Below are 112,101 nucleotides of genomic sequence, written 5' to 3'. Positions count from 1 at the left end.
TAAGGCACAGGAAAGACTGAAACATTGAGGGCAGTTCTCCAGTGGCCCAGTCTTCTTGCTGAGCGCATAGTAGCACAGGGGACTTGGAAGCTGCCATTGCCCAGAAGTAACAACAGTAACAACAAAAGCCAGACACAGGTCATTTCCCGTCTAGATCAACTCAGCTCCCCATGCCGGTGGCCTGGCAGCAGGTGAGATGTGCTCAAATCCAGGTGTAAAAAATGCGTACTGCACTCTTTGCTTCATGCGTATCTGAATGGATATATATATATGAAATATATATATGAAATAACTCCATTGTTGAGAGGCAAAGCAACCAACAGACTCAGACTCAGATAGGACCCAGGTGTTGGAGCTGTTAGACAGGGACGTCGAATACCTATATTTGAGATGTCTAAAGGTTTTGTGGAAAAGGTGGACAATATGCATGTGCAAATGGGGAAGTTCATTAGAGAAGTGAAAATTACAAGAAAGAGTCAAATAGGAGTTGTATGAACAAACAGCAACCCAAATGAGGAATTCCTTTGACAGGCCCATCAGCAGACTGGATACAGCTGAGGAAAGAATCAGTGACCCTGAAGGTGGTCGGTAGGAATTACCCAAACTGAAACGCAAAGGAAGAAAAGTTTAAAAAGGCAGACCACCTTGGTGCCTCGGGACAGACTCCAACAGCCTACCATGTGTGTGACCGGGCACTGCGGGGAGAGTAGAGAACAGCACCAACGAGGGGGCAGGGAAGGAGGAGGGCAGCCTGAGTGGGTGGGAGCAGGCAAGCTTTCCTGCCTGTTCACGATTTCCATTTTGGCCACTGGGGACCCAGGACTTCGGTGGTGCTGAAGCAGAGAGGACTGAGAGACGCACTGCAGGCCTGGTTTGATTTAAATTGGAAACGACTGAGAGCCACAGAGACCAGAAGGGAGAACAGGCTGAGAGTGTGGAAGGAGCAGGAGTGAGGAGGGGAGAAGAATGTATAGAGCAGGGTTTGGGGAGACTCTTTGGAATCTGGAGAGAGGAAGCCCGTAGCTGTGGCTATTGCACTCCGGTTCACTGGGGGCAGGGAGGAGAGATGTTAAGAAGAACTTCTGTGTTGCAGGCAGGCAGCCTCCCTGTGAGGGATTTCTTTTTTAGTTTCATGTTGGGGAGCTTTCTTCTGAGAGCTGTTGAGAATGTAACTAAGCTCCTGTGGGCAACTGCTGCCTCGACATCCGCACCGTGTGGCCACGCAGCCTGCGGGGCTGCTTGAACTGACACTAGTGCGAGCGCATGTGCTAGATGACAGCCGCACAGTCACAAACACGGGTGACTCCCTGATACCACTCCCCCACACCTCCTGAGAAACAATCTCTCTGACTCCCGCAGCCTTCCCCTTGTCTGTCCCTAGGAGACGACCCCTATGAAGCTTACCCGAACTCACTGGTTTGGGTTTGAATTGACCTACCTGGCCTTAGCCCAAAGACCCCAAAGCCCTCCACTCACAGCCACTAGGTGCCCTGGGTCCCACTGCACTCCCACCCGCGCCCTGCCCTGCCCTTCTGGGGCCCTCTGGGTGTGCCATGGACCTCCTCTCTCCGAGTGTCTATGGTGGACTGTTGTTGAACTCCGTCCACCATTAACACCCTGAAGCTGTACTAACAAATGTTAGCAACGCCACAGCAACAGGCAGCCTTTGGTAGTGAAGTTCTGCTGTTTTGCTTTTAAAAATTGTGGTGGTTAGTTGCCGACCTGACCTCATTTAGTCCTCACCACAGCACCTGGTGGGGTTTTTCTCTCATCCCGTCTTCTGACGCACCTGTTCAAGGCACTTGCTCTGAATCTCCCAGTGAGCAGGTCCCAGGCAGAGGGTTTTGATCCTGGTAGGCAGAGTCCGCAGATGGCACCTCTAACCATTGTGTGAGGCTTTTGCCGACTCTATCATTTCACTGAATGTCCACGGGGACTCGAATTACTTTTCCATTTTTGGGGGGTGAGGTCAGACTGGTGTTCTCTGATCCTGACTCTGTGCTAAGCTGGCGATACAGACAACTTATCCCTGTGAGAATCACACTTGGGCACAGATGGTTGGGACAGAGACGGCAAAAGGCGAATGGACTCGGGCCCCCAGCTGGAGGACCTAGCGATAGACTGGAGATGGGCAGTGAGGAGGGACGTGCCGCAGGTGAGTGAGCAGGATGGTCTGTTTTCAAGGTGCTTCAAGTAGGTTCCACTTTTTGTAGCTATTTGTGTAAACTTCTTGTCACACACTGCCCATGGCGGCCCTACGCCTTGTCCCAGCCTTTGTGGAGGGACTAAAAGAGACATAGGGTCCAGCATCTGCCCTCTAGGAATGTATGTGGAGGAGACAAAGCTGAGGCAACATCAGACACATGCGTGACAGACTCTAATGGTGACTAAGGGTCCAAGGCTGGCCTCACAGTCACTGCTATGGGGACATTAGACTAAGAAGAGCCATGGCTAGGTATAGTTTATTGGGAAGCTTTACAGGATGTGAGGACGTTGGTTCTACTGGAAGAATCGGGCCTCAGCACACACATCTCAGGAGACAGAGCAGCAGTCACATGCTGTGGAGCCAGATGAGCCTGGAACACAATGCGCAGAAAAGCCAACCGCCCCTTCCGGGCCTGGCTCACTCCACGCAACTCAAATCGAGTGGACCCGCGCCTCTGAGCCCTCTAAGATGAGAATGCTTTGGCATCAACTTACTCAACAAATATTTGTTATGTGATGAAACATGTATGTTGAACCTCATATCACACATACATAACATATTTAAAACAAAAATATGCTCTTTTCATCTTGTAGAGATACAATTTTTGTGCCCAGGCTCCAGTCTAAGCCACTAAAAATGTCCCTGGTGGCCCCAAAGGAAATTAAATCAAACTCTTAGAATGTTGTCTTCCTGTATGAGCAGTCTCAGAGGATGCCAATCTACATATTTTTCCTTATTTCTAAAAAAATGACTTAGCAACTTACATGTAATTGGTAAGAATGTGTACATCTGCCTTTATAATGTGAATGTAGTGTTCAGAGAAATCCTTGCCATTAAGAATATCCATCTGTGTGCCTCTGAATTTCAAAAGGAATGAACGAAGTTGTTTGTCTGACAGTTCTTTCTCTTCTTGATGGTGAGCTGTGGCCTTAAAACATAAGTCCAATAGTTCAGTATAATGGACTTGACCATAAACTGAAAGCTCTCCATCTAAAGGAAATTCATTAAGTCAAGGTCTGGAAGTGGACTTCCTTATCCACAGGTGTCAGGCAGAGACCTATGTCTTTTTAAAAGCAGAAAGGACCTCTGCAAAAAGGTCCTTTAAAAAGAAGAGAATCTTTACTTCTACAGAAGGGTCCTCTACACTAGTAATTCCAGTGTCATAATGCCACCAGAATGGCACTCAGGGTCTTTCTTTGGCTGGGAAGGGAGAGCAAAGGGCAGGAGCCTGCTCGGCGGGGACAGCGGCACCGACATTGAAAGGGAGCGTGTTTCAGAAAGGTCTGTGTCACTTTCGCCTTTGGAGAGTTCGCATGTTCTCTACTGGCTCTGATCCAGTCACTTAGCCGAAAGTTGATTAAGTTCCCAGCTGGCCCAGAATGGAAGAATAAATACTTTGGGTCAATATTAGCTTAGAGATGCCAGGGACATTGCAGACACTGACCAAGAAACAGATAAGGTGCACTTCAGAGAAGAGGGGAGATGATATTGGAAGAGACTGGAGAGTCTCCTCATTAGCCAATAGGACCCCCACCATTGTCCCCATGCTGGGCCATAATTCACCAGACAGGAAAATAACAACGTGATCCCTCCCCCATTCCCTCCTCTTCACCTCCCACCCTAGAAAAAGGTGAAATTACTTACATGAGAAGTGTCTATACTGGACACAAATAAATGCATTGTTTCCAGCTTATATTTTTCTTATAGGTGCAGTGCAGTCATAAAAGCGATATAGGACCCCATACTAAATTCGGGAAAGAAGACATGGTAACTGTTCAACAAAGTCATGATAATCCATTGAAAGTTAATAAGAACAAGGACCATAAACATGGCAATGATCATGACATAGGCAAAGGAAAGCAGGAGTTAGTTGAATGAGAAATGTATTTACAAAGGGTTTACTGTTAATGACTTATAACAGCATAAAAAGTGTATTAAGCCCTGGCTGGTGGGGCTTGGTTGGTTGGAGCATTGTCCCACACACCAAAGGGTCGCAGGTTTGATTCCTGTTCAGGGTGCGTCCTGGGTTGCAGGGCTGGGTCCCTGGTCCAGGTGCCCAATAGATGCAATGCTTCTCTCTCACATCCATGTTTCTCTACTTCTCTCTCTCCCTCTCTTCCTCTCTTTCTAAAATCAATAAGTATGTGCTCAGGAGAGCATTTTTTTAAAAGTGTTTTAAGACACTTTTTCACTCCAAGATTTAGTACTTCTTTCCACAATGTCTTGAAATTTACTTAGATTTCATTTTCTCTCTTCAGATCTCTATCACTTTGTCTTTGATAATATTTAATAGCAGTCCTCAGAATACGGTCTGGGGTCCCCTGGGAACTCCTGAGACTTTTTTGGGTGGTCTATGAGGTTAAAGCTATTTCCATGATAACGTCAAAGTGTTATATGCCTTTTTTACCTTCACTGTCTCCTGAGTGCATGGGTGAGTCTTCCAGAGGCCATGTGACATGGGGTATTGCGACAGTTTGAATGCAGAAGCAGGACTGAGAATCCATCTGCCTTCTATTCAGCCAGTCATTAAAAAGACTTGCAAAAGTGTAAAACAATGCGACTTTTGGGGGGAAAATGTAGTCTTTTACTTAAAAACATATTATTTATATCAATACAAAATGGGTTTATTAATATCACCTTAAGGTAATTTAAATATATTTTAAAAATCTTAGTTTTCATTTCTAATATAGTAATTATTGACATTATATCACACATAAACAAAGTTCTATAAGGTCCTCAATGCTTTTCTTGGCATTTCATTTAATTTTATTATTCATATTATATTTTATCAATTATGCTATCACAATTGTTCCAATGTTTCCACTTTTGCCCCCCTCCACCCAGCACCCTGCACTCCCCCAGGCAGTCATTGTTCGTGACCGCGGGTCATGTGCATAAGTTCTAAGGCTACTCCATTTCCTATACTGTGCTTTACATTCCCATGGCTATTCCGTAACTACTTATTTGTACTTCTTAATCCCCTCACCTCTGCACCCAGTTCCCCCCACACCTCCCTCCCATTAGGCGAACATCAAAATGCTCTTCATATCCATGATTCTGTCTCTGTTCTTGTTTGCTTTGTTTGTTTTTTAGAGTCAACTGTTGATAAACGTGTGTCTATTGCCATTTTATTGTTCCTAGTTTTGATCTTATTTTTAGATAAGTCCCTTTAACATTTCATATAATAAATGGTTTGGTGATGATGAACCCCTTTAGTTTTTTCTCATCTGGGAAACTTTTTATCTGCCCTTTAATTCTAAATGACAGTTTTGCTGGGTAGAGCAATCTTGGCTGTAGGTCCCTGCTTTTCATGATTGAATATTTCTTTCCTATCCCTTGTAGCCTGCAAAGTTTCTTTTGAGAAATCAGCTGACATAATGGGAACTCCCCTCTAGGGGAGTAAGTTTTTTTTCTCTTACTGCTTTTAAGATTCTCTGTTTATCTTTAACCTTTGGCATTTTAATTATGATGTGTCTTGGAGTACACCTCTTTGGATCCAACCTGTTTGGGATTCTCTGAGCTTCCTGGACTTGTATATCTATTTTCTTCTCCAAATTGGGGACGTTTTGTTTCATTATTTTTCAAATAAGTTTTCAATTTCTTGCTCTTCCTATTATCCTTCTGGCACCCCTATGATTCAAATGTTGGAATATTTAAAGTTGTCCTGGATGTTCCTAAGTCTCTCCTCATTTTTTAAAAATACTTGCTTCTTCTTTCTGTTCCAGTTGAATGTCTATTTCTTCCTTTTGCTCCAAATCATTTATTTGAGTCCTGGCTTCCTTCTGTTCACTGTTGGTTCCCTGTATATTTTTCTTTATTTCACTTTTTATAGCCTTCACTTCTTCCTTTATTTTGAGGCCATACTCAGTCATTCCTCTGAGCATCCTGTTACCAGTGTTTTGAACTCCACATCTGATAAGTTGGCTATCTCCTCGTTGCTTAGTTCTTACTCTGGAATTTTTAATTTGTTCTTTCATTTGGGGCTTATTTCTTTGTCTCAGCACACCTGTTATGTTGTAAGGGGAGGAGCCTTAGGTAGCTGCCAGGGCGAGGCAACTCACTTTGCCACACTGTGGCGCTGTAGGTGGGAGAGTGATCAAAGAGGGAACAATGCTGCCTGCTCGGCACTTGGCCAATTTCAGTTACTTCCTCCTCTTCCCACAAGCCAATGGCGCCCTTCCAGGTGCTGCCTAGTGTAACTCCTGGGGTGAGTGGGCTTGTGTACAGTCTAGGACTCTGTGGTCCTCTCAAAAGGACTCTCCTGAGAGACTGGAAGTTTCTTGTGCCACTGCAACCCCCAGAAAGTTTTTACAGCTAGAGGTTCTGAGCCATTATTTCCCAGTGCTAGAACTCTGGGTTGTGCAGTCTGTCCTGGGCTGGGATTGCCCGCTCCCCTATTGTTCCTCCCGGTTTATCTGCACAAGAATATGGGACTGCCCAGTCCACTGCCTGCCACCTCACTGCATGTCCTCTCTGCCCTAACTGCCCATCTCTGCCCCTCCTAAGAGTCTGGATGAATGTTTTTTGTTGAACTCCTTGGTTGTTGGACTTCTATATAGCTCAGTTTTCTGGAAGTTCTGGTTGTTTTTTGTTTTTATATTGGTTATGGAAAGAGGTGAAGTGTTTCTATCTACACCTCCATCTTGGACAGAAGCCTCACAACTCATCCCCCCCCCCCCGCCCCAGTTTTTGCAGCCAGAATTTTTGGGGACTTATCTTCCTGGCACTGGAACCCTGGGCTGTGGAGCCTGGTGTGGGGTTGGAACTCCTCACTCCTGAGATATGCCTTGAATTTTTATCCACTACATGTGAATGTGAGACCAGCCCATTCCACATCTTTGCCCTTGCTACCAGTCTGGATGGATATGGGTTTTTAAATTCTGTAGTTGTCAGACTTTCGTTCAACTCAATTTCTATTGGTGTCCACTGGCAATTAAGCAATGCTGCAGGCAAGAAAATTGCACTAGGAGGGGGAATTTTGTTTTTAAAATATGAATGTTTTGGTTTCCTAAATATTTACATATATATTTTAATCTCAAGGAGGAGCTAACAAGCTCAAGAAAGACTTCACTACTATGCCAGATTTCTAATTTTGTGAGCTGCAAATATTCAGAAAAGAGAAGAAAATATCCAGGGAGTTCTGCTATTTGTAAAGGCTTTTAGCTCTTTATGCCCTAGGAGCTCCTTGAATCCCAAGAAGTGATCGTGTCTCAGTGCTTAGCTGTGAATCTCACAACTGTGCCTAAGAGCCCGGTCAGATCCCTCAACCTACCACAGTCCTTAGGGCACAGTGCAGGACACTGGGAGTGACAGAAAGACACACTTGCTTAATTAGAGGGAGAAGGCTCAGAGAAGGCGGAAAATCTATCTGGCAGAAACTTTTAGTGATAAGGGCCTAAAATCACCCGGGTAACTCATCAGGCTTTCGCTGACTTTGGATGTACGTCCTTCTTAGGGAATAATACCAGAGAAAGGTGTCTACCTCTAGCAAGGAAAGTAGGCAGTCAGCAGCGATTCACTGTCAGTGTTTTCAATGCAGGCCTCTTATTGAGCCACAAAGCTTCAATAAAATTAGGCTACCTCCCATTCTTTCCAACTGAAATAGGTAAAACCCATAAGAACTCTCTGATATCAGTTTATGTTTGCCTGGTACATTTTGTTATTAATAATACCTAGGAAGATTAAAATGCTATCCAGTGTTTCAATTTATTTAACAGTCATTTCCCGAGGGCCTGTGATCCTCGGTCATTTCTCAATATTGGAAGTATCTTCATGCAAAAATAATATTGACTCTCCCTTCAAGAGAAAACTGCTGGAGGCATTTATTTGATTGGAGTCCCAGAGGAGAGAAGGGAGGGATTCAAGGAGAGGCAGTCTTCAAGAGGAAATGGCTTAGATTTTTTCCAGAACTGCAGCATGATATCAGTCCAGAAATAGAAGATGCCCATTGAATTCCAAGAATAGCTTTTCAAAAAAGTAATCTACATATAGATGCATCATAATAAAACTGCAAAACAGAGAAAGAAGTAAAGACAAAAAATATTCCAAGCAGCCAGGCGGTGAGGAAGTGGGGATGGACTATTATCTCGAGAGAATAGCAGTTAGACAGACAGAAATGTAAAAAGCTAGAGAGTGTATAATACATCTTCAAGTGTTAAAAGGAAAATTGCTAAATTAGAATTCCCAACTTTTTTTATCCTTACCCAAGGATTTTTTAAAAATTGATTTTAGCGCAAGAGAGGAATATCAATGTGATAGGGAAACATCAATTGGTTGCCTCCCCTATGCCCCTGACTGGGGATTGAACCTGCAACCTCATGGTGTACAGGACAATGCTCCAACCAACTGACCCACCCAGCCAGGCTTCACAACAACTTCTAAGCTACAGGGCAAACTAAAGACATTTTCAGACAAGTAAAAATGAAGTTTATCACCAGAAGATATTGTTTAAATGCAATTTTAAAGAAAATACTTTGGGCAGAAAATAAATGATCCCAGATGGAAGATTTGAGATGTCAGAAGGAAGTAAAAATGAAGACAGTGGTAAGTATTTGAACAAGTGTAAATCAACATTGACTGCATGAAATAGTAATGTCTAACAGGCTTTTAAATGTATATAGAATTCAAATACCAGAGAAAAATAATGAATGCTAGAGCAAGTAAAGAAAGATCCTTATTTTATTATTAGAGGTTTTATTAAAGGTAAGCTTTAATAAATATTCATGCTTTTTTTTCAGGATTTTTTAATTTACTTTTTAGAGAGAGGGGAAGGGAGGGAGAAAAAGAGGGAGAGAAGTATCAATGAGTGGTTGCCTCTTCCACAACCCCTACTGGGGGCCTGGCCCGAAACCCAGGCATGTGCCCTGACTGGGAATTGAGCCGGTGACCCTTTGGTTTACAGCCCCGCATTCAATCCGCTGAGCCACACCAACTGGGGCAACCCCAGCTTTTTAACAATCAGTGCTTCACTTTGGAAAACTGACCCAGCAGTCTGAGACACCCTGGGATTTCAGTCAAGGCCACAGTGGTGCCCAGTGTAGGCTCCCAAGGTGATTGCTCACTGGTTCATTGTGGAGCACAGCAGCAGGACGAGGGCGGTGGCCGCAGGCTACTTCCGCCTCTGCACTCTCTGAGATGGGCTAGTCTTCCCCTGCCATCCTTAGACCCCAGTGTAGCCCTGCGCTTCCCCCCCACACTGCCTTTCCTTTTGCAGTTCCTTGGTGTCCTTTCTTGCCCATCAGAAAAATTCTAATGTTGAACTTCAGAAAATATGAAGCCTGCCCTTTCCTCCTGGGAGGCTCCTTGGATCATATACAGGTTTCAGCACTTCTTTCTCTGCTACTAGTTACACATACTGAGGGCTAGTTGGGAAAGGCAGCCTTGCTGGAATTGTAAAAGGTCTATATTCCCCTCAGGGCCATGGGTGTCTCTCTGCCTCCACCTGACTTAAGAGGTTGGGGGCATTCAGGTTCTCATCAAACAGCCAACTGGCTTCTACCTCAACTTTGGGAACTTTAGGAACTTCTGAAGTTCCACCTTGCTGTTCTCTGTGTGTTTCCCCCACTCTGTGTCTCCCCCTCCCTTTCTCCTTTCCGGTATCTCCTACTTCTCTTCCTTTTCCTTCCCTTTTTTCCTCACTCCCTACCCCTTTGTTACTATATATATGCTAATAATGATAAAGACACAAAGGAATCAGTCATGCTTATATGTTGAAATTCGAAGTCATAAAGGGATTTGACCTTTACCGATCTTTGACCAAGATTATTTAATGCATAATCTTGATTAAATTGGCCCAGAAATTCAAATTTCTAAACCTTAAAAATGAGCCCTGGCTGGTGTAGCTCAGTGGATTGAGCACGGGCCCGTGAAGCAAAGGGTCACAGTTCGATTCCCAGTCAGGGCACATGCCTGGGTTGCAGGCCAGTTCCCAGTGGGGGGACACATGAGTGGCAACCGCACATTGATATTTCTCTCCCTCTCTCCTTCCCTTCCCCTCTCTCTGAAAATAAAATATTTTTTAAAAAATGAGAAAACCACTGATTCCTAGCAATATTCCTGCTACGTATATAATATCACAGGATGTAACACTGCTGAGTTCAATACTTACTTTCCTTGACGGAGGTAGGAAGGAAGGAAGCTGTTTTTCCCAAGGTAGAAATGAAGGGCAAGATGTAGTTGCCACCTGTCTGAACTTAAGAACATGTTGATTTTCATGCCCTCTGAGGACCACTTTGGAAATCACTTCCTGTGCCAGAAATGGCCATTTGGAGAAACCTCGTGCATCTAGCACTTCGATCAGCAAGTCACAAAATTCTCTGTGGGGTGGATTTCACTTGTGTGTTTTATTTGTGCCTGGTCAAGAAGTCTCATACCAGGACACTCCCCAGCTGCCTATTACCTGCAGGACAATAGGCCATAGAACAAAGGTGCTGGGCAGCTGTCAGCAACGGGTCTGTCTCCGCATGGCTCTGTTGGAGGGTTTTCATTAATTATGTACAATAATAAGAGGAAATTTGGTAAACTGCTAAAAATCATTCTGCAAAAGACACAACAAAGTTAATTAAGCATTATTAAAACAAATTTCCTCCACACAAAATGTCTAGTTGGCTATAGTTGAGAATAAACAGAAAGGGCGTAGAGAGGGCTTTGAACCCAAGACATCTGGGCCATAACCTGGCTCTAATGTGAAGCTGCTTCTGTGACCTGGAGCGGGGTGCAGACCCCCTAGTGGGTTCTGTGAGAATTGGTGAGCCTCAAACTTTAGCCATAGTCACTCTGATCAGAAAGATGTGTACCAAAATTGTGGTACACAATTACATTTTGGGTTTAGGCGTAAAACTGTAGGCGATTTAAAATTTTTCTACTCAGTGTAGTTTCCTAAATGTTCTTTAAAAAGTAGGCATCATTTTCAAATAAAACAAGACATTTATCCAATGTTTCCCTTTTGGAATCTACTTGGATTCCATTTTCCAATGTACCAAATTTTTCCCAGTAATAAATTATCCCTACTTTTATAACATAGGGCCCTATCAAAGTTTTTATAATAGAATCACATTTTGTTAGTCATTAGTGACATCATTGTTTTTTAGCATTCCTGTTATTCGTTTGTCTATCCACCCATCCACGCTAGAACTTCAGTGCCAAGAGATGCGGACAGATGGACACTGCAGATTTCTGCCTCCGCGAACTCATAGACTTGTGATGGGTGGGGGCAGGGAACATAAGAAAACAGATTTTTACACCAGAGTGTGATAAGTGCTGAAATTAAAGTGCTCTGACAATGTGTCAGGGGAAGGACTTGGAGAAAATGAGGAAAGGCTTTTTCTGGAGTAACTCCAGGTGGAGTAGAGAAGAGTGGGACCCAGCCAGGAAAAGAACAGAGTTTGTGGAGAGAGTGGCAGCCGGCCAACGAGAAAGGTGGTTGGTGAGAGAAAGCCAGATGGTATAAGGATCTGAAATCCTTGTGGCATCTGGGGTAAGAGGCTCTCAGGAAAGAGACCTAAGGGAAAAAACAGTGACAAGGTCACAAAGAACCACACAAGACATCTGGATAGCATTTAAGCTTCATTTTAAGAATGATGGGGTCTTCTGAGGAGTGTTTTAAATGGGTCAAATTTCAGAATTGTACATTGGAACGCTTGCTCTGGCTGCAATGAGGACAATGGACTGGAAGGGAAAGGAGTGGAGACTGGGAAAACCAGGGTGGCCATTAGCGTGATCGTGCAGAAAGGAAGAGATGCAGCCTGGCCCGGCGTGACAGTAGTGGGGACGGACACTGTGGGGAGCTTGGGGAGATAGTTACCCACTTCCCCCAGGACTTGGGGGACAAGGAAGAGTACAGAATCCAAACTGACCCTCAGACTCAGGGCCTGGGCAACTGAATGTTTCTGAGGGCAAAGAGGAAACATATTTGAGGTAACATTCAAACAGTGTATTAGCAAGCCCTTAAAGAGCTACTTATACCAAGGCAAAAGAACTTGACCTTGTTTTTATTCATTTTCAGTTAAGATAATAATAAGGAGGTTCTTCTGTAACTAAACAACAAGAAGACTCCCTGGGTCCTCAAAGATCCTTTCTGTTTGTCATTAGGATTTTTCTTGTGCCCTTGATAAAGCTTTGAGGTGATTTTGTGATGCAGATGAGTCCCAAAGCTCCTCTTGGAGCTCGACAGCATGCCTAGAGTTACTGTACAAGGGAAGGGCCACAGTCTCAGCTATGAGTTCAGCAATGACCTTGGGCAGGGCTGAGGTTGTATGGATGTGCAGAGACTGTAGGATGAGAGCTGTGCACCTGGTCCAGGTGAGGTGGTTGCCAGCACTATTGACAAGGCACATGCAGAGATGCTCAGGAGACTTAGACTGGAGATAGAAGGAGGTGATGACACTTCTAGGAACTCAGTGGTGACCTACAACTTGTACCATGCATAGCTGAGTGACTGTTGGAACAGCCTTTGACTCAGAAAAGTGTCTCTTTGTCAGTCTTGCGTGTGTATCACCAATATGGCTATTGTGCAACCTGCTTGCATGTTCTCCTGTAGATCAATAGACCCTGTCTGATTTATCTACAAGATATTTGGTCAGTCTAAAGCTGTCTGTGGCATTTTTCAATGTGGCAGCAAAGTCAGTATCTTCCTTCCTTGATTCATTCAACAAACATTGACTGGGCACTTACCGTGTGCATGAGGCCCACCCACATTAGGCACTGTGTTGGGCACTGGATGCACACACGGCTGAACCATGCTACCTGGCCTCCAAGGGACCATACAGCCCGGTTTAAGGTTCACTTGGTAAGACCTAGGAAGTTCTGAATCTATGACTCGTTTTAATCTGCTCAGATTTTGTACTTCAAGATTCAGCCCACATCCAAAACTTTCCAAAAAGCTTTCCCTAACTTCTCCAGTCTACAAAATTCATGTTTTTTTTTTATTTGTGCTGCTGGGCTCTGTTACTCACTTCAACATGAGTTTATTTTGTTATCTTCTTAACTGGACTGTGGTCCTGGGAGGGCTGTATTAGTCAGGGTTCTCCAGAGAAAAGAACCAACAGGAGATACAAGGAATTGTCTCAGGCCTTTATGGCAGCTGATGGGTCCCACAATGAGCAGGTGGCAAAGCTGGGAGAACTGAAGGTCTAGTTCCATCCTGAAGCAAGGAAAAGACTGACGTGCCAGCTCAAGAAGTCAGGCGGGAGAATTCCTCCTTCCTCACAGGAGAGCAGCCTTTTTATTTGATTTAAGCACTCAAGTGATTGGACGAGGCCCACCCACATTAAGGAGGGCAATCTGCTTTATTCAGTCTAGCATTTCATATGTTAATATCATCTAAAAACATCCTCTCAGACACACCAGAATAAAGTGTGACCAAATAGCTGGGCACCCATAGCTGACCATAAAATTAGGCATCACAGGGTCTACCAAAGGTTCCCCTTTCTTCAGCAGCATGACCTTACATGCTGTGGGCTTAGGGTCTAGTCCCCCTTCTTCCCCCTGGACAGGTAAGGCCTAGGCTCCATCATGGTATCAGAGAACCTGGTAATGTTCAGGGTTTGGGACCATCTCAGCTCTCAGGCTGCAGTGCATGGAGCCATGGGGCAATCTGAGAAGCAATATCATTAAGGAGAAAAAAGATACTCTGAGTAAAAGAGCCTGACCCACAGTCCAAAAAGTCATCAGGGCAGAGATGAAGACTGTGGGATCAAACCCAGAGGAAAGGGAGATGATGCAAAGCAAAAAGTAGGACGTGGAGCCAGAAGAAATTCCCAGGTCTGGGGAGTGTATGATATGTTTCCACTCTTGGTAGAGTTAGGTAGGGGCTCTTAGAGTCACCAGCCTGAACCTGGTATCTTCTCCTCCTAGTTCTAAATTCTTTCCCCTGGCAAGGGGGCCCGAGGGTCCCAGGGCATGCTGGAAGTAGGCACTAATGGCATCCGACCCACTCAGGGGGTAGACGGGGGCTTCCTACAATCACTCTTCTTGCTGAGAGGGCCTTTAGGGAACCAGACCGTGAAGAGCTCACAGCCCCTCTCTGCCATACAGTCAGGCACCCCACTGCGCGCTGAGGGGGACTGCCATGGGGGTACCAGACAGAGCGCTGGGTGAAGCAGTGAGGAGAATCTGTGCAAAGGGGGTGATCATTTTTCTCATTCAACAAAAATGTGTCAGAGAAAGACAAGTACCACTTGATTTCACTTATATGTGGAATCTAAAAAGTTTAATAAATGAACAGACAAAGTGGAAATAAAATTATAGATACAGAGAACATTTTGATGATTGCCAGGCAGGAGGGGGGCCGGTGGGTTTGGGTGGGAAAGGGGGACAAATTAAGATGTGCAAATTGGCAGTTGCAAAGCCAGTCACGGGGATGTGAGGAACAACATAGGGAATACGGTCAATAATATTGTGATAACCATGTCTGGTGTCGGATGGTTACTAGACTTACTAGGGTGATCACTTCACATGTTATATAAACATCCAATTAGTATGTTATACATCTGAAGCTAATATAATATTGTATGTCAACTGTAATTTTAAAATTTTTTTTAAATTATAAAGGAGAAAATATGGTATAATAAGAGCTTAGTTAATGACTAGAGAATATAATATGTGCTCAATAAATGGTAAATCATCTGCACTCATTTATTTAAAAAACATCATATTGAGGACGTATCAGATGATGGGAAACGGGGTAAGTGGGTGTGGTTCCTATATCATCAGCAATATGTTTTAGTACCAATTGCCTCCACAATTTCTTATCATAAACTCATTAAAAAATTTCTGAGCACTATTCCTCATATACAAATGTATGTATTATTTTGTACACTATATGCACATACTACTATACTGAAAATGATGCACTTTATAAAATATATATAATAAATACCTGCAAAAGAATTTTTAGGAAGAAAAATTTGTTGAGAACGGAACTGGCCAGGGCAAAGCCGCAGTGTTTAAGGGTTCCTAGAGTTCCCTCTAACTGGCCTGCTCTCAAAGAGTGAATTTGTTGTTACTTTGGTGCCCTGGTGAGCCCCACTTTGATTTGTCCTTCGGGCAACGAAATGTTGCTCAACGTGAATTGCAGCCTCGCATGTCACAGAAGTTTCCCCACAGCCGTACCTGAAAATATCCCTGCGTGCCAAGTGCTCCTCTGGGATCCAGGCTTGACGCTGGCAGTCGGGAGATGGTTGAATGTTGGGCCCGAATTGTATAGAAAGCAAGAATCTAGGGTAATAGTTTTCAACCTTGATCACATGGTGAAACCACCCGGGGAGTTTTCACTCTGGCTTTTTAAAAAGAAAAACCAGTGCCTGTGTCCCATTCCCAGAGATTTTGGTTGAAGTGTAATGGGGTGGGGGACTCAGACATCAGCACTAACACTGAGAGATCCTTGTGCTACTTCAGTGTGCAACCAGGTCTGAAACCCATTCACCTTGGGCAAATGCGCATAGTGAGCATGGACTCATTTCTTTCATTTTAGGTGCACCATTTTCTTAGTTGACTATTTCTGGAGTAGTTTTATATTATAACAGTACTAAGCAGAAGGTACAGAGTTTACGTACACCCCCTGCCCCGCGCACGCACAGCCCCCCCACTATCAGTATCCCTCAGCACAAGGGTGCACACAGTGTTGCAATCAGCGAGCCTATATCGACACCTCATTGTCACCCAAAATTCATAGTTTATATTAGGGTTCACTCTTGGTGTTTACATTCAGTGGGTTATGACAAGCGTATAACAACATGTAGCCACCAGTACAGTTTCATACAGAGTGGTGTCACTGCTCTAAGAAAAATCCTCTCTACCCTGCCTCTTTTTCCTTCCGTCCTCCCCAGTCCTAGCAACCAGTGATTCTTTTGCTGACTATATAGTTTTGCTGCGGCTTCTTTCACTTAGTAATACACATCTGTGTTTCCTCCATGTCGTTTCAGGACTTGCTGCTTCATTTCTTTCTCTTTTTTACCTTACAATTACAGTTGACATACAATATTATTTTAGTTTCAGGTGTATAACTTAGTGCTTAGACATTTATATAATTTATGAAGTGATCAGCCCAAACAGTCTAGTACCCCCTGACACCATACAGATTTATTACAATATTATTGACTGTATTCCATAGGCTATATTTTACATCCCCATGACTGCTTTTAAAACAGGCAATGTGTACTTTTTAACCCCTCACCTTTTTCATTACTTCCCTCCAATCCCACTCCCATCTGGCAACCATCAAATTTTTCTATCTATGAGTTTGTTTCTGTTTTTCTTGTTCATTTATCTTGTTTACTAGATTCCACATAGAAGTGAAATCATGTGGTATTTGTCTTTCTTTGTTGAACTTATTTCACTTAGCATGATACCCTCTAGGTCCATCCATGTTGTCACAAATGACAAGATTTCATTCTTTTTTATGTCTGAGTAACATTCCATTGTATATATGTACCACATCTTTTTCTGTAATAAATTGTGTTCCAGGGTCAAAAATGCTGGACTGTGATTCAAGTTCATTGTCGATTCTAAGACTATAGATGACTGTCCGCTCCATCTGTGTATGCTTCCTATTGCTGTTGGTACATACTACCACAAACGAAACAGTGTGAAACAGTATGAATTTATTCTCTCTAAGATCCGGAGGCCAGAAACCTGGAAAACGAGGTATTGTCAGGGCTGTCTTCCTTTTCATGATCTAGAAAAAAATGCATGTTCTTGCCTTTTCCAGCTTCTACAGGTTTGATGCATTCTTTGCCACTTGGCTCCGTCCTTGCATCCCTCCTTCCTTCCATCCCTCCCTCTGATCCCATCACGAATAGAAGTGATTCCATTGGCCCCACCCAGATATTCCAGGACAGTTTTGCCCTCTCAGGTTCTTTAACTAATTATGTCTGCCCGTTTGTTTTGCCATGTTAGGGTACCACATCCCCAGGTTCTGGGGTAAGGATGTGGATGTCTTTGGAGAGGATCCCGAACAACACTGGAGAAGGCGTAAGAGAGGCTTGCCAAACAGAGCTAACAATTTGTTTGTTCAAAGAGAAAAAGTGCTGAAGGAGGGATGAAAAGTGCTGAAAAAGTTTCCCAAAACTTTGAATTAGGAAAACTAATCTTCATGTGGGCATAGTTCTGGAGCCAAAGTTTAATGAATTGATGGATATGAGTCCCCTCTACAAAAAAAGTCTATGAAAGGTCATAACTTGTAAATGGTAACAAATTTTTAAAAATCAGTGACAAAAGAATTAAGTAAAAAGGATATATTTTACCCATTTAATCTGAAAGCACTCAACAGTCACTAATTTGGGGGGCCCTTCATGTCTTAAAGGCTAATTATTGCCTTCCTCATGCATTAGCACTTAGGCTGCTTTTGCAGCGATTCTGGGCAGCACTGGAGCATAAGTTGCCCAGGTGTGGGGCCAGAAGTCAACCCTGGGATAAGATGTCAAATATGAGGGAGTGAGTCAGGAGAATGAGAACCCCTGGCAGGCATGGGGGGACTAGCAGGGGAGGGAGACGACCAGTGGTTGAGGTTGCCAGGTCGGATACAGCTTCAGGTGACTGAAGCTGAGTTCTGCCGGGGAATCTGGGTGTCCGTGCAAAACACACACCTGCGATGGATTCCCCCCGAGGTGCCAGGTTGTTGGGCATTTATCTACCTCCTCCCCTTTGGTCCGTCATTGGCTGAAGGCTGCTCCCAGGGGGCATCATAACTTGGCATTTTGGGTCTACTCAGCAAGAGGCAAGAGAAGCCCTCAGGCTGCAAAATGCAGATTTGACAGCATAAAGCGACGGGCCTGTAAAGCGGGGACCGTGAGGGATGTGCGGGTAGAGCGACAGCCTGTACACAACAGGCCTGACCAGGGGAAGGTTTCCAATGGGGCTTTCTCCTGCGCGTGATGGTCTTTTACCACAGTTAAAATAATCAAAAGGACAGGACCAAGACAGGTACAACTTTAATGCTTCTGCTGTTACATTTTAGATAGAACAGAATGGTTAATGAATACCAAGTTTCGTGGTTTCTGTGTGTCAGAACATTCCGTGGAAGTCCGCATCTTGAATTATCTTGTAAAATGACATTTACATGATGTAGAATTGAAATCTTAAAAGCTTACGGCGAGTCACACAAAGAACAAAGGCCTAGTAAGCATAAATTTTCACTTTGTGGACTTCCTTGTCCTCGCATTCCCTCTGCTTGTTGTAGTAATAGAAAGTGTTGTCCCTTCTCTGGAGTTTCTTCACGTATCCTGTCTCTGGCCAACGATCTACCTATGTGTCAAAAACCAAATACAAACATTGTCATATGGTTTTATTGTATATAATATTTTGCCATCAAATAGTTAAAAGTATAACTCATATTGAAAAGTTAAAGTGTAAAATTAAAATACTTGAGCTCTTAGAGAGTATTACACACACACCCCCCAAACACATGACCTTAACTTGCATCCTTTTACGGCAAAACAACTGATTTGGTGCTTCTCTCTAGATTCCAATTTTTAGATTTAAATTTCTACTCAGTGGCCAAGATACTGTAAATTTTATTCTTCTGTTTACAATGCTCTAAACTTTATTTTTGAAATAGTCTAAACTTTATTTTTATGTTTACAGATGATTTCAAATGTTTTTAACTTCCTAACTTCAAAAAGCAATACCCCAGAAGAAATTAGTGCGAAGTCCGGACCCCCTTCTGAGAGCACCTGCAGCTGCAGCTGCCTGTTGAGGGGCGAGAGTGACTAAAGGAGGCAGCCTGCCTCACTGTAGCTATGGGCCATGGGGTTTCCTCACACCTGTATTTCAAGTTTACCCTGACACTCAGTTTTTGATAGAAATTTGAGGTTGTGATATAGTAGTCCTCAGCAACCTTTTCATACCTCCCACCCTTATTCTTTCTCATATGTCTTATTGGTTGGCTTACTTTATTGTTCGGCCTGGTCTAGTTTGGACACTTTTCTCCTACTCCTCTCAGACTCATGTTATGGCCTCTTAATCAAGTCAGTGTGTTTCTTGGATTTTTTTTTTTTTACTGGATTTTGTGAGATGTACTCTCATTGTCAAAAACCTGTTATTCAGGTTTCATGGTCTAGAGAAACCCAATCCTGTTCTTCAACATCATCTATCTGTACAGGCGGCTTCACTTGTCATAGCCCCTCTTATAAATCATAATTTTCAAGGGGAATATTAATATAAAGAAATACATATCCTTTATTTCCAACAGCATGTTTTCATTTTCTTTTGTTGTCTCATTTATTTAGGAAGTAGCAAAAGTAGATGGCAGCATATCTGATAAACCTTGGCAGGCTCTCTGACATACACATTATAAGAAAAGTCATAAAGTCTGTCACTTAGAGCTGCCTTTGGAAGCTCCCATTGCCCTCGGCAGAGAGAGGAAGGTGTTCTCACAGCTCCATCACTGCTCTCTTCCTCTTGGGGCCAGTAGCAGGTTCGTTTCCATCTGCTAGGGTCTCCAACAGCACCTCATGCAGGGAGGAAACAGTACGTAGGCTGCTGCTTCCACAGGTTACCCACAGCCACCTCCTATGGGACGCAGCCTCCAAACAGCTACGTTGGTTCTACACTCATCAATATCTTTGCTGTTTCATAATTTTTCTCTTCTCAGTTTTTCACTTAATCACTGCCATTCAATCTAGAAATCCTTCACCTCTGAGAGAATATAGGTATGAGTGGCGTGGTCCTGAAGTCCAATTCCCCTGAGGCAGGAAGAGCAGTGACACTGATATTGCCCATAAGGGTGAGCACCTCAGGTAGGGACGAAGAACTTCACTCCTACCCCTCAGACTGCTGGCACCTGCCACTCAAGGCAAGCCTTCAGCGCCAGCCCTATCCATCCTTTAAGGCCCGCTACTAATGCCTCCGGGTGCATGAAGCCTTTTTGAAGGATGATCCCCAAAGGAAGGGGTACTTATCTTCCTCTGAATTCCTGTGCTTTCTTTTAAGGCCTATCATTTGGCTTTGTGTAAGGTTTTCTTGTTCTTGTCATTCTCAGTCTTCTTCAGGATATAAGAATAATAAAAATTGTCATTCATTAAACACTTTCTGTTCACTCAACAAATGATCACTGAGCACTCCAATGTCAGGCACCTGAAACCCATGCTTCCATTTCTTTGCTGTGACAACTCTCACAGAGGCAATGCCGTAACCATTTTGCAGTTGAGCTCGGTGAAATCAAAGAACATTGTCTGGGATTACCCAGCCAGGGGGAGAGCCAGGTCACAGATCCTGTACTCTTCCCACTGGCCCGCTAAATTTCTTGCGGTAAGGCATGTGCTTATATTTTTTATTTCCGAAAGTGCTTGGCACAGAAATTTGCACATGGTGGGTGCCTAATAAACATATACTACTGAGACAAAATGCAGAACCTCTTCATAGTTGCCAAGTCAATAGAGTGAATAAGGTGGTTATTTCTTTTCTCTCTCTCTCTCTCTCTCTCTCTCTCTCTCTCACACACACACACACACACACACCCTTCTTAGATGCTTTTGGGGGCTTCTGCTTTAAGGGTGTCCTTATTGTCCCCTCAGATCTGATTTTACCTCAATTACAACAGTATTGGTGAGGGGTGTAGGTGCAGCTGTGCCTGTATGATCATGTTGTCATTATGATCCTGGATCTTCTATACCTTTTAGGGGTGTCCCAATCTTAAGGCAAGGTATGAAGTTCATTTCTGAACAGCATTAAAATGTTCGTGCTTCTGTTTCATTTGTTTAAAAGACATAGATGCAACAATAATGCAACACCTTTTGGTCATGGGGACAGAGGAGAATGTTGGATGTCAGAAGATTGGCACCACTGGCTCCCTGTATTTGCCGGCTTTGGATCTGCACATTCAACCAACCACTCATTGAAAATATTTGAAAAAAATCTCAAAAAGTTCCAAAAAGAAAAACTTGAATTTGCCATATACCAAGCACTGCATTGAATCCACGCAGGTAAAGTGACATATAGGTACACCCTGCTATAGTCTATCAGAGAATATAGGCATTGAAAATACCAATTTATATAGGGACTTGAGCATCCATGGGTTTTGGTATCCTGAGGGGTCCTGAAACCAACCCCTGGGACACTGAGGGACAAGTACATATGAATATCATAGTCATCAAATCTTCATTTGATCTATGTTTAAAACTTCATTCCTCACCAGCCCTACTAATGTCTGTCAGATTAATGTCCATTAAATTAAAGAGTCTACTACATTTTAGCTCTGTAATGCCTCCAATTCCTTTCCCTATTTTTTTCTTTTTTTATTGCTGTTCAGTTACAGTTGTCCCGCCCTTTTCTTCATTGCTCTCCCCTGCCCTGTCACCCCCACTCCTACAGCCATCCCCCCATTGTCCATGCCCCTGAGTCCTCCATTCGTGTTCTTTTGTTTGCCCCTCCTCCTCCTTTCCCGTTATCCCTCCCCCGCTTCCCTCTGGTCACTGTCAGTTTGTTCTTTATTTCCAAGTCTCTGGTTCTATTTTGCTCATTTATTTGATTTGTTGATTAGGTTCCACTTACAGGTGAGATCATATGGTTTTTGTCTTTCACAACTGGCTCATTTCACTTGGCATAATGCTCTCCAGTTCCATCCATGCTCAGTAGATAGAGATCACAGAGCAGATTGAAGGAAAAGAATATAGAGATCTAAAAAATCCACATGTGAATTAGTCCAAAAAAATGGACTATAGCCCTGGCCAGTGTGGCTCAGGTGGTTGTAGCATCGTCCGGCAAACCGAAAGGTCACATTTTGGTTCCTGGTCAGGGCACAAGCCTAGGTTGTGAATTTAGTTTCTACTTCGGGATGCCTGTAAGTGGCAGCCAATTGATGTTTCACTCATACATCCATATTTCTCTTCTCTCCCTCCCCTTTTAAAAATCAAAAATCAATAAGGATGTCCTCAGGTGAGAACTTTTTTTAAAAATGGAGAGTAAATACTAAATAAATAAGTTAATAATAAATTTTGTTGTAACCCAAATCTGAGCATGCAAACGTATTTGTGAATACTACATATCACATTCTACAATATTCTGAAAAGCTCTGTCTCCTAGTATCTGGTCAATGAATTATTTACAAAGCCCACTATACACCGGTGCCATGCCCGCATTCTGATCTAGTCTTTGTACAGCAAAGTCATGTCTCATCTCTCAAGAAAGCCTGGGAAGCACAACCTACGTCAGGAGTTGTCCTCTAATGGTTTTTTTTTTGTCACCTGTAATAGCCATAGTGAACACACAATTCCTGGTCAAAATGAAAAAGAAACTGGCATTTGGCAAAGCATAGTTGTTCAACAAAAGCTAGAAAATCAGCTCTTTGTGTGCTGCGGAACAACCTTTCCCCGCAATCTGCCTGAAAGTCACTTCCAGGCTTAGTCTCCTCTTCAATAAAATGAGGGAGTTGGAGATGAATTCCCTTTAATTTATTCTCTGGTTCTTTGTTTTGTTTTCATACTTTTTACCATGTAACAAGTATGAGCTCAGGTTTTGAGGTGCATAAAACTTACCATAGAAACTTGTTTCACTTGCTTATATTCAATTTCATCCCGATATCCTGCTTGTTGAAATCTGTACAGATTTTCTATCTCTTCTGACCATTTTTTGGCACGACTTATTGATTTTGGCTTCACGTCAGAACTTGCCATGGCTGCCAAGGTCTTATTACTGATTAATTCTGAAAGATATTAAAACAAAATTAATAGATGGCATAACAGTGACAATGTGAAAGTTCCTTTAAGAACAAACAAAATTAGTATTTAAAAATAATTAAGAGAGTTGAGAATCCCACAGACAATGGTATGGTGACTGCCAGAGGGAAAGGGGGCCAGAGAGAGAACGAAAGGGTAAAGGAAGATAAATGGTGACCAAAGGAAACTTGACTTTGGGTGGTGAACATATGATGCAATATACAGATGATGGACTAGAAAACTGTACACTTGAGTCTGTATAATTTATTAACTAATGTCACCCCAATACATTCAATAAAAGTTAATTGGTCTTATGCTTCCTCCTACTTCATCTAGATTTTTATTACATTACTTAGTTAACATTCTAAAGTTGTTTGGACTAGCTCCAGATTTAAATGAGCTGAAATGAAGTTATCTGAGTCATACAGTTCTTACCTAAGTGGATATATCATTAGTATTGTTTTTGCATTTTTTGCAATGTGCATACCAACATATATATTGACTAGACCAAATAAAATTAAGGTATTAGTAATATGTGATATTTTAAAAACATGATCTTTATTTATTTAGGTTCAGGTTCACATTGTATTTTAAGGCAATATTGTTATGTCATTGTATAAATTTATGTACAATTTGGAATACCAGACAAAACAATAGATAAACCATATTTTCAGTGAAACCCTCATCCTTCAATTCTATTCATTTGGGTGGGAGGCTCACGGTTTCATCGCTGTACACTATGCCAGATAGATAAGGTGGACAAGTGGGCTGGACACGTGCTACAGCCCCACAATCCATTAACATACATGACTCTGCAAATATGTCTTCCATAGGGGAAAAGGCACTAAGAACACAAAAGGGGAAAAGGTGCTAATTCACTATGTTAAGTACATTTTCAAAAACTAGTCTGGTTTTTGTATGAATTCAGTGGCTCTATTACTTATGTTTCTTTTACAGATAAAGCACATTTTCTAGAAGCAGTGGTACAAGGCGCCCAGCTGGCTCAGCTGGTAGAGCATGAGACTCTTAAAAGTAGTGGTGCAATCTTGACTTTGTTAGACCCAGGTCATTTTTGCTTTATTCGTGTTTGTTCAAAAAGCACTTTCCTAAAGGTCATCTATGTAACCTTTTGTCATTTTTAAACAAAAAAATCATGTCAACTATACATATAAAAATGCTACATTTTTATATAATGGGTGAAGAGGGTCTCAAAAAGGAAAAAAGAATAAATAAATATGATATGTATTAGTGAGCAACGCCAGAAAAAAATAGTAATATTTTTATATAGTTGTCCCCCAATCCATGGGAGATGCTTCCCAGACCCCCAGTGGATGACTGAAAACTGGACATACCAAACCCTATACATACTATGTGTTTTCTTATACATACACACCTGTGATAACACTTAATTTATAAATTAGGCATAGTGAGAAATGGGCAATACCTAATATTAAAATAGAACAATTTAACAATATACTGTGATCAAAGTTACATCAGTGGGACCTCTCTCCCTCTCTCTGATTACTGGTCTGATAACCCGTATGGCTACCAGGCGACTAAGGGGAGGGAGCATCTACAGTGCGGTGACATTGGACCAAGGGATGCTTTACATACTGGCTAGGGTAGAGCAGGTGAGTGAGAGATTTTATTACGTGATTTTGAAAAAGATTTTATTTATTATTTATTTTCAGAGAGAGGGGAAGGGAGGGAGAAAGAGAGGGAGAGAAACATTGATGTGAGAGAGAGACATGGATTAGCTGCCTCTCATAGGCGCCCCAATAGGGGTCCCAGCCTGCAACCCAGGCCTGTGCCCTGACCAGGAATCAAACCAGTTACGTTTTGCTCTTCAGGACAATACTCAACCAACTGAGCCATACCAGTCAGGGGTCAACATGAGATTTTATGATGCTACTCAGATAGCATGCAATTTAAAACTTACGAATTTTTTGTTCTGGAATTTTCCATCTCCTATTTCCAGACCATGATTGACTATGGGTAACTGAAAGTACTGAAAGCAAAACTCTGGTTAAAGGGAGACTGCTGTGATTATTTTGTGTGTCTGTGTGTTATCAGTTCAGGTACTCTGAAAAGAAATTTATCAGGGGTAAAGTTTATGAAACATAAGTAAAGAAGGAGCAGGAAAAGCTTTTACATCAAGATGCACCCTGATACCTGTGAATGGAAAAAGAGGAGAAGAATTGAGTGGGAAGAGCTTCAGGCTTCGGGGCAGCCCTAGAAAAGTCTTGGTCCGCCCAACAGGGAAATGCAGCACAGAGAATTCCTGTAGAGGACTCTTGCTTTAAGAAAAGATGGTCAGGCCTAGTACCACCACCATTTCCAATCACTGGCTGGGAGCTACTGGAAGAGAGCTTGACCTCAGCTCAAATGCTGCCTTAGATCCCAAAGCCAAGGGGGTAGTCAGGTCACTGCAGGGAGCAGCAGGTTCTCTCTTGTAGGGAGTGCTGAGAAGTGCAGAGAAGTGCATTGTCATGGCTGCTAGTCTGACTTGCTAAAATGCTGAATTCCTTGCAGGCCACAGATGCAGCCACAGCCTATTTGTATTTCCAACATTTACTAGAGAGTCTGAAACTCAGTAACTGTTCAACAATGCTTGATAAAATGACATTTTTATTTTTTAAAAGGTACTTATTTTATTTTATTTTATTTTTTTAAAGAGAGAGAGAACATCGATTCATTGTTCCACTTATTTATGCATTCATTGGTTGATACTTACATGTGCCCTGACCAGGAACAAACCTGCAAACCTGGTTGTATTGGGATGGTGCTCTAACCAACTGAGATGCCCAGCCAGGGCCTTGAAGTAACATTTGTAAATGCAGCATGGTAAGTTAGGCATTCTAGACGCAAAACGTATACAACATATTACTTATTTGATTATGTAAATCTTATAAAAATATATGTGACACATTCCCAAAGCCATATGGATAAAAAGCTTTTGTTATAGCTTATGGGAATTAACTTATGAATGTGTTAGCATATGCTAAACTAACTGATGAAACTGAGAATGATAGATAAGATATTCAGATCCAAGTGCACCTTTGCACAGTAGGTCATGCAACTCTGAAACTTATGAGATCTGACGGGACCCTTGCTCTCTCAGACTTGGCATGTGTCCACAGGAAAACCACATATGAGGGTGCTACAATCTCATACATCTATCTAATACTATCAAGCAGTTTCTCTACTGTGTACTCTAACTGGGCCAACTTCCTTGTGTTTATTTAGATAAATCTTGTTTGATTTACCCAAGTGGTATCTGTGTATGGCTCCTTTCAGCAATCTAGGCTTGTTGTTAACATTTTCAATATGCTGGTTATGCAGATTAGTGGCAACAGTGAAACTGATGCAAAAAAAAAAAACCCCTCTGAGACCTATCGTGGCTACATTCTAAGGAGAAAGTTCTGGGATGACGGGGGGCAGGGGAATAAAAGGGTGATGCCTAGTTGCTTTGCTGACCCTCTATGATTTGAGGTGATTAAGACCTTAATGCAAGTGATGTAAGGGACAATTTTTCAATGAAGAATGAGTAATGTGCCATTAACGCTCAGAAGTCTGGCCATCTGGATAAAAAAAATAATAATAATAAAAACTCCCAGCCATGATTGTTGCTGCTCAGTGGGTTGGGTGTCATCCTGCAAACAGAAAGGCCTCAGGTTTGATTCCTGGTCAGGGCACATGACTGGGTTGTGGGCCCAGGTCCTCTGGTTGGGAATGTGTGGGAGGCAACCGATTCATGTTTCTCTCACACATCAGTGTCTCTCTCCCTCTTTTTCTGTTCCTCTCCCCCTCTCTCTATAATAAACAAATACAATCTTTTAAAAAAGCCTCCCAATGGATGAGTAATTCTTGGACACAGTGACGAGGGACTTATTAAAACTTGGGGAATGACAGGAAGGAGAGACAAAGAACAAAGGTTACAATCAGTATAGAGACTTGACCCAAAAGTAAGAGTTATATGATGGGTTGAGGCAGTCAAAAAATACTTGAAGAAAAAGGTGAGTTTGAATGCAGTTCCTTTTTTTTAATTCTCATCCGAGGATATGTTTATTGATGTTAAAGAGGGAGGGAGGGAGGGAGGGAGAGAGGGAGGGAGGGAGGGAAACATCAGTTTGCCTCCTGTACGTTCCCTGACAGGGCATCGAACCTGCAACCTTTTAGTATATGGGACAACACTCCAACCAACTTAGCCACCCATCCAGGGCTCAACAAATTTTTTAAGCAAAGACGTAAAAATGTGAATGGGCATTGGAAGAGGGCATTATGAGAAAAAAAAAAGTTGCAGAAATAGAAGAGAGCTTTACAATGTTCTACATATAGGAAGGAGGCCTTTACAAAGAAAGGTTGGTAAATTGTTTGTTCATTGATGTATTTATATCTTGTCTTGTTCCAAAAATAATTTGTGGAAGATTATTGAAATATTAGATTTAGATCAACTTGTGTAGGACCTTGCACTTTAGGACATAGAATTTCTTATTATTCCTTTATTATTATTATTATTATTATTATTATTTATTTCTATATTGAAGAATGAAGAGTGTTGATAAGAACTGTGTTAGAGAAATTTCCATCTTTTAGCAAAGTGTAGAAGGTAATGAAGATTATGAAGCTTATGAAGATTGTATATATTTAAAAGCAGAGGCCCAAAGACTAATTTCTAAGAAGCAACCTTAAGAGGGACAAACATCTTTTCAGCCTATACCACAAATAAAGCAAGTCTTATTTGTGTATCTAAATCTTGTGTGCATCTATAGTACAACTGTTTCCATTTATGCTGCAATTTCTAAGAGTTATAAATAGCTGCATATAAAAGTAATAGCTGGCCCAGACATCCCGCAAAACGAAAGGTTGACAGCTTGATTCCAGGTCAGCTGCAGGTTTAGTCCAGCTCGGGGTGCAAACAAGAGGCAAGTGATCAATGTTTTTCTCTTGCATCAATGTTTCTCTCCCTCTCTTTCTCTCACCCCTCCCCTCTCTTTAAAGACAAATAAATAAAATCTATTTTAAAAAAGTAAAAGTAAAATCTGGAGGGTGTTATGCTAAGTGAAATAACCTTCACTTATATGTGGGATCTAAATAGCAAAATAAACAAAATAGAAACAGATTCATAGATACAGAGAAGATGATAGAGGAACTCAAGAGTTAAAGATTTTAGCTGTAGTTATAGCTGATAGGCTTAAGTGATAAATGCCTGTGGAAAGCTGCTGTTCCAGAGCTACAAGGATCTATGCAACTCTAGGAGGCTGACAGACAGTTCAACCTCTGGGCCCCAGGGGGTCTGCAAGCCACTGTGTTCCAGGGAGGGAACGTACTTTATGCAGATAAAGGACTATTGATTAGCATATAATGAAAAACTAGGAAAATCATGCCAGACTCTAACTCTTATCTGATTAAACATTTTTTTCCAAACCCTTACCTAACCTTTTCTTCTCTTTATAAAAAGGTTGGCTTGAAATACTAAGCCAACCTAAATATTAATCTTAATGAAATATTAAGATGGTTTTTAGGTACACAACCCACCATCTTCTCCGATCACTCGCATCTGAATGAAGCGCCCATGAAGGTTCAATCATTGTCTATACTTATTGGTTCTAGTGATAACAGGCAGCAAGAATGCAGATTTTTCTGTTTCAAACAGACTGATGGTTGCCAGAGGGGAGGAAGATGGGGGAACTGGGTGGAAAGGATGAAGGGATTGAGAAGCAGTACAAATTGGTGGTTACAAAATAGTCATGAGGATATGAAGTACACACAAGAAATATAGTAAATTACATTGTAATAACTATATACAGTACCAGGTGAGTGCTGGAAGTACTGGGGGGGACAGCTGTATACTTGAAACTAGTAAAAATTATTTAATACAAACTGTAATTGAAAAATAAAACTTAAATAAAAGCCAAGGCTGGAAAGAGTGGGTCTAGGTGGGTTAGAGACCAACAGCCTGATGTAAACATGTGTGTCTACTTGCAGGCCACCTAAGGAGGGCAAAGAGGTCTCTATACTAAGGGATAAGCAGGAAAACACGCCTTCCTAAGCCACCCTTGTATTCTATTGTTCTTAACCAGCTGGGACTCCCTAAATCTTTTGTGCCTCAGAAGCAAGCAATTGGCATGGATGTGTAATCTCACGTTGTTTCTCGAAAGCTCAAACTCAGACAGTACATGTGAAGAGATCAATTGTAAAATCATTGACATGTCCAGGTAAGAGCAAATAAAGGGAGGAAATTGGAAACAAAAACAAACAAACAAACAAAGATATATCATGAAGAGTTGAAAGGACCTGGCAACTGATTAGATGTGGAGAAAAAGCTACATTTACTACAAGAGGAGAAAATATGCTGTATTTAGTTGAACTACTAGGGAGACTGCCATTTTTCTCAAGAGAAATACACCTCTTGTAGACATATCAGGCATCTTAAAATTTGTTTTTCCCCAAATAGCTAAAGGAATCATGAACACATTTCATCACAACAAACTCTAGTGGCTACTGTAACTATACTGTAGTTGTGATGCAAAAAGAAATTTCTTTCTCTTTCTTGTCTCTCATATCTTTCTACTTATTAAAAACAGAATGAAACTTCAAAGATCAACTTACGACTTCTTGATGAAATGTTCCATTGATTCTGGAAAATTCAGTGGCAGTATTAATTCTGCTAGTAACATTCAGCACTTTGAAATTTAACTGCTGACAGTCTTGGCAAAAAATATTTGATATAAAATATATTTGATCTCTATGATACTGTTGTACCTGCACAAACAGGAAATGGCAATACCTGACTTTTCAGTTTTTGAAAATCAAATTTTATTACACAGTATTAGGATTTACATGGGTAGCAACATCAAATCCATGACAATCAAAGGTTCTGATCTAATCTAACAGAAGGCTTTGATGTCACCAGTCACCTCAAACTCCCTTCTGTGAACACCCCCTTTTTTGTTCTGAAAAGTGCTTTTACTTCTAGTGGTATTAAAACTTCAACAGCATTAGTATCCGTAATCTTTCATTTCTTTCCCCATTTTATTTATTTATTTTCCTCCTCCCAACAGGATATGGCACAGGGTCTGTTAACTAGCATGTAACCTCAGTCAAGTCAATCAAGATCCCTGGGCCTCAGTTTCCTCAACTGTGAAAAAGTCTCATTGGACAGTCTCTAAAGTCCTCGCACTTCCCTTCCCAGAGTGTTTGGGTGTTCAGCTGAAAAACAAAATTGGTTCACAAAACAGGCCTTTGTGGTTCACGGTACAGGTGTGCTAACGTGCATTTGTCAGCCCAAAGCCACTCCATTCCTGCCCACACACCCACACAAATGATTAACTTGCCTTCTCTGGCGCCTCACTTTTTTTTTTTTTTTTTTGCTAGAAATCACCAGTTATGTGTGTAAGATAAAATCGGCCTGGCCCTGGCCAGTGTTTTCAGTTGGTTGTAGCGTCATCCCCCCAAAACAAAGGGTCGTGGGTTCGATTCCAGCCAGGGCACATGCCGATCTTTTAAGTACCATCCCTGGTGGAGATCCAGAGAGGAGGCAACCAATTGAGGTTTTTCTCTCACATTGATGTCCCTCTCTCTTGGAAAGCAATGAAAAAACGTCCTCAGGTAGGGATTTAAAAAAATCTGCCCTGGAAAGGCTGACATTGAAGAGGTATTCTAAAAATTGGGGATCCATGTATATTCTTCAGCTAATCCTTTCACTTTCTTTCATCCAGTCCCCGTTGTCCCTCCCCTCTGACAGCTGCCAGCTTGTTCCATGTGTCCATGCCTCTGTTTCTCTTTTGTTTGTTAGGTAATTTTGTTCCTTAGATGCCACATGCGATCATATATGCATAACCCATACACAGAGACAACAGTGTGGTGACAGCCTGAGGGAGGGGGGAGCGAAGGCTGGGTGGAGGTAGACAAAGGCGGAAAAATGGGGATAACTGCAATATTGTAAACAATAAAAATAGTTAAAAAAAAAACAAAACCTGGGGATCCAGTGATTGACCCGCGGCAGGAACTCTCGGAGGAAGCCCCAGAATCATGGCCCCTAAAGCAGAAGGGGGTGAGGGGTGGCTGGGAAACTACTGGAGTATCGGAATCCAAAACTCAGGAGAACAAATAAAGACCCTCACTGAACACGAGAAAGGTAACGTCGAGCAGGTCAAGCCTTTGAACCAATTAGGAGCACACAGGGAAGGGGCGGAGCCTGGGCTAAGGGGGCTGTACCCGGTGCGCTCAGGGGCGGGGCAGTTAGGTACTGTTCCCTCAGAAAAGCACCCACCCGCCGCTCGTCCAGCTCTCCGTGGTTACCCCCGCTTAGCCGACCTGGAGAGAGTGGGACACCCCGCCTGGAGCTCGCAGGAGAGCGCAGAGGTGCTTTTGTTCCCCACTCGGGATCAGAGGGCTGGGCAGCGAGAGTCCTACAGTCGTGGCTTTGGAAACCCTCCTGTCTCCTAGCAACCTGCTGCAGCGCCCAGCTCATTCAAGCCCCGCCCCCCGCAAACAGGTCTAGGTGCGCAAGCGCGAGGATTGGACGGGGCTGCAGAGGTAGGAAGAGAAGGAATTCAAGTCGATCCCAGTGTGGGAGGGACCTTTGAAACGTCTCAACCGTAAGAAGAGGTGGAGGGGGACAGGTGTATTTTGGCTGCATCTTCAAGCCCGGACAGAATTCCCTGAAACAGTGGATTAGAGAACAGAACTACTGGCTCTTCGGACCCCTGATAGTAAATACCTGTGGTTTGTCTTACATTCTTTCTCATTTTGTTGGAATTAATCGAGCCAATCTACAGGATCCTGAATAAATGCCTGACAATTAGTACACCTATAATAAAAGACAACTACAGCTTTATTTTTCTGATATTACCTTCATTATTATATTTGAAATAATCTGTTCACTTACATCTTTCAAATTTATTTCCTCAGATTTTCAGATCTCTCTTTGAACACTAGACTTGCATATCCAATATCCACTTGGTTGTCCAAAACAATCCCCTCCGGAGCCTCCACCCCCACATCTGCCCCTAACACAGTCTTCCGCTTTCAATAGATGGCTCCCAGAGTTCACACTTTCTCTTAACCCTCCACATCCATCCTTCAGCAAAACCTGTTAGCTTTACTGCTGCCGCCCAAGTCCAAGCCACCATCATTTTATCCCCTCTGGTTATTACAATAGCCCTCTACATGTCTTTCTTGATCTCTGTAGACTGTCTATTCTCAATACAACAGTCAGTGAGATTTATTTTAAAAAGTCAACCTTCTCTTCTGCTCACAATCCTGCAATGGCTCTCCATCTTACAGACTGAAAAACAGAGTCTCTACAAGGCCATCGAAGCCCTACAAGATTGTCACACCTTCCTTGCTCTGTAGCCCTGGAGCACTCCTCTCTAGCCACACTGGCCTCCTGGTTGTGCTTGGAGTAGTCCCCACATTGGGGCCTTATTTGTAGCTGCTCCCTCTGCCTGGAGTGGTCTTCCTCCTAGTATCTCTTTGTCTGAGTTCCTCATCTTTGAGTCTTTTTTTATATCTTGACTTGCCCCTCCCTATTTCTCCATTTCACTGTTCCATCATGCTCTCTGTTCTCCTTACTGTCTTCTAGTGTTTGTTTTTTTCTACAGCACACGTCAGCTAATATACTATTTAAATTGCTGACTTTTTCTAATTTTATTGTTTTCTTTTCTGCTAGAAATTCTTTCCATAAAGACAGAAATGTTATTAATGAAACTCTCAGAACAGAGCCTAGCACACAGTCAGTGCTAAAGCAGTACATATTGAATGAGTATGTTTTACCGCCACCACCAGTGCCACTATGACACCATGGAAGCAGTATACCATAATGGCTAATAGCATGGAGTCTGTGGCATGACCTTGGATTTGAACCTGGGTTCTAGTACTCGCAATATAACCTTGTGCTAGTTACTTAACTACAGATACCTTATCTGTAAAGTGAAGACAAAAAGTGTACCTATCTGATGGAATTATTGTGAGGATGAACTAATACCATAAATACAAATAGTTTATGATAGTATCTGGAACTATTGTGTATAAATGATAGGTATTATTATTTCCTCTAGGACATGCACTCATTACCACATGGGTTTTTCTCTGCTTTGCTTGCTGCTGTATCTTTAGTGTCTAAAACAGTATCTAGAACAGGGAGTCCTATCCAGGCTCCCTGCCCCTGACTGTCTGGGTGTTCTTTCTAAACTTGATTCCAGTGGTTCTCAAGTTTTGAGATCTGTCACAATCTCCTGGAGTGTGTGTTAAACAGGCTGCCGGGCCCCACACACAGACTTTCTGATTTAGTAGGTCTGGGCTGGGGGAGAAAATTTGAATTTCTAACAGATTCTCCAATACCGTTGCTGATGCTCTTCCAGGGTCCACATTTTGAGAACTATTGTTCAATCTAACATGTCACTCCCTTGTTTCAAACTGCCCAGGCTGCCCACTGCCACTCAAGTTAAAGTTTAAACTTTTTGGCTTGGTGGACAGGCCCTCATGGTCTGGTCCCTTTTTATCTGGTTTAGCCTTGACTATCCTTGTTAAGTCTCAATTATTTCAACTCTTTTGAGCCCTACTCTTTAGTTAAAGAGAACTATTTTCAGTGCCCAGAGTGAATGAAAGCTCATTCCAGGGACTTCCACTGTTCAAGGGCCTGGATGCTGAACTCAAATTTACTTTCTCTGTTCAGTTTTTCTGATGGCCCTTCCTTCTTGCAGAATTGAGTTCTCTCCTTGGAGAATTCTTGCAGAATTGAGTTCTCTCTCTCTCTCTCTCTCAATTACTGCAAACATTGTTTTACAAACCTATTGACCTCTAATTGAAATGCAAAAAAGCACATATTTTACAGCATATAATTTGGTAAGTTTTGACATACGTATACACCTGTGCAACCATCACCATAATCAAGTTAATGAACTTGTTTCCTTGTTCCTTCAGACAACTGCTGATTTGCTTTATGTCCATTTGATCAGCTCACATTTTTTACAATGGTATATAAATGGAGTAATACCATATGTACTCTTTTTTTAATCTGTCTTCTTTCACTCAGCATAACTATTTTGAGGTACATCCATGATGTTTTGGTTGTATCCCTGACTCATTCTTTGCTCCTGGTTTTGAAATACAATTGACACATAATGTTATATCAGTTTAAGGTATACAAGTAATGACTTGAGATTATATATATATCTACATATCTCTCTCTATATATATCTCCAAATGATTGCCATGATAAGTTTAGTTAACATCCATCTCCTCATATGGTTTTAATTTTGTTTTCTTGTGATGTGAACTTTAAGATCTACTCTCTCGGCACCTCTCAAACACACAGATACAACTCACTGTTGTCAACCGTAGCCACCAGGCTGTGCATCTCATCTCCAAAACTTACTCATTTTATAAGTGGAAATCAGTACCTTTTGACCACCTCCACCCATTCCTCCCACCCCTGCTACCGGAAAGGGGGCTTTGACCTGAGCGGGTCCACCTAGGGCCGGGTTCTTGACTTCATGCTGGAAAGATTTCACAACAGGAGTCCAGGTGATTTTTAGGGAATGTTTATTAAAACTCAGGGCAGTGAAGCAAGGAAGGATTTAGGATTAAAGAAGCAGCAGGAGAGGGGCTAGGAAGGGAAACGAGCCTTGGTGGGGCTGCTTTAGCTCACGAAGAAGCCAGAGAAAAGGGAGCCTTGGGGACAGGGCCAGGGGTTATAGCCCAGGATGAGCTGCTGCCGCTCACCTCTCCCTGGTTGCAAGCCCAGCGGGGTCCCTTAGAGTTTAGGACATGAACGTGTGTGGGGGAAGAAGTAGGGGAGGGAAAGGTGTGGGTGTGCTCCTGGGAGGGAGAGCTGTTACTTTTTCTAAAAGCTTTTAAGGGTAGAGACCTTAGGTGGGATCCTAGGGAGGATCTCCATAGGATATCCATCAGCTTTAGGCAGTAGTACAAAAGTGAGATTTATTCCCTTAAATTCATCCGTCCTTGGGTGTGGTTGGTAAGTGGCAGTAATTGGGTTCCTGCTATCAATTTCCCTGAGCAGGGTGCTTTAAGCTATTTACCCTCTGTTTGGGGAGAAGTGTAAACCATTCACTCTTAAACGTCTGTGGTTTAGGGAAGATAGGATTTACTAGATGGTTGCAACCCGCTTGTGTAACTATCTGCCTTAGTTTCCCTATTCCGTTTGTCCTGGCTTACTGGCCCCTCTCTCCCCCGCTGGCACCAATCTTTTCTCTGGGAGACTTTATCTATTACCTCTATTTTACAAATGAGAAAACTGAGTTATAGGGAGTTTAATTTAACCAAGTTTGGTTAAGATCCAAGATCTTCTAACCAAGATCTCACAAATTGTAGTGGCTCTAACTGGGCCTCCAAAATCCAGTGACTAGATTCCTAGTCCCTGAGCTATCTGTTTTGAAATGTTAACTTGAGCGAATCCATTCATTTCTCTGCTAGTTCTAAGACAAATATCCTTTCAACATCTTCCTAAACAGAAATCAGAAAACGGGAAAAAGATCACAAAACTGAAGATATGCTACTGGCAGTTAAATCTTATAATTTATATAGTACATCTTGAAACTTAAAATTGTTCTTCCTTAGTGGTAAGCATAGTACCTTATTTTTATATTAAAAACTTAGTAAAATACACATTGTGTACATTATGTTACATTGTTTTTTGTTATAACTTAAATTGTGCTCCCTCTCACCCACTCATGCGTTAAAGTCCTAACCCTCAGTACCTCAGAATATGACTGTACTTGGAAATAGGGTTGTTGCAGATGTAATTAGTTCAGACGAGTCATACTGGAGTAGGGTGGGCCCCTAATCCTTAGTATAAGGATTATGTCTATAATAAGGGGAAATTTGGACAATGACACTGTTATAGACTGAATGGTGTTCCCCTATAATTTATATGTTAAAGCTCACACCCTCGATATGACCGTGTTTGGATATAGGACCTTTAAAGAGATAATTAAGGTTAAATAATGTCATAAAGGCAGGGCCCTAATCCAACAGGACTGAAGTCCTTGTCAGAGGGAGAGATACAGTGGTGTGAAGTGAACATCCAGAGGAAAAGACCATTTGAGGACACAGCAAGGAGCTGAATAGCTGAAGCTAAGGAGAGAGTAACCAAACTTGCTGACCTGTTGATCTCTGACTTTCAGCTCCCAGAGCTGCGAGAAAATAAGTTTCTGTTGTTTAAGCCACCCTGTCTGTGAGTCCAGCTACCAGGCTCACTGCAGAATTTGTCTTTAGGTATAAATAACCTAGCCAATGCGATAGCCCTTCTTTGTTTTAAGACAAACCATCTTATACTGAGTCAAAGATGTTGGCAATAGTATATTAGCAGAGTGCTCTACTCAAATCAGTGATCATGGTATACATGCCTCTACCACCACCACCATTATTTTTGTTTCCTTTCTGTCCTCCACCACTTCCTCCTTAAAAAAAAAATTTCCTAAGAATCTGTATTTGAATAGAACTCTAAGTAGCATGGCTGCAGGAACATGTTGATATTCTCAGAGGGTGGCATCCTGGTTCTTGATTCCCCTGGTTAGAACTCAGTTGTTCCCGGATTTATTCCTAAATGAATGTGGAAACATTCACTTAGCATGTGCTGCAAACTTGTTGTCTCTGATCACTACTCGAATGCACACCTGATTTACCTACGTAACCACTGCAAGGCTTGTCACTGTGCTATGCACAAAGCGTTAAAAGTGAGTTGTTTGTTTTTATTAATATTTTGGTGTCAGAGAATTACTAGAAAGGGAGAGGCAAATGCCATTGTGACAATTTGGTGAATCTTAATACTTTAATAAATCTTTTCATAGAGTTGCTTTGGTGCTTAAAAACTTCCAAACCATTGTCCCAACATCCTACCACATTTTGTTTGTTTTATGCAATTCTCAAAAAAATATAACTCAAAAGGGTAGTGGAGGGGGGAGGGAGGCTAGCAGCTAATCTGCGCTTGGGATCTTTACACATCTACCGTAAGAACAGGCATCTGAGTTGTGATCATCAGGGATCCTGTATTTATTCAGTTTGGAGTTATAAATGGAAGAGGTAGTTACCATGAGTTAGATACAGTTTTTTTTTTCTCATATCATCTTCATGGTCATCCCATAAGGCAGAAAGTGGGAAGAGAAGGGAAACTGAGTTCGGCTTTCAAGCTGTCAGTGGACAAGCAGGAAGAGGAGCACAGACTTGATTTCAAGAAAAGCTCCGCACCCACTTTGCATTCTTGGGTGGAGCCGCCTGCTACCGTCGTTGTTTCCCTTCGAGCTACTTACTGTTCCTGCATGGGTAAGGACTACTCTTCACCAGCACGATAGCGTGCTGCGTCAAGGTTTCCGGCAGGGGCCACTCTCCTCACGCTACACCCTAGATCTAACCCGACTGCCCCTGCCCTAGACTCAGCGGAGGCCTCACTTCAGCGCAGCTCTGAAGTTTAAACCCCCAGGTCGCGGGCGGAGAAAACGTTCCCCGGCCCCTCCCCCTCGCCAATGGCTCCCAAGATTAGATGTGGCTGAGCCCAACCCAACGTTCCCCGGCCCCTCCCCCTCGCCAAGGGCTCCCAAGATTGGATGTGGCTGAGCCCAACCCGCCAATGGTGAGGCCGCAGCGGCTTCCCGGAAGTGTCGGCGCTGTCCGAGCATGCCTTGGCTTCCGCGACGGGCTTGGGGGGGAGGCTAATCCGCCGGGGTTGACTGGCGGGCGCCATGAGTTGCTTCCAGGGACAGATGGCTGAGTATCCAAACATATCCATAGACCGCTTCGACAGAGAGAATCTGAAGGCCCGTGCCTACTTTCTGTCCCACTGCCACAAGGGTGAGTGAACGCGGCGTGCCGCCCGCTCCCGGGAACCAGAGCACCGGTGCTGCGCGGGTTCTGGCCCTGCGGGGATAGCGCCCGCGGCCTGGAGTGGAGGAAAGTAGGGAGTTGGGGTCCTGGAGCGGGGGAGTGCGGGCTGTGGGAGGTTAGGAGAGAGACTAGCACCTGCACGTTGTCCCAGTCTGGCTCGTCAGCCTCCGAGGCCTTATTTTTTTTATTTATACAATTGTCAGTTGCTCACTGAACGGGGACAAGTGTGGTCAGGGGCAATGATTGTGTTCTGGAAGCTCTCCTAGCGGTCAGGAGTCATAGACATTTATTAACAAGGCACACTCGCACTGTGAAATCAAACATCCTGTCTGTAAGCTCAACAAACGGCAAGCTCTCCTCCGACCCCTGCTTCGCTTTAGCTAATTTGTCCACATCCAACAGAAAAGGTTCATTTGAGTCTCGAGGTAGGATATGGTTTACCATATATACATAGATGGCCAAGTCAGGCAACCAGAAGACTTAAGAATTCACAGGTGGATACTGTTAGGGATGAAGCCTGAAGCTTCACCCCTAATGATACGGCCTCCAGGCTAGATGCCCCCGACGAGGCTAGAGTGTCTCTAAAACATTTCAGCCAGTCTCCGGAAATGAAACACCACTAATTTCACAGCCATTGTGCTTTTAAAATACCTATTGTACTGATTAATGTGTCCCTAACTTCACGAAAGAAACAGTTTTAACATCGTTATGTTAATTAGCACTGCCTTTGGCACTAATGAGAGGCGAAGATAAGCTGAAGCACTCTAGTAGCTGCTTAGTGGGAGGCTTCCGCGGCTCTTGGACTGGGTTAGAGCACATACACACCACACGGTGTGATTTTAAAGTAAATTACGGATATCAAACCCTGCCCTTCTTCACCGGGTTGGTGTATAGACCGACTGTTGTCTTGCGTGGAATCAGTCACTTTAACTTGGTGTAAATTGTTGGCGGTAACTGCTTTGGGTGAACACAGGGTCCCACAGAAGTAACACGTGCTTGAATGTGGTTGGTAGGGAAATAATGTGGGGGTACTAATTTATAGTTTTAATTTGAACATTTCACCTATAATGTCATATGGTGTGCTTGAATGTGATATTGTTATGTTACAGGATTACATGCTTATGATTTTGTAATAAAAAAGGGCATTATTTGTTCCAGATCCTGTACTTTTCTTGCTCAAAGCCACTAATTATCCCTTTAATGAGGAAAATCTGAAGCTCCTCTCTGCCTTTGCTAAACAGCACTGTGAGCCCCTCTGAGGGGTTTTCTGCCTATTCTTGAGAATAGCATAATTTTGGTTTTGTTTTCCATTGAGAATCTGCTGCTGGATAAGGATGCCCCTGGTTTTGTTGTTGTTGCTGTTGTTTTACCTTTTATGAAGTGTCTCTGGAGTTTCTGAATGTGTTAGCCATGATTAAAGGTTGACAGAGGGGTTTGCCTTCATGTTTAGGAGTTATGAGTGTGGAGAAAGCATTCATCTAAAGGAGCCTGTGAAGTCAAATCATTAGTTTGTATATTGAGGAAGAAATTGACTTTCAAGAAGTTTATAATGCTTCCTGTTCTGGAATCACGTGTGGGTCAGCTTGCTCCTGCCGGGGTAAACTCTTCAAGGGAAAGCACCCAACTTCTGCTTTTGGTGGTTTCCTCTGTGGCCCGACTTTTTTTTTTTGATGTTTTGTGGACTGAATTGTGTCCCCCCTTCCCCCTCCCCGACAAATTCATATGTTGATGCTCTAGCCCCAGTGAGACTGTATTTGGTTATAGGGCATTTAGGAAGTAATAAGGTGATAATGGTGGGGTCCTAATTCGATGGGATTTACTAGAAGAGGAAGAGCTCGCTCTCTCTCTTCACACACACCTAGAAGTCAAGTGAGCAGACAGCAAGAAGGTGACTGCCTGCAAGCCAGGAAGAGAGGTCTTACCAGAATTCACCTTTGGACTTCAGTCTCTAGACCTATAAAGAATAAATTTCTGCTGTTTAAGCCCCCCTCCCCACCCCCGTTTTTGGTATTCTGCTTTGACAGCCCTAGCAGTCCAATGCATACTAGCTGATAAAATCCATGAACTCTTTTGCTAGAAAAAGTGCACATAAACATGTTAATAAAATATTTTGACATTCTTTGGGGTAGGCCGTGGACCTACCTGATGCTAGTTTACGGGCCATCTGGAGCCCAGGGCTGTGTTTGGAGAGGCGGGGCAGGCATCACCAACCATCAGGGAGGGCTGGAGGATGAGAGGGGACACGTGCCCTGAAGCAGTCACCCTGTGTTGGGGAGGATCTACCCTGGTCAAGGAAGAGGAAAGGGGCCCTGGAAAGGAGTGTGGGTGTACTACTAGCAAACTCAGGCTCTCTTGGCAACCAGTCAGGGGTGGGGGGTTGGCGGGTTTTGATAAAACATCTCTAGGGTGCTGCCTGCTGCCTTAGTTTCAGAGCACAGAGCAGAGTCCTGAGCCTGCCTCCTTTTGCCATGGCACCAACTCTCCGGAAACCCCAGTTACCAAGAGTCCCACCCTCTGGTGCACCCACAGGCCCTAAGGGCCTGGGCTCCGAGTGACCTGAGGAGATCCACCCTCTGAGGGGGCAGCTGGACTGTCCAGTGGGGGCACCTGCCCAGTGAAGGCCTGCCACAAGTGGTGTGGTGACTGCCTTGTGTTCAGTGGAGTCAAGGATAAGCTGAGATAAGATCAGATAAGCTGAGGCGTGTGTGTAGGTGGTAATTAGAATAATTAGCATTGGTTTGATTTAACGAAACAATTTAGAAGTGTTTAGTCATTGTTACCTAAACCTTTGTATGCTCAAGATTCAGAATGTATGTAGAAGGCCCTGTGTATTTAATGTGCTGTTTGGTTTAAATGTTACCTGTCTTTAAATGTCATTCTGTGTCTGTTAATTTGGAAGGCTGTGGAGCAAACCTTTGTGGATAGAAATGTCCCACTTCAACCCAGCAGTCGCAGTAGGCACAAAGAAAATAAAACTCTTCTCATTCTGGCCTAAGCCTGAAGGATTTCCTAGAGGATTCCATGAAAGCGAGATTGAATTTTACGATGGACTAACTTAAGTGACTGGAATTGAATGGGTCACAGAGAGCAAGGACGGAGGGGTGGTGGGACTGAAATGAAAGAAAGGGGTAAAGGAAATTGCTGGAAACAGTTCTGAATGAATGAGGCCCTAGTCACTTATTCTTCTGTGGCTACTCAGAAGGATTTAGACTTAGCCCTAAGATTCAGGGGATCGTTCTCCTTTTAAATGGCTTCTGATTGTTCTGAGGAAGAAATGGCGAACTGTTAGTAGTTTCTGTCCTATTTTTACATGGATTCTTCATCTGCAGAAGAAAGAATCCATACCCCATATGAGTCAGCTCTCTTGTCATGTATTTTCTCTTAAAAGGAATTTTAAAAAGAGCAGGTGACCGATTTTCCTTGGGCTAAGTGAGCAGCTGAAGAAATAATGTGTTTTTGATTTTTGATTATTTTTGTTTTTAGATCACATGAAAGGATTAAGAGCCCCGGCCTTGAAAAGAAGGTTGGAGTGCAGGTAATGTGTTTTGCTACTTATTTGTGTGTGTCTGTCTTTAAGTCACCGTTTTAATTGAGTTGTAATTCCTATACAGAAGAGCACATACATCATGTTACAATCTGATGAACTTTTACAATTGAACACATTTTGAAGCTTCCACCCAAATCAAGAAATAGAACAAGCTGGTATTCCTCTTCCTCCTCCCAGTCAGCCCCCTTCTCCCTAAGGTCACCCCTGTTCTGACTTTTGTCATCATGGTTTAGATCTGCCTTTTGACCTTCATGTCAATAGAATCACACTGAATGGACTTTTCTGTTTCACTTAACACCGTTGTGTGATTCATCCATGCTATTGGGTGCAGCAGCAGTCTGTTTGCTTTCATTGCTGTAAGAGAGAGTATGTGTGTGTGTGTGAATGGTTGTCTTACTCTAAAGAATCATATAGTATTGTTGGGATTTAAAAAAAAAGATTTTATTTATTTATTTTTAGAGAGAGGTGGAGGGAGAGTGACATCCACGTGTGAAAGTTACATCAATCCGTTGCCTCTCACACGCCCCCAACTGGGGGCCTGGCCTACGAGCCAGGCATGTGCCCTGACCGGGAATCGAACCCCGGACGTTTTGGTTTGCAGGATGATACCCAACCCACTGAGTCACACTAGTCAGGGCAGATTGTTCCTCAAACCTGAACTCTTGTATTCTTTTCCTGCAGCCATTACCTAAATCTAAACTCCAAATTGCCAAGATACATCTTGGGGAAGGGCCCCACTGACTTTTTGACTTTTGAACCACTGGATGTCAGGTTCAGTGCTCTCTGCTAAGGGATATCAGTAGTCTGTGTTCCTGATAATGACTGTTTATTTTTGAGTACTTATATATATGCAAGGCACTACATATTTATTCAGCAGCTTCTCTGAGTGCCAGTGATGAGTGTTGAGGATACCATAGTGAGCAACCCAGATGAAAATCCCTGTCTTTTGATAACTGTTTGAATAGATATTATTTAGGTATTATTATTATAGATATTATTTCTATTTTACAGATGAGGAAACTGAGGAACCAGAGAGGTTAAATTAGTTGCCCAAGGTCTCACAGCCAGTAGGTGGCAGGACCAGGATTTCAACCAGGTCTGTCTGATTTTAGAGCCTGAATATTAGGTACCCATTGCTGTGTAACGAATGACCCTAAACGTAGTGACTTAAGTCAACTAATAATGTATTCTCTCTCTCAGTCTCTGTGGGTCAGGAGTTCTGCTGGGGCCCAGCGCGGGTGGCTGGTTTCTGCCTGACCGGGGCACCCTGTGGGGGCTGACCTTATCTCAAGGCTCATTCCTGCCATGTGTGACTCCGGGAGAGGACCCAAACAGCTGGGGTGCCTTGGGCCTGCCTAGCTCTAAAAAATCTCTTACCGTGGTGGTTTCCAGATAGCGGGACTTCTTAAATGGAAACTCAAAAAAAATGTTATGTCCCAGGAGAAAGCTAGCAGGCAGCCATATGGCCTGGAGATGTAGTGTCAAAAATTCTGCAGCGTCACCTCCATCTTGCTCTGTTGGTTAACAGTGGTTAAGTTCCACCCAGGTCCCGGGGAGATTAACATAGAGACCCCCGGTCAGTGGAGGGATTTCCATGTCCATTTTGTAAGAAGACTGTGTATGGATGGGATATATGTCGGTGTGGCTGCCTTTGGAAAAATACAGTTTGCCACAGACTATATTCCTACCCTTTAAGCTATACTGTTGAGTTTTTTTAATTTATTAAATTGATCTCTGCTTTAAAAAAACACAACAGCATATGTTTATATAAAGCAAAACAGAAGCTTTCTGTCCTCCTCTCCACACCCCCTTTCCATACCCAGAGGCAGCTTAGCATTTGGTGGTATCTTTCCAGACATGACTGATCATGTACAAATATGCATCTTTAACAGAAAATTGGTTGAGGGCCAACCTTTTGAGGAGGTCAGAGGACACTTTTTTCCCATCTGTTTCTTCCCTGTTCCTTCACACTCTCGATGGGACCGAGAGAGTCACTGGGGCGTCGGCATGTTGGGGACCCTCTAACACTCCTCGTGCCAGTCCACTTACTCCAGATGAACTGACATGTGATGACATGTGCTTCCTGCTCACCAAGGGGGCTCATTTGGGATCCGACTGAAATCATTTTTTCCCTTTCTCTTTCAGCTTGAAGGTTTACTTATACTGTTCGCCTGTTACGAAAGAGTTATTGTTAACTAGCCCGAAGTACAAATTTTGGGAGAAAAGAATTGTAAGTTTTATTTTTTTGAATGGTGCTAATTCTTCTTTTGCAACTGGGGAATATTTTTTGAGATGGGTTGAACAAAGTGTTGGAGTTATTCCATGCCCACTTACTCACACACTATGTTTTTCTATACTCATTACAATATTGGTGGTCTTTGTAGTTCAGCAGTTCAGAAGAGGTCAGCATTTTCTTTTTGATTTACTTTTCTTGTCCCTCAACAGTTTGATCCTGGTTCTTAGTTTTGTTTTATCTCACTGACCCTCTTGCTAAGTTGCATTTTAATACTCCAAGTGTCATATGGTTATTAACATAATTAACAAATCCTTTATTTAGACCATGGGAAAAATAAATAAAATGTAGGGGTTATAATAAGAAAGGGCTAATAACCAGAATAAAAACAGAATGAGTAGTTTTGATGCTGGCAGAGTAAAATGGATCTACCCAATGGAAGGCGGATACAGGGGAGAAAAACCGAAGTATGTGAAGATGGTAGGAAAAGTTTTGTTATAACAGCAGTTACTATAGATATCAGTTGACTTAATTCAATTATTGATAAAGAGACAAATTCCCAGTTTAGGTGAAAAAAATAAGAAAGATCCACTTGTCTACAGGAGACATAGTTAAAACAAAAGGAGACATGCAAGTTGAAATGGAAAAAAACAAAGGAAAACGTACCAAACAATTAGGAGCTAAAAGTGCCAGAGTGGCAATTTTTATATCATATAAAGTAGAATTGAAGGCAAAAAAAATCACTGAGTTTCAAAGAGGATGTCTTTTACAAAAAGGAACAACTCATCAAGAAGATATGAACATACATGAATTGACAGAGTAACTTCAAACTGGATAAAGTAATAACTGATGGCTCATGTTTGATAAGAGAAGTGACCCACAGTAAATGAATAGAATTAGGGCTCATTATGTGGGTTAAACACTGAATAATGTGGAAACTGGCACAGAAGTCTGAACAGGTGTCATAGTCTGTCTGTTGTTTGTTGACAGCTTTCAACTTCCACTTCCTCTCTCTGCTTCTGCCCCACACCTGGGCAAGCTGATACAAAAGCCTACCCACCCTGGGGCACCCACTTGGAAGTTCAAACCAGGCAAGTTCAGCCCCACCTCCAACCTCCTGGAGAACCTGGGACACTCACCCCTGCTCTCTCTCTGACCACATGAGTCACTTCCAGCCTGGTAACTGCCCACCTTTTCTCAGAAAGCCCCGCATCGTGATTGCAGTGTTTTCATGCCCCTTTAGTGCATGCGTCGCCTCTCCTGTCTCCACCTCCAACCTATCAGTTGGGGTGGGGTCCATCCTCCTTCCACAAAGGGACACAATACAAGACTGTAACCTTGGCCTTCGTATTAGGCCTTAGTCAGCAGTCAGGAAGGAGAGCTGAGAAAGAAGTGGAGAAGAGAAGAGACAGGCTGGAATGCCCAAGGACAGACTGGAAACTGCATCTGTCCTTCCCTCCTCCCAACCCCAGTAGTGCTGCCACTCCCTTTGCTACTGAGCTCCACTCACCTGCCCCAGGGCCCTGAGAGGCTGAAGGAGGTCAGAGATCCCACAGAGGGTGGGGCCGCTGCCATCCTGCCTCTTGTATGTGTGTGTGTGTGTGTGCGCACACATGTGTGTGAGTTCAGCCAGCAGATCAACAACACACATGAGCTGTTACAAGTTCTGGTGTCCTTCTGAGCATTAAAAAATGCCTGTTGGTTTACTTCTGCCTTCTCAACCTCAACGCTGAATTGGAAGTTTACATGACAGGGACTTCTAGCACTGTTTCAGCTCAGCTAAGTTGGTGTAGTACAAGGCCACCTCACAATCGAAGTGGGAAACAGGAACTCAACAATTATTGCTGGTATGCTTCCTGTACCACTCTCAGAAGCCAAAAGACAAAAGAAGCAGGAAATAAATGAAAATACAGAAGATTTGAATGACATAATTGATAAAAGTGAACTCATAGAAATCCAGAGCTTCAAACCCAAACCGAGAAAACAAGATCTTTTATCAAATGGTCTATGTATCATGTCACAAAAGAAGTTTTAAGAAATCCTAGTGATCTGTTCTCTAACATAATGCAATGATGTTGGAAATCAGAAATTAGAGGAGAGCTAAAGTCATCCTATTGTATGCATCTGGGAACTAACTGTGTACAATAAACAAAGAAAAACATACACTGTATAGAACCGAGGGGCAATGAAAGCAGAACATGTCCAAATGTGCAGGACAGCTAAATTAGTACTTGGAGGGAAATCGGTAGCATTAAATATATTATTTAGGGAAAAAAGACTAGAATTAAATGGAGTATCTTCAACTCAATAAGGAAACGGAGCAACAAAGCAAATCTAAGGATATGTGAAAGAAAGAAATTGTCAATGTAAGAAACATTCAAACCTGTAGAAAATTTTTGTGTTTATTTGAGCCAAACCGATGACAGGTGCCTGGAAGCAAAACCTCAGTGGATTGAGGAAATGCTCCAGAGAATGTCACTTCTGCACCCTGCCTCATACGTTACAATCAGAAGACGTCAGCGGGTTACAGGAAATCCACTGGTGATAGATTAGGGAGGTAGAAGAAAGCATGGAAAACTTGGGGTTGTATAAAAAGCAAAATGATAGACTCATACTTCTTTTACATAGGCGGGTACAGGATAGTTAACAGTCAATTCACTCAGTAATAATAAAAATGAGGGTATTTTGTGGTCTTGGGTGCTCTGGTGCGGTGCCTGTGCATGAGGGGTGGGGTCGGGGGAGGGGATCACATGACCATCCACAGGCTTGTTAGTGTAGGTGTCAAAGGACAATAGACAGGCTTAGTTAAGGCAAGGATTTGCCTTTGTCAGGGAAGAGCCTAGGACACGGCTTCCTGCCATAAACTGCTTTTAGTTAGGTAATAATTTTAAGTTTCAGCCCATCGTTTGTGGTCACTTTAGGTCTCTGAGTTTTGAAGGCTGCCATGCAGGCCTCCCCTGAGCTTATGAGATTAGTGTGTAGCCCCTTTTTTATTCCACAAAATAATTTTTAAAAAGGACGAGCTAGTGATATGGAGACTCACAACTACCACAGAAAAAAGAAAGAGAAACAAAACTAAAAGCTGGTTTTCACAGAACTAGAGAAAAATTTCTGCCAATATTGATTTTGAAAAGATTCATGTAAAAAGTACAGAATGACAAAAGGAAAATAACTATTATTAATGGCAATGCATTTTTGACAATTACTATACTAGTGTTTTGATAATCTAGACAAAGTGGGTTAATATCTGGGAAAGTGGGAAAATACAAAATTGAGGCAAGAAAAATGAAAAACTTGAATAAATCAGTAACCATCCAAGAAATTAAAACTATGTATGTATGTATGTATGTATTTATAAGAGCAGGGAGGGGAGAATCAAGGGGGTGGGGGAGGAAGCCGAGAAGGAGGGAGGTGGAGAGGGGACAGGGAGGAGGAAAAGGGAGAGAACCCTAAAACAATTCTTAATGATCGCTTCTTCAATAAAGCCCCAGGCCTAGATGGCTTTTTATAGGTGCATTTTGCCAGCAGCTGTCAGAGAACAAATAATCCCTCTACTAGATGAATTATTGTAGGAGATAATAAAAAGATAAAACCCGCTGGCAAAATAGTTAATAGTAGTACAAAGGAGGAAAAGGCCATTTCATGTGTGAACATAAGGGATGAAGAACGGTGCTCACTCATTCATCATTACTTACTGAGTGCTTCTCCGTGTGCGGTGCTGTGCTAGTGAATGTGCCCGTCTGCCTCGGAGCACTCTGCAGCAGCTCGAGTCTGTGAGTTAGACGGACTCGTCACGGACGGGTGCAGACTGTTCTGCAGCACAAAACCTAAACACACAGAACACAGCACTACGTGTTTTACACAGACTCAAGTTCAAAGGTGCGGGAAGGTGAAGGGAGGAAGATGGAATTTGTCAAAACAGAATTGCTGTAGATACCAGTTTATAAGGCAGTTAATGTACTTTGCCACATCAGCCTTGAGAAAGGTATTATTTTAGCTTCATCGTGTTTTCAAGCTGTTTATAACATTTATTGTAGTGAAATTAGAAATTGTTAGAGAGCCTGTGACTTCTGGTAGCCCCCTTTCTGTATTTGAGATGGCACAGACATACAAAGCCATGAAAAACTGTGAAAGTATCTACTATGATGTACACATGACCTCTTATTTTATTTTAATAGATATCAATTGAAATTGAAACTCCTACCCAGATACCTTTAGTTGATGAAGCATCAGGCGAGGTAACTAAATATTAAATATCATGTTTTTGAAAATTATTTATTGCTAAAATGATTATTTACTTTTCTCCTTGATTTTGAATGCTCATTTAATCATAAATAAAAATTACTGGAATTGAGTGAGTTTTCGGGAAAAACACCATGTATAACATATTTATTTTCTTCCTCCGAAGCCTTGGTTATGACTTCTGTCAGAATGGCTCCTTTTTAGTATTACGTGCTGATGGTGGGGATGCCAGTTGTTTGATGTCATTGTCACGTTCAATAAGCTTATTTTAATGTTCAGGATATAAAACAGTCCTTAGTCTTTTTGCAGGAAATTTATGTGTGTTGTGATTTTTTTTCTGAATTTTTTTTATTCAAGAAAAAGACCCTGTCCAGGTGGATCCAATATATTTTTTGTCCACAAATTTAAAAGTGAGTTGCCCTGGCGGGTAGCACAGTTGCTTAGAGCCTTGTCCCAATACGATATACCTAGGCTGTGGGTTTGATCCCCAGTCAGGGCCCATACAAGAATCAACCGATTTATGCATAGCTAAGTGGAACAACAAATTGATGGCTCTCTCTCTCTTCTTCTCTTTCTCTGTTCTTCCTTCCCTCTCTTCCTTCCTCTCTCTAAAATCAATTCAAAAATTTAGAAGCAGGTGTTTTCATGTTGTGAGTATATTGTTATAATAATATAGGACTGTGGACCTACCTTTTATTTATTGTCTCAGATAATATCTAGAGCTAGGAGGTATTTTCCTATTTTTTGCGAATCTAGTGAATATTCCACAGTCCGGTTATGACCTGCTTTGTTGACAGGGTGAACTCTGAGGGTGCCCTTTGCTGTGAGGCTGTGATCAGACAGCCAGGGGCTGGCTTTCCCATTTCCTCCTTGGAGAAGATAGGCTTTCAAAGTGCTCCTCATCAAATTATTGTCCTGAGGGAGAACTGCATGGCCAGTTTAGGAGGGGGTGAAAGGGGTGGCCTGAGCATTTCTCACCACCATCCTGAACTCCGTTTGCTGACTTGTTTCCAATCTGACTCTCATTGCCTCTCTGCCTTGCTACCATGTTGGTGGGAGGCTTTCTCAAAATTGGGCCCCCGACAGCAGGCAGCTGTCACTGAGCAGAGTCTTGCTGTCCCCCTGTGGCTCTTTATGTTTCTTCTTGTGCTCTGTGGCGTTTGTGTGTTGTGTCTCAAGCTTGAACCAGTGGGAGACCCTGTTTTAAAGGGGCCTTTGGAATGAATGTTGGACTTATGGAAGGAGCTGGTATGTCCAGAGCTCTGCACCCTGGCCCTACCCCTGTCCTGAGATTGCCCATCAGGCTCAGCCCTAACAGGACGGGGTGTAGTACGGTGACTGGGGGCCAGGCTAAATCACGCACATACACACTCACACGCACACACACATATATACATGTCAGCTTTACTGATATAATTCACACACCACCATACAATTTCACCCTTTTTAAGGTGTACAGTTTAATGACTTTTAATATACTTACAGAGTTGTATATCCATCACCACAGTCCATTTTAGAATATTTTCATCGTTCAGAAAGAAACTGTACCCATTAGCAGTGCCCCCTCTTTCTCCCTCCCCTCAGCCCCTGGCAACCACTACTTCCCTGGAAGTTTCTATAGGTTTGCTTATCCTGGAAATTTCATGGAAATGGATCATACGAATGTGGACTTTTGTGATTGACTTCTTTCAATTTACCTAAAATATTTTTAAGGTTAATCCATGTTTTAGTATATGTCAGTATTTTATTTCTTTTTATGACCAAATAATATTCCATTGTATGGAGAGACCACATTTTGTTGGTTCACTCACCATTTAATAGGCATGTGGGCTGGTACGAATGAGGCTGCTGTGAACTTCGATGTGCAGGTGTCTCTGTAAGTGTTCGTTTCTCCTGTGCGCATGCGTCAGCCTGAAAGTGCTGTGTCGCGTGGTAACTCCGCATTTAGCTGTTTGTTTTGTGGGCGAGGACTCCATTTGTTTCCAGGGTTTGGAGAGAGAGGAAATGAGGAGAAAAGGCACATTCTTGAGAAGTACTCTAATATGTTTTATTAAAGAGGACTTTGTGTAGCTGGGTCCTCATGATGATGATTTTCTTTATTTTCTTTTTAGAAGGAAGAGATTGTCGTCACTCTCTTACCAGCTGGTCATTGCCCAGGATCAGTTATGTAAGGGGGCCTCGTCTAGTTTGCCATTTTATTATGTCTAGATATGTGTAATATTTGTAGAAATATTACATTTTTAGGGTCTAGATAATAATATGAGCAAGGAGATTTGATTATTTTTTTGGCACTTTCTGTAATCTTTGTTTCCAAATTGGACTTGGGGGGGCTGGAGTGAAGATCGGGTTTGAAATGTGGATTTCTCATCATGGGAGTCTTCAGTAGCTGTTTCTCCATTGGCTTTGCATGATCCTGTCACGCGGATTCTTCTCTCCATGAGCAGGGATGATCTCAATGCATAGTCAAGCTTGCTAACCTCCTTCAGGGGACATCTGTCCCAAACTCAGTGGCATCTCCGTTGTGCCATTTCCCCCCGGGGAAGAGGTGGCAGCTGAGTGCCTGGTGTGGTTTAGAGCTATTGAGATTCCATCAACACTCTGTCATAGCAGCTGCGTTTGGCAGGAAATACTTGCTATGGCTTTAGTGTATCCTTGTATATTAGGGTTTTGGGTGAGACTGAGAAGTCACTGATGTGTGTGTTCTTTACAGGTTTCTGTTTCAGGGTGACCGTGGAACGGTTTTGTACACAGGAGACTTCCGAATGGCCGAGGGAGAAGCTGCCAGGATGGAGCTTCTGCACTGTGGGGGCAGGTGCTGAGCTTTGTGTGACTCTGAGTGTAAGACCGCGTCACTTAGAAAGTGCTGTTGCCCAGCTTTCCCCCCGTACAAGCCTTTACTTCTCTTAGAAATCAAACTTGATTGTAGTACTTGTAGCAGAGAACTAATTTTTCTTCTTGAAACAGGGTGGTGGTAACACTCTGTGTTGGTTAAGGTGCTATTACGTGTATTTGTCAGAGTTCACTGAACCACACATACAATATATATGTATTTTGTTGTATGGAAATCATTTCCCAATGAAGTTGTTTTAACAAAAAACCCCAAATGGAATGAAATATCATGTAAAATGAACCGAGAGTCTGTCAACTTCCTACCCATTTTATTTCACATTAGAGTAACACTGTTTTTTTTCCCCAGAGTGAAAGACATCCAAAGTGTGTACTTAGACACTACTTTCTGTGATCCAAAATTTCATCAAATTCCTAGTCGGGTGAGTCTCTCTGGACAAGTAGGGCAAGAACCCGGGCATGGCATGTTTCTGGTAGTCTGGGGGATACCAAATCCCATCACGGTTGCTCCCTTTGCATTAATACTGGTGAATACTGGGAATGGGAGCGGTAAATGCCTTTACAATCCCGCCAGGGAGAGTGTCTGAGTGGAGTGGTGGAGCTGGTTCGGAGCTGGATCACGCGGAGCCCGTACCACGTGGTGTGGCTGAACTGCAAAGCAGCTTACGGGTATGAGTATCTGTTCACCAACCTTAGTGAAGAATTTGGACTCCAGGTATGGTGGCGGCTCTTTCTTTTCCACTGCTCTCTTCCGTCCCCACTTCACCTTTCCTCCCCTTCCTCCCAAACCTGAAAGTAATAAAGATGCAAACGACCTCCCCAAGTGTGCGTAGGGCTGCCCCAGCTCAGCAGCCCCTCTGAAGTAGCATGTCAGCTTTGTTCATTCACATCCTCATGGGAGGACTTGACAGTGGCCCTTTGGTGAAATGTCCCATAGAGGAGGTGCTTCCAAAACCTGTGGTCATGAAATAAATCTAGTGATCGTGATCAGCACTGAAAATAAGTTTAAACTAGAAAATACTCAAGTGTATTGCTTATGGGCAGTCAGAGTAATTATTGTTTTGTGACAATTTATGGTGGAACCAGACATGTATATGTTATGTACTGGGTAGTCAGGGAAAACATATTTCTTACTGTGAGTCACGGTCAAAATGTCTCAAAAACCTTGTCTTGGAGCACTGAGCCTTTATGCATCCCTACCTGACCCGGCTGGGACAGAGCTTTCCTGTCCCTCGCGAATGGCTCAGTGCTGGGCTCTCAGGACGCGGAGCAGCGGAGCCCAGAGTGTGTGAGTCTGCTGAGCAGGGAGCCTGCGCCTGCTGCGCCCATGGGGAGCCCGGGGTTTCTCTTGTCGGGGAAGACAGGATGGATCATGTCGAACAAAACAGAGTACTGGCACTCGCTGGACATCGGCGTCCTGCCTCATTTCCTATCTTTTAATGTAGCTCCCCTAGCTAACAGACTTGTACACAGAACTTAAGGATTATGTGCAATATAATTTAGGACAATAAAATGATCTAGTTGTTTTTATTTTTTTCTGCATTTGAAATGGAAAAATTCTTCCCTCCCTCCCTGCCTATATAAATCGTTACTTCCTAGGTCCTTCTTTAGTTCTTTTCTTCCTTAAATCCTTCTGTCCAAATATATTGGCATGAAGTTGCCAGTTCTCCATTTTAGGAAGGATTTGTTTTCATTCTGAGATTTTGGTGTTAAATGGGCTTTTAAATTAAAATCATAATGATAATAGCTTGTGTGCACACACACAAAGAGTTATCTATAGTACTCTCCACCATTTTTTCCTTCATGTCCTGCCTTGGCAGAAGATAAATGTAAGAACTACTTCCCAGTCCCAAATTTGTTTTGTAAATTTTAGTGGCAAGTGAAATTGAGCCGACTGGAAGCTCCTGCTCCACAGGCCTGGCCAGGAGCAAGCGTGTGCGGAGGAGGGGCTGGCGAGCAGGTCTTGGGTGGCCACCCAGTCACCCTGCAGGCAGCCCTCTCTTCCTCTTGTTTCTGGGACAGATGCAATCTCAGATCAGGAATTTAAAAAGGGAGACAGTGAGGTTTTTGATTAAGGGACCTATGGCCACTTTTTCAGGCTTCTTATTTTCACGAGGATTGCTTTCTGTACATCTCAGAATATACCCCTTTAAAAAATTTCCTTCTTAAAGAGGCCAGAAAAGCAAATTCATCATTACTTCTTAGTCCTTAATAAACAGATAGTGAGTGGAACAGGCCACAGGTTAAGTAAGGGATTATGCTAGGATTCTTTTTATACCTGTCTTGGTATTCATTGCCACAGCAATTTGACATTCTAATCTCTCTGGTTCAAAGTGAGAATACTTTTTTTAGTGCCATTTCATAATTCTCATATCACCTTAGGAACAGCAGGTTCTTGAATAACGTTTCATTGAATATCACTTCATTGTATCAGTGAGGTGCCCTAGGACAGGGGTGTCAAACTCATTTTCACCCAGGGCCACATGAGCCTAGCAGTTGCCTTCAAAGGGCCAAATGTAATTTTAGGACTGTGTAAATGTAACTACTCCTTAACTGTTACGGAGTTGAAATTCCATTCAGCCCTTTGAAGACAACTGGGAGGCTGATGTGGCCCCTGGTGAAAATGAGTTTGACACCCCTGCCATAGGAACTTAACTTTTTTTTTTTAAGATTTTATTTATTTATCTTTAGAGGGGAAGGGAAGGAGAGAGGGAGAGAAATATCAATGTATGGTTGCCTCTCATGCATCCCCTGCTGGGAACTGGCCTGCAACCCAGGCATGTGCCCTGACTGGGAATCGAACTGCGATCCTTTGGTTCACGGGCCAGTGCTCACTCCACTGAGCTACACCAGCCAGGGCAGAACTTAACGTTTTTATTTTTTTTATTCATTGATTTGGGGGGTGGGGAGGGAGAAAGAGAGACAGACATTAGTTTATGGTTTCACTTATTTATGCATTCATTGGTTGATTCTTGTATGTGCCTGGCTAGGGATTGAACCTGCAACCTTGGAGTACTGTGGCCAGGCTCTAATCAACTGAGCTACCTGTCCAGGACTAGGAACTTAACTCTTGCTCATATCAAGTAGTCTATGATAAAACTGGTTTTGCTATACATCATTCTGAGCAGTTCCGAGAACATGCCGATGACATTAAGTAAGGACATTAAGTGTATGTACGTGTTATTTACTTTGAAGTAACTAGAAGAGAAGCTTTAGGTAAAACTGACATATTAATTTTATTCTTCAAACTGTATTAGCCTTAAAATTCTAAAGGTGGCCAGGGTTGTATTTTTTATTTATTTACCTGCATCTGCACTCCCCCTTTTCACCCAGTAAAGAGGAATGCGGTAAGGGAGGCTGGGTCTCTGCTTCCCAGGCCAGCTCTCGCCCCCCTGCCGTCTGCCCTTCACTGGCATGTTGTGTGTATGTGTTCATGAGTGACTCTTGATTGCTCGTCTGCTGCATTCACTGCTGCATTCCCAGTAAGTAGAATAAAGCTTAATATGTAGTAGGTGTAGAGCAGATATTAATTGACAGACTTTCTTAACATATTTTTTAAAGATTTCATTTATTTATTTTTAGAGAGGGGAAGGGAGGGAGAGAGAGAAGGAGAGATGTGTGTTGTTGCCTCTCAAGCACCCCCTACTGGGGACCTGGCCCACAACCCAGGCCTGTGCCCTGACTAGGAATCAAATCAGTGACACTTTGGTTTGCAGGCTGGAGCTCAATCCACTGATCCACACCAGCCAGGGCTAATTGAATGACTTAATGGACCCAAGGGCAGTATTAGCATGATCCAGTGAAATCTATGGGGTCTCCAGATTTCTTTCTTACCACCAACTGTAGGCAGTAACATGACTGGTGGGAATATGATCTTTGTCCTTTGCCTGTTGACATCCTGACAGAATACTAATGTGCACTGAAATGCCAAAAACCAAGTTTCAAGAAAGAAGAGTTAGCTGCCTAACTGGATGATTTACCCCTGTATAATTACTCCTGAGTAATTTATTTACAGAAGTACAGTTAAAATAATTTTCTTATCTGTAATTTTCCTCAGGTTCACGTGGATAAGCTAGACATGTTTCGAAACATGCCTGACATTCTTCATCATCTCACCACAGACCGCAGCACTCAGATCCATGCGTGTCGCCACCCAAAGGTGCCAAGTAACTTGCTTTCTACATTGTGTGTGGGATCCATGAGAAACAGAATTTCAGGTCCAGAAAGAACCTCAGAAATTCCATTTTCTAGGCTCTTCTTCAATTTACAAAGTTAAAACCTGAGGCTGAGATCTTATGTTATTAGCTCAAGGTCATGCAACTGTACATTGTTGATTCCATGACCATAAACTTCATACTTAGTAAATAGATACAAATACTTATAATTTTTAATTCTATGTATTCATACCCATTTGATGTTTATCTGTAATGCATTATGTAATAATTCATTCATTTGCAATAAAATTAGTAAAATATTAGAACTCATAATTTAAGAAAACATTCACAACCCATTGATATTTTTGAGACTCATGATACATATGCATTTATAAACTGCATTTTTACTCTCATTTGGGGTAAGTATCTACATATAATATCGCTTTGAATTTTGACAGTTACATGTTTTGCTGGTCTGATTTCAAGTGAATGTTTCTCATATCTTTGCAACTCACTTGTAATCTTTTTTTAAGAAGATTTTATTTATTTATTTTTAGAGAGAGGGGAAGGGAAGGAGAAAGAGAAATATCAATGTGTAGTTGCCTCTCACACGCCCATCCCTGGGAACCCAGCCCTGCAACCCAGGCTTGTGCCCTGACTGGGAATCAAACCAGCGACCCTTAGGTTCGCAGGCCAGCACTCAATCCACTGAGCCACACCAGTCAGGGCTGTGATAGTTTTTTAATGCCACCATAGAACTCCCTCTTATTAAATGGCCTTCTGTTATCAAATCCCAGGTATTTTTGAATTTGCCTTTCACATTTAAAAAAATTAATTTATATAATAATTCTACATCACTAATACTAAGTAGTGGTCTTCAAATATACTAGTATGCATGATCATAATTTTCCTCTAGATATAAATTTCTTAGCATTCAAGTGCTAAGTACTTTTATTTTAGTAAACACTGCCTTTTTACATTTAGATAATTATTGTGGTAGTAATATTTGCTTCATTGGCTAAAAACCTAATGTAAAGTTGCTCAACCCTAAAATAAAGCATAATTAAAAAAAAAAAACCAATTCTTATCCACAGCATGGATTACCACTGTAGGGGAGCTACAAGGTAGGAAATTACTTTGATGATCAGCAGGCTGCATATTATAATTTCCACTCATGAATCTATTTCATCATTTTGTTTGTGTATATACACATACACACACACAGCCGGCGAAATTGTGGATGAACCAAAGTGATGTAGATACAAAATGAAACTGTCCTTTTTTTGCTGGACTTGTAGTCTTTGGTTTCCCCTACATCCCATAAATATCGCGATTGGCCATTTTTTTTGCTCTGAGTTTTCTCACATCCCACAAACTACTCCTGTCATTTCCCTCGTAACTACATACCTTGAGCCACTACATCCAATGGCTTAAGAGATTTCTTAGGTCACGTCGCCTTGACAACACTGAGCGGAGGAAACAAAGGCTCTGGGTGACGTGTGATCTTAGTGGAGTGCATGTGGTTTTGAAGGATCCTGACCTAAATGTGTTTTTGGGAAAATAGTCCCATTGTTTTTCAACCTTTTAGAAACACTTATTTTCTCCAACTTTATTTTGAAGAAATTAAAAACAGTAAAATTATGAGACTGGATCCCCCAGTTAGTTAACGCTTTGCCACATTTGTGCTCTTGCCCCTCTGTGTGAACAGCCCCCCACTCCACCTCTAACCCATTCGAGACTCAGTCACAGACTTCGTGGCACTTCACCCTAATCCTTTGCATGTATCACTGGAGAAGGGACATTCTCCTGTATAACTACAATGCAATTCCCACACTCAAGAAGTTTAACACGGATATGATACTGTCGGGTGTAATACAGTCTGTGTTCAGTTTTCCGCAGTTGTCCCATTAGTGTCCTTACCGCCTGCAGAGGGGATTCAATGAAGAATCACGTGTTGCATTCGCCCAGTCCTCTTCAGGCCCTTTGGATGTAGATCACATCTCCAGTTTTTGCTTTTCTTCCATCACGCTGATATTTTTGGAGAGTCCAGGCCGGTTGTTTTGTAGTTAGTTTCTCACTTCGAAATTATCTGATTGTTTCCTCATGTCTCCATTTTTTTCATGTCTGAAAATTTATTTACTTCTTTTGTTACTGAGATCCTGCCTACACATATATTTGTTCAAAATGTTAAAATGCTTCACTATATGTTTAAATCTTTTTTTTTTTTAGGCAGAGGAATATTTTCAGTGGAATAGGTTACCCTGTGGAATTACTTCCAGAAATAGAATTCCACTCCACACAATCAGCATTAAGCCATCCACAATGTGGTTTGGAGAAAGAACCAGAAAAACTAATGTAATTGTGAGGTAAGAAAGCAATGTCACAGGTTTTCTCAGGCAAACCTGCTTTGAGGTAGATGATCTGATTTATTTTATTTATTTATTTTTAGAGAGAGGAGAAGGGAGGGAGAGAGAGGAAGAGGAACACTGATGTGTGAGAGAGATCAATCATTTGCCTCTCACACGCCCCCGACTGGGAACCTAGCCTGCAACCCAGGCATGTGCCCTGACTGGGAATCGAATTGGTGATCTTTCAGTTAGTTTAAATGCAATCCAGCCTAAGCCCAAAAAGAGGATATATTACAATTGTGGGAAATAACTTTTGACAGTCTGTTTAAACTGAAGACAGCTGCTTCCAAACCTAACTCATGGCTAGTTCCATCAGCCACTACTTCCTGAGGCCCATCTAGCTGGGTAGATAAGATGGCTGGAGATTGAATCTTACCTGGCAGGGGATTATGGGTTGATGTCAGAGGGAACAGAGCCCTTACTGAAGTAGAGGCGTACCATAATGATCATCATTTGGGGGGAACATTTCCTTAATGTTGGCTCTTTGGAATGTCTATAAATATTTATATTTATGGAAAGAGTTCCCTCATGTTCCAGGAAGAAATTCTTGACTATAGGGAATTTTTACTGGAAGAGCCTAAATGGAAAGCCTCAAATTTAGAACTCAGCTTAGTTTTGATAAGTGACCTTTCAATTTTGTGTTTTCATTTCCCTTTAGGACTGGAGAGAGTTCATACAGAGCTTGTTTTTCTTTCCATTCTTCCTACAGTGAGGTAAGAGGACCCCACATACACAGCGCCCTGCTGCTGACGGCTCAGCTGCCTTCATGGCTGAGTGCAAGTCCCCTTGACTTCCGGCAGCATCTCTTTTTCTACTGCTGAAGAGGGGTTGTGGCTTTTCCTAAAGAAATTGCAGGGAGAACATCTCAGTGGATGAGCTATGTTACCAAGTACAAAGAAAATTGCTATTATTACCTGTTTTCAGTCCCAATACTGAAGGATATAGTTATGGTTAAGGTTATCTTCCCATCTTGCTTCCTGAATTAACTTCCTCACTTCGATTGTATTCACTTATCATAAAAGTATCATAAATATTACTTGAAGGAGTACTATAGGTAAAACAACCTTAATGTCCAGATTCTTGGCCTCCTTCAAAATTTGATTGTATTTAAGCCACTTAAAATATAGTCCTGAATATTCAGCATTGGGGAAGAACAAAAATGACTGCACTTGTCCTTAAGGTTGTAGTATAGTAGAATTATCCAGTTTTAAGAGGAGTTAAAATGGTTCAGTTATGGTACTTTTTATGTAGGAAACTGACCTGCCAAAGTGGGAACTTGATATATGTAATTTATTTGCAAAATTCTCCAGCATTTCCAAAGTAAATGCTAGCAACTAACAAATCCAGAGATTCAGTAATTTCTCATATTGTTTTTGGAGAAAAAACAATATAAAAGCAGGCTTTTGATGACACTTTCAGACATACATAATTTTAGTTTTGCCATTTCTGCACTTAAAACCCCATTTCTCTGACAACTGTTATTTTTGTATTTGGGATACATAACTACAACCCTGTAGCAGTGAGCTGCAGATGTGTTAATTATTTGAACAGGTAGAGTCTTCCAGAACTCCAAATAGTGGCATCCTTATCAAGTCAGCCATAATAATGTAAACAGTTCTTCATCATATTCTCTAAATATCACCATGACATCTCTATTAAATAACTGAACTTTCATGTACAAACAGGTTATCTGAGAGTAGCTTGGAAATAATTCATTTTGGTGCTATGATTTACTTGTTTTCTTCACCAGTTTCTCCTGAATCTTAGGCTGATGTAAAACCCCTTCCCAGTGTTTTGTCCTTGGTGTGGCATCTCGCTCAGCATCAGGGGCCCTTCCTCTTGGTCGACAGAATATCCCGTCTGTCTTGGCCACAGGGAGGGCATCTAATGCAGGGAAAGGCTAGGCCTTCCTTTCTGAACCAAATCTACTCCTGTCTTATTTCTCTTCTTCAATATAGTTAGTAGCCAAGTTGGAAAGCATAGCCTTCATGAGACTGTATAAAATTGCCACCTGTTGAGGATGTACTTCCCTGTGACTTGAGGAGAGACGAAGCAGACCGACTTCTCTCCCGCCCTCCTCAGATCAGAGCCAGTTAGCACACACAGGGCAGGGTGACTCTGAGCTCTGCTTAGTCGTCTTCCTTCACAGTCTGGGGGAGAGACAGGCTTTCCTGAACTTTGGTTTAGTTAATTTGCCTATATCCTATATGTAGAACATGCACTGTATTTAAAAAATGTAAATAGATGTATTTCCTTTCAGTTTTTTCTAAATACAGTTGATCTTCTGTATTTACGGATTCCTTGCTTGCAAACTGCCTCCTCAGGAAAGTTTCTTTGTAAGTCGCAAATTGATACAAGTCGCGCTTTGTGGCCACTGCAGACACACACAGCGGAGTGGGGAAAACGGGGGTCGTCCGACGTGCATGCTCCCAACGCAGGTCGACAAGCTGCATTGTGCCTTCTTGCTTCAGCTCTCAAGACTGTGAACCACTGTCCTTTCTGCAGTCTATTTAGTCTGCCTCATTTGGAGATTTCACTGTTTGAAGCAGCCCCTGAGCGTGGGGCTGAAGTGCTGTCTGGTGTTCCTAACGCAGGCGTGTGCCTTATGGAGAAAACGTCCGATAAGCTTCTTGCCAGCATGAGTTATAGTGCTGCTGTTGGCCATTAGTTCGGTGTTAATGAGCCAACAATATATACATTAAATAAGGCATTTTTAAAGCAAAATCACACTGGAACAAGGTGATGCTATTGATCGGTTAACAAAAACACTGAGCAGAGGTTTCCAGGAACCTACTCCTCCACTTCCCCCAGAAGTAGTTTGAAGTGTGCTGGTTCAGTGTCCATGGTGACTTTACACAGAACGTGATGGCTGTGAGTAGCGAGAACTGTGTTAATGAACTGTTGCAAGGCAGGCACCTGGCGAAAGGTCATCAAGCTGTGCAAGTGAGAGAGGGTGCCCTTCTACTGGGTGTTTCTTATCTCCTGTGGCCACTTCGTCACTGAGTGGAGTAAGTGAATCGTTATGGTACAGGCTTGGCCTTACTTTTTAAATCCTTGCTCCCTTCAAAAAGCCTCTGATTTCTACCAGCCTCAACTTTGGGTTGATTATGCAAAATCATACAGGTTGTAGGCAGGTAAATAATGGTTTCTATTTGCATGTCTGCTCTGCAAGTATAAAGAAAATTGTTTATGAAAAACATCCGTAGAATGGATCTTCCTGTCTTTTCCCATTTTAAGGTAGCCATTTTATTTTAAAGTGAAGTTATTGATAATTCCTGGGTCATTACCTCCTTTGATATGGCTCTTTATTTGAGAAAGTTGGGTACTAGTAACTACTTTATGCTTCAATATCCCCATTTGAAGAAAGGAACAGAAATCTTTGTGCTATCATTATCAAGTTCGCAATGGATTTTACTAAACAGTTAACCAGACCCAGTACTGGGCTTAGCAGTTTACATGCATTTGTTCATTTATACTTCTAAATGAAGAGTCAAAGACGTACAAGACTCTAGGTAACTTGCCTGAGAGCACGAGCTCACCAAGATGAGTAAGTTGAAGACTGTCTGGTCTGTAGAGGTGTTTTGCCGACTAGTGACAGAGTTCCTCTGTTTAGCGTCCTGAGCTTTGCAAAAAATCAAGGTATTCATGAAGTTTTGCAGGCAACTGTCCTCGTTGGGGTTGGAATAAACTATCACACAAAATCAAGCAACCTCAAAGGTGCAATTCCCTTGGCATTGCCAACAATTATGTAGGCGGAAAGAAGTGTACTTCTAAGACCTTGTTTTCTTGTGTGTATTAAGTACTCAGCTAAATCTAATATACATGAAGGGGATGTGTTAAATATGACTGCCATTTTTAGATGAGGACACTAAAGTCTTATGAAGAAATACAGAATGTTTGAATCCTGTTAACCAGTGACTCTCAGTCCTTATTGTGGAACAGAACCACCTGGAGAATACAGAGTCCCAGCTCCACTGCAGCTTAGTATTAAAAGGATCTTTGGGGTGAGGCTGACTGTTGGGTTCTTTTTCTTGAGAGGTCCCCAGGTGTGCCCCACATGCAGCAAGCATTGAGAACGCAGCTATCATCTTCCTGCTGCTTTCCCTGGCCTCCATTACTTGCTTCTTGTACCCAGATTTTTCACTGTTGAGATGAGTGATTTCTTTTATTTCCCTTCTTCTAGATTAAAGATTTCTTGAGCTACATCTGTCCTGTGAATGCATATCCAAATGTCATTCCATTGGGCGCAACTATGGATAAAGTTATAGAAATGTAAGTTGTTGGTACTTGTGTTATTGAACGGATGGATCCAGAGAACAGTATTGGGCCTGAGAACAGCGGCCAGGACTTAAAGTGGATTGGGCTGTGAATGAGTGCCAGGTTGAGAGCATAATGGCTTTCTTCAAGTAGGATTACATATAACACATATGTAATCCTAATGGCTTCTGGGAATCTGGCATAAAGGAGCAGTTGGCAATAAGGGCCTCGAAAAAGGGTAGGGCATCCTCAAACCTTATTTCTGTGCCCTTTTATATTTTATCTTACTGGGTCTTAGTTTCCAGCCTCTAGAATGAAGTGATCAAATTTGTGAGATTCTTGCAAGAGATAAGTAAACATCATTAAACAGAGAAGGGAAAACCACTAGCTGTATTGTATTCCCTATAGGCCAGCTGTCACTGTATTAAGTTTTTAAGAATAGGGACTAGCTTTTTTTACAGTTCAAGAGCAGATACGAGTTTTGCTTTCCCTCAATCCTACAATTAGATATCACCAGGTTGTATTAGCACTTTATTATATTGAAGTGATTTTAAATTATTGAACATTACTTTTCAGCTTTTAAAAGCAGTTATGATTTCCCCTATGGTAAAGTTTTTATAATCTATAAATGATGCTTACATTCCAGCAGCTTTGCTAGCAAGAATAAAATATTTGTATTAATTTCAGCTTAAAGCCTTTATGCCGTTCTTCGCAAAGCACTGAGCCAAAGTATAAACCACTTGGAAAACTGAAGAGAGCTAGGACAACTCACCTAGACTCTGGTAAGAATGACCCTGGGCCAGAGGTGTGGGTTTTCCTGCAAAACTGCCTTTCAGGATGCTCTGGTCTGGTGAAAGGTGCATTGGGCAGAGGTGGACCAGGGACTAGCTATCACTCAGACTGGTCACGGGTTCTCAGAAGTGCACAGCCTTCCTGTCTTCAGCTTATAAAGCCACGAGTTCCCTCTCCTCCCCAGGTTTAGAACAAGTGAAAAAGAGAACTGTGCCTGTATTGAATGTTCTCAGCTTTCTGGAAATATGCCTCATGGTTCATTAGGCCATAAGGAGAGACTGTGTTGTTTCCCTTAAATACTTCAAGATACAGAAAATGCTGATATGGGAACTTTTCTTGCCATCATTTCTGATCAGATTGATCAATTGTACTTATACAAGTGGACTTTCTCTATACTTTCTTTCATCACTACTTTCATTTCCCATTAAAAATTAGGGTAAAGCTCTGAGGTGGAAATCAACTTCAGATTCCCAGCAAAACTGCTACTTCACATGATTTCGTGGTTAGGATTCTGAGTTTTCACTGCTCTGGTGGAGAGCCAGTCACTGTGATACTGGCTAATGCAGGATGAAGATATGGCAGATAAAAATGATTACTATTTATTGAACACCTACTACATGGCAGGTACTGTTAGGTCCTTTCCATATATTATAGCCAAACCTCAAAACAAACCTGTAAGGGGTCTCATCCAATTTTACCAATGAGGAAACCGAAGCTGTTGGGTGTTCTGTATATGCCAATTAGATCAGGTTAGTTGATGATGTTTGTCTTCTGGGTCATCGGTGCTCTACTCGTACTTTTATCGGTTATTCAAAGTTGCTGAAATCTTCATTTATCATTGGGAATGTGTACTTCTGCTTACCGTTCTATCACTTTTTGCTTCACCTATTTCAAGCACTGTTACTAGGTCTACTCATGTTTAAGACTGTTATGTCCTCTTGAGGAACTGACCCCTTTAATTTTAGGAAATATATGTATCCCTGTGTCTCGGCTTTGAGGTCTTTAATAGATATTAACACAGCCATGCCACTTCACTTTCTTCTAAGGTTAGCAAAGCATCTTTTTGCATCCCTGTATTTTTCACTGTCTTTAAGGTGGGTTTATTGTTGGCAGTGTATTTTTGGGTGTTGCTTTTTTATAGCCAATCTGATAATTTCTGCCTTTTAATTGGAGTATTTAGGTGATTTTAGGTTTGATGTGATTGACATGGTTAAGTTCACATTTATTACCTTGCTTATTTGTTACATCTGTTCTTTGTTTCTTTTCTTCTGCCTTCTTTTGGATTGAATAATGATAGATTCCTTTTCATCTCTATTGGTTTATTAGCTGTAATTCTTTGTTTTATTTTAGTGTTTTATACGGGGTTGGCCAAAAAGTCTGTTTAGTTTTTTTCATAAAATAAAAGACACATTTTTCATATTTACCAATAACTCTATTGATCTGGATGTTTTGAGAATGTCAGCTGTACCCCACTACTGGTTGCTAGTGGGCAGAGGCCAGGGCTGCTGCTCAGTATCTTCCAATGCATCAGACAGCCCCACAGCAAAGGGTTATTGTTCCAAAATGTCTAGTACCAAGAAACTTCTCAAACCACTTTTGACACACTCGATCAGTCAGAACATACGCTGCATGAATCTGTTTTTGTGTTTCAGTTGCATTTTACCTTTCTTGAAATAATAAAGCAGGGTACACCAAAAATGTTGCATACCTTCTTCCATCTTCAATATTAAAATGGCTGCATAAAAATTTACCAATTTTGATAGGTTTTAAAAAATGCACACTGAGCCCTGGCTGGTGTAGCTCAGTGGACTGAGCGCGGGCCTGCAAATCAAAGGATCGCAGTTCAATTCCCAGCCAGGGCACATGCCTGGGTTGCAGGCCAGTTCCCAGCAGGGGACTCACGAGAGGCAACCATACATTGATACTTCTCTCCCTCTCTCCTTCCCTTCCCCTCTAAAGGTAAATAAATAAAATCTTTTAAAAAATGCACACTGAAATAACGGCTGTCACAATACAACCTAACAAAATTGTTTTGAATGAAGTAAAAGACAACTAAGCACTATAGGAGCCATCTTACAGAAAAAACCTAATAGACTTTTTTGGCCAACCCAACAGTATACATTTTTGACCAATGAGAGTGAAAAGTAAAATATTATTCTACTTCAAGTATGTTATAAGAAGCTTCTAACAGTCTAGTTCCATTTCTTCCCCCTCAGCCTGTACTATTACCATCATACATTTTACTTGTTAAAGCTCCACAAATACATTACTATTTTTTTTGCTTTAAACTGTGCATTTTTAAATGCCGTGTTGAAATAAAATTTATATACCAAAATTTCACCCTTTTAGGGGAACACTCCATTATCATTACTTTAACAGAGTTGTGCAACTATCCCTGGTATCTACCAATATTTTTTTTGCCGTGTATGATGCATACCTACATTTTTGTGTACATTATACACAGCTTTATTATACCCACGGCACACGATCATTATATCCATGTATAATGTGCACCCTTATTTTTCCCTCAAAAATTGGGGCAAAAAATGTGTGCATTATACATGACAAAATGTGGTAATTCCAGGTATTTCCATTACTCTCAAAAGAAACTGCCATTTCAAGTCACTCCCCTTAACCACCTTCATCCTTAAGCAACCAGTTACTCTATGGTCTGTCTCTATAGACTTTACCTCTTCTGGATATTTCACGTCAGTGGAACCATATTATTTGGTCTCCTGTGCCTGGCTTCTTTCACTTAGACAATGTTTTCAGACAGTATTTCCAAAGTTCATCCATCCTGTAGTATGTATCAGTACTTCATTTCTTTTTATTGCCAAGTAGTATTTCTTTGTATGAGTATATCACACTTAACCATTCGCCAGTTGACAGGCATTTGGGTTTTTGCTACTTTCTAGTTACAAGTAATGCTATGGATATCTGTATACACAAAAAGTTTTTATTTGGACACATACTTTATTTATTTTAGGTGTAACATAGAATTTCTGGGTTATGTGGTATCTGAGCTGCCATAGCAAAATACCACAGACTGGGTGGCGCAAACAAACTTCTTTCTCATTGTTCTGGAGGCTGGGAATTCCACGATCAAGGGGCTCTTGAAGGTTTCATTCTGAGGCCTCTTTTCTTGGCTTGTCGGTGGCTGCCATGTTGCTGTGTGCACACATGGTCTCGACTGAGGATAGGGGATAGAGGGAGTGTTCTGTGACGTTTCCTTATAAAGACAGTAAATCTGTCAGATCAGGGTCCACCCTCAACTTTCCTTCCTTAGAGGCCTCATTTCCAAATTTAGGGCTTCAACATGATTTTTTTTTTGCAGGGGAGACAGGAGGAGGATACATTTAGCCCATAACATGTAGTAAATCTGTCTTAACATTTTAAGAAACTTAAACACATCGTTTCCATTCTCACCAGCAATACAGGATTACAATTGTTTTATATCCTAGCTCAGATATTATTTTTAAATATTTTATCTATCTTTAGAGGGGAAGGGAAGGAGAGAGGGAGAGAAGTATCAATGTATGGTTGCCTCTCGTGAGTCCCCTGCTGGGAACTGGCCTGCAGCCCAGGCATGTGCCCTGACTGGGAATCGAACCTTGATCCTCTGGTTTGCAGCCCCGCACTCAGTCCACTGAGCTACACCAGCCAGGGCATCAGATATTATCTTAATTGTAGCCAGTCTAGTGGGTGTAAAGTGGCATCTCATTATAGTTTTAATCTGTATCTCTTTTAATGTTGAGCTGTTCTCCTGTGCTTATGGGCCATTTATTGATCTTCTTTGGTGAAATGTCTATTTAACTCTTTTGCCTATTTTTAAATTGGATTAACAGTCTTGAGCGTAAATTTATATAATCTGCATGTAAGTCTTTTATTGGATGATTTGCAAATATTTTCTCCTAGTTTACAGCTTGTATTTTTACTTTGATGTCTTTTGAAGTGCAAAAATGTAATTTGTCCAGTTTATCTTATTTTTCTTTTATTGCTTGTGCTTTTGGTGTGATATCTAAGAAACTATTGCTTAATCCAAGATCATGAAACTTTATCTTCACATTTTATTATTTTGGGGGGTCAGTTTGACTTTATTTTCCCACCTTTCTGCATGTCGGGTAATTTTTTTGTTGGATTCCATACATCCTGAACTTATACTAAGTTCTGTGTAATTCTGAATTTCTAAATATATTCCTGAACTTTGTTCTGGCTTGTGGGTAAGTGACTTGGACAGTTTGATTGTTTTGTGTACTGCTCTTTATCTTTGGAAAGCAGGATCAGAGCAGCACTTCTAGAATCTAGAATCAACTTTCCCCACTACTGAGGTGAGGCCCTCGGTTATTCTTACAGGAAAACACCTCATAAGTTAGCTGTTCCACTCTGGCTGTTGAGAACGGGCACAATTCCCAGCACTGCGTGCATTCTGGGCACTCTCTCCTTTCATGCTTGAGTGACCCTTCCTCCAGCTGTGAGGGATGTGCTGCACCCCAAGCATGCATGTGGTCCGTGTGCTGGAGGGTTTACCAGTCTGTCAGGTTCTCTTCTTGATGCAAGTCATTGTTAATAAACATAGCATTATCAGTTGTTTTAAGATTATTCCTGTTTTAGAATCTGAGGTGCAAGTTCAGAAGTCATTCTTCTCTTAGCCTCTTTAAAAAAGCATTTTAGTAGAGCTCTTTGTACTCTATCTTTATATAATTTAATAGTTAACCATTATTATAATTATCCCCATAGACCAATTAAAAAAACTGTTTCTTATAAAAGTATATGCTCACAGTAGATAATTTAGAAAAGTTATATAGAACCCTGTAACTCTAAATTAGCATTTTAATGTCTTTTATTTTTCCCCTATCATTTATATAAATATCCACTGAACTCAAAGGGGTAGACTGAAAATGTTTAAAAAGCAACATTGGGTAGGCAGCAACGAGAACGATATTAACTGGTGCAAGAGCAGTGCCCTAACGTGCTGCAGCTGTGTAAGACTCTTAGCTGTTGGATTGTGCAGCGGTGGGCACAGGAAGACACTTGGGGATGAAGGAAAGGCCTGCTTACTAAATAGTGTGACAGTATGTAAGCAGCAAACAATCATATGACTAGACACTTGTATACAGGCTGAAAAGCAGCTTGGATCACTGTATATACATGAATGTATCGACACATCCACATATATACACTCACACTAACTTTTTATTGAAACAATTCTGTTATTCAAAAACACCAAACTGAATGGCTGTATATTTTGCACTAAGACTAAATAATGGCATTCTTTGTCATTACACATTGAGGTTATTTTGAACTTTTCAATTTTACAAATAAAACTGTGATGAACAATACTGTATATTAAGTCTATTTCAGTTTTCTCATTATACTGGGTTACATTTTAGAAATTCAAGTGCTTGGTACATATTGCCAAATTGTCTTCCAGTATGATTATACCAATTGATATTGGATGATATCTATGAGTTTTTTTACCTTTATCCCTTTTTAAATTGGGTTTAGCTATACCAGTTTGTAAACACTATTAAGAATTTCAACACTTTCATATTTGTGATATTTTCTCAGTGTCATCAACTACTTGTTTCAGATGCACACAGGGGAGTTAAAGTGAACACGTTTGGACAGATTAAAGCATTAGTATTTTACAGCTGAAACATACCATGAGGCCAGCACAGTCACAGATCCAGAAGAACACGAAACTGTCCAACTTAGGATACAAAAACATTTCGTAAAAAGATAACTTTGGCACAATAGTGGAAGAGCTAAAACAAATCCATGCCTTAAAATAAAGCCACATCTTATAAACTATGATGATTCCAAATAACATAGCTAGACATCTCAAGTCACTTTAAGTCCTTCAGAAAAGAAGCCTAAGATAAATAGCTGCTTGTTTAAACAATTATTAATTGTAACAGAACATGGAACTTGAAGAATTGGGTTTGATTCCTATCTTTTGACCTACGCATTATCATATACCTTCTCTGGGCCTGCCTCCTCACTGATAAAATGGGAGCTGGATGATGGTCTCTGTGGTCCATCTTTTTAGTGGCTTTAAAAAAACGTAGTCTTGCCCTGGCTGGCATGGCTCAGGTGGTTGGAGCATCATCCCGTACAATGAAGGTTCGCGGGTTCACTTCTCCCAGTCAGGGCACATACCCAGGTTGCAGGTTCAATCCCCAGCTGGGAAGTGTACAGGAAGGCAACCAAATGATGTTTCTTTCACATTGTTTCTCTCCCTGTTTCTGTAAGCAATGGAAAAAAAATGTCTCCAGTGAGGATTAAAAAAAGTATTTAGCTACATCCTTTATGACTGGGAAAATAGTTATCATTTAAAGAACTAGGTAATTATAAGTTAATACCAGATTCAGCACTAGAACAAAAAGTAGTCTTGTATTTAATTTCCTTAGTTTAGGTGCTATTATGGGACAGTAAAATATTTGTTTCTCCAAGTCTGTGCCTTATTATTTTATGTAAATTTCATATATTCAATTGTAAGAATTTCATTCTCTAAGTAAGATTTTAAGAATTTATGTGGACTGGACTTTATATATACATATATACACACACATATATACACACATATATATGTATATACACACACACGTATATGTATATATACTAGCGCAGCATGCACAAAATCAGCAGAGTAAATTTCCTTGACTTTTAGTTCTTGACATTGATGTGTTTTATGTAGTATTTTGGTTAAAGGTGAGTAATCTGTGTGTTCCCGAGTGTTCGGTCACAGCCTTGTGTGCTTATCCAGCTCTGGCTGCTGTAACAAATACCATAGATTAAATGACTTAAACAACAGACATTTACTGCTCATGATTATGGAGGCTGGGATGTCCAGGATCAAGGCGCCAGTAGATTTGGTTCTTGGTAAAGGCCCTCTGTCTGCCTTGTGGACAGCTGCCCCCCTCACTGTGTGCTCTCAGGCCTTTCCTCTGGGCGTGGGCACTGAGAAATCTGTCTCCCCCCTTTCACAAGGGCACGAATCCTGTCACATGGGCCCCGCCTTCAGGTGCACATCTAAACCTACTATCTTCTGAAGGTCTCATTTTCAAATACCATTACACTGGGGATTAGAGCTTCAAATGATGAATTTTGGGAGGACACAAACAGCTCATAACAAGCATTAAGTAGGGATCAGTAAAATATTTTTACAAGGAAAACTTTAGAAAATAGTTAAATGTTGTCATATTAAATCAGCCAATTTGAACAAATGGTATTTGCAAACCTCTCTCCTAGTCTGGGTGGTTCATAAACCCGGCTGATGAACAGAATCAGCTGCAGAACTTAAAATACAGCAAAAATCAAATTACTGGGTCCTACCTTAAGGGACTCAGTAAGTCTTGAATGAACTATACAAAGTGGTGTTGTTTTTTAAGATTATTTATTTAGAGAGGGAGAGGGAAAAAGAGAAGAAAAACATCACTGTGTGGTTGCCTCTAGGGTGCGCCTTACTGGGAACCTGGCCCACAACCCAGGCATGTGCCCTGACTGGGAATAGACCCAGTGACCCTTTGGTTTGTCGCAGTCTGGCGCTCAATCCACTGAGCCACCCCAGCCAGGGCTAAAGCTGTGTTTTTCAAAAAGCTCTCCAGATGATGCTAATGATCAACCAGGTTTGCAAACCAGTAACATAAGTATTGTGGCCTTAATTTGGTGAACACAGGTCTATATTCTCAACTCATTGTCTGACATTATAAATTGAAGGGTGGTACTTAAATTGCTCAGAATATCCCAAGAATAGGGGCCTTTTAATTTCTCTTGAAAGAGTAAACTCCCTATTATTTGTAATTCTGTGAAGTAAAAACATAGCTAAATGCTAGAAATTGGATTTTTAATTAAAAACACAAGTTGGCTCCCTTTGCACTGTGCGTTTCTGATGAACCTGGTTTGTCCCCCAGAGGAGGAGGAAGATGATGAACATGACCTCTTTGACGATCTTCTGCCAGTACCTTTAAGGCACAAAGTTCCAAACCAGCGAACTCTTCACCCTAAGGTATTTCAAATGACTGCAGTATCACAAAACCAGCCTGAAAAATTAGGACAAAGAACAGGATGCAGCAGAGCAGAGAGCATGCAAACCTCTCTCTGGGCAAACTTTATAGACTGTGAAGAATCCAACAGTGAAAGTGAGGAAGAATCACAAGTCCCAGCATCATCTCAAGGAGATCCGTGTCCTGTTATACATCACCAACAAAAGGTAGATGCAGAAGTACCACAGTGGGAAGTCTTCTTTAGAAGAAATGATGAGATGACAGATGACGGTTTGGAAAACTTCCTTTCCTCCACGGAGGGAGGGGGCTCTCAGTCACCAAAGCTTTTCAGTGACTCTGATGGGGAGTCAACTCACATCTCTCAGAATTCCTCCCAGTCTACACACATCTCAGAACAAGGAAGTCAAGGCTGGGACAGCCAACCTGACACTGTTTTGTTATCTTCCCAAGAGAGAAACAGTGGGGACATGACTTCCTTGAACAAAGGTGACTATAAACCAAGAATCAAAGAAAATCTTCCTCTCTCTCAGATGGAACAAAATGTATTTTGCCCAAAGGACTCTTACTCTGAAGATGTAACTCCAGTTCCCAGTGGTGGAGAACCAACTACTGTAAGCAGTGGGAAACACATACCTCAGGAAAGAAGGTTGTCAACTCTTAGCACCAATGCAGACTCACAGAGCTCCTCTGATTTTGAAATTCCCTCAACTCCAGAAGCTGAGCTACCTAAACGAGAGCATTTACAGTATTTGTATGAGAAGCTGGCAACAGGTGAGAGTATAGTACTTGACAAGAGAAAAAGCTCACTTTTAAATACTTAAGAATTCATTCCAGAGCCACCACTAAAGAAACTTGTACCAAGAGGTAATAGTCGAAATCTTAATAGATAAATTAAAATGCTCCTATAACCTAAAAGAAAGGAGTAAAGGGGAAACAGGAGCAAAAAAGAGGGGAAAAAACAGAAAACAAATATGATGTGGTAGGACTAAATCCAAATAGATCAATAATTACATTACATGAAAATGGTCTAAACACACCAATGAAAAGATAGTCTAGAAAAATAAAACATAACCCAACCATATGCTGTCAACAAACAACTCACTTCACATGATATAGGTTGGCTAAGAGTAAAAGGATGGGAAATACACCATGACAGCTAGAGTGGCAATAAGAGGTGCAGTTCACTAAGAAGATATAATTTTAAATGTGTGTGTACCTAATAACAGCTTCAAAATATACAGGCATACCTCAGAGATATTGCAGACTGGGTTCCAGACCACTGCAACAAAGCAAAAATCACAATAAAGCAGGTCACATGAAATTTTTGGTTTCCCGGTGCACATAAAAGTTATGTTTACACTATGCCACAGTCTATTCAGTGTGCATAGCATTATGTCTCAAAAAACCAGCATGCCTTAATTTGAAAACAGTTTGCTAAAAAATGCTAACCATCACCGCAGCCTTCAGCAAGTTGTAGCCCTTTGCTGGTGGAGGGTCTTGCCTTGATGTTGATGAGAGCGTGCTATAGAACGTGCTGTGAAGCGCAGTAAAACGAGGTATGCCTGTACAAAGCACAAACAACTAAGAGGAGAAACTAATGTACTATTATAGTTGGGACTTTAACATTCCTCTCACACTAACAGTTAGTTTACAGGAAATCAGCAAGACCATCTACCAAATGGATCTCAATGATACTCCACCCAACAACAAAATATATGCTTTTCAAGAGGACACAGGGCATTCGCCAAGACAGATCATATACTAGGTCATAAAAACACCTCAAACTGAAAGAATAAAAACTTGGGCCTATTACTATAAACTGATGGCTATGGGAAAAGCCAGCCCCCTACTTAACTCAAGAGATGTTACAAAACTTACGAATGTTGGTGTGAATACAATGGTAAAATTAAAACTACAAAATTTAGGACCTAAAGGAAAATAATTAAATGGCCAAAGTATACATGTGTTCTGTGAGTCATTCAACTTCCCTAAAGTCCACCAATAGGATATGATTTTGCACAGTATATATGCGGATTTAATATAGTTTTATTGACACATTAACAAGCATTTTAGTATGCTGACATTTTGTAAATTAATGTAACAAAAACAGGGATTTCACTTAAAACTAGTTTAAGTAGTCTCTAAAAACAATGTCCATCAATTCCACTAACATGATGTGCGTTATCACTTGTGCTGCAAGGTAATTAGACCAACAGTAAGGATTGGATCCACAAGACTAATTAGGGAACAAGACTTATAGTTAGTGGGAGAGGAAAATAAACGGGTACTCAGAGGAAGCAAAGGCAAGAGGACCAGGAAGCCAGTCCTCACTTTTCCAGAAGGGAATATTTCATTCCCAAATGTTGGAGGACACATTTGCCCCTGTCCATTTATATGGACAACATTAGACAGTGGGGAAAAATTAGACAGTGGCACCTAGACTTTGCACTCAACTAAGAAACTGACACAAGAGGAGGGATGAGGGGAAGAAACTGACATCGTTATTAAGGGATAGGGCTGAGACTAAGGACCTGGTCATTTCTGATTGGTCTGTAAGGACATGTTAGGTCACAATTTTAGGGAAGTATCTACCCTGAATTACTCAACAGTAAATTTTATCAACATCTACACCAATGGGAATGGTCTGAGCACGGTGTGGTACCTGGAGCAAAGGAGTATAAGGAAGGACACAAGGAGCTTTATGGAAATGCTGGCCCCTTTTTTCCTTGATCAGCTGCTGCTTTGAGCTTTGGATGAATTACCGTCTGCAGACTTAGTATATGGGGCAGGACTAGAGTTGTAGTCATTCCCAGTTGTAGTCATTTTGCCCAGTAGTAGTCTGAGTATTACTTCTTGAATTCCAAGTGAATATAAAGACTCTAGAGAGAACCAATGAGGATTGCAAATCATTCATTTGTTGAGTATCTGGTAATAACTACAATAGGCCCAGTACTGAAACCCAGAGACTTCATATTTTACTTATAGCTCTCAAAATTCATTTTAGTTCATTATCATAAATCATGTAATCAAATATATAATTTGTATATACTGACACTTAAGATTTCATCTTAATAGTATAGCTTATGATTCAAGGGAGGGGGCAGTGTTCAAAACATGCCTATATTCTTCTGAATATATTCTTAGCATTTTATGATCACACCATCAATTTAATACTGTATACTGCCACATTTTCATTGTGTTATATACGAATCTAGCATAATAAATGCTGGCTGAATGAATTTAAGGGCTAAGAACACTAGAACAGACTTGGGTCACAAGAGATGTTTAAGTAAGTAGTTTCATACAGTTGACCCTTGAACATGGATTTGAACTTATCCATGGACCCCCCCCAAGTTCAAACCTGTGTTGTTCAAGGGTCAAATGTATAAACCTGTATTGGTTAAAGTACAGGTACTTTATAAACCTGTACTTAAAGCACAGAATAATTATAGCTAATGATTAATATGGTACTTACTCTGTGATAATGCTTAATTCTTTTACATACTGTATATTAACTCCTTTAATCCTCACAGCACCCTTTCAGGTAGATACATTTGTCATCCCCACTCACAGATAAGGAGGCTAAGGCACAGGGAGGTTAGTTCACATAGCTAGTAGAGGGTGAAGCCAGGAACCCAATACAGGCAACTCAGGCCCCCGAGTCCATGCTCTTCACCACCATGCAATAAGGCCCATCAAAAAGAGCTCAAAGGTGGGCAGGAATAATTATAGCGACTACTTGATTTTTACTTGAACTATAAAGTATAAAATGGAAGGAAGAAAGTTTCAAAGTGCCATGGTATATCAGAGAAGAAACTCAGTGGCTACCCACATTTGCCTTAGAGAAGAATCCAAGGCTTAGAAGTTTGTTTAAACTAACAGTAGAAATTGGTTTTTCAAAAACTGCCCGAAGGTGGTTAAATTCATTAAGAATAGGTGTAGTTTACTGCCTCCTAGCTGGGTGATCTTGTTACCTAACTAGCTGCAACCTACTTCCTCTAGTTCACTGTAGGGATGACAGCACCTACCTCATAGATTTAGGAGAAGCACGGGATTACATATAAAGGCCTAAGACTTGCTCAAGGAGTATTAGTTCTAATTCTAAAATTCCTTTGCAGTTCTAGGCAGTACTTAGCAAAATTGGTTTAAATACATGGTGACAACCAATGCTCAAAATTTTTAGAAATATCCATCCACATTATGCTGAGTATAAAATTATACTTTAATATCCAAATGTATGAACTGTGACAATAAACTTTTTCAAAGAAAAGTTTGAAAGGGATGGTATATAAACCTTTGGGTAATCTCAATAGCAGGCAGTCAGGAATACATCAGTATTTCTACCCCCTTTTTGTAGCCTTCCTGGGAAAGACAGTAAGATAATTAGAAACAAAGCTAACACATGATAAATAGAAAATCAAATGCCAAACTAAATTTATTTGCTAAATAAAAACTGTTGAACTATAATAAGTGCTGTCGAGATTTTGCATATATGAAAAAAAACCCTGAGATTACCATTGTGTATCACAATCCTCATATGTAGATACTGGTGACAATGGTATTATTACAACTTGTACAGTGGATTGGCAGTTTAAACTTGATCTAAATATTGCCCTTGAATATTTGCTTTATACTGAAAGAAAAAACTCTGACAATTTAGGAAACTAATGTAAAGAAGCTAACTGTTGATTTTATATGGTTAATGCTCCTAACAGCTTCATTTTTAAAAAGTTTCTATTATTTTACTGCCTAAGTTGAGCTTTTTAATAACATAAGGTTGACACAGATAATTGAAGTCTCAAAGGCCCATTAAATCTGTATAACGACAAAACAAGTTGACTGAAAATAGCCATTTTCCTTTTGCCCTCCAGTTTTACATTACAGAACAAAAAGTAGACAAGATGAAGTTACTAGACAGTAAAACACTGACTTTTTAAAAAAGAACATGAAAATTATAACTTTAAACTTACCAATTATAATTCAAAATGTACTTGGCCACTGGGAGCAACCTGTAAAATCAATGATGCTGTCTCACCCGACACCATGTGACTATTGTTTCATAAAGAAACATGAAACGGCACCAAAAAATGTATTTTTTTCTTGATACCTTCTGCACGTTTTGGTTAGTAGATATACTCTGAGGCTCTAAACATGTAAACAACTCACCCTATATTATGAAAGAGTACAGTCAAGTAATACCAATATAATACTGAAGTGCAGTATAGTTTCTCCCAAAAAAAGAGGTTTAAGGGTTAAGAAAATATTTGAAATGATGCATTTGTGAAGTCAGTTCAGTTTTACTCAAGCCTACTTAGGTCATTAAAGTCTGGGGCAATGAGCTTAGGAATACTGAAAACTGGATTTATTTGCTGCATTTACCTTTATGTTGGCCACCATGATTAGAAAACCCACAATCAGAAAGAGGTGAAAACAGTTTTTTCTGATTGTGGTTTTACTATGCAGGAAAACAAACAAAACAATGAATATATTCCATTTCAGTCTTCATAGTTCAAGTAATAAATGGTCTTATAATTCAGGCACACACTTTGGCCAAGCCAAGTTTAGCTTTATCACATTTAAAAATTTCATATATAAAATAAGTATTAGCTCAAAATATAAATTATTTTAAAGAAGAGCTTGCAGGAAATATAAAAATAGTTAAATTTGGTGGAAAGGAAATTTTAAAATAGTCTGACTCCGGAACCCGTAGTGTTGATGTGCGGAGCACAGCGACTCTCAGGGGCATCCTGCTTCACCTGTTAGACCAGAGGCACTGATGAGGGTCTCCGCGTAATGCTTTTGGAAGGCGCCTCTGGAGCTGCCCCCTTCCTGTGCCCGACACCAAAGCACCTTTTTGGTCCCACTGCCGTGTCATTTCCAAAAGGCCATTATGCCTCTTGGAGACCTTTTGAAGATTTTTCTTCTGCAGGATTAAAAAACCATTAAGAATTGCTGGTTCAAAAATATACCCTTCAATAATGGTCTGACTTGCTTCAAAATACGAAATTGAGCTGCAATTAATTTTTTTCATGTTTAATTTTAGACCTTAAATTTCTGTACCAAGTTCTCAATGTTTTAATGAAAGTAGAAAATAGGGTATAATTCAGTATTACCTATATGTCTCCAATACAAGGATAATATTTACAGTAATAAATAGGTAAACAGGAATAGCAACATAACAAAAATAGAACTTTTTTGCCTAAACTAACTATTTCTCTAAATTTGAGGTGTATGGCAAGTTGAATGTTTGATCTTATTGTGTGACATATCAGAGTAACACTTAAATAAAGACTGAAGGAGGCATTCTCTATTCACACAGACTTCTTAAGTATGTACATGCTGACCTGTACTAGTTTTCCTTGCCTGTTTTGATATCTAACCACTAATTAGGTATATTTCAAATTGGTCTATGTGACCTTGTGTTCCTCTCTTCAGAAGCATCAGTAATGGATTTTGGCCAATGGTTTGAAACAGGCATTGTAAATTAACATAAGAGTATAATCTTTATAATATGAAAAGGGTCCCAAATATTTATTTAAAAAATGTTAACATTGTAAAACAATACTACAATTATCCTCAGCTTTATTTCCTGAAAATTCAGTTGAGGTAACCTCTGCAAGTCACAGCTCCACATTTGCACACAGTTCTCACTCTCTTTTTGGCTGGGCTGTAGTCAATAGAGTCTGAAGATATATCCCCAGAACCTGAATATGTAGAAAAAGAAATATAGCAGAAAGAGAGTTAAGATAATTAGAATGAGTTTCAAATTTTCTATCAGCTTTAAATATTTAAATGTGAATATTCAGAGACAAATCATTATGAATTTCCTTGAAAGAACGATGTGGGCTAATAATGAGAGGTAAAGTGAGTGTGATTAGCCCATGTTTATAAGAATGGATTTCTGAAGTGATGGAGGTTACTGGGAAAATCCAGTATACAATCATTTATTTCTTATACTGTTTCAGAGCATAAAGTGAAATCAAGTAGTAACAATATGTAAAAGACATCATGCTTAGCAAGACAATGGAAAGAAAATATTTATAGTATCACAATAAAGCAAATACAACTGAATGTTCTTTTTAAAAGTCAAATTCCAGTAGGAATGTAGTAAGTTCATGTGTGATTTAAATCACATTTTAAATATTTTGAATATCCACCTCTTAGTAAAGATTTGGAAATGTAGGTTTACAATTTTTTAAATACAAGCAGTGTTGAGAAAAGATGTTTTCAAATAATAAGCTTCCATAATGGAAGTTCTGAAAAAAGTAGGTGGTAATAGTGATGTAGAAGAAATGACATTACTCAGTTCAAGGTCAGGGAGAACTGGATTCCAGTTTTAGTCGATGATCTAAGGCCTTCTCCCATTCTGCAATGGACTCCTCATACTAAAACACCACCAGTGAACTACATTTGAAATCCATACCTTTCATTTGATAATCGAAAGTGAGCTCTTCTCCAGCATTTATGGTTCTTGTGGAGAATAACGCTATCCGGGGAAGACGGGTATCGAGGTTATCAATGAAAACATTGAACACCTGAAGATTTGGGTCACACTAAAAAGAAAATATGAGAACCCATTTAAGTAAAAATGACATGAGTGAGCTCTTCTACATGCCACTTAAAATTTTCAATTGCCCAGAGGATTTGTTTTTTTAAGACATACTGGAAATTAAGTTGATTATTTAGAGGTCTCTGAGACATGCACATTTAAAAATACTGTTTTCACTTACAGAAAATTTCAGAGATACATAGAACTAGAGAAAACAATATTAAGTCCACATGTATCCACTATGCAGCTTCAACAGTTATTAACATTTTTGCCAATTTTGTTTCATCTATTCCTGATTTTAAATTTTTCTGAAGAACGTTACTGCAAATCCTAGGTAACATTATCAGTTCACCTGTTGATACATCAGTAAGGCACACTTAAAGAATTAGAACTGCATTTAAAAAGTCAAGTTAGAATTGTAGAACTCAAACTTCATATTGCACGGGTTTCATTGCTTAAACTGGTGTTTGGAATTGTTTGATATTTAGAGAACTCTACACTCAATTCTGGAATATGTACGAAGAAAGATCCAGTCAATAATACTAAGAGACCAAAATAAGTATGTAATTGTCCTCAAATAGAATACATCTATTTTGAGAGTATCTCAAATTTATTGCTAAGAACAAAATTAAAGTTTAAGTAAATCAGAAAGCTAACAAGGGAGTCAGAAGGTCTCTGGCATTTCACTACTAGTCATAAATTAGTCTAGATGTAAAATCCACAGAAAATTTAACACAGTCTACCACCTTATATGGTCAGCTATATAACTTATTCCTTGAAATACATTTCCTTTTAATCTATAAAATGGAGATAATATCAATCTCACAGGACTAATACTATGTTATCTACATGGCACGCATCAGGTGCCCAGTAACTATTAACCTCCCTTAGTTTTAGAAATAGTTTTTACAGTATAAGATTCTGGGGTTAAGGTTCCAGCTGTATTCTAAGTTTTTTTCCAACACAAATTAAGAATATTAATTTATAATTTAGCCCTGACTTGTGTGGCCAGGTTGTGAGTGGTCCTGCAAAGTGAAAGGTTGGAAAAGGCACAGGGCGGGGCACATGCCTTCCCAGTCAGGGCACATGCCTGGGTTGCAGGCGGGATCCCCAGTTGGGTTTGTGTGAGAGGCAACTGTTTGGTGCATCTCTTACACATTGATATTTCTTTCTCTCTCCCTTCTCCCTTTCTAAAAATAAATAAAATCTTTAAAAAGAAAAGAGTGCTAAGGTAAAATTTAGAAAAATAGTCCTGAGCCCTGGCTGGTGTGACTCAGTGGATTATGAGACGGCCTGCAAATCAAAGGGTCACCGGTTCAATTCCCAGTCAGGGCACGTGCTGGGTTTGGCAGGCCAGGCTCCCAATAGGGGGTGTGTGAGAAGCAACCACACTCCCTCTCTTTCTCCTTCCCTTCCCCTCTATTTAAAAATAAATTAAATCTTTATAAAAGATTTTAAAAAAGAAAAATAGCTCTAAATACTTCAATACTCTACAAATTTTTAAATCTTATGTTTTCATTGAGACTACAGCTATCTTTAGTTATATATCCTAAAATTTAGCTGTGTTAACTTTTGTACGAAACCTATGTAATTGTGTGTTTCTTAAAACTTTCTTTCTACCCCTTAACTCCTCTGCTCATTAATTTCCTCCTCTATGAGGATAACACCTAACTTAAAATGTTGTTGAAAAGTTTAAATGAAGTAACATTTAACAAGGAAGACTTGCAAAATGCATGGTATTTGCATTTTGAGTTTTCCTAATACAGCAGTAGTCAAGTCATGACTTACCAGCAGAGACCCTTGTACTAAAATACTCTGAAAACTCTAAGAGTCTGTGGTTTAAATATATTATATCCTCAACTATGGAAAAGCATTACACACAGTACTAAGTTAATCAGGCCTGTCTATACTTTTTTAAGTATTTCTTACACTGTGATTCACAAAATGAGATACATTTCCATATCGAGCTGCATCCACTGTGAATTCATCAGATTCATAGTCCAGATCAAAGAGATATGTGATTCCTCTGTTGTCATATAACTGCCCCCGTCTCTCAGCTTCTTCACTTGTGATCACCTAAAAAGAAAAAACTATAGTATATTCTATAGCTATTGCTGAACTAAAGAAGCTCTCATCCATAAATCAATTAATCAACATACCGGTGCCTACAAATACGTAAAAAGCACACATCCACACAAATGACTCCAGAAGAACTAAACAGAAAGAGGTGGGAGAACGCAGGGAGGAGAAATGACGGTACAAAACAATTTAGCTGTTTAAAGAGGAATTAGGACAACTCAACAACTAACAAGTTGAAACCATGCAGTACTCTCATTCCAACTTACTGAGATGTTAAAAAAGCTACAAAACTATAGTTCATAGGATATAACAGAATATAAAGGACTAAGTTTATAAGTATATATGCTTTAAATGGATATTTTTCATTTAACTAATCTTGTATGCAGTTACAAATGAAATTTTATTACAAATATAGGAGTGAAGGTATGTTAAATTTGCAAATAATGAAAAGTTTCATTTAATAGAATAAGTTGTTTTCATGAAATCTGGCAGCTGAAAAACCATCACTTACAGTTCTGTTCTAAACAACAAAGCTTTACCACGTGATCAGCTTAAGAAATCAAAAATGTCTAGTCACTTATTGTGTCAACCAAAATTTAGCTGTTGCATTCTTGAAGCCAAAAAAGAGAATAGTTGTGTATCCCACAAGATCTGGTATCCCAAATAGTGATTTATAATAATCTGCCATCATCTAAAAATAGAAGGATCAATACAGGGATCCAATTTAATCTTTGAATTAGGTGGTCCAATTCAAATAACTTTTAAAATGTGAGATTTCACAGCTCTGGCTTCACAGTCATACTCACACCTCTCTAGTCACAGTGTAACCCACCCTTCAGTTTGAGGAAGTGTGGTGAAGTGCACTGATTCTGGAGCCTTGGTTTTGAATCCTGGCTCTTCTTGACTACCAGGTGACCTTGGGCAATGTGCTTAATTTCTCTGTGCCTGTTTCCTTGCCTATAACAATGGAGACAATGCCACTACCTCAGAGCTGGGAAAATTAGTGTGTTAGTACATAAGGTGCTTAGAATAATATGTGGCACAGGGTAAATACTACTTTTGTATATATGTACATATATATTTAAAAATTTGTTTGGTTATATAAAAAATAGTCTTTGTAGCTGAGTTACAAAAAGTTTGTGTTTTCTTATAGACATAATAAATGCTTTTATGTTTGTCCTACAACTCTTGCTCATAAAGCACTGGTCTATTATACAGTAGTTTTCAAGTTGAGACAAAATTGAGTTTTGGAAACTACACTTAACCCAATATTTGGTCAAAAGAATGAAGTAAATTACAATTTAAAAGTTTCAAAGTCAGCGTGTGTTTAGACCTGATTTTCTTAGGAATTTTGTGTAAAAATAGTTATTTTAAAATTTACAAATGCCAGTTCTATGGACTATAAATGGGGTGTTCATTGAAAAATGACTATTTCATTTTTTCCATATTTCTATCTTTTTCATATTTTCTTTATATTCTAGTTTGTATTTCTATGCTAGTGAGCCCCTCTCTTAAACCTGAAATTTCTGCATATTTGCAAATGATAATATCAAAATTTACCAGCTACTTGTCACTGAGGTAAACAGGTAACTTTTCAAAAGCATAATCCTTCCACGGACATTACGTGCTATGTAAGTTGAACATACCTCTCCAACATACTCCATGACAAAACTCATTCTTTTAATCTTCACAAGGGTCTTTACACCCCAGCCACAGCCATTGCTAGTTCGAAAGATGCAAAGTGAATACTGTGTGCCTTTTTGTACAATCCTATTGGGACAGTCAGGTCCACATTGACATCTTGAGTTGCATTCATAAATGGGAGTACCGGGTGGGATTTTAATTTGTTGGCTTTTATTATAAGCCAAAAGAACTCCAGCTTCAGCAGGACAACATTTCTCCAAGAAGCAATCTGTGCATGAACAACCAAAGGTAGCTTCATTTACTAAGCTGATTCCAGGAGTGGGTTTGTATTCATTAATGTAGTAGAAGTCTGAAGGTGGGCCCTCTAAGTCAACAGTATTTTCAACAAAAATCATTCCTTTATGATTTTTTCTTCTGTTGAGTTCATCTTGCCATCTCTGCAGAGCTATTCTTTGTTTAGCCTTCTTTACAATGTACTCGGCAATGGCAGGTTTCAGAGCTTTGTTATTGTTTAGAGTTACTGCTCTGCCTTTCTTTACTCGAGATAGATAGTTACGCTTGTCATTGGAAAACTGCTGAAGGAGTAATGGGCACTTGAGATTTTGCAAAGGTTCCCAAGTATTTGTAGAATCTGGCCATCCTTTCCATTTTACAAGATAATATTCCATATCCTTAAAATACAAAAGAAAATGCAAATCAGATATGACAGTCCCATTTATTTAAATAACATTTTAAAGAGTAAGGCATCCATTATCGTTTTTCTAAATAAAATTCAGAATATATAAAGTCACAAATTTTCAGCAATTAATGTACAGATCATAAAAATAAAACTTTTTCTTTACTACATAAAATATTATAGAATTTAGATGTGGCAGAATATGCATGACCACAGGCAAAGGAACTGCACCTATAGAAAAAGTACTGAAATTCACGAGTCTTTTATCAAACAGTGACTAGACTGGACAAAAAAGTATTTCTCTTGATCATGCAAATGGCCAGTCCCAAAACTAACCTAGATGAGAGGCTTACTTGGCCATCACAGATGTAGGTGTCCTTTAGCAGGGGTGTCCAACTTTTTGGCATTTCTGGGCCACACTGGATGAAGAGTTGGCTTGGGCCACACACTAAATACACAAATACTAACAAAAAAACCAAGGAGCAAAAAAAAAAAAAAAGTTTAAAGTAAATTTACAATTCTGTGTTGGGCAACATTCATAGCCATCCTCAGCTGCATGCGGCCCACAGGCTGCGGGTTGGACACCCTGCTAAAGGTCTGTAACTTAGTATTTTATACTAGGTACGAGAGTAGTTTTATTTCTCAATGTCATGGGCATATAAAGCCTAGATGTTCTAGATATACTTGTCTAATACAGTCAGTGGCCATATGTAGCTATTGAGCACCTGAAACACGGCTAGTCTAAACTGAGATCTGCTTTAAGTGTAATATATACTTTCTAAAAATATTGATTACACACTGAAATATATTGGATTTGCTAGATTACATCAGATATATAATTGAAGCCAATTACACCTGCTTCCTGTTACTTTAACATGGTTACTAGGAAATTTTAAATTATACATATGTAGGCCATAATATGTTTCTATCAGACAGCGTGATTCCAGAGAATTCTTACCTTTTTTAGCCTAAAACATGACTAGATTAGGTGGCTTTAAGTTGGCATTCAAGCTACCAAAAATCAAAATATTTTGCTTTATCCCTCATCCTACTGTTGACCACTGCGGTACCTGCATCCTTGCCTTCCTACCCCAGTGACCTGCCTGTGCTTTCTCCCCTTTAAGTCGGGAATGCCACGTCACATTGCTCTTTAAAAAGGTAGTTGAGTTGTGTATAATCAAAAAACTTCTGAAGCAAAGTCTCTCAATATTTGGTTTTTGTCCTCTTGAATAACCATCATCCGTAAAATACCTTTTAATATATGAAAAGTGATTAAACTGCATGCTATAATTTTTAGTTATTTTAATTCATAGATATTGATAAAAACTTAATTGGGACACATTTATTTTTCTCTGAAATGTTAAATAAAGTTTTTATTATAAAGTAAGAATGACCATGGCAGCTGCTTTATGTTTGTAATTGGAAAACGCCAAACAACTGGAGAGATCTAGGAACTGTGGCGTCAGACACCTTAAGGATGCACGAATCAGGCTGCGGAACACTGAGGGGGCTTTGAAGAGTGAGAGCTTATTCTCTCCCCACTGGCTTCATCCCAATGTTTTATGTATTTCTGTTCAATAAACAGTAATGCTTGTGAATTAAAAAAACTTTGCTTCTTTATAAAAAGTCAAAATGTTTTATTTTTAAAAAGTGGTTAAATTATGGTTTGAGAATATGCACCAAAACTGTACTTCCACAGAAATCTATATTGTGATCCCCCCAAAACAAAACAAGCCTGGACATACATGTTAGGTTGGCTAAGATGCAACATGGCTTTCTCCCTTCTGTCGGGTAACTACTGAAATGTGGGACTGTTGTTAGCAGACAGCTGCTCAACAACAAGACACACTTGGCAGTATCTGACTCTACTCCCTTTAATTGTAAAAGTTATTAATTTTTCTGATTCCAGAATAAAGTAATGAAACCTTGCTTGTCTTTTTTTCCTGTTACAGTTTTTCCTACTATAGCTCTGGGCTATGTCAAAGTTGCCAGCAAACACTGAAAGAAACAGAAACACCAGCTTTAAGTCAGATGATTAAGATCATTCATCATTCAGCAAAACTAAAAGCACTGTAACACTGAAGTTTGTTTTCAAAATAATGCTACTTGCATTTTTAGTGACTAAATTTTGCATTTAACCACACAGTTACTTAATTTATGGGAGGTAAAGATGTTTACAAAACATGAGTATCTTTGCAAAATAGTGTAGAAATATTAGTAATATGTAGTTTGTACTTTGTAGTTTTATTTTATATGCATATTTTTCAATTCAAAAAATATATTTCCACTTTGAAAAATAGCAGAACAAAAAGTTTGACTTAATAAATTCAATCGATTTAATACCCTACATTCCAAATAAAAGCCAAAGTTTATAAGACTCATATCTTATTCATTCTGATATGCAATCAACTCTTGATTACCCACAGAAATGGAATACAGTCAAAATAATGATCCATAAATTACTCTTGTATAATTTTTAATGCATCATATGGATTTTTCTTAAAGACATTTTCCTCCACTATATTTTCCTTATCTTTTCCTTTTCATTAAAATATTTTAGTATTTATAATAAATATGTAAAAATTCAGTCAATAGAGGGTGTGATGAAATGTAAAGTAATACTAGTCTTTAGGAGTAAAATCTCATTGGAAAAAGAAGGTAGTAACAGGTAAAATAAGTAATAAGGCAAAACAGTACAATTTTAACTGCAAACACAAGTAATACAATAAACACCACTAAACTATTAAGAGGGAAATAAAAACAGATCAATGAGAATTCAGAGGAAGTAGAATAAACTTCATTTGAGGAAGACTGATAGAATTTGTTAGGTAAGGGACAGGTCAGGAAAGCTGAAAAACATGAGCAAAAGCCTTCATGAGGCTAAGATTTACATGAAGTATCCAGAAAACATGAAGAGATGGATTTGGCTAGCTTTGAAGTTCAGATATTAAAGAAAGAGATAAAACTGTAATGGCACCCTGACTGGTGTGGCTCAGTGGCTTGGACATCATTCTGCAGACTGAAGGGTTGCTGATTCAATTCCTAGTCAGGGCACATGCCTAGGTTGTGGGCCAGGTCCCTGGTTTGGGGGGCATGCAAGAGACAACCAATGGCTATCTCTCTTTTGATTACATATTGATGTTTTTCTTCCTCTTTCTCCTCCCTTTCCCTCTCTCTAAAAACAAACAAACAAAATCTTTTAAAAAACTGTAAAGGCAAGGCAAGAACAAATTTAAGATAGCCTTGGACACCTGACTAGGGCATATGAACTTTTTAAATAAGCCAGTGTTTATTATTGCAGTTCTTAGAAACCATGATGTTTCTGTGGGGAGCTTCATTAAATGCAAATACATTTAATTCCATACTATTTACCAGGAATAATTTTACCATCTTCTAATTGCCCAGTCAATGACTCTAGTCCTCACCTTCTTGACAATTCTCCTTGGGCTTTGCTGTCATGATTCTCTCGACACTCTCGTTCCTTTTCTGACTTCCTTGCTGAAGCCATATCCCTGCCCATCACTTAAAATCTACACAGCTACAGTACTAAGGGCTCTGTCCTTGGCCCCTTTTCACACTAAACAAATGTTTACCCCTTTTGAGAATCTGAAGAAAGCTGTGGGTCCTTCCTTAACAAAAGTCACATATATAAAATAATATTTTGGGTAATTTCAGGATATTTGGATTCCAAGTTAAGAATTCCTGCTCTAAATGCTCTCTGTGGGCAACTCATCACTTCAGTGGTTTTAATTATATGGTGATGACTCCCAAAATTTAATGTGCAACCCAATATATCCTATAGCCTACTACTGGATGTCTAACAGGTCCCTAAGTCAACCTATCCACACAGAACTCATCCCAGTCCTTCCCAGATTCTTTCCGTTCCGTGTTCCCCAGGAGGAGTCTTACCTGTCTGCCTAGTCACACACGTTACAAACCAGATCAATCTCGATTCTTTCTCCTCCTCAATCCAATCTATCATCAAATGTCTTTAGATACTTGTTCCTGTCCATCTCTATTAGCTATAGTTATTTCAGGCCTTTAAGTGGTTTCCCCGACACCATACTAACCATAAATCCAATCTACCCTTCTTTACTAAAGTATAGTTTTTTAAAAAATAATAAAAATCCACTGTACCAGTCATTTTGTTATTTTCTTGCTTTAACATTTTAATGGCTTTCCCACCGCCCAAAGAATTAAATTCATACTTCCTATTATAAACAAAGACCATTCTTGACTGGATCCCTGACAGCTCTCTACCCCAATCTTCCATTATGGCCCCATTCACACACCTCTGGTCACACTGAGCTGCTATTAAGTACTTGGATGTAACAGACCTTTTCATACCCTCCTGGTGCTTCATTCAAAGTTCTCATTAGAATGGCTTCTTCCATTTGCCTAATGAATGCTTGCTTATTTCAGTCTTTTATGTGTAGAAAAACATACTCATCTATAAAATTCAGCTCAGATGTCATCTCTTTCCTGCTTCTCTTGCTCAAGGAGAACTGATCACTGCCAACCTCCTATGTTCCCATTTCTAACCTAAACTATAAGCCATTTGTGGGAAGAAATGGAATCTTATTCCTTAAAGCCCCAGAACCAAGCACGATCGCCTACTACATACAGCTTAGGCTTCCTCTAAATATTTCTGAATGTCTAACAAAAATGACCACCAACTTGTACCCAAGATAAAAATTACAATAGTAATTATATGAGTCCTTAGAATACAAGCTGCCTAACTTACCCTGGAGATATTTGTTCTGAAATCGCTGTGCGTAGCAGTAAGTTGTAGCAAGCACAAAAACTTTAAAAATATATACATGGGAGGACAGAAAACAGCAAAAATCTACCCTCCCATTAGCTGATTATTTTCTGCCAGTTCTGAAGCAATCGCCACAGGCAGCATTAGCAGTAATAGCCAGAATCTGATTATGATGATGCCAGTGTCCCAAGGAACACAGTCTGACAATTAGAATGGTCCATGGGAAGCCACTGGATGTTCATGCCAGTGACTGACAGAGAGGAGTTGTGAGACCTGGTTAGAGGCCCAAGACTGACACATACGAGCAACATGACCTTGAAACAGTCCTTTCTTATAGTTCTGTTTTCCTGATCTCTAAAATTTGAATCTTAGTCTAATGATTTCTATGTTGTTCCTGTTCTTGACAAACCAATTCTAAGTGCAATCAGCCTTTCAGGAATATTAACCTATTGTTAGATGTGGAATATTCTGTTAGTAAGTACCATGTAGTATAGTGGTGGTTCTAAAGACTCAGAATTGCCTTGATACTTTAAGAAGGCAATTTATCTCTTAATATTTGCTTATCAAGGGAGAAGCCCCACCAATGTACATGGGGGTTCTAATTTTTCACTAATGAGCTAATAAGTATGTTAATAAAGAGTACCCATAGTTTTGTCGGAAATTTCTCTGGATGAAGTAGTGACATGGCAAGAAAATGGCATGGAAAAAATCAGAGAACTGAGCTTGACTATCTCAATTTACATCCTTTAAGTTAACTGGAACCCAATAAACTCATAATAGTAACAACCCTGTTGTTTCCCCAGTTAGAATTCTTCCCATCTCCTAAGTTGGCTAACTTAGACCACCTCCACTGTTTGCTCAAGGATCCATCCCACTACTTTCCTGTTGTTTTCAGTAGCACATGAACTTTGCTCCTAATGCAGAGAGAAAACAGAAACCACCGGGCATGAATTCCCTTAATTTCCACACGTCTGTGGACATGTAACTAGAGAAGGTGAATGCAGATACTACACAAGAGACGTACTTTCTTCATCAACTGTCCCTTCTATCTCTGCAGCTTCTCTCGATGAAGCTAACACTGAAACCTAACACTGAAACCTTCCTCATTTTTAAAAAGCAAAATTAGCCCTGGCTGGTGTGACTCAGTGGACTGAGTGCCAGCCTGCGAACCTAAAGGTTGCTGGTTCCATTCCCTGTCAGGGCACATGCCTTGGTTGCAGGCCAGGTCCCCAGTTAGAGGCATGCAAGAGGCAGTGTTTCTTTCCCTCTTTCTCCCTCCCTTCCTCTCTAAAAATAAAACAAAATCTTAAAAAAATAAAAGTAAAAAGCAAATTTAAACTAAGCCTCCTTTGAGATATAAATGCTTAAATATATAAACAATCTCTAAAAGATACAATAAATTACTAAAAGTTGAGAGATTGGAGAATAAGGTTACAGGGGTGGAAGATTTCAGTATATTGCCTTTTATAACGTTCAGTTTTTAAAATGACATGCATATATTACCTACTCAGATTTTTTAAAATTTAAATTCATAAACACCTTCATACCTTACATTGCTCTTCCTCCCTTTCTTCAAAACTGGAATTCTTGAAACAGTTGTCCATACCATTTAAATCTCTCACCTCCAATTTATTCTTTAATTCTTTCTACTCTGGTTTCTTCTACCCATGCCACTGAAACTGTTCTAAGGGCATCAGCAGCCCTTCTTCCACTGTTCAGCTGGTACTGCACAGTTCTTCAACCTACTGGTCACTACTCTATTTTGCTGATATTATCGCTATCAGGCTTCCATAATTTACTTTCCCAGTTTTCTTCCTACCTTTCTTACTACTGGTTTGTCTCAGTCTTTGACAGTTCTTCCGGTGACTTCTCCCTAACTATTCCTCAGCCCTGTACTCTTCTCACATTTTCTTTGCTTGGATTACTGCAAATAAATAGCCTCTTGCTACCATCAGTCCATTCATGGCATCACAGCCAGAGTAATATTTTTAACACATCCATCTTATTGTATCATTCACCTGCTCAAAACTACTAAATTTTTCCCTACCTCTCAAAATAAAGTCCAAAATTCTCTTCTTGCCCTAGAAGGAATTGCATCTCTGGGTTCTGCTTATCCTTCCTGCCTCATTTCAAACCCTCTATGTTCCACTCACACTTTCTATTCCTCGAAGTCAGGTTCTCTTCTACCTCGAGGCGCTGCCCTGCTTCTCTTTTCATTCTTTAGCACTGAGTTCAAGCAGCAGTTTCTCACGGACGTCTGTCTCTGCAGGATAAGTTAGATCCTGTTACATTAGCACTTACTGAGACTTTAATGAAGTACTTTGTACAATGATATTTAAGATTCTTCTACTGTCCCTAAAAAGAAACTCTATGATACCAGGGACCTCTGTGTCATTCATTTCTGAGACCTCTAGTGCCTGGCATATGATGTGGAAGATGGCCCGTAAATATCTGTTGACCTAACAGATAACCGTATCTGTCCCTTCGGCTTCACTTGCTGTCTTTTCGCCAATTACTTCAAATTCTACATTTCCAGTTAGTTCTCACTCTTGATTAGAACTACATTTGCAACAACCTACTGGTCAGCTCGCTTTAATGTTCTCAACCTTTTCATTTTTCTTTTCCAAAGCCAAACTAGTCCTCCAACCCTAATCTTCCTATATTCCTGGATTTTGGTGAACAGTATTATTATCTATGCTACTGCAAGTCAGAAACCTGTTTTCTAGATGTGGAACCCTCACTGCCAGGTCCCCACCTAACTGCTTGACCATTATACCACAGAGTTATAAATGTCACATCCTTGGTAACTGAAAAAAATTTACCTACTTCTCTTCATCTTCACTGTGATAACTGTAGTTCACGCACTATCACTTCTTCCCTGGACTGTGTAAGTGTGTGTGTCATTCCCCTTCCTGCCAATCTACTCTGCTCACTGAACAGAGAAAATTTTGTGAATTATGTATCTGATCGTGCCATTCTTTCTAGAATCTTTCAAATGACTACCACTGCTTAGAGTGGCTGAAAGTTCCCGCACTCATCTTTCATTTTCTCCCACTCCCACATGATATCCTATTTTCTATACTAAAGCCATAATCAATCATAACACTTGTTTGCTCAATCCCTGTTGGACATTAACTCTTCCAGGAAGCTTCCCGTGCCCTGGCCTTGTGTACTTCCCACTGACACTGTAATAATGTCTGCTATAGCACTCATTGTACTGTATTGCAATGGATGGTTTACTTGTCAGTCTTTCTCAATAGGCTATGAGTTCCTTAAGCTGAGGGACAGTTTCCTGTTAATCTGTACTTTCCCAGTGCATAATGTAATACCTGTCACACAGATGGAAAATGTTTATTGAGTGAAACTATATAGAAAGAAAAAACAGAAGATACTAGTTAATAGATTGCTACTATAATATTAATATCAAGTTATGGTCTAGTCTAATAGTGATTGTGAGGACTAGAGAAATTACGGAAGCAAAAGCCAATTAATAACCACAAACTAAATATCCATTATGTACTATGGACTACAGTAAGACTTAGTCCTGGTCCTTAAATGGCTGACAATTTAGTAGAGACGTTATGAAACAAAGCCAGAAAATGTAACAAGTTCTAGAAAAATGACAAGAACACTGCTTTTTAGGTCCTGGATATAAATCAATTAATTTTACTGGAGGTGTGACAGGGAAGAAGGCTCTATAATAAATAGTAACCTTTCATCTGGACCTTGCAGGTCAAGAAAGATTTTGAGAAGGGAAACAATAATATTCCAAAGAGGGAAGTGGATGAGAAATGCAAAAGGGCATGTGCAAAGGAGCAAGACTGTTCAAGGAACTAGAATACAAGCCATGCCTGTTCTTAAGCTATGATTCCAACGAATGCTTAAAGGAGTGCCCAGCTTATAGTAGGTGGTTAGTAAATCTTAGCCTGATGAAAGAATTTACAAGTATTTCAATGTGGATAGAAAAACATGAAGCTGGAAAGGTAGTTAGTGGCTAGATGATAAAGAACCTCAGTCGAAAGAGTCAGCTTACAGCGAAAGACAACAGGGAACCATTAAAAGGTTTAAGCGAGGCCATAATGCAACTAGAGCTGTGTTTCAGAAACAACTGTAGTGAGTTTCAGGAATATGGCCTTGAGACAGTGTCCTTTATTAACTGTATAAATGGAGGGGAAAACACAAGAAAAGAACAGGGTCATAAGATCTTTCACTTGCCTGAATATCACTCACTCTCTCTTTCTCTCTTTCTCTCTCTCTCTCTCTCTCACACACACACACACACACACACACACACACACACACACAGTGAGTGAGTGAGAGAGCAGTAGGTATGTAGCTATAAGATTAAATAATTTACACTGCCAGTCAAGATGGCAGAGTAGGCAAATGCTGAGCTTGCCCCCTCCCATGAATGCATCAAAATTACAACTAAATTATAAAACAACCAACACTGAGAACCACCTGATGACTAGCTGAACAAAAGTTATAACTGAAGTTATAAAGTCCTATAACTAAAAATTATAAAGCAGCAGCCATGATGAGATTGGTAAGAGAAGTCAGGGATGCAGAACAAGCTGGCCCCATACCCATGGTATGACAATTCAGAATTAGGAGAAATATCTCAGCCACAGAGGTATTTGCAAGGGGGTAGCAAGGGGTCCCAGCCCCACACTAGGCTCCCCAGGCCAGGGCACCAGTGACTGGAAGTAGAGTCCCCATAGCATCTGGCTGTGAAAACCAATGGGGATTGCATCCAAGTGAAGTGAAGGGCTGTGAAGACAGAGGTGATCCTCTTGAGTGGCCTACCCACAGACGAACTCGCTCACAAACCTACTTGCTCTGGGTTCCAGTGGGAGTGGCAACTCTAAGAGTGCCAGGGACACGCATGGAGGAACTGAACCGACTAGCTCTAAGGTGAGGGTTGCAGGGGCAGGGGTTGGGGCAGCCCTCTCTGGAGACAGAAGCACTGACAGGTACCTTTGCTCTGTTGTTGAGCCTGCTACCCACGCAGGTGGCAGGTGCAGGTGGGTGCCAATTCTAAGCTCTCCATTCGCCCTGCCCTGGTGATTCCCTGAGACCCGCCCCAAGTGCTGGGCTGAGCAACTTCCAGTGGCTTTTCCACATAAGTAGCCTGCCTTGCCTCATGGTACAGACTTTCCTAAAATCTATCAAAGGTTCACAAACCTGTACTAAGCAGGGGCAGGCTGAGATGTACCCTAAACCTCTTGCTAAGTGGTCTCAAGCATGGCAGAAAAAGTGACCAGTCTTAATTTTCCCAAAGCCAGGTATGAGCTGCAGCCAGTGTTGGCCTGGCATGTAGCTTCAAATAAGGTTCATGCCTGGCATGAACCTAGCACCAGAGGTGGTTGGCCTTAGTTCACACTGTGGTGCCCATGAGAGTCCCAAGCACAGCACTAGTGGCAACTGGCCTTGATTTTTAGTGTACCTTCTCCCAGGAGCCTCTAAGCCCAGCACAGATGGCTACCAACTGCACATCACCTTGTAGCTCCCACCAGGCAGCCTCAAGGCGGTACGAAGGGAGGCTGAATGTGGCCTGCATTGGAGCGCATCTCAAGAGCCTCCAAAACCAACAGACCTGGTGGCTGGCTTTAGACCACACCAGAGCACTACCCAACCAGCTCCAAAAATGAAAAACCTGAAGGGCAGATTCAGCTGGCACCCACTCTGTGGCATAAGCCCCAATATAACAGCTCATCTGCTATAGTCATGGCCATCCCTCATATCCAGTCAGGCTTAGGATCAACCCCAATCACTGAAACGCCAACAGTAATCAACATTCAGCACACACAACACACATTAGGGGCACTCCTGGAGCACCCAGCTCAGGTGGATAAGGAGACAGCACCACTGGGCCTCACAGGACACTGATTATATAAGATCACCTTGCCAAGATCTGGAAACAAAGCAGATCTACTTAAGAAAAAACAAAAGGAGTCAGCCAAAATGAGGAGGAAAAAAACATGTCTCAAATGAAAGAACAGGACAAAACTCCAAAAATGAACTCACCAAAATGGAGACAAGCACCTAACTATCAGATACAGAGTTCAAAACACTGTTTATAAGGATGCTAAATGAACTTAAGAGAATAGATGTACTTCATGAGAACCACATCAAAAAGAGAGAAACTATAAAAAAGTCAGAAATGAAGAACACAATAACTGAAATAAAGAATATATCAGAGGCAATCAAACAGATCAGATGAAGAAGAAGATTGAAACTGAACTGCAAGACAAAGTAGCAGAAAACACCCAACTGAAACAGCAAAGAGGAAAAAAGAAGGATAGTTTAAGGGATCTCTGGGGCAACATCAAGCACACCGTTTGAAACATAGAGGTACCAAAAGAAGAAAGAGCAAGGGATGAAGAATCTATTTAAAGAAATGACTGAAAACTTCCCTACCATGAAGGAAATAGACATACAAGTCCAGCAAGCACAGAGTCCCAAACACGATGAGCCCAAAGAGGCCCACTCCAAGACACATCATAATTAAAATACCAAAGGTTAAAAACAAGGAATCTTAAAGTAGCCAGAGAAAAGCAGTTAAGTACAAAGGGAATCCCATCAATCAGCTGATTTTCAACAGACACTTTGCACGCCAGAAGGAAGAGCCATGAAATATTCAAAGTGGTGAAAAGCAAAGATCTGCAACCCAGATTACCTTACCCAGCAAGGCTCTCATTTAGAATTGAAGGAGTGATAGTTTCTCAGACAAGAAAAAGCTAAAGCTGTTCATCACCCATGATGAACCAGCTGTAATTACACCAGTATTACAGGAAATGTTAAAGGGACTTATTGCAGTAGAAAAGAAAAGATAAAAAATATAAATAAGAAAATGTGGCAAAGAAAAACATTCTACACAACAAAGACAAGCACTTAAAATTAGTAGCTCAACAAACTATAATGCTAGTACAAAGGTCAAAAGTAGGAAGGTCATATGTGATTACAACAAATGCACATGAAAGTATAAAATAATGAAAAAAACTTAAATGTGGAGAGTGTGAGTAAAAACTAGTGATTTTATAATGTGTCCAAACTTCAAACACCATCAAGGTAAAATAGAATGCTATAAACATAGCCTGCTATATATGAAGCATATGGTAACCAAAAACCAAAAATCTACAAGAGACACACTACAAATAAAGAGAAAGGAACCAAAACACATTATAAAAAGGCATCAACATACAAAAGAGAGCAAGAGAACAACACAGTAAAGAGAACTAGAAAAGCAACAAGAAAACAATGACAGTAAGTACATACTTATCAATAATTACTTTAAATGTAAATGACTAAGGTATAATAAAAAGACACAGGCTGATGGAATAGATTGAGAAACAAAACCTGTACATATGCTGTCTATAAGAGACCCACTTCAGACTGAGATACAGGCTAAAAGTAAAAGGACAGAAAAAGATGCCCTGGCTGGTGTGGCTCAGTGGATTCAGCGCCAGCCTACAAACCAAAGTGTCACTGGTTCAATTCCCAGTTAGGGCACATGCCTACGTTGTGGGCAGGGTCTCGGGAAGGGGGGAGGGTGCACACGAGAGGCAACCACACACTGATGTTTTTCTCCCTTTCTCCATCCCTTCCCCTCTCTAAAAAATAAAATCTTTAAAAGAAAACAAAAGAAAAAAGACATGGAAATGAAAAAAAAAAAAAGAAGCCCGGATAACTTTTATCAGACAAAATAGACTTTAAAGGGAGGTCACAAATGACAAAGGGCATTTCATAATGATAAAGGGATCAATCCAAAAAGGTGATACATAACTCTTGCAAACATCTATGCATACAATGTAAAAGCACCCAAATATATAAAGCAAATATTTACCAGCATAAAGGAGAGATCAACAGCATTGAGCAGAGAATTCCCTACAGTCTGAGCAGGGAATTTTAACACCCTTTGACATCAATGGTTAGATGATTCAGACAGAAAATCAATAGTAGCCTTAATGAGATATTAGGCCACATGGGCTTAAATGATATTTTTAGACCATTTCAATCCAAAGCAACAGAATGCACATTCTTTTCAAGCACACATGGTACAGTAGCCAGGATCAACCTGCCACAAAACAAGTTTCAATCATATCGAGCATCTTCTTCAATCCAATGGTATGAAACTAGAAATCAACTACAAGAACAACACTGAAGAACATAAACACTTGGAGGCTAAATAACATGCTACAAAACAATAAATAGGTTAACAAGTTTAAGGAAGAAATCAAAAGATACAGAGACAAATGGAAATGAAGACACAATGAGCCCAAATCTGTGGGACACAGCCGACGTATCTGTAAAAGAGAAATTCATAGTACTATCGGTCTACCTCAAGAAACAAGAAAAATCTCAAATAAACAATTTAACCTTACACATGAAGGAACTAGAAAAAGAACAAACAAAGCCCAGATTTAATAGAAGAAAGGAAATAATAAAGATTAGAGTGGAAATAATAAAGATTGGAGTGGAAATAAAAGAGTCCAAAAATACAAAATATTTCAAAATACAAAATACAAAGAATGAAGAGCTAGTTCTTTGAAAAAAATAAACAAGATTGATAAACCTTTAACCAGACTCATCAAGAAAAAGAGAGAGCCCTGGTCAGTGTGGCTCAGTTGGTTGGGCATCATGGTACAAACAAAGGTTGCAGTTCCATCCCCAGTCAGGATAGGTGCCTGGGTTGTGGGTTCAGTCCCCCATTGGGGTACGTGCAAGAGGCCACTGATCAATGTTTCTCTCCCTCTTTCTTCCTCCCTTCCCCTCTCTCTAGAATAAAAGAAGAAAAATTAAAAAAGAAAAAAGGAGACAAAATCAGAAATGAAAGAGAAGTGCCAACTGACACCACAATAATACAAAAGATTTTAAGAAAATACTACCAATAATTATATGCCAACAAATTGGACAACCTGGGAAAAATAAATTCTTAAAAAACATATAATCTTCCAAGGCTGAAAAGAAACAGAAAATCTGAAAAGCCTGAAAACTACTAATGAAATCCAATCAGTAGTTACATTCAAAGAAAATTTAATACCTATTTTCTCAAACTGTTATAAAAAACTGAAGAGGAAGAAGACTCCTTACCTCATTTTATGAAGTAACTATTACCCTGATACCAAACCAGTCTAAGACATTACAAAAAAATTATAGGCCAATATCCTTGTTGAACATAGATGCAAAAATCCTCAATAAAAAAAAATTAGCAAACTGAATTCAGCAATACATTAAAAAGATCACATACCATAATCATGTGTATTTATTCCCAGGACACAAGGCTGGTTCAGTATCTGCAAATCAATGTAATACATCGTATATACAAAATGATATAAAAATCATGATATCACTAGATGCAGAAAAAGCATTTGACAAAATCCAGCATCGATTTATGATAAAAACTCTCAGCAAAGTGGGGATAGAGGGAACATACTCAACAGTATAAAGGCCACATATGACAAACCCAGAGCTAACATCATACTTGATGGTAAAAAGGCAAAAGCTTTTTCTTTAACACCAGGAACAAGACAAGAATATCCATTCAACATACTACTGGCGGTCCTAGCCACAGCAATCAGACAAGAAATAAAATGCATCTTAATTTTAAACTATTAAATTATTTGAAATTTTTCTTGTTTCATGGGGATTTTTGCATCTATGTTCAACATGGATATGGGCCTATAGTTTTATTTTTTCAGTAATGTCTTAGCCAGGTTTTGGTATGAGGGTAATAGTGGCCTTGCAAAATGAGGTAGGGAGACTTCCCTCTCCAATTCTGTGAAGTAATTTGAGAAAAATAGGTATTAAATCTTTGCATGTTTGGTAAAATTTACATGTATGTCATTATTTGCAGATGACATACTACACAGAGAACCATAAAGAATACACCAAAACACTGTAAGAACTATTAAATGAATTCAATAAAGTAGCATGGAACAAAATTAATACTCAGATATAGGTTGTAATTTTGTATATCAATAATGAACTACTGAAAGAGAAATTAAGAAAACAATCTCATTTACAACTGCATGAAAAAGAATAAAATACCTAGGAGGTATTTTAACTAAGGAGGCAAAAGAACTGTACTTGGAAAATTTTAAGACACTGAAATAGGAAGAAGACACAAATGCAAGTTTATACAGTGCTTGTGTATAGTAAGATTAATATTTTTTAAATGTCCATACTACCCAAAGCAATTTACATATTCAATGTAATCTTTATCAAAATACCAATGGCATTTTTCAAAGAACTAGAATAATCTTAATATTTATTTAGAACCAGAAAAGACCCAATATCCAAAGCTATCTTGAGGAAAAAAGGAATAAAATTGGAGACATCACACTACCTGATATCAAACTATACTATAAGGCCACACTAATCAAAACAGCATGGTACTGGCATAAAATCAGACACAAAAATCAACGGAACAGAATAGATAGCCCAGAAATAAACCCATGCCTATATGGCTAATTAATCTATGACAAAGGAGGTAAGAATATACAAAGAGGGAAAGATAGTCTCTTCAATAAATGGTATTAGGAAAACTTGATAGATACACGCAAAAGAATGAAACTGGATCACTTTCATATGCCATCTACAACATGGATTAAAGACTTAAATGTAAGACCCTAAACTGTAAAACTCTTAGTGATATTTCTTTGAATATGTCTTCTTGGGCAATGGAAACAAAAGAAATTAAAAAAATGGGACTACAGCAAACTAAATAGTTTCTGCAGTGAAGGAAACCATAAGCAAAATGAAAAAAAAAATCTATTGAATGGAAGAGGATATTTGCCAATGATACATTCAATAAGGGTTAATATCCAAAATACATAAGAAACTCATACAACTTAACACCAGAAAAAAAAATCTGGTAAGTTAATTAATGGACAAAGGACTTGAACACACATTTCTCCAGAAAGGACAATAAGAAAGATGTCCAACATCATTCATCATCAGGGAAGTGCAAATTAAAACCACTTCACAGCTCACAGAATGGCTATCATCAATAAATCCACAAACAAGTAAGTGCTGGGGAGGATGTAGAAAAAAGAGAACCCTCATACATTGGCAGCAGGACTGTAAATTGTTGCAACCACTATGGAAAACTGTATGAAGGTTCCTCAAAGAATTAAAAATAGAACTACCACATAACCCAGCAATTCCATTTCTGGGTATTTATCTGAAAAATCTAAGACACTAATTAAAAAAGTTATATGTATCCCAACGTCTACCGAAGCATCATTTACAACAGTCAAAATAAGAAAGAAATGGATAAACATGTGGTATGTATATATATATAAAACGGAATATTATGTAGCCATAAAAAATAATGAAATTTTGCCATTTACAACAACATGGTTGGACCTAGAGGGTATTATGCTAAGTGAAACGTCAGAGAAGATAAATACTATAAAATTTCATTTATATGTGGCATACAAAAAATAAAATAAATTAACAAAGAAAACAGAAACAAACTCATAGATACAGAGAACAACTTGATGGTTGCTAGATGTGAGTCAGGTTTGGGAGCTGGGTGAAAAAGAGGAAGGCATTAACAATGCAAACTGCCCGTCATAAAAAGTCATAGGGATAGGTTTACCAATTGAGATAAATCTGTGGAAAGAGATAGCCTGACACAAAAAGACATCATGGATTAGATAAAGTCCTAAAGATAATGGATAACAAACAAGACAAATGGTGATACCTCTGAAACTACATATAAGTGAAGATACAAAAAAAATGGTATGAAGGTAATTTGAGAGTTTATTTTTGAGGGATGCTATTTTTCACTGACTTAGAAGAGGTCTGCAAAGAGAGGGTGAGAAATAGAGTAAGAGGTCCAGAAGAGTAAAATTGAGGAAACTGCTTACAAAAATGTGGGGGAAAGAAACAAAAAGCTCATTTAGTATAATTGAACTCTGTGACATACAAATAAGTATTATAACGGAGCCAATATGTATGATTATATGATTCAGCTAGATTATTCAGGCCAGAGTTTATAAACTGTGAAGGCAGACTGGGCTCTTTTGGTGTCAAATGAAGGTTCTTATGAAGAGTGTTGATGAAGTGCTTGATTATAAAATCCCAGAGTGAGGAAGGCAGTGATACCAAAAAATATGGATGTTTCCAAGGAAGAACTGGATTTAATGACTGAATGGATATGGAATCTGATAAAGGAAAACAAAGACTTAAACAAGATTCCTGATTATCTGGTGGAACTGACAAGACTAATGTCCAAAACAGAATTCTTGGAGAGGGAGTAGGCTATACAGATTACTCAAAAATGTACTGTAAGATTTAGATTGGAAAAGTTTAGAACAACAATCTTGCCATTTTTAAAAGGAAAAGGAATAAGGTAAGTACTAGAGAAGTTAAGTGTCTTTCCTGAAGTTTAAGGCACTAAACAAAGGCTACAAATGACTTTAAATTCCAGGCATTCTATTACATCACAGATTCTCACTTGACACCATAGCAGGAAATACAGATGGTGATGCTTTTTGGGGAGATTCAGTAACACTAAAATTGGTTTGCATTTCTAGGTTCATTTTAGGTGATAGTGGGGAAACATGATTTAAGAACAAAATGAATCCCAGGTGAAGCCAATCTGAGATAAAATATTTCCTCTGGTAATCCACGTGGAGATAATCAAGAGTTGGATGTAGAATGATATAAGCACCTTGAAATATTCTAATGTAAGAACATTTTATGCTTCAAAATCCTCTCAATGTTACTTGGCAATATAGATGACATATAAATTATTATGGCTTAGAATCTTAAACATTAAGAAGAGCTTTGCTTACTTTTAAGATTCTTTTTATTTTACACAAATATGAAATACTGAAGTCTGATTCTCTTTTAAGGGGCTAGATATTTGCCTTACCTTTACTACCTTGTAGTCACACAAGTATTCCACCTCATAATTGTTTAGATTCCTTTTGGTGATTCCAATCGATTTACATGTGAGCTTTTCTTTTCTACATAATTCCTGAAGAGTATCAAGTGAAACTAGGCAAGGCACACACCAAGCTACAATAAGAAAATAGAACTCTTTACTAATGAAATAGCTACTGAATAAAATCAAAAAAGGAAAAGGAAAAACTTAACACTTCTATATCCCCACCTTTCTACTGGCAATTTTATAGGACTAAAAATTCTTATGACAAGAAGCCATTTTTGTGTCTTCAAGACAAAGTATTAAAGAATAATTGTGGTAAATTGGTCTTCTTGGACTTTCTCATGGGTTCCTACACTACCATGCATAACTGATGTCAATTAATTTCTACTGAGCCACCTGAACAAAATGTTTCATAGAAAGTCTGGAAGCTTTCTTAACATTACATATAGATCCAAAAATCAAAAGGAATAATGTTTTTGACTTTTCCAGTATAGTCTACACAAAATACAATTGCTGTTTTAATAAAATACAGATATCTAGGATATACTTATTGTTTAAAATATCTTAAATATATCTTAAACAATCTTGTAATTTGTTAAAAATTTAAAACCTTTTCTCCCTCTTAGTTGGATCATAAAACAAATCTAACTGAAATATAGTTCTATAGTTACTCATGCATCATATGTCCTACTTTCCTAGTTTGCAATGTAGCATGAAATTTTAACTCCACTTATCTCACCCACGCTCCAATATTATTATTATTGTGAAGGTGAGTAATCCCCAGTTATAATAAAACAATGGAGAGTATGTTAAGTTTTGCCATAGCCATTTCCTGTATTGTTTTTTTAAAATCAAGAATTACAAAAGAGAGTATTCAATTTACATGACCCATACACCAAGCTTGAAGAAAATCAGACACATTCATAATCAATCTTACAGTAAGTCAATACCTCATTGTACTGCAGATTTTACCCTCAAATTTCTGCTCCCATAGTGCTAATAAAATATGTTAACACAAACTGATGTTTAGAAATCTGTAATAAGCTTGGTTTCACGGATAGTGTTATGGTGAGCACTAGAGAGGACCAAAGGTCCTCTGCCCCAGCCTTTGCTAGATCACTTAGCTATATGACTTGAGCTAGATTTTCACCGTTTCAGGTTTCAGATTCGCTGAGGAAATGTGGGAGTTGCAGTAAATTGGGGTTACCAAACAAAATCTTTCAGTCAACTCAAGCTTTACTTGGTAGCTCTCCAAGGTAGCCACGATAACCTTTGTGTTTTGAAGTAATTCAGAGACCACAGCTGTTCTTTCTAGATCCACTCCTCACCCTCTACTCTCACAGGAACCCTGAAACAGGGTTTCCACACCCCGACCTTCCCACAAAGGACAATTCTAGATCAAAAAAGTAAAAGACATCCCCCCCCTCAAAAAAATAATTGGGAGGAAGAGGGTGCTTGCTTTGCAGTGGTGGTTTGTGGGTAGAAGAGAACAGAAATGAACCCTTAAATCCTTTCCATTAAAAAAACTTCAGGATGTTTTGTGTCAAGTTAACCTCATTATGTTGATCACATGCAAAAGAGGTACCTCTAGAATATCTACCCCAGGTGATTTGTCTGCTGTTCCTACCATTCTCACCTAGTTGAAGTAACAAGATTCAAGACACAACCCTCGATGGAAATGCTGAGTTTAAAAAAAAAAAAAAAGGACAAAGAAAAAGCGGAGTGGGGGGGGGGGGCAAAAAAACACTTTTGGCAAGAATCTCGATTATCTATAATGTAGGGGGGAAATTCATTTACAAGATTAAACGTTTCATTTCCACCACAAAAACCTCACAATAGTTCACAGTAACCTCGAGTGGAAAAACACCTGGGGAATAAAAACTTGATAATCTATGTGGGGAGGAATAGTCTGGAAAACACCTTCAAATTCTAGAATGCAATGAAAGTTCCAGTCTTTTTTAAAGGGCGCACAAAAGTGCATACAAGTTCAGTAGCTAATTCTTTGGCGTCCACGCAAATAACACACAAGTTTCTGGTGGATATAAAAATGACCCCAGGCTAAAGGATACATCCTCCAATACCCACTTACTAGGATAAGCTCCGATGAGGAATTTCACCTCCTAGTGAGACCCAATTGGGGTGTATCCTCGCTTAATTTCCTTTATTAGCAGTCATAGTTCAGGCCCAATTTCTTTCTTTTCCTCCGATACTGAGGTCACATTTAAACCACCGGTAACCAGCTAAAACGCCAGCCCCAACAGTAAACGTCCCGCTCAAACCACCACAAAAGAGCCAAGGCACACGCGCGCCCACAGGAACGCGACCCCCGGGGGATCAGCCGGCGTCGAGGCAGCCGCCTCAATACCTCTACACGACCACCGGGTGGGGAGGGGCCGCGAGGCCCAAGGGACCTCGGCGGGGCGGAGGGGGCCGATCCCGGCGGCGGGAGCGCTGGCCGGGGCGCAGAGGGAAACTCCGAGGAGAGTGCCGGCCGAGCCGCGAGAAGGGTCAGGGGCCAGGGGAAAGGTGAAGCCCGCGGCGCGCATCTGGGGGCCCAGGTGTCAGCAGGGCGGGAGGCGGCGCCGCACTCGGCCTGGACCGCGCGTCCCGGCACGCTTCCCGGGCCTGGGGAGTTTGCCGGGAGAACGGGTGCTAGTGAGGGGCGCCGCTCTCTAGCCCTCACCTTCTCGCGCCTCGGCCCCGGCCGCCGCCATCTTGAAGAGCTTTCATTCAAACTGGCGCGGTCAGTCCGGATAGTGCAACGGGCCGGCACTCCGCCCCAGCCCGGCTGGCGCGGGAGTGAGGGGCCGGGCTGAGGGGCTGGACCCTGCGAGGCGTGCTGACGTCACTGGAGGCCGACCCCCCGGCCGTAGCGGCGAGCGCGCCTGCGCTCTTTGTTGCATACCGGCGCGTTGGAGGGTGCAGGAGGGAGTGAGGGACGTAGAGGGTCTCATAGGTGGGGAGGTCGGGTGGCGGGGTGGCGGGGTGGCGGGGTGGCGGGGCTCCGTGGCTCCGTTAGGTTATCAGCCACCTTCTGCCCCGCTGGTTTATCGCCTAATCAAGGGGCACCTCTATCAGGCCTTCCCACGCGTTTTAGCTTTACATGGCATTATATGAGCACTGTGCAGAATCCAAAACAGCGGGACTATATGGTGCATTACACTTCCATGCCTGTTCCTCAGCCACCTGAGCTAACCGCTTTTTAAAAAGATTTTATTTATTTTTACGCAGGGGGAAAGAGAGGGAGAGAAACCCACCAACTGGGGACCTGGCCCGCATCTGGGAATGGAACAGACTACCTTTCAGTTTGCCATTCCAACGCCCAACCCACTGAGCCACACCAATCAGGGCAGCGGACTCACCATTGTTCTGTTTCTTCCCACGCTACTCAGATCACAGGCTATGGAAATTGGCTGAACGTTGGGGTCCCTTCTGGAGGGGTTTTCCTTTCTGGTCCCACTCACAGAGATTGCTTTAATTGGTATATGGGGTGTGGCCTGAACTTTGGAATCTTTACAGCTCCGCAGGTGATTCCAATGTGCGGCAGTTTGAAACCGCCGCCTAGATCAGTGTTTCTCTCACACCTGAATGGGCATAGGAATCACCCCAGATTGTGTTAAAATTCAGATTCGAATGGTAGATCTAGGCTGAGTCCTGAGGTTTTGCATTTATGGTGAGTAGTGTTCTGATATTGCTTCTGGATTGGGGCCACACTGTTGAAGCAAGGCTGCGTTCACACCCAGGCCCTCTACTAGGACTACAGGAGCTCCTCCTAATGGGTCTCTATTTCTCCCCACCAAGACCCATTCTTCACACTGCATCCCTGGTGGTGGTTCTAAACCAATGATTTTCAAACTTTTTCATCTCACAGCACACATAAACTAATAACAAAAATTCTATAGCACACCAAAAATAAACCAAAAAAAATTTTTGCCTTTGTGACCAAAAAAAAAAAAAAGGTATAATTTCAATTCATTAACACTGGATGGCTATTGCTATGTTGGCTGTTGTCATTTTTTTAGTTGACAATCTAAGGGAAAAGTGCCCCTGACTAAATAGTCAAATATTACATGTTTTTAAAATTCTTGTGGCTCACCAGTTGAAAATCACTGTACTAAACAATCAAAAGCAGAGATCGCAGAAGAGTAAATTGCAAAAACTTCAGTAAAAAGCAGTTTGCTGCACTTCTGGCCAGGATGGAGGCATAGGCAGACACACTGCCTCCTTGTACAACCAAAAGAACAACAATAATTTAAAAATAAAAAACAACTAGAACTGACAGAAAATTGAACTGTATGGAAGTCTGACAGCCAAAGAGTTAAAGGAGAACGTATTCAAAGCGAGCACTAGGAGGGGTGGAGTTGGGCAGCCAGGCAGAGTGAGAGTGCAGCAAAACAACTGCTGGCGGACCCTGGGTGCACAAGGTGGTGGCTGGCAGGCCCAGCGAGGCAGCAGATCGTGGGGTATAGCACACAAGGTGGCTGGTAGACCAGGCGGTCCCACATTTGTGCACAGATAAACCAGGTGAAAGTGGGGAGCAAGACAGATGGTGCAACCCAGAGTCCCCGCATGGGGAAATAAAGCCTCAAATAACTGATTGAAACACCTGTGGGGTTTGAGGTGCTGGGAGAGACTCCCAGCCTCACAGGAGAGTTCATTGGAGAGACCCGCAGGGTCCTAGAACGTATACAAACCCACCCACCTGGGAATCAGCACCAGAAGGGCCCAGTTTGCTTGTGGGAAGCAGAGGAGGTGACTGAAATCTGGCAGGGAGTGGAGCAAACGCCATTGTTCCCTCTTAGACCTCTGCCCCACATACAGCATCACAACTCAGCGACTGGGTTGCCCTGCCCTGATGAACACCTAAGGCTCTGCCCCTCACTCTGTAACAGGCGCATCAAGACAAAAAAAAATGGCCCAAATGAAAGAACAGATCAAAGTTCCAGAAAAAATACAACTAAGTGACGAAGAGAAAGCTAACCTATCAGATGCACAGTTCAAAGCACTGGTGATCAGGATGCTCATAGAATTAGCTGAATTTGGTCACAATTAGATGAAAAACTGAAGGCTACACTTAGTGAAATGAAGCAAAATGCACAGGGAACCAATAGTGATAGAAAACAAAACTGGGACTCAAATCAATGGAGTGGACCAGAAGGAAGAAAGAAACATCCAATCAGAAAAGAATGAAGAAGCAAGAATTCAAAAAAGTGAGGAGAGGCTTAGGAACCTCCAGGACATTTTTAAATGTTCCAACATCCAAATTATTGAGGTACCAGAAAGAGAAGAGGAAGAGCAACAAGTGGAAAAGTTATTTGAACAAATGATAGAGGAGAACTTCCCCAATCTGGCAAAGGAAATAGACTTCAAGGAAGTCCAGGGAGCTCAGAGAGTCCCAAAGAAGATGGACCGAAAAAGGAACATAGCAAGGCACATCATAATTACATTAGCCAAGATTAAAATGAAGGAGAGAATTCTAGAAGCAGCAAGAGAAAGAGGACAGTCACCTACAAAAGAATTCCCATCAGACTGTCAGCTGATTTCTCAAAAGAGACCTTACAAGCAAGAAGGGGCTGGAAAGAAGTATTTATTCAAGTCACAAAAGGCAAGGACCTGCACTCAAGATTGCTCTATCCAGCAAAGCTATCATTCAGAATAGAAAGGCAGATAAAGTGCTTCTCAGATAAGGTCAAGTTAAAGGAGTTTATCCTCACCAAGCCCTTACATAATTTAACATATTATACAAAATGTTAAAAGGACTTATTTAAGAAGAAGAAGATAAAAGACATGTACAGTAAAATGACAGCAAACTCATAATTAACAACCACACTTAAAACAAAACCAAAAATAAACTAAGCAAAAAACTGAACTGGGCCCTGGCTGGTGTAGCTCAGTGGATTGAGCATGGGCCTGTGAACCAAAAGGTCACAGTTTGATTCCCAGTCAGGGCACATGCCTGGGTTGCAAGCCAGTTCCCAGCAGGGGCCAATTCCCAGCAGGGCATGCATGAGAAGCAACCATACATTGATATTTCTCTCCCTCTCTCCTTCCCTTCCCTTCAAAAAATAAATAAATAAATAAAATTAAAAAAAAACTAGAACTGAAACAGAACCACAAAAATGGAGATCACATGGAGGGTTATCAACAAGGGAGTAGGAGGGGGGGAGAGGAGGAAAACGTACAAAGAATAAGTAGCATAGATGGTAGGCAGAAAATAGACAGGGAGAGGGTAAGAATAGTATGGGAAAGGTAGAAGCCAAAGAACTTATGACACATGAACATGAACTAAAGGGGGGGTATGTGGGTGGGAGGGGGTATGCAGGGTGGAGGGGAGTGATGGGGGGAAAATGGGACAACTGTAACAGCATAATCAATAAAATATATATTTTTTAAAAAGCAGTTTGCCATCTACCAAGGATTTTAAAAATAAATTTACATAAAAAGATACAAAAATATTTTAAAGCATCTATAGATTTTGCAATTATCGGAAATAAACACAGAACGCTAAAGAAATTAATATTTGTTTCCATTATAAAATAGTGTCTAGCCATTACAAAAGATCTTTAGGAAGCCTTTAGTATCATGGGGTTTATTTAATATGTTAAGCAAAACAAAAACTTGTAAAATATACAAAGTTTCAACTGTGTAAAAAATGTATAGGAAGATAAATATAAATTATCTGGGGATAATTTTTGAAGTAAAAAATTTAAACTTACCATCTTTACAAATTTAAGCAGAAATTCTACCAAAGATGGGGGAAGTGTAGCTATTTTCTAAGCAAGGGGCAGAGACCAAAGACCTGGGGATAGGGAGCAAGGAATACTCAAAGTTATGAATTAGAATAGGAGGAAATGATGAGCAATGAGGCTTGAGAAGTGGACAAGAACCGTATCACAAAGAACCTCCTGTGATAGGGTTGGATAGGACCTTTTATTCCTCTTTATCAAGGTGATGGATAAGGGGAGAGGACTTGGGTAGAGCCTTACCTCCTAATCAGGGCTTCTCTCACCCCTTCTTTCTAAGTGTACTCACTGTAAGTTCTGACAGCACCTCTTGAGTATCCATTCTTACGCAACTTCTTTTCTGGTCTTCCTTCTACCTCAATGGCAACTTTTCACTCCCCTTTCTGGCTGCCTTTCCTCTATCTAACCTAAATGCTAGGGTTTCTCAGGGCTACGCCCTGAGACATTTCTCTTATGCTCTCTCCCTGAATGACTGCCTCAGTTCCCATGGATTTAAATACCATCTTTATCATCTTCATGCCTTTTGTCTCTAGCCCTGATCTCTGTCCTGAATTCCAGACCTTAATATCCGTAGTGCCTAACTGACATATCCACTGAGGTGCTGTACAAACACCTCAAATTGAACATACTCATAAAAGTACCCTTGATTTTTGCCACCAAACCCGGTTCTCCCCACAAACTTTCTCATCTCAATACACTGGCACCATCTATTCAGGTGTTTAAGAAGGAAATCTAGGTAGCCTTGAGTCACTCTCTCCTCACATTCTCCAAACAAATTCCATTAGGAAGTCATGTCAATGGCATGTCCAAAATAGGTCTGTCTAGAAAAAGTCAGGCCATTGATAATATAACAAGAACAGTTTGCACAACATTGATATAAACTGACAGCCAAGGAGAGTGGACTGGAATGTGAGTGTGTGAACAGTGATGACTTCACTGCACTAGTCAGTGGGGGCGGTAGATGCCATTGAGTGAGCATGAGTACTGTGGGGCTGTCACATTCAAGATGACTGAGTGAGTAGAGCAATGAATCTGCATCAGATTTGCATTAAGCTTAAACATTTCCTCTATGGAAACTATTCGGATGACTCAGAAGGCTTTTGGGGACAATGCAATGAGTGCAGTGCAAGTAAAGTTGTGGCACAAAAGCTTCAAAGGTGGTTGAGAACCTGTTGAAAGTGATCCATGTTCTGGAAGGTCTGCAACAAGCAGAGCACCTGAGAATGTTGACTGTGTATGGGCTGCAATCAACAAAGATCAGCAATTGACAGTACAAGGACTAGAAGCCGATCCGAGGATTCCAAAAACTACTGTGTCTGAGATTCAGACACAGGATCTTGGCATGAACTGTGTCGTGGCAGAATTTGTTTCACGGCTTGTTACCAGAGCAAAAGGAGTATCATGCTGCAGTTGCTAAGGTCTTGATTCAGACTGATACTAATGAGCCAGATTTCCTACAGCTGGAGATGAATCATGAGGTATCATTGTCCTATGTACAATGTTTCTTATATCTTGTATCCTCTCCTAAAAATGTCTCTATTTTTCATATTACATGGCTGGTACTTTCTCACAGACCTCACTTCTGCCCTGTTTCCCCATTGCTACTGCTATTATCTTAGTGGTACAGGCCATCATTTCTCAACTGGAGTCCTGTAAAAGCCTACCTGGTTTCATTGCCACTATTGCTACCCTCCAATCCACTTTCCACATAACCACAACTGACCTTAAAACATAAAAGAAAAACATTTCCTTTGCCTGCTTTTAAATATTTCACAAAGGACCAGAGTAAAATTCAAACCTTTGGATTGTCTAGGTGGCCTTATGTGATCTAAACCCTGCCTCCCTAACCTACTTTGTGCCACTTTCCCCTTTGATCATTATCCTCTGGGACTATTTTTCATCCAGACATCGTTTACTGTGCATCTCCTCTGTGCCAGGCACTTTATGAGGTGCTGGGAATGTAACTGGAGATAAAAGAGAACGACCTGGGAGGAACAGATAAAATGAACAAGGAAATAAGTAACTTTTTAAAAAAAAATATTTTATTTATTTATTTTTAGAGGGGAAGGGAAGGAGAGAGGAAGAGAAATATCAATGTATGGTTGCTTCTCGTGCATCCCGTGCTGGGAACTGGCCCCTGCCGGAAATTGTCCTGCAACCCAGGCATGTGCCCTGACTGGGAATCGAACCACGATCATCTGGTTCACAGGCCCGTGCTCAATCCACTGCGCTACACCAGCCAGAGCGGAAATAAGGAACTTAAAGCAAGTCTAAATCACTTCCTAGTTTAGAGGATATGCTCCCTGGTTCTTCACGTGACTCCCTTCTTATCATTTGGGTCTTAGCTTAAACGTCACTTTTTCAGAGGCCACTCTTGGTTGTCCTATCTAAAGTAGGTACTTCCTGTTTTCCATTCTTTCTTCTTTGCTCCCTTAAACGCACTTATCAAAATCTGTAGTTATCTTGTCTATTTTGGGGGGTCTACATCAGTTTCAGAAAAAATTTACAGAACAAATGTATTCAACTCTTTTGTAAGTCAACTGTTTCCTTCATTTTCCTAGTCTGGAATCCCATCAATCCCAGGGAGTTGATTAGGCCTTGTTTCTTTAACAGGCATCACTGTGTCTATCATGTAGAGCAGCAACTCTCAAAGTGGGTTACCGGCACTCAGAATCCTTCAGAGGCTCCTAAGTTCAAAACAATTTTCATAATACCAAGATGTTTCCTGGCTTCTTGATTCTCCTTTCATGAGTATATGGGGAAGTTTTTCAGAGGTACACAACTTGGGTATTGAGGATTGAAGAAGCAGGTACTAGGACAGAGCTATCTTGGTGAGTCAGATAGTATAAAGATTTCGTAAAATACAAAAAAATGCCATTCCTTTTTCATGAAAGTTATTTTTCATAAAATGTTTTATTTAAAAGTGAATAGTTACTTTAAGTCTCTTGGTTTTAATTTCTATATGGTAGAAATAATATATTTATCACCAATATAAACGAATGCTCTTTTGGTTCTCAGTTATTTTTAAGAGTGTAAAGGAGTTCTGAGACTAAACAGTTTAAGAGTTTTGGTAAACCCTGGCTGTACGTGGAGAGGAAAATTAAAAGCAACTGAGAGATAGTCACACCAGTGTCCTCAAGGGAAAAATAAGGTATGCCTGTACTCCATAATTTTTTTCATAAAGACCACTGAAAACATGAGGTCCATGAAGTGTCTACTCTTCCATTTAAATAAATACTTTTCTTCAAGAGGCAGAGAAGAATCTAGAATGGAAACTGGAAATGTCAAATTAATTGAAATAATACACGTAACATGCTTATAATAGTAAGCAATCAAAAAATGTTTAAAAAAATCTGAATATTAGTTCAAAATTCAGTTTATTTACTTTGAGACCTTGGGTAAATTATTTCACTTCTTTGAATCTACTTCCACATCTAGACCACAGAAATACATGCCATAGTACTCACTATGCATTATAACTACTCATGGAGTTGTGGGGAGATGAGAATTGAAAAAGATAGTGAATAAAAGCAAATCAACACTAGTGTTGTTATACATGTTACATGGCCACTCGCTGTAGAAACCCTGACACTGCCCCATAGGACCTGTGCTCGGACAGTCACTCTCACACATGGAAAGGCTGTCGGTCTGTGACAACACACTCTGTGGCCTCCCAAGACTTCCGCAGTAGCATATGGGCATTTCTTTCTATTTTTCTATATGGTCCTGTTCTTTAAGCTGTTCCGATGTATAAATAGGCAAAATTATGGCAATCTGACAAAACCTTTTGCTGGTGGAAATGCTCAAGTTTTAAATACATATGTGACATGGCAAAAATAACGGGCATATGCATGAAAAAGATTAAGACTTTCACCAAAAATATCTGAACAGTTGTTACCCTGGGTGGTAGAATGTAAGATGTTTTATATTTTCTTCTTTTTTAGTTTTACTTTTATAATTAACATGTATCATTTTATGATCAGAAGAATGTTAAAGCTATTTTCACCTTGAAAAATAAAAAAATGCTAGAACATTTAATTGGAGAATCTTACACAAATTTAAAAAAATAGCTTGTCATCTGAAAATGGAAGAAAATTTGAGAGTGTATTTCATTAGGTAACAGCAGTTTTGATGACAATATCAAATTTGCCATGTTTGGGGGAAAATACACACAAATCTGACCAATAAAGTCAGAAGCAGTGGTATTTCTCTCCTTATCAACAAACCATAAAATATGCAGATGTCCTTACTGGCCACGTTCCCATGGGACACAAAGATGACACTGTAATTTTTCCTTTCGTGTAACTCACTGACATGTAGACACTTACTGAACACCTGTGTCAGGCACTATTCTCTAGGCTGGGACGCAGTGATCATGGAGATGAGAGTCTCGGCTCTTACAGCGCTTAATAATCTAGTAGTGGTGAAAGCAGTCAAATAAGTAAATTATTACAGTTATTTTTTTAACTAATTCTCACCTAAAGATATGCCTATTGATTTTAGAGAGAGAGGGAGGGAGAGAAAAACATTGATGTGAGAGAAACATCAATTGGTTGCCTTCTGCATGCACCCCAGCCCAGAACTGAATCTGAGACCTACCCTGGGATCAAACCTCCAACCTTTTGGTGTACAGGATGACACTCTAACCAACTGAGCCACCCAGCCAGGGAAAAAAGAAAACTCTTGAATAAACCTTTATGATATTTGATTCTACAAGTTTCAATATCTACTTAGGGGGTAAAAAACTTTTCTGTAAAGAACCAGACTATAAATACTTTAAGCTTTGTAGGTCACAGTCTCTGTTGCAATTATTCACTCTATCATTACGGTGTGAAAACAGCCACAAACAATACATGCACAATTCAGTGTGGCTATGTTCTAATAACATTTTATTTACAAAATCAGGTGTGGGGTAGAACTAACACACTGGCCATGGTTTGCTAATCCCTGATCTAATAATAAAAAGAGCTAACACTACTAATTTCAAAGTAAAATCTTAACACACTTTTCCAAAGATAACTGAAAACATTTAGATTTAGCAGTTCAACTACCTGAGTTGGTATTTTCCTGTTTTCTGAAAACTTAATGACTTACACATACGATTATTTTATTTCAGTTTTTATAACTTTGGGGAAAAATCCTAAGATTTAACTAAGTACTCAGCCTTAAGAAGGTAGGACTAATCAAAAGGCTGCTTTTTTTTGAACTTCGACTCATACCTGAGTTCTCTTCGTGCTTCCGTCAATAATCTGATGCAGAGCAATTGTGAAAAAATTTACTTTTGGTCTCTGTATCTTTAGAAAGATACTGTTATCTATATCCACAAATGCTAACTACAATAATAAAGCACAACCACAAAGTCTGAACAGGTAAAAAACAAAACAGTTTTTGATTTTTGCCACTGAATAAAGATATTTCCTCTTCTCGAGTCTACTGAGCCTTTGGAGAGAAATAGATGGAAAATCCTCTGTTGGTAATAAGATCTGGAGTCTAATGTGCGCTACTCATCTTCCCCCTGTTTCCTCAATACAGGCAGATTAGTTGTCTTCTTTTACGC

The 112,101-nt window shown here is 40.4% G+C and overlaps 3 protein-coding genes across 12 annotated transcripts; 1 reads left to right on the top strand and 2 right to left on the bottom strand.

Annotated features, from left to right (window-relative positions):
* Window positions 1–18,122: 18,122 nt before the first annotated feature.
* On the bottom strand, window positions 18,123–31,362 carry MEIG1 (meiosis/spermiogenesis associated 1). Of its 5 annotated transcripts, none has more exons than XM_037060719.1 (3): window positions 31,177–31,362; window positions 22,678–22,844; window positions 18,123–18,448 (listed from the first exon to the last, which is right to left on the bottom strand). In XM_037060719.1, the coding sequence occupies exons 1-3, from the start codon at window positions 31,331–31,333 to the stop codon at window positions 18,320–18,322; spliced, it is 453 nt and encodes a 150-aa protein (XP_036916614.1). In that variant the 5' UTR covers window positions 31,334–31,362; the 3' UTR covers window positions 18,123–18,319. The 5 variants fall into 5 exon arrangements, with proteins under 5 accessions (XP_036916614.1, XP_036916616.1, XP_036916617.1 ...); XM_037060721.1 differs by having other exon boundaries at window positions 31,133–31,220; XM_037060722.1 differs by lacking the exon at window positions 31,177–31,362 and adding an exon at window positions 30,837–30,999.
* Window positions 31,363–37,478: 6,116 nt separating this feature from the next.
* DCLRE1C (DNA cross-link repair 1C) lies at window positions 37,479–76,118 on the top strand. Of its 4 annotated transcripts, XM_037060739.1 has the most exons (15): window positions 37,566–37,671; window positions 41,188–41,239; window positions 42,263–42,347; window positions 43,397–43,481; window positions 47,663–47,722; window positions 49,838–49,893; window positions 50,437–50,538; window positions 50,923–50,995; window positions 51,148–51,288; window positions 54,631–54,732; window positions 56,957–57,093; window positions 57,794–57,848; window positions 61,319–61,407; window positions 62,080–62,174; window positions 70,098–76,118. In XM_037060739.1, coding segments are annotated over exons 6-15 (1,710 nt in total). In that variant the 5' UTR covers window positions 37,566–37,671; window positions 41,188–41,239; window positions 42,263–42,347; window positions 43,397–43,481; window positions 47,663–47,722; window positions 49,838–49,891; the 3' UTR covers window positions 71,012–76,118. The 4 variants fall into 4 exon arrangements, with proteins under 4 accessions (XP_036916631.1, XP_036916633.1, XP_036916632.1 ...); XM_037060736.1 differs by lacking the exon at window positions 42,263–42,347 and having other exon boundaries at window positions 37,479–37,671; XM_037060738.1 differs by lacking the exons at window positions 42,263–42,347; window positions 51,148–51,288 and having other exon boundaries at window positions 37,479–37,671.
* Window positions 76,119–76,175: 57 nt separating this feature from the next.
* On the bottom strand, window positions 76,176–102,615 carry SUV39H2 (SUV39H2 histone lysine methyltransferase). 3 transcript variants are annotated; one of them, XM_037060740.1, is made up of 6 exons: window positions 102,485–102,615; window positions 99,787–99,932; window positions 81,465–82,133; window positions 79,669–79,815; window positions 77,614–77,743; window positions 76,176–76,894 (listed from the first exon to the last, which is right to left on the bottom strand). In XM_037060740.1, the coding sequence occupies exons 1-6, from the start codon at window positions 102,513–102,515 to the stop codon at window positions 76,788–76,790; spliced, it is 1,230 nt and encodes a 409-aa protein (XP_036916635.1). In that variant the 5' UTR covers window positions 102,516–102,615; the 3' UTR covers window positions 76,176–76,787. The 3 variants fall into 3 exon arrangements, with proteins under 3 accessions (XP_036916635.1, XP_036916636.1, XP_036916637.1); XM_037060741.1 differs by lacking the exon at window positions 79,669–79,815; XM_037060742.1 differs by lacking the exon at window positions 99,787–99,932.
* Between the last annotated feature and the right edge of the window lie 9,486 nt (window positions 102,616–112,101).

Source organism: Sturnira hondurensis, unplaced genomic scaffold (assembly GCF_014824575.4).
Source record: "Sturnira hondurensis isolate 20B ecotype Veracruz unplaced genomic scaffold, ASM1482457v3 Scaffold0012488, whole genome shotgun sequence".
Lineage (NCBI taxonomy): Eukaryota > Metazoa > Chordata > Mammalia > Chiroptera > Phyllostomidae > Sturnira > Sturnira hondurensis.
The sequence above is the reverse complement of the archived record's forward strand: the minus strand, read 5'-3'. Positions and strand labels throughout refer to the sequence as shown.

Bases quoted from the DNA above. Each gene is read 5' to 3' on its own strand.
- MEIG1 (XM_037060719.1), bottom strand. From the start codon at position 31,333: ATGAGCTGGGCGCTGCAGCAGGTTGCTAGGAGACAGGAGGGTTTCCAA. The intron at 22,845-31,176 runs GTCGGCTAAGCG...AATATCTTTCAG, and splicing joins GGGTGTCCCACTCTCTCCAG to AATTAATCAGTAATAAGACC. The intron at 18,449-22,677 runs GTAAGTTTTATG...TTTGACACATAG, and splicing joins AAGTGAAACAAGTTTCTATG to GTAGATCGTTGGCCAGAGAC.
- DCLRE1C (XM_037060736.1), top strand. From the start codon at position 37,563: ATGAGTTGCTTCCAGGGACAGATGGCTGAGTATCCAAACATATCCATA. The intron at 37,672-41,187 runs GTGAGTGAACGC...TTTTGTTTTTAG, and splicing joins TCTGTCCCACTGCCACAAGG to ATCACATGAAAGGATTAAGA. The intron at 57,094-57,793 runs GTAAGAAAGCAA...ATTTCCCTTTAG, and splicing joins AAAACTAATGTAATTGTGAG to GACTGGAGAGAGTTCATACA.
- SUV39H2 (XM_037060740.1), bottom strand. From the start codon at position 102,515: ATGGCGGCGGCCGGGGCCGAGGCGCGAGAAG. The intron at 79,816-81,464 runs GTATGTTCAACT...TTTTCTTTTTAG, and splicing joins TCATGGAGTATGTTGGAGAG to GTGATCACAAGTGAAGAAGC. The intron at 77,744-79,668 runs GTAAGAAATACT...TTTTCTTTTTAG, and splicing joins CTCATTTTGTGAATCACAGT to TGTGACCCAAATCTTCAGGT.